The sequence below is a fragment of the Eulemur rufifrons genome, chromosome 15 (genome assembly GCF_041146395.1).
Source record: "Eulemur rufifrons isolate Redbay chromosome 15, OSU_ERuf_1, whole genome shotgun sequence".
NCBI classification, from domain to species: Eukaryota; Metazoa; Chordata; class Mammalia; order Primates; family Lemuridae; genus Eulemur; species Eulemur rufifrons.
This window is the reverse complement of record NC_090997.1, coordinates 44583802-44727966: the sequence shown is the minus strand read 5'-3', so window position 1 is coordinate 44727966 and position 144165 is coordinate 44583802. Positions and strand designations below refer to the sequence as shown.

At 36.3% G+C, this 144165-nt stretch overlaps 3 protein-coding genes and 1 pseudogene across 3 annotated transcripts; 2 read left to right on the top strand and 2 right to left on the bottom strand.

Moving 5' to 3' along the window:
- Window positions 1-3019: 3019 nt before the first annotated feature.
- Window positions 3020-11238, bottom strand: SMIM8 (small integral membrane protein 8). The gene is made up of 3 exons (XM_069488440.1): window positions 11216-11238; window positions 5174-5331; window positions 3020-3425 (listed from the first exon to the last, which is right to left on the bottom strand). Exons 2-3 carry the CDS (start codon window positions 5306-5308, stop codon window positions 3267-3269), a joined length of 294 nt encoding a protein of 97 aa, XP_069344541.1. The 5' UTR covers window positions 5309-5331; window positions 11216-11238; the 3' UTR covers window positions 3020-3266.
- Window positions 11239-33053: 21815 nt separating this feature from the next.
- On the top strand, window positions 33054-33860 carry GJB7 (gap junction protein beta 7). Its single transcript, XM_069489071.1, has one exon. The coding sequence runs from the start codon at window positions 33054-33056 to the stop codon at window positions 33858-33860; it is 807 nt and encodes a 268-aa protein (XP_069345172.1).
- Window positions 33861-53699: 19839 nt separating this feature from the next.
- On the bottom strand, window positions 53700-141873 carry ZNF292 (zinc finger protein 292). Its single transcript, XM_069487775.1, has 8 exons — window positions 141706-141873; window positions 94674-94828; window positions 94395-94473; window positions 91937-92072; window positions 78098-78300; window positions 70819-70955; window positions 68425-68566; window positions 53700-61106 (listed from the first exon to the last, which is right to left on the bottom strand). Exons 1-8 carry the CDS (start codon window positions 141871-141873, stop codon window positions 53961-53963), a joined length of 8166 nt encoding a protein of 2721 aa, XP_069343876.1. The 3' UTR covers window positions 53700-53960.
- LOC138395587 (DNA-directed RNA polymerase I subunit RPA43 pseudogene) lies at window positions 125594-126292 on the top strand (annotated as a pseudogene).
- Window positions 141874-144165: the final 2292 nt, after the last annotated feature.

Below are 144165 nucleotides of genomic sequence, written 5' to 3'. Positions count from 1 at the left end.
CTAGGACTGTCCCTGTCTTAAAACTAACAGTCTTGAACTCCTGCAGTGCCTGGCAAAGAGGAGTTTGTTCCCCCATGGAAGATAAGGCTGTAAAACCAATAACTTCACTGTTTTAGGAAATTCTTGAAAACCAATTTATCAAATGAACAGCCTTCAACTAATAAGGCAAGTAGCTTTTCTGACAGAACATTAGATTACTCTCCTGGGCATAAAGGTCACTTACTGTTTATCAAGCAATAGTTTACTTATCAAGATGTTCTTCAAGACCTAATCTATTACGTTGGGAACTTTGCTCAATCTCCACCAAACTTCTACATGGAAAGATCTTCTTTAACTACTGAAAGATAGTCTTTAAACACTTGAACTCGGACTCCAAAACACTGTAAATATCTTCCCTGATCATCCCCTTCTTAAATACAACTAACTTTGTGAAAGTGGCATTTTTCCCTTAGTGTAGTAGGTTTGATAAACTTAGTTTTATTTCATCAACAGGTTGTTCTAATGGTCTTTTGGGGGGTTAGCAGTTAACAATCCTTTACATAATTTTGTTTCAAAATACAGGAGTGTTTCTCTACTTAAGACCTAAACAGTTTATTTTTAAGGACTAATGTGGTTGATTAATTATTATGTAGACATTTACAACTGTGTCGAGCATCCTTGACTTAAGTGACCCCGTATTAGGAAAAGACTCCATCTTATATTTCAAAAGCCATCATTCCAGCAGAGACCAGATGTTCACCTAATCAATATAGACTGGTTGTCTTATTGATATGTCTTAACCATAACCAGACAAGGGCATAACCCTTTACTCTCAGTCCTCACCAGAGGACTCAAGAGCCATAAAAAGAGCAGGACTTTACCAGCTAGACGTGGCCATCTCTATAGACACTGTCTTGCTGTCACTTGCGATCAGCACCCAGTATCTGCCACTGAAGCCTCTGCACAAATCAAGGACTTTGCCTTGCAAGATGCTGATGATCTGGATCAGCCCAGGGCTTTCTTCTTGTCCATGTCACTTTCCTTGGACTGGTTCATTAACCCCTTTTTTAAATCCCTTTTTCTCTTGATGTTGAAAGTTACCATGTTTAATGTGGAAATTTTAATCTGTAACATTTATATACTGATTATATATACTACTATGTATGTATGTTCACAATATTCACTGACTTGTAGACTGGCTTGAGCTTATGTGTCTGTGGCTCTGACTACCGAGCGGATGGGTAGTACTAAGAAATGCCTCCTTGGGAACTCCATGTAGCTTGTGGCTTTTATGATTAAAACAACATCAATAAAAGTCTGACCTTGTGGAAAGACACGAACGTGCGTGGACCTGTTATGTCTGACCTTGCACCACTCATGACAACACCTAAGAGGCGGTATTTAATATATAATGGTGAAAAGATTCTTAGACTTTGGAGCAAGGAGATCCAGGTTCCAGACTTGACTCTGAGAATCACCGTGTTGTTGGGTAAATTTCTTAACCATTCTCAGCCTGTTGTCTTAACCATAAGCTGACATGATTGGACCAGGTAAAGTCCAATATTCAAAATCCTCTATTTCAAAAGGTATTTTATTTTTGATGGTTATGCCCTCATTCAATGGCGAATGGATGAAAACATCAACACACAGCTAGACAGCCTTTGACACTCTGCACTCACAAAGACTGTGCTATAATATAAACTTGTTCCTAAAATTCAATGTGATTCTTCCCTCACACCGCTTTTCACAGTGCTGTGCTTGACTGAATCCACTGCTGCCTTGGTTCATTCCCACAGATGACACATGGCTTAGGGCTGCATGCTGTGCAGTTTCTGCTGCCCTTCTGCACTCCAATAGTCTCCTGATAGTTCACCCAACTAATATTTCCCCTGCCACTGAATACCAACTTATTTTGTTGAATAGTAAAAAATTCTAAAAGACAACAATGTGACATTAAACACATAAGGTGAAAACAGAAAAACCCTAGTTCTAAGACAACCAAAATACATAGGGAAACCAAAAGCAAAAGATAATATTTAAATTAAAAGGCACTTTGTACTACCTAATTGCATTTTAAACTATTTGAACTATAGTATATGGAGAGGCATTGCAAAGAAATACTTAAGTCTCAGTAGTAGATTTAATTTAGTTCCATGTAGATAAACTCAATTAGCTAAGCTCTGTTACATCTACAAATCAGATATAATTGCATTTTCATATACCTTGCAAAACCACAATAAAGTACTAGAAATTAAAAAATAATATTATGATGATAAACTCTGCCTGTGCTGTTGGTACTGGCTGGTAATAACAAATGAAACAAAACTTCAGAGATGAGATTTACTACTGAGCCCCAATTATAATGATTTGGAGAAGAGGGCAAGTATCTAGAAATGAAACAGGTCCAGAACCCTCGTCAGAGAGATTTAAATTTTATAAGGTAAACCCAGTAAAATAAGGAGACCTTATTTCTTATCTATTGAGTAATTCTAGTTTTTAAATAACTATTAAGAACACTTGGTTTTAAAATATCACTGTAACATTAATTTATAAACTAAAATAGATAACATTTAGTTATAGTCAAATAAAAACACCATACCTCAGTATAATACCTTTTTTTGTAGAAGAAAAACTCCAATTACTTTGGGATATCCTCTCATTTAATCTTCATGTTGGTAGCTGAGTGGGGGTATCTTTTCAACTAAAATAAAATTCTGGACCCAAAACAGCTGAAATGGAAACCAAAATGAACCATCTGTGGCTCTGTAATAACTATTTGTCAGAGCGAACTTGGTTTTCACTTCTCACATCTTAGTGTTGACTTCAGGATTTAAAATGACTATTTCTCTTTCTTTACAAATATAGGTTCTATACCAGGTAGACAATGAACATTTCCTTTGCAGATAGCAAAACACAACTAAACTCATAATAGTTGCAAAGGCACAATTCACCTTAAAATATTAAAAACACCATGCAAATTTAATAGCACTGTGTATTTTTATTATATAGAACTTAATAATTAACAAAAATAACTTCTATTCTCATGGCACTTTTATAAAAGGATTTAATAAAAGAAAAATATTGTGACATTTTCGGTACAAAAGAATGAGATGATGGCTGGAGCTATGAAAGGAAAAAATTTACTACGGTTGTCTGGCTGCAACTGCTATCTTCTCTCCTCATTAACATATTCTAGAACAAGAAACATGATACTGTGTGCTCATAAAGTCTTCCATCTGAAGATTTCAGAGCCCTTAATAAAGTTCCATTTGCAGTAACCAGCACTATTAATCCCATTTAGATGTTTTCCTCCTCATATAACTGTGTCCCTCACTATCAATAGCTTCATAGAGGTCCTTTTTATTCTCTTGTGTTGCATGTAGATAACCAATATACGCCACGCAAAGCGAAAGGGCTACCAATCCAAAAGCCATTACAGGTTTGTTCTGTCAAAGAAAAAAAATGACAAAGTCTCATTAAAACCATAATTTAAGGAGACCCAATATCTGTTGTACTTTCCTCCTGACGTGCCACTTTGTTACCACACTAGCATTCCTATGACAATATTGCAATTATAATTATTTACTCAGTTCTTTATTCAATTAGCTCAACTCCTGATTATTTCGAGATTACAGAAGACTCTTGATTCTCCTCTCCAGCCTTTCTCCTATCTAAAGCCTGGATATCTCAGACCTCCATCCTCAGGAAGGCGACAGTTGGGAGAGGTGTGAGACAAGGAAATTGGTCTGGTTCTGAGTTTTCAGTGTTATCTGTGTAACATGGAGAAGTTGCGTAACTTGTCTGACCCCAAGTCTCTCCATTTGCAAACCTCAAATTAGTTCACTTTATTATATAATAATAGTAATCAGGGAATGAAGTACACATGCTACCCAAGTCATAAATAACTGGCAAAAGCCTTTTATGTATTAAATATTAGGCACAGCAATAATGACAATGTATACACTCTTCTCTGGGAACCTACTCTGTTACTGTTAGGGTGGAAAGCCACCCCTTTCAATTACCTCAAGAAATTGAGTGACTGGAACAGATTTTATGCTGTTATAATAACCTTGATTTACTGCTAGAAAACCAAGACCCTAAGAGGCAAAGTGATGTAGCTTGAATTAAAAAAAAAAAAAAGCTTTTAAATACAGTAAAGATGTTCACAACTGGAGAGAAGTGTTTTGTTTAATACTCTGTGATTCCTGAAACTGTAATAAGACGCCCCTCTTAGTGCACGTTTACACTCAACAAACTGGCCTTCTCTTAGGTCAGTGTGAATGCACAGCAGTGATACAGATAGTATTTTCTGCTTCTGTTACCATAGCTGCTGTATTGCTACTATTTCAAATCTTAATCACAAAAGAATAAGGGTCAAACTTTTTCACTTAGATGAACATCTAAGAAAAGCCACAGGCTCAGAGCAGTTTAAATTTGCAATTCTTGAAATGCTTTTAGCAATTAAAAGAACACATTAAAGTTTTTAAAACCTTCTACCTTGATGTAATGATTTGATGGTTAAGCTGACCTATTAATAGTTTACACTGGCAGATACATTACTAAAATTCTAATCAGATTCAATACATTTAAATATTGTATTTTATAATTTGATTCCATTTACGTTTATTTAAGAATATAATTCACCAAATCAAATATATTCACTAATTTGCAACAGGAAAATAGTGATTAGCTACTTCTGTAACAGTGTACAAATGTTATGTTTTGGAATTTTTAATGTTTGCAATATCATTTAGATAAAAATATTAATAAAAGGCTGGAATTGCAGTCTGTAAGAATAACTGGATTTTTATTTTGGTTTCTTTGTTTAAATGGAAGGTCTTTTTACCTAATAGTACCTGATCAAATAAGAAAAACTGCCTTCAAATAATGCAACAATATAATAAAATAGTACTTTAAATATTTTAAGAAGTTGAAAAAAAAAAAGTTGATCCATTAAAGTGCAACCATTTTCCATCATAACTCTCAAATGACCTCAAAATATTTAGTTTTATATGTGTATTTATATGTGAAAGAGCATTTAAAATCTTCCTTCCACCTGCTTTTATTCAGGGGTCTTATTAGTCAACACAAAATCTCCACAATAAAATCAAATGTTACAGGAAAGTAAGAACTTTCTATTTCTGACAGACTGGTTAGATTAAACATAAAGTCTTTCCCTGGACATATATCTTACAGGTTTAATGAAGAGTTCTGGATTCACAGCTCGAAATAAGGTCGTTGTGCGCACCCCTCTGAGCCCTGGGTTTTGAAAGTCTTTCTCTTTGGGTGGTTCCTTTTTAAATGCTGGAGGCTCAGGTGCTGAAGACATCTTGACAAATGATGACTTATTACCTAAAAAGAAAATAATACATTTTTTGCCTTCATAATTGTGTTTGATAAATTGCTTTAAAAAAATCATTCTGATTCTTTTTCTGATATTTACAGCCCAGATATGTACCAAAAGTGCCCACTATCTTACTACTTTGCATAATACATACTTTGTAAATGGTGCTTTAAGTTTATTTTGGTAAATCATTCATTATTTTATTTTTCATCTCTTAAAACAAACCAGTGTGGTAGGCAAGGGTTGTTTTCCTACTTTTACAGAAGTCTGGAGAATTGTTGCTTGTCTGAGTCACATCATATTGTTATAGGAAGATAGGACTGACGGTAGGAGGGGGCCAGTGGGTTATCCATTCTCTTATTTCACTCTTCCTCACCAGCAGCCTTTCAGGACAGCAACCTGAGGGAAGTACTAGCACTCCTTTGCTCAGTATCTTCTCCTACAGAAGAGGTGGCTACTTTTCCCACCCAAGCACTCACTGCACCAAGCAGTGATGATAAATAGCCATTTGCACTCACTCCCCCTTTGCCTATCAGCAACTTTCTGGACAGAACATGCTCTGCCATTTCCCTAATCTGAATACCTTTTTTCCTCTTGGCTACTCTAAAGCCACCCTATTAAATCCAAGCATGTCTTTTGTCTTCTGGTTCTCCTAGCTGGAGCGTCAACGTTTTGGGAATATTTTTCTCTTCTAGATATTATTAGGCAAAAGCTTATTCTTATCATTCCTGCCACCTAATGCTGGGGTGGGGAGTGGAGGTAGAAAGGGAGGAGGTAGAGAAAGAAACCTCCTGAAGACTGAAATTAATGACAATAAAACTATTGGAGGAAATGCTGCAACTCACTGTGCAGTTAACCTTATGAAATAAGAGTCACTCACATTTAAACACTCATTGGGGCTTTGTTTGCCCAAGTATTCTTTATTAAGTCTTCTATTTTATGGACTTTATAAAAATATTTTTGCAACTTTGTAGTTATGGAGGAAAACTAGGAACTCAGCTTTTCAAAACACTTTGTGTTGCAGTAGTCACTAAATATTCATCTATACCACTTAATTGGGTACACACCCCTTCTGGAACATCTGATTGAAGGGAAAGGAATTCCCCAGACATTTTCTCTCCTGGCAAAGGCTTCAGAAATGTTCACTGTTGGCTGTTCCATCACTTGTTTCCCATGCATGTTATGGTTATCATTGTCATATTCATCGTCATCATCACCACCACCATGGCTTTCTGGCTCCCTTTTTACATCTGTCAGCACTCCTGTAGCAATTTCAAGATTTGATAACTCTTGGGAAATAGTTAACAGTAACAGTAGCAATTGAGTGCCAGAGTGGTTCAAACACCACCTTTGCAGTCTTCTTTCTAGGTGTCCCTCAGGGGATTCCACAAGAATCAACCCTGTTTTCTGCCAACATTTCACTTTTATAGACTACCAGGTCTCCACAATCAGGTCAATGGTTTACTTCATCTTTGTTTTCTCAGTTTTCTCTTCATCATGTAAATTTGGAAAGAGTTGTTTCAGCAACCGCTTTGAGCTTTCACTGTGTGAATTATACCCTGATCCAAAGGCTGCAGAATGGCTGTGCAGTTCAGTCGGAAAAACTCAATACACACAGGATCATGGGAGTGTGTTGTGCACAGAGTAACTGTCTGTCAGCAAGCGGACATCACATTTTGCTCCTTGCATTCTCTTGTCAATCTTTCTCAGTCATTCATTAATATATTTCTCATCATTCCGGCATGTGTATTGGCTTGGTAATCACCGGGGAACAAATGAACACTTTTGAAGCACTGCGGGTTCTTGCATAAACTTCATACCATGCAAAAACCTGCTACAAAAAGGGACCTCATATTCACTTGGCTTTAGTCCCAGAATCCCTTCTTTAACTTTTTCTTCAATCTTGGTTCAATTTTTTAAAAATGTGGACAATATAGAGGGAGTGATGCTAAATTCCTTTGCTATTTCTCCTTTCTTATGGCAGCAATCTACTGCTTCCACTACTGTCATTATTTTCTTCTAATGAAAACTACTGGTGTTTCATCTTTCCCCTCTTAGCCATGATGATAGGATGGATGGTATTTACAAATGTATTTGGAATTTAAGTAACAACTGTTGGCCACTGGGTGCCTACTTGAGGTATCAATGTTTCTCCCTGTGCTAAAAACTGATTATGAATGTGGAAAAAGAGAAAATGCAAAATGAAGCAATCATTAAAGTAGAAGCAGTATTATATATAGTCTGTCAACAGGCCATACCTGTAAAAAAATGTTAATTTAGGTAAGAAATAGTTAATACATGGCCATGTTCTTTAGACTGAATCACACTCTGAAGAGTGTACCACTATTTGAAATTGGGGCATTAAATAAAACACTAGGAAGGCCTGAAAAAGCAGATCTATAAAGATAAAACTCATTCTACCAAAACTGACACAAACATTTTCCTCTTATTTTTGTAAAACAAAGATGTTCTAGAGAAAATGGATTAAAGTTGTTCACTGGGAAGGAAAACAAGGCAATGGGGGAGGTAGGTATAGAGAGTACAAATTGTAGAGCACAGAAGAGTCCTCAGGGCATTGTCTCTCATGTACACTGTGTAAATGACAATGTGCCAGGGACTGAGGATGATTAATTCACTCCACACCTGAAGTCCAAAATTATATACGGGGTGTGTGTGAAAAAAAAATATTTATATGTATATATATGGAGAGAGAGAGCCAGATAGACAGACACTAGTTATAGCCAATAAAAATTTCACTATTTGAAAATACAGTGATGTTGAATGCCATAAAATTCAACCTATATGAGACATATCTGTAAAAACTATATAATTGTACTTATATGATATTCTAACACAAATTGTAATGACTTAATTTTCATTGCAAGATTTCTTGATCCCTTTTTTCCTTAGCAGAACCTACATTTCCTTTGTAATGAATCAAGAAAATAAGCAATCCAGGCAGTCTGTGTCATACTGCAACCTCCAGACATCCACATTCGCTTTAATAATGCACTGTTTATGTTAAACACTTTACCAGAAATAACAAGGAATACTTGGACTGGAAACCCACATGTATGTTTTAAAAAATTTAATGTACCATAATTTTCATTGTTTGTGATACTTTCTGGAAAGTATGAAATTAACATTTTCCATTATTTATCATTCTTTTATTTGAAGTGGGATAAGACAGCTCAATTTTATTGCTGCTGCTTTTATGAGCCACAGTCATTGAAGATGTTACAACAGTTCTCCCACAATTGCATGAACTTATTTACACCATCTATTAAACTAAGAATTGTTAACCATTTGTACTTTAAATAAAAAATACAGATTACTGAGAACAAAAAGAGTGTCAGCAGCCAAGAATTTGTTATATATAACTATTAAAAAAAAACAAAAACAAAAAACTCTTTTTACATAGGAGAAAATTCTTCTGTATTTCTTCATATGTCTGGCCCACAGAGCTGTACATGTATGGTTGAGGTGGAAATTCAGGATGTGTCAGTTGAATAAGTACATAGAATGCAAAATCTTAGTCATTTCTTCACAGATGTGTAAATCATCAATACTTTTTGGGAAAACAAATCTCTATTTCAACAAGTAAACTTTTAATCTAGAAATAAAAGCTTACTAGCTATTTTCCAGTATAGAACTAATATAAATTCCATTTTAAAAGCTGCAGAACAAATCATAAGTTCAAACCAATACTTATTGTGACATTACCATTCAAATGAACTGTACCTAAGACAAAAGCAGTTAATGTCTAGCATCTTTTCATCAGAACTTCCTAAGTCTTCCCATTATTTTCTCCACCTTCTTCCCTTACTTCTCACCCACCCCCACTGCAGGTAACTAGCACTCATTAATTTACATATGATACTGACCAATCTCCATAGTTATACTCACTTTGAAGATCTGCTTATTTTTAAGCTGGATTATAACCTCCTTCTTAATGTGTTAAAAGGGGAATCACACAAAATACATACTGGCAGGGATGAAGAGAACTTGGAATTCTACTGCTCCTGGCTAATTTTGTGATTAATAAGTGTGCAGGCCTACTTGCAAAATAATAAATCAGGCACCCCTGGCTGTGCAATCTGTCCAGGTGGCTCTACTCTTATTTCTTCTTCATTTTTCCATCACCCATTTTTTGTTCTCTTAACTACTCATGATTAAGAAACTGTTGTTTATCTTTTGGTGTCTGTTTAAATAGAGGAGAGTGAACGTTTCCCACCTGCCTATAAAAAAGATCTAAACTAAGCCGCATTTACCTCATTTGTGCCTCCCTGATAAAATGCCCTTTACCTTTTTCTTCTGCCTATCCTCATGTGAAGGAAATATGCAATGGAAAAAGGAAGGAAAGATAAAGGACTGCCCCTTTACACAACTCCATGAAGGTCATTTGTATCTCAAAGCATGAGAATGTCCACCCCTGAAATTAATCATACATAATGTGAGAGGCTGTAAAGATGATCCTACACAGAGAGTCAGAATCAGTCATTTTTGAATGATTTTCTCTCCTTTAGTAAAAATCTTGCTTAGGGGGATAATCCAGAATGTATTACTATTTGGCTACTGACATTAAACAATTCACTGGCATAAAATTGGCATGACTATCTATGTTATATTGTACATGAAAATTAGACCAAGATATAAGGAGTATGAGAATTATTTTGCAGAAAAAACTTCATCTTCAAATATACATTTTAGAAATAAGCACCTCAACAGAAAACAAATCAAATTATCAAAATTGTATTATAAAATGTTAATGAGCAGGAACCCTGCAATAATCAAAGCCTTTCCTTTAAAAGACTCAGGGAATTATAAAATGGACAAAATATTTTAATAAGTGTGAATACACTTAGTTTCACATACCATACTATCTTAATTCTTAAGACACTAACTTGAAGTCTGAGGCAGAACACCTTAAAAATAATTTAGTATAAACAAGTTTGAGATAATCAGAGGACTCCACGGCTTGGGGGAATCTAGCAGAGTCTCAAATTCCAATTTTGCTATTTATACCTAAGTGTGGATTAAATGAGGTGACATTTTTCAAGGATACAGTAGCAGATATTCAATGAGTGGTAGCTACTGTCGTCCTCGTCCCACAAAGAGAAATCTAGGCCTAAAGAGGCTGTCTTTGTCAGGAGGCTGCTGGGATAACCTAGGTCTCCCAGTTTGCAGCCCACCGCTATTTCACAACCTCACACCATCTTACTCCTAAACAGATAAAAGGCCTTTGCATTTGTAAGCTATTGCAAGATTTAAGAAACATAAAATTGTGATAACTTAAGTTTTAAAAATCCTATATTTGTTTTTAATGTAAAATACGCTTTTTAAAAACTTTCTTTCCATCTCTTGACTTTACTGTACCTGAAGCACGGAGAGAGGCTTTGCCAATGGCTGTTGCAGACAATCTGAGGGCTGACGACCTGAGTCTTATTTGGCCTCCCCCAATGTTGTGGTACCTACACTACCGTTAGCTATTGAGGGCTTACTCAAAGACAAATTGCATTGGAAGCCTTCAGAAAAAATTGCATTCAATTAAGTTCCAGACATTACATTACAGGGTTGAAAAGACTGTCCGCACAGTGATAAAAGAAAGGGCCACCTCGTAAAAACTACAAAACTACATTTCCCTAAATAAGAGGGTCTACTCAGCTGGGGCACCGGAGGAAATGGGAGGGTTCCTGGGGTGGAGGTGTCCACAGATACGGCACGGACTCGTGCCGGGCGCCTGAACGTGAGGGTCCGGGAAATTAGCTCTATGGGGCCAGAAGGCCCCAAGGCTTGGGGTGGGGGCTCAGGGCAACCACAGAATGGCAAAGGTTTGCGGCGCCTGGGAGTGAGGCCGGCGACCCTCCACCTGGCACCCACGCCGCAGCTCACCTTCCGGGGTCACCTCCTCTCCGCGCCCGTTACGGCTCCGCCTCCCCGCTGCCTGCGGGAGAGAGCGGCCGATCGCTCCCGGCCCGGTCCCGCGCCACCGCGCCCCCTACAGCCCGGAGGCTGCGGCGCAGGGGCGTGGGATTGCAGGGACCGCTCCAGCGCTCGCCGCTCAATCTGTCTCTTGAGTACCTCGCGCCAGCCCCCAGTCATCTGCCGGCTGGAGTTTTTCCTTTCTTCCCTTTTTGACCTTTGGTTTTCCGCCTCCCAACGTCAAATAACCTTCCAGTTTCGTGTGTTTTCTATAAATAAAAGTAGACATCTTCAAGAAACATATAAATTTATTTGATGAAAGTGGAAAGCATTCAGATGTGGGAAAGAAGGTTTAGATCTGGGCTCCTCCTACCCCCATTTTAGGGGCACAGTCATTTAAATGTACGGTTAATACTCTGCTATTCTGTGAGGGCCTTGAGATTGCAGGATGCAAGATGTATGGCAGCTGCGGTTGAGACGAGAATAAATATGAATGCCGGTTTGCACACACTTTGCTGATGATTAAGTTTGTTGGGATACAAGTTATAGTGAAACAAACAGAATAGAAGGGACCTAGATTTTTGCACGGGTTTATATAAAGCTTTGGCAAATGGATTTTGCATTTAAAGCTTGTTCTCCCAAGCCAAATTAACATTATATTTGATTTGAGGCTTAATTTTTAAAAGTTCATTGACATCTGGTATTATTAGGCAATCTTCTGGAAAATAAGTTAAATTTCACGTAAAAAGTTGTTTGTGAGGTAGCTGAGAACAACTACAGGGCTACACAACATTATCGTGTTGCATCCTCAACAGACCCACACCTTCTCCTGTCCCTAAGGGTTCTTCTCACTAATCTCTAAATGTCAGATATCACTATGGAAACGAAAGTACTTTTACTGTCCTGATCAACACAAAGGGATCAGATGAAAGCATAAATAAAACATAAGAACATGTAAGAAAAGAGCATAAACTTGTAGGTAAAGACAACAGAGAAAAGCCTGAAGGCCTTGCTAATTTCATGGATATGAATACAATGCAAATGCTATGACTTTAGTCATTATTATTTATAATCCATTCCATTTTATGATGCTTTCAAGAAATTACTTTGAAGAATGACGCCAGTCTGGATTCAGCTTTTATAATCTTTGTTTGGTGCAGCACCATTAATATTTAATAATATTTAACAAGAGATTTTATATTTGATTGGAGTGCATAAAGCAAAGGTTCATCTGTGTGAAAACACATTCAAATTGACAAAAGATATTTATTTTAATCAGGGGTTTCCAAAGTGTGCTCTGGGGATGACACCGGTGGTCTGGGAGCGTTCTTAAGGGATCTCTGATGGCACTGGTACTTTTTTTTCCAGGTAAGAATAGTTGATTTAAAATATTTAATAAAAAATCATACATTATTGGTGTTTTGTCAAAGGCAGGGTTTTTTTAAAAAAAACAAAACAAAACAAAACATAAATGCTAGCTTTTGTTTTCTCCTAGAAGAAAGCCAAGCCAAAGTAGGTGACATAATTAATGTGGGCCAAGGATATCTGAGTCCCTGGAATGACTTATTAGTCAACAGATTAAAAAATTAAGTATGTCGTGGTAGTTTGCAAAGTAGTCCCTATTCTCCACCCCTCCCTGTGTTCACACCCTTCTCCATGCCCTCCCACCCTGACTCAGAGGTCAGCCTTACGATTTATTTTGGCTAATATGATATTAGCAAATGTGACACAAGAAAAGCTGGAAAAGTGCTTGAACTGGTACACGTGCTCCAACTAACCTACTGGACACAAAGAACACATGGAGCAAAGCCAAGTCATCCAAAAATTTTGACTGAGGCCACGGTAGATTGGATATAGAGTTAGAGAGGAGCATGTGAGGTTTTATCGCAGATCGATTGTAATTAGCTATGCCCTTGGGGGGAGGGCGGTCCTAAAGTTTGCAGGGAGAAGCAAATACATCAGTAAAATGCTCCTATCAATGTTCTAGTGACCTTATATTTATCCAGATAACTAGAAAAGCATGGGAACATTTAGGTTGTACTAGAAACTGCTGTTTACAACATGATGCCTGTGGAATAAAACAATTGTAGACATGAAAAGCAGTGCATTACAAAATTTATAGTCATTTAGGAGAGATGTGTTGATTTTTCATGCATATATCTTATTTGGTGAAGTGTCTGATAATGTCTTTTGCTCATTTTCCAATTGGATTGTTTGTTTTCTTACTGTTGAGTTTGGAAAGTTCTTTATTTGTTCTGGATGCAAGTCCTTTGACTGATATGTATTTTTCCCAATTGATGGCTTGTCTATCCTTTTAACAGGGTCTTTTACAAAGCAAAAGTTTTAAATTTTGATAAAGTCCAATTTATTCATTATTTTTCTTTTGTCTCCTGCTTTTGGTGTTATGTCTAAGAACTCTGCCTGTCCCTGGTTGGGGAAGATTTACTTCTATGTTCTCTTCTGAAAACTTTATAGTAACATGTTTTACATTTAGATCTATGATCCATTTTGAGTTATTTATTGTATAAAGGGTGAGGTTTAGGTTGAGGTTCAATTTTTTTGGCTATTGGTGTTCATTCATATGCTTGTTTTCCATTTGAGTATCCTCTTTTACAAAGTATTTGTTCTTTTGACGGTTGTCAATTGGGTGTCTATATTTTTCTTGTTGTTTTATATGAATTCTATTAATACATAGTTGCTGAATATGATTCTCTTTTCAGATGCATGTATTGCAAATATCTTCTGCCATCCTCTGATTGCTTTTTTACTCTCTTGATGGTGTCTTCTGATGAAATACATTTTTAATTTTAAAGAAATTCAATGTATCAATCCTTGAAAAACTGAAATTCAATTTACTAGGCCTTATGGTTAATACTGTTTGTACCACATCTAAGAAATCTTTTCCCACACCCAGATCATGAAGATAGATCTTCTGTAATCTAGAAACTTTATTGTTTTATTTTTCTTGTTTAGATCTACAATCCTTCTAGAGTTATTTCTTGTGTGTGGTGTAAGTTAGGAATCAAGATTAATTTTTTTCCATATGGATTTCCAATTGACCCAGCACTGTTTATTGAAAAGAACATCCTTTCCCCACTGCACTGTGGTATCACCAGAAAAAATCAAGGACTGTATACGTGTGGGCCTGTTTCTGGACTTTCAGAGAATTGGCTTGTGCAATTGTGGGAGCTGGTTAAGCAGTCTCTGTGAGGCTGTTGTCTCCACATCCGATACTGGAGCTGGAAGTCCACGGAGTAGGCAATCCGGGAGGAAGACTGGACCAGGCTGGAACTCACAAACACGAGCTGGAAATCCATAAGGATGGACTGAAACCTTTGTTCTGTTGCCTCTGACCTTGGTGACAAGGGTGTTCTGCAGAAGCCTGAGCCATTCATTACAGAGCTAAACGCATACCTGGCCCTGGAGTTAGGGGGAGTTAGGGAAGATGAAAGAGGATCCAGGAGAAGGTAGAGCAATTGCAGGTTCAGCTGCTGCTTCACATCAACAAGGTGAATCAGCATATCAGCAACATGTGTCAGCTACAAAGGCTGCTGCATTCCTTTTGCCTTCCAAATCCCCCTACCTCCCTGACTGCCCACCCTAATCAGAAACATACAAGAAAGGGAGCTCTGGGAAATGTAGTTCAGCCTAGCCAAATGGACACTTCATGTTATCCATAACAGATTATTCATAATGTTTTTGTCTTTTCTGTCAGGAAAAGGAGATGTAACTGTGTTTCTCATAAGATTATTTTCACTTGGGTATAGAATTTTAGGTTGTCACTTCTTTTCTTTCAGCACTTCACAGATGTCATTACATTGTTTTCCGGAGTCCTTCACTTCTATTTATTGATCAGCAATATGTCTTGTTTCTTTAAAAGTAATACATCTTTTCTATCGGCTTTTAAGTTCTTCTCTGTCTCTGGTTTTCAGTAGAATTACTATGATATGTCTACATATGCTTTTCTTTATATTAATCCTGCTCAGGATTCATAAAACTTCTTGAATGTGCGTCAATAACTTTCATAGATTGAAAGAGTCTTGGTCAATAATCAAAGATTATTTCTTTCCATTTTCTCTTTTCTCTCCTTTTGGATATTATTAGAATCTCTAATTGATTTTTAATATATTTTAGTTTTTTGATGAAATTTTCCATTTTGTCATCTATTTTCTTGAACACATTAATAGCTATTTTCAAGTTTTTATCTACTAACATCAGCATCTGTATACCTGTGGGTCTATGTTGTTGTTGTTGTTTTTCAGTCTAATCTTTTGGTATGCACCTGGTAATTTTTTGATTAAATGCCTGAAATTATGCATTTAACACGGTAGAAGTTCCAGATAATGCTATTCATTATCTGGAGAATTTTTTTTTTTATGCTTCTGAGACAAAGTGTAGGAGCATATCATCTTCATCTTTTAAGGAATCCATCTGATTTAGAGCTGGATTTCACCCTTTTTAAGGCGTGCCTTATTGAAAATCTGGGGTATACCAGGACTTCTATACCTTGGCAAACCCTGAAGACCAATTTTAACTCCCTAGCACCAAGAGATGCCTATAGCTCTGCTTAGATCCTCAGCCTGACAGTAACCACTTTCCGCTCTGTCCTCCTCCTTCTGGCCTGTGCTGCTCCGTATCAGTGAATACCTAAGGGAAACAGAGGAGTTGAATACTGAGCTCACCTCAGTGTTTCCTTTCTCTCAGTGATCTTGGATTCACAGTCCTGATTGGTGGCTCTCTGCTGCCTTCAAACAATTTCATTTTGTTTTGCTTTTGTATTATATTCAGCTTTTCTAGTTGTTCTCAGCTAGAGGATTGATTTTCTACAAAGTGATCTGTCATACCAATACATAGGAGGAGTCCTCCTCCATTCCCTTTGATTCTGTCTCTGACTCCAGCCAATGCTCAAGGACCACAACATTTTCACTTACTTTCCATTGATCACAACGGCTTTAATTCTGGTGACAAAGTTGCGCAAATGCCTTTTATCTTCTTCCCTAAGACCACCCCTTCTCTGGAGGATCCCTCATAAGAAAATGAAACAAAGAGGAAAAAATGGCTCTGCATTCTAGGGTCAATTGAACTATCCCCATAAAATCTTTAAGTCCTTAAACCCAGTCTCCCCATCTGCCCCCAGCCCTGCCTGTCCAGGAGGAGCAAGGAGCACTCTTGACCCAGTGCTTATCCCATTAGAAACTCCTGCCTCATTACACTATAATCACCTGTGTAAGCCTGGAAATGTTTCTACCTTCTAGTAGACAAAGTTCCATAAGGAACCTTTATTGTCTGCATATTCTTCAGTTGCTTCTTCATATGACAATATCCTTTAAAATTTTTCTCTAGAGAATAAACAAACATAATTTAGTCATTTCTCTAGCATAGTTTTTTTAAATTTGCTTTTTCTTATTAATAATTCAGAATTTTTATTACTTTCTGATAATCAAAATTTTTCTGATTTATTATCTGATTTCTATTATCTGCTAATAGCATATATATTTGGAATTATCAATTTATGGAAAGCTTTCATTAAATTTTTCCATATTTGGAAGAATTTTCCACAGACTAAAATCTGCCTTGATACATTTCTCCTCCAAACCCACATCCTTTTGGTGCTGGGTGTCATTGAACACATTCAAATGGCAATGAGACCTTGATCTCTGCAACTTTAATTACAACATTGGACAAATCAGCACAGTGGGAGGTAAGATGATTCTTAGAAGCCATCCCTATGCTATAATACACAGCAATAACTTAACTCTAAACGAATGAATGTGAACCACACAAATATATCTCACTAAACCAAAATTAAGCCCAAATCAGCTTACCCAAACCCTTAGCTGGATCCTGTGGCCACTCCAACTATCTGACAAAAGTGGGGGGGGGGGGCCATGCAATATGAAGGAGAGACTGGAGTATAAAGTGACAAGTGTCTCGACTATGGTTAAAACAAATTTTCAAATTTTACAGAAACATGTTACTGTGAGAATATACTGCTAGGGCTTCTCCCAGGGGCCCCTCCCTTTGGAACTCAGTCTTGCCCTTTATATAAATTTGCACACACAATCTTGGAGAGATTCAGTATTGCATCAAACCCCCTCCCCTGACAGTCTTGTTTCAGTAGGACTTCCTGAGAAGACGGGCAAAAGAGCAATAGTTATTCCCCAAATTCCTTTTCTTTTTCTCTCCAAGTCTTCAGTCCAATACACTTGTATTAGTTTGCTATGGTGGCCATTGCAAAATACCACAGACTGGGTGACTTAACAAGATTTATTTTCTTCAGGTCCTGGAGGCTAGAAGTGTAAGATCAAGGTCCCAGCAGGATTGATTTCCTCTGAGGCCCCTCTCCTTGGCTTGCAGATGTCAGCCCTCTTGCTGTGTCCTCACACAGTCATCCTTCTGTGCATGCGCATCCTTGGTATCTCTTTGTGTGCCCAAATTTCCTCTTCTTATAAGGACAACAGTCAGAATGAATTAGGATCCACCCTAAGGGCCTCATTTTAACTTAATCACCCCTTTAAAGGCCTTATCTCCAAATACAGTCATATTCTGGGGTATTGAGGGTTTGGGCTTCAACATATGAATTTTGGGGAAGAGAGACACAATACAGTCCATAACATAACTGCTCCTAGCTCTCTTCTGGGTGTGGCTAAGAAGCACTGACTCTGGGGGCCATAGGCTTATGCAGGCTGTGTGCAGTTAACTATGTTTAGTATACTACAAGGAGCAAAATATAAGCACACTTGGGCATCAAAACTTAGAAGAACAATTAGCTATTTTATGTCTATGTTTACCTTACAGAATATCATCTGCCGAATTGTTATGGCAACATGCAAAGTGGCATAATCCACAGACCTCAAGCAATGAACAAAGTTTTAAGTATGTGCTTCTCATCAGAACCACAAAAAAAGATGTTTAGGGTACTTTTTTTATCTAGTTTTTTTTTTAAGTTTAGTCAAGTCCTATAGGAAGTATTTGACCTAATTATTTCATTTTTTATAAATTGTATATTAATATTTTTACTCATCTGTCCCATTGGAATAAAAATTGCCTAAAGAAATAATATTCCTACTTATAAAATTTTGAGACCCCTTTTTATACGATAATCTTAAATTGCTTCATCAACTATTATTCATTACTTTGCCTTTTCAACTTTAAATTGAATTAACATCATCAAATACCTATGACATGTCAGACACTGTTACCCAATACTTCCGTATCATTGCCAGATCATCAGGGCTAACAATTCCTGAGGACAGAATGAAGTTATAGTTGTAATGAGCCTATTCCAACCACTCTGGAGTGGGAGATCCTTACTTATGTATGTGTTTATTTGTGTTTCATATTGTTAATCTCCAGGTTACATTTAAAGTATAAGAATTTACATAGGTTTTCTATAAGAAATGGGATTTTTTTGGCCTGTGTTTATTGCTCTATAAAACTTAACTATTAAAATAGTATTGGGGTATGTGTGTGAAAGTGATTACATTAAGAACTGTTTATGTGACAAAGGTTGATGGAGAAGAGATCAATTTGTTGTTTGTTTTCCAATACCTACATTAACATCTATGTGCACACAAAGTCATTCTATTACCTTTTGTTAGGGTTTGAGAAAAATTTCTCCAGACAAAGATTAGGGTAGAAAAAAGAAATTTATTTTACTTTCACAAGTGGAAAAGGGCCAACATGGTGAAAGAGGAAAAGTGTGTTGGCAGAGAGAATCAGGTATTTAGGAATTGTAAAAAGGGGGTGAAGATGATTTATAGCTGTAGCTAAATTAACAGAGTACTGTGAACACTGTATCTGCTCCTCTCTTTCTTTTGGGCGGGCAGATAACAGCAGAAATGGCCATCGATGTCAAAGATCTTGTCAATGACCTAGCCCTTAAGACATGATTTTGAGCAGGAAACTGAGGCCTGGTGTTTGCTCCCCTGCTGTTTGTCCATGGGGCTTTGCAGGGACTTGTTGAGGCTGTAGAAACGATGGTGACCTAGCACCCCTTATAGTTTGCTGGAGAGAGCTTGAGCCCATCCTCCAAAGCGAGGTACCACAAGAATGGAAGAATAGGCACCACATGTACTCGCCATCAAACTGGCACTGACTGATCAACACTAAGGTGCTCACACAGTAGTAATATAGAAACAGATTCTAAAGGGCAGTGAGCTGGTGAATGTAAAGAGAAAGATTTAGATTTTCTTTCTGTCTTTTGGCCCTTTTCTGATGTTTGTGAGAATGGAGTCCCTGCAGGGTACCTGTCAACTAGGGAGAGAAAGAGCAGAGAGCAGGGAGAGAGCTCATGATTGATCTTCAGCTGTTATTAGGAAATTGTAGGATTAGATATTTTCCTGCTATTTCAGCAAGGCTGCCCCTTTCACTTTTCTTTTAGCAAATTCAAATAAGGAAAGAATGAGTTAAAATTCTAGGCTTATCTGTCACACAAGTATAATAACTGTTGTACTGTATATACAGTGAACCTATCAGTTGGCTCTAAATGTTTTCTGATATTGCACACATGTTTTCTTAAGTAAAGATCCACAAAACACTGAAGAGTGAAATATGGTCTTTCATTTTTTGACTCAACATCAAGAAAACTAATTAGGGCTGGAGGGCACACACATCCATCAACATAGAGGCCTGCCAAACCCTGGAAGTTCTGAGACAGTGGTAGCTAAATTGATGTTAGGTAGTATGTGAATTCTTTTTTCTTAGGAAACATAAGATCTCAAAACATTTCTTGGACATGGAAATTGCTTAGAAAATATTTGACACTTTAAGTGTAAATGTTGAAAATGTGAGTCCTTTCAATTGATGTGGTGTCTGGCTGAGTCCAGTGCTGGGGCTCTGTGGTCTTTCTTAACAGAGTGATCACCAAGATGGGTCTTTCTGCAGCCCGGACTCCTGTGCAGTTCATACGGTAAGACACATTGGTCTTTCAAAGGCTCTGGCTTATACTGTTTGAGTCTGCTCTGGGCTGTGCTCTTTGCTGCTCATCTTGCATGATCATATTCTCATACTGAAGAGGCATCTATCAAAACTGAAATCCAAAAGGAACAGAGGAGAACAAGGTTTATAATATTCATCCCATTCTTTCTCCAGTTTTTTTTTTTTTTTTTTTTTTTTGAGGCAGAGTCTCACTCTGTTGCCCAGGCTAGAGTGAGTGCCGTGGCATCAGCCTAGCTCACAGCAACCTCAAACTCCTGAGCTCAAGCGATCCTCCTGTCTCAGCCTCCCAAGTAGCTGGGACTACAGGCATGCACCACCATGCCCGGCTAATTTTTTCTATATATATTTTTAGCTGTCCATATAATTTCTTTCTATTTTTAGTAGAGATGGGGTCTCGCTCTTGCTCAGGCTGGTCTCGAACTCCTGAGCTCAAACGATCCGCCCACCTCGGCCTCCCAGAGTGCTAGGATTACAGGCGTGAGCCACCGCGCCCGGCCTCTTTCTCCAGTTCTGTCTTCTCTCATCTTGTTTTGCTTCACCTTTAACTTTCTGACTTCAAGATGATGTTATTTCTATTACAATATTCTACTCTTCTTGTGGTCTTTATTATATTTGTTTCTCCCAAAACAAAAATGGAGGTGGAAGAATTAAATTTCTTTGTCAAAAGTGTAGCAGAGGCACTGTGTAGCAGAACACACCCGTGATCATGCCCCTCATTCTGTAAAGATCCAACTTGTATCCTGCCTCTCTGTAGAACCTTTCTTGATTTCTTCCGGCCCCTGGAAATTTCTCCTTCCTCCAGCTTCTATGTGAGATACTGCAAGATCCTTGAGGAATCTTTGTCTAGGAAAATACACCTCTGCCATACTGGATCATTGCCTGCCACCTTTGTTTGGGTTAGTGCTGACATTATCCGAAGGTTGGAATCCCCTGAATCAACAGTGCCCAGGGATTCATGTGGTCACCTTCAAGGTTGTCCCAGTGACAAATGACGTCAGCCCCACTGTTCAAAACAGAAGATACAAACAGGTAATGTTTTAAGGTCATGGATAAAGTTTAGTGAGTGCTAATAATAAACAAAGTTGAAAGGGATGAACAATTCCATACACAGGCTTTGGGGGTCTTACCGAGATAGCAACCCTTTGGGAGCTAGATCCATACTCTGGGACCCCGGGATCTCTGTAAAAACAAAATAAGATTTACTTTATTGGGTAGGGAGAAAGTATATTTAGTAATTACCTGGTAATATAAATTACTAACTAATAACATAAATTGATGGTCAAAAAAATAAACTGTACTCTTTGAATTCTGGATTGAATATATGGATATATGGAATAATTTCAAAGGTCTCGAACATTAAGAGCAACCAGAGAGAACCTGCACTGAAACTCACAAGGTCTGCACATGTGGATATCACGGTGTAAAGAAAAGAGCTCTGAGGCTTCAGTTTCATCCCTAGCTCTTTTCTATACTTGCTATACTGGCTCTGAGACCTACAGCAGACCATTCTCTCTGCAGTTCTGTTTCCTCATTTCTAAAATGAAAGTACTAAATTTCATGGCATCTGATATCATTTCCTACTGTAAAATTCTGTTTCTAAGCTATTCTCATTTCAAGAGGAAATCATTTTGTTTTCATTTCTATATATCTTTAATTTTAGACAATCTCAAGCCTAGAAGTGGTTCCATAAAAAGATAAAGTACTTTAAGCCTCTCTCTCTCATCTATTTGTTATATACATAGAAAACGTCTGTTACCAGTAATCCCTGGGTTGGGAAAGGTGATTTTTACTTTACTCCTGAATTGTTAGATTTTTTTTCATAATAGTATATATTTATAAAAACTGTTAACACAAAAACTAGGCCTTTTTACTTCCTGGATTTCTAAGAATAGGACATATGAAGTAACGTTAAATTCAGCTCATCAAAGATAAATAACTTAAATTGTTCTTTTGCCTATTATATTTTTATAGATTGCTTTGAAAAAAAACCTTAGAAAAATCATTTGAAGAGATGAAACACTCTGTCTCATTGTTCCAGCTTCTTTCTGTGGATGGCAGCAAGGTTTTATAAAAAGGAATACTCAATGAACTGCGTGCATGTGACTTTGGATTCTTTTTTCCGGTTCCAGTTCTCTTTCAATGTATATTGTAAACAGCAGAGATCTGAGAATTCTCATCTAAGTTATGAGCCAAAACAAATGATCAGGTTACACCTGTTTGGCTTACACTCCCTTGGAAACCACTAAACTCCATTTTCCTGGGCTTAAAGCACTAGTTCGCTCTCAGGGAAATACTATAATCAACTCATGCTTTTTTCAATCAAGTGAGTACCCAACTGGATCTCTTCTAAAAATCTCCACATCTGTGTCAAGAGGTGAGTTAAGCTTATTTCTCTTATAATAGGATTTGTCTATTTAATGGTAAAATTGCATTTCTTGTAATTGAGTAGTCATTTCTTTTTGAAAAGTTTCAGTGAGAGAAGTAATCCAAATTACTACAAACTTTGACATATTCCATTTATTTTTGTGTCGCATCACAGATGCCCCTTCTGGGTAAGCTGCTGGGAAGTAAACTTGCCCATTTGGAATGTGTGATTGACTTGAGGGCTTTTGGAAGCTGTGGCCAAGGAGAGCACAGGGCCCAAGCACAGAGCTTGTGGGCCAATGTGAATGAACAGGATGAGGGGGCGTGGAGCAGCACAGGACTTTCCAGAGCCCCTTCCATGTGGATTGAGGGCAACTTTAGCACTGCTTCTACTAGGGCATCATCTAAAAAAGGCAATGCTTATTCAGTAAATTAAGATACCTTGCAAGTGGTGTGTGTGCACACGTGTCAGCTTATCGGGCTACTATACTTTCTACTCAGTGTTTCTCATGGATTCCTAGTATTAAAAATTTATTTTTTTAGCATATTGTCATTTACATGTATAAAACCTAAAACTAGACATAAAATTCTTAGACTTCCAGCTCTTATATATCTGTATTTACAAAATAAAAAATCAAATATTAAAAACCAATAAAATAATTAAAATTAAAGTGTAGCAGACAAAGGTTATCATTTTGCTGAAACTAAATTACTATTCACTAAGAGAATTGGTTGCTGACTGCTTCTAGAAGCCCAATTCTTTGAAGCTGGGCCTGCAGTTCCGTGGGCCAGGTGATGGCTTGGTTCTTGTCTACCACTCATTTCCATTCCAACTACGAGCCGGCTTCGTTTATGCTGCACATCTGTCCATCGTGGATTCATCTGGCATTCCGTGAAGCACAATCATCGTGTGCTTCTCATAGGCTGAGATAATTAAGGATCCGGTACTGGGTTTCAACAGGATTTTAAGCACAATGTAAATGTTTTGTGTTAAGGACCAGATAGTAAATATTTTAGGCTTTGAGGTCTATACTGTCTCTGTCACAACTACTCAACTCTGCAGTTGTAGTGTGAAAGCAGCCATCGAAAATGGTAATCATATTGGCATGCCTGTGTCTCAAAAAAACTCATTTACAGAGCAGGTAGTGAACTGGATTTGGCCTGAGGCCCATGTAGTTTGATGAACCCTCATAAATAGGAGTGTGGAAATGCTGGAATCTTGTGGTAGCCCTTGGTTATGAGCTGGTCATTCACCATTTCTGGTTTTTTGCACTTGTTTTTTAAAATCGTAGAAACAACAATACACACCTAAGCTTCCTGTAGACCTTTAAGAATGTAACAACAAGTCCTCAGAGGGCCACAGATTCTGGGTTTGAGAAACATTGTTTTAGGGATTTTCCAAATAGCCATCTCCAAAAGAGAAAATGCCTTGTATGCAAACAGGGAGTTAAAGGGTCTGTAGGCCGGGCGCGGTGGCTCATGCCTGTAATCCTAGCACTCTGGGAGGCCGAGGCGGGTGGATTGCTCGAGGTCAGGAGTTCGAGACCAGCCTGAGCAAGAGCGAGACCCCGTCTCTACTAAAAATAGAAAGACATTATATGGACAGCTAAAAATCTATATAGAAAAAATTAGCCGGGCATAGTGGCGCATGCCTGTAGTCCCAGCTACTCGGGAGGCTGAGGCAGTAGGATCGCTTAAGCCGAGGAGTCTGAGGTTGCTGTGAGCTAAGCTGACGCCACAGCACTCACTCTAGCCCGGGCAACAAAGTGAGACTCTGTCTCAACAAAAAAAAAAAAAATTAAAGGGTCTGTAAGTGCCAGCAGGTGCAACAGGACTCAGAGGTGGAGAGAAGCCCAGGAGAGGAAACTCTTTTCTTCAGGGGTTAAATGATTTGTGTGCAAGGTAGGACAGAGCTATGAATGGACCAGAGAACCCAGTGCTCCAGGGGCAGTGGAGACCAGCTGTGTGGATCTACTGCTGGATTTGCTGCCGACTTACTGGGAGTCTCTTATGAGTCACCTACATGAGTTTCAGTTTCTTCATTACTAAATTGGGAGTTGTACCACACATGGTGCTTATTACCTAGGATGAAAGTAAGGGTTGGATGAGATGCTGGGAAATGCTTCAGAAACGGTCAAGTGCTGTCCAAGGATAGCTATTATTATTGCTAACAGGTGAAAGGGGCTGGCTCTAAAGGCTGATGGCTTTTTCCGGAATTGTCACTGCCAGTCTGCAAGGCAGTTGGAAATCCAGTGTCCCTCAAACACAAGTTTCAAAACAGCATGTTTTGATCATTACAAAGCAGTTCTCTGGCTCCTGGTAGTACAAAGGGCTTTTTGGACAGTACCTGTTACTATTCAGAGTAGAGAGGGCACTTGGTAGGGTGGCCTTGCCTCTCTTGCCTCCTGGAAGCCAACTGTGTGGGGAGAGAAGTCACTGGAGTGGCTGGCAAAGGCCCATCCTGCAGTAAGAGAAGAACAGGTGGCTTGTTCAACAAGGTTCTCAACAGTGTCACAATAGTCAGGAACTGATGCTCAGTTACAAAAGGTCAGAAACTCAGGTGTATAGTTTACACAGAGTTCAGTCTGCTCTAAGGGATTCAGCCATGGTAGCCAAGCCCAGGGGAGCCTAATTTATAAAGTGCATCTCTAGTAACTGGGACTCTTGTATCTAATCTCAAGAGAATGTCCTTATACAGCTTAAGGAATCTCAGCAAGAAAATTACTACTCAGAAGGTTGCTTGGTAAATTGGAGTAATGAGAATCGAATAATTGTTATGGACATTTAATCCATTATATAGAAAAGCCAGATGAATTAACTGTCCCTACCCCTACAATGTCGTTACTGTGACTCATTTTCTGAACCTAAAGACCTGCACACATTCTCACTAGCTCTGACAATAGTTTAGCATGGTTGCAGCAGCAGTTGTCCCAGAAAATTCAGCATCCTTGGTTGCAGAAGAGTGATAGAATATTTAGTATCTGTACATTATAGTCTTTCCTCTGTATATAGAACTATGTAGACACTGAGAAGATCTATGTAGTTTCTATTCCTCTATACTTCACATAGATCTCTATTCTTTTTATCCTTTGCTGCTATGTCATTATACTAGTCACATGAACACAGGGTTGATTTGCTTCTACCTGTTTTTTCATTTACTAGCCACTTTACTCAGGTGCTTTCTGGTCGGTATGATTAGATCTAGCATTTGCCAGGTTATCCCAGGTATATCCCAGGAATACATGACAGATGATCTCTTTGGGATGAATTTGTTCTACAAATGGCTAATAATCCTTTCCCATGATGGCCTTTTCACACTTGAAGGAGGTATTTGTCTTCAAAGTCAGAGTTACTTAATTTAGTCTGATTGTGCTCTTACTCCAGAATGCTGCATTTTATGGAGGCCTGTGATTGTGTTCTTAATTTCTCTTCATCAGTTAGTAAAACTTTGGAATAGGTGGTGGAAGCTTTTTGGCTGAGTTTTTGGGGATCCTTTAAATTTTACAGGTTTGATGATGATGATATTTAAATTGTTGATATTTATTATGCTCCAGGTGCTATCCTAAGTGCCTCAGGGGAACTTACTAAAGCTATACTAATGCAAGTTCCTTCTAAGAGAATAGAATTTGGCATGTATAAATTTATTTCCTCTAGATTTTAATTTGGTTTGAATCCTATAATACAGGAATAGTTATTTCAAACTTTGCATTTACACAATTGTTTGACTCCAAAATCCCCATTCTGAGGACTAGCCAGGTATCCACTGCGAAGAGGAGGTTTAGAACAATTAGTCAGTAATTGCTACTGGAGATTCTGACTTATCCCCATAGCACATGCATGCACTATGTCACACACCCTGTCTCCATTTCCCAGACATATTCCATTTGAGATTTTTAATAAAATTATGAAACATTTGAATCAATATTGAGGCAAATAATGAAAACTACCCATTGCTGTAAGTTTAACATTTAAATTATTTGAGTAAATACAAATGAATGGATATTTTCTAACTAACCATAAATATTATAAGCTATGACAGCAAAGAAATATGAAAATTACTTTCATTTCCCATCTTTTAGCTAAATTTTCTTAGTGTGCTCAATAGGGAGAGTTAAGGCCCTTAAAGACCATACGATTGATTTATTCTATGGCAAAGAGCAAAGAAATTAGAGCCAATATTTCACATGAGGATCAACTTTTCTGCTTCTTTAGCTAAATTTAGTTAATAATTATTTACTGAGCAGCTACTTTATTCTAAGCACTTTGGAGAATACAAAATAAACAGACATATAAGCTTCTTTGGGGAGGAAAAAATACAATTGAGACTAGTTAAGATGTTATATTGTCAAGTGCTAAAATATATGCTAAGGTTTAGGGGTTATGGAATCTGAAGACAGAAAAATCACAATTTGGAAGACTGCAAGGAGGTGGTAGGGCTTGAGGACAGAGAGAAGGGAGGAGCAGCATGAGTAAGAGCATGGAGATGGGAATAACGTGAGGGCCTGAGGTGGGGAGACAAGGTGATGGGTGGGGAGAATGAACCAGCTGACCAAAATGGGTGTTGATGACCGTTGGTAGACAGAAGGGTATAAGACTAGGCAGGATCTTGAATGTCAAGGTGGGAATTTGACATTCATTCCACAAGTATTATAGAAGCCATAGTAAATTCCTGAGCAGAGAAATAACAAGATAAAAATAGCATTTTAATCTAGCAGCTGAGTGCAGAATGGCTCTTAGGAGGGAGTCTGGAGACTTTTTCCACTTAATTTTCTTGCATAGAGGAGGCAAAATGATCTGTATCTCAGTTTCAGCTAGGAGCTGAGTTTAATGGAGAATGGAGAGACATTTAATTCAGGCAGAGACCAGAGAGACTGAGAGTATAAGAGAAAGAATGGTTGAGGTTGCTGAGTGTTTCTGGGGAAGTTTCTGAGTCCTAAATTCAATTAAATTTGAATTTCAGATAAACAATGAATAATTCTTTAGTATAAGTCACCTTGAATAGGATGGCACACTTATACTAGAACATTATATGTTGTTTATCTGAAATTCAAATTTTACTGGGCATCCTACATTTTTATTTGCTCAATCTGGCAACCGTAGACCCTTCTCTTAAAGAACATGCAGTCTGTACAGATACTAATCATATAAATAAGTATGTGATTACAACTTATAAATGGCATGAAGGAAAAGAAGCCAATATTATGAATAAGAATATCAAAGAAGACCTAATTTAGATTGGTGGGGTCAAGGGAAGCCACTCTGATTCAGGTGAAGGGGAAAAGAGCACTGCAGGTGGGGAAAAGAGCATTGCAAGTGGGAATCCTTTAAAATCTTTTTTTGCCTTTACTTGTATGTCAGTGACTCTCCAAATTATGTATCTCCAGTGTAGACCCCTCGTCTTTGACCTCCAGCTACCTCCTTGTCATCTCCACTAGGATGTCATCTCATAAACTTATTTATTTATTTTTAGAGACAGGGTCTTGTTCTAACTCCCAGGTTGGCTTCAAGGTTCATCCATGTTATTGCATGTATCAGAATTTTATTCCTTTGTATGGCTGAATAATATTCCATTGTATGTATATACTACATGTTGTTTATTCATTCATCTGTTGATGGACACTTTTGTTGCTTCCACTGTCAGCTACTGAAAATAATGCTGCAATGAACATCAGTACACAAACATCTGTTTAAGACTCTGTTTTCAATTTTGGGGAGTATATACCTTAGAAGTGAAACTGCTGTTGAGTTTAGTAGTTTTTATATATTCTGGATATTAAACCCTTATTAGATATATGATTTACAAATATTTTCTCTCATTTTATAGATTGTCTTTTTACTTCCTTCCTTTTTACTTCCTAGAACTTCCTAATGTTCTTTGATGCACAAGTTTTTAATTTTTTGATAAAGTCCAATTCATCTATTTTTTAGTTGCTGCCCATGCTTTTGGTGTCACATCTAAGAATCTATTACCAAACCCAAAGTTATGAAAAGTTACCCCTATATTTTCTTTTAAAAGTTTTATAGTTTTAGCTTTTTTTTTTTTTTTTTTTTGACACCAGATTCACTCTGTTGCCCAGTCTACAGTGCAATGGCGTCATCATATTCCTTGAACTCCTGGGCTCAAGCAACCCTTCTGTCTCAGCCTCCTGAGTAGCTGGAACTATAGATGCATGCAACCACACCCAGATAATTTGTTCTTTTTCATTTTTTGTAGAGATGGAGTCTTGCTATGTTGCCCAGGCTTGTCTCAAACTCCTGGCCTCAAGTGATCCTCCCATCTTGGCCACCCAAAGTGCTAGGGTTACAGACATGAGCCCCTGTGCCCAGGCTTTGGCCCTTATATTTAGGTCATAGATCCATTTTGAATTAATTTTTATAAATGGTCTGAGGTTGGGATCCAATATTATTCTTTGCATGTGGAAATCCAATTGTTCCAGCATCTTCCCACACGTACTTTTAATTTAGATGAAATGTTTGGGGAAAATTTGCAACTTTCCAAAATTATTCCTGATATTGAGAATACTGAACATTTTACTTTCTGAAATGTTTGATTAATTGACTCTTCCAAACTAAGTTCCTGCTACTTCTTAAGAGAAAGGAGAAAGTCATAGGAAAACTGGTACATTAGAATTGGTAAGTGGAACTTTTAAAAAACTAGAAGTGATCCTTGGCAATTTAAGGAAAGGGGAAAATTAAGAGCTCTTATTAAAAATAAGGAGAAAATCTAGAATTATTATTAAGAGATTAAAAACACTGTGCTAATGACTTCACTGATTTCAAATGCTTAAAGGTCTATGATATGAAGATTCCTGACTATTGTCCACCTTCACAGGAACAGAACTAGAGAAAAAATGTATTTAACTTGCATTAAATAATTTAATATGTATTAAATTATGTGCATCCAAATTAAATAATGGGTATTAAGTTTATGAAGTAGAAAGACTTCACTTTGACACCATGAAAAAGTTTTCAATGGCAAAATAAGAAAATAATAATGACCATGCCTACTGAGCACCTACCATGTGTCAGACCCTACTTTGAGGGCTTTATTCATATTAACTCATGGAAACAAACCCTCTCAGGGAGGTACCATTACCATCACCATCACAGATGAGCTTGGACTTGAACCCACAGAGTCTAACATTATGCCTAAGCTCTTATCCACCTTGGTTGAAAGGGAACTAACATTAAAACACCCCTCCCTCACCAGAATATCCATTGTCTTTCCATCAGCAAAAAATTTGAAAACAGGAAGGGCACTTATCAGTCAAATGAAAGTCATAATCCTGATGTGTGATGACATCAGTCCTCTGATTCTATTCAAAGATCAGTCACTTTCCTACTGCTTTTCTTTTAGCAACATTGTCTCTTACCTTCCTCCCTTCTTTAAAATGTCCAACGGGGTACTTTCCAATGTTTTAGAACATTACATAAATATCTTCTTGAATAAGGACAATGCACAATGACGTATGTCATAGGGAAACACAATACCTTTTTTTCTTTTTAATCTTTGGGGCTTTCTTTTAATAATTCATGAAGACATTAGCCTTTGAGGTGGATTTAAGAATCCTTTTTATTTAATGCAATTTTGTTTGTGTTCTGAAAACCAAGGACATTGAAGTATTTATTCCCTACTGAATATGGCATTGTGTACACATGTCTTTGTTTTCCCTGAAAATACCTCTTAACCTTCATTTATCTTCTCAGCGCTCTAGCTTGCGGGCTTGCTCCACATTGTTCCTTCTGTAAGAGATAATGTGATGTTCTCTGACAGGTGTGCTGTCGTAATAATATCCCAAGTTTCTTAACCCCTTGGTTTCCTTCACACTATTATTGCCACGATTCTCTTTTGGCTGAGTCTATGGAAGAAACAAGAAGTAATTAATTTTTGTAATAGGAAACAGGACCTGAAAAAGGCAAGGTTTTCACCTGAGAAATCGCAAAGTAAAATAGTGCCAGTCCTGGAGTTCTAGCCCACATCTACTGGTTATGGTAGAAAGTTAAAAGCAGTGGTTTTCAACTAGGGAGATTCTGTCCCCTCTCTTTGGAAATATCTGGAGACATTTTTAGTTGTCACAAATGGTGAGGAAGGGGGTTGCCACTGGCATCTAGCTGCTAGGGGCAAGAGATGCTGCTAAGCACCTTGCAATGCATGGGACAGCTGCTGAACCAAAGAATTATCCAACCCAAAATGTCAACGGTGCCAGTATTGAGAAACCTTCTTTTGGAGTAATGAAAATGGACTTGAACTCTGCTTTGCATCTTACGTTATGACCTTAGGAACATGCCTTCAGAGTCTGGTTTCTCATTTGAAAGAACAAAACCACCACCACCACCATAAAACACACAAAAAGACAAAAAACAAAACCACCTGTCAGGGTGATTGCAAGAGATCAACTCAAAAGCACAGGACAGAATGCTGATCATATGATGAGCCCAAAAACAACAAAAGATAAATCAGGGCACATCCCACGGAGTCCAATGATAAAACAATATGGAAACAGGCAATGCTAGAAAGACAATGTCACTGAAATGAAAAAGAAGGCTCCCCAGATTCTCAATAGCTTTTATAGGGAAAACAGCAAGAGATGGAGAGAGGTGTAAGAGAGAATTAAACAGCACTGGGGATGTACCAGGAGGGGAGGGGAGCAGATGATGAAACTGGGAACAGAAAGTAGTGGGAGGGTGGTATAGGTGAGAAGGATTTCAGCAGTGACATGGAGATGAATTTGAGAGAGATTCAGGAGGAATCCAAAGAACTTGGTGGGCAATTTAAAAAGGACCATGAGAAAGGAGTCTAGGCTGAATACTAGATTTCTGACTTGGGTGTTTGGGTGTTGGTGATGCCATTCAATAAGACAATGAAATCAAAGGTCAGTGAAGATAATAATTCAGCTGTAGATGTATCAAAGTTTGGAGTGTCTGTGGGACATGTAAATGACAATCAGGGGGCAGTGAGATACGGGGTCTGGGAAGGAACCAAAAATTAGAGAGTCAGGAACCTGAAAGAAACAGTGGAATCCATGGGAATGAATGATATTTTCCAGGGAGAGCACACAGTGTGAGATAAGAGCAGAGGACAGAACTTTTAAGAGCTGGACAAAGAAAACTAAGGTGGATCAATCAAGAGAAGCAGAACAGAAAGGGAAAGTAGAGCAGTATGGACCCAAGGCTGAGAGCATTTTGGGAATACAGGGAAGGAAACAGTGTCAAATGTCACAGAAAAATTAAATAAAATCCAAAGGGTCCAGAAGATTTGGTAGTTGGGTGCTAACTTTAGCATGAAAGGTTAAGTATAATGATGAGCAGAAAAACTAGACTCAGTGAGTTGAGAGTAAATAACAGTTGAAGTATTATAGAAATAAAGGATAAAGAGAGATTGTCAGAAACATAAGCTATGAAAATTCTCCTGCCCTCAGACAGACAACACTTAAGCATATTTATATGCTGACAGGAAGGGGATGGTGGAGGTTGAAGATACAGACCATAGAACAGGGAAAATGGATAGATCAAGAATGGGATGTAGAGCTGGAATGATTATTTTGAGGTAAGGAGAGAGAGACCTTTCTTTCCAAACTGGGTAAAGAAGGTAAATTAGGGCCAGGCATGGTGGTTCATGCCTGTAATCCCAGCATTTTGGGAGGCCAAAGTGGGAGGATTGTTTGAGACCAGGAATTCAAGACCAGATTGAGCAATAGTGAGATCCCATCTCTACAAACAAATAGAAAAATTAACCACGCATGGTGGCATACGACTGTAATCCCAGGTACTCGTTGTAATCCCAGCTACTACTTCTGGCTGAGGCAGGAAGATGGCTCGAGTCCAGGAGTTTGAGGTTGCAGTGAGCTATGATGACGCCACTGCACTCTAGCCTGGGCAACAGAGCACGACTCTCAGTCTGGAGGGTAAGGGAGTATGAGTTGAAGGAAGTTCATATTGGAGAGCTTCATTTTTCACTATCAATTTATAGACAAGCTCAGCTGCTGATACGGGAACTGAGAGGAGGTAGGGGTAGCGAATAACTCTTAAGGCATTAACAAATCAGAGAAAGTGAGTACAGACCACAACTTCAACAACCTGGCATGTGACGGACATCTCGAGGTACCAGGGTCACCTTGCAATTCATGTCTAATTCTTTCCAGATCAGAAACATAACCCATTCACCTTTAGAGGGAAGCAATAAACTAGAAAGATCTTGCCAACCACAGAATTGTTTGAAAATAAGGTAGTGTGTGTGTGGGATGATCAATCAAATTTTAAATCAGAGTAGGCATGGGATAAATTATGTCCGTGGACTGGTCCATCATCTTGTTTGAAAGTGAGCGTCGCTTATGGGATTCTTAGAGAGCCTACAACATTCAGAGTTGTTATAATGCAGAAATTGGAGTTTATCTTCCATAATCCCTCAAATAAAACAGTAGAAATGATCAATAGAATACAAATAAGTGAATCATGTGAAATTGTTTTCTTTTGCAGAGTCTTGCAGTTTTTTTGAGCCTAAGCCATGAGTTGGATGTTCCTCAGAGACCTCCTGAGTGGAGTAAATAAATACTCAACTGCAATCGGGCGGATTTGGCTGGCTGTCGTGTTCATCTTTCGTTTGCTGGTCTACATGGTGGCAGCAGAGCATGTGTGGAAAGATGAGCAGAAAGAGTTTGAGTGCAACAGTAGACAGCCTGGTTGTGAAAATGTGTGTTTTGACTACTTCTTCCCTATATCCCAGGTCAGACTTTGGGCCTTACAGCTGATCATGGTCTCCACACCTTCGCTTCTGGTGGTTCTACATGTAGCCTACCGTGAAGGTAGAGAGAAAAGGCACAGAAAGAAACTCTATGTCAGCCCAGGTACAATGGACGGGGGCCTATGGTACACCTATCTTATCAGCCTCATTGTTAAAACTGGTTTTGAAATTGGCTTCCTTGTTTTATTTTATAAGTTGTATGATGGCTTCAGTGTTCCCTACCTTATGAAGTGTGATTTGAAGCCTTGTCCCAACACTGTGGACTGCTTCATCTCCAAACCCACTGAGAAAACGATCTTCATCCTCTTCTTGATCATTACCTCAGGCTTGTGCATTGTGTTGAATTTCATTGAACTGAGTTTTTTGGTTCTCAAGTGCTTTATTAAGTGCTATCTCCAAAAATATTCTAAAAAATTCAAGTCTTCAGTTTGTGAGTGCCACAACCTCAGATATGTTGAGTGTGGTGAGATAGGGGCCCCTCCCCTACTTCAGAATCACCATTCAGTCTTGGCCATAAGCACATCTCAGCAACCTGAAGCAAAGCTACTTTGTGAGACAAAAGAAGGTTAAAGAAAGCTTGCATCTCTGCTAAGCAAGACCTAAGCTGGGTTGGAAAACAAAGGGTATGAGCCTTAATATCATTTGGGAGGAATTTTTTTATACTGTTAATATGCTCTCTGGTGTGAACACTAGATAGAGGTGTCATTGTTTTGTTGTAGGGTTTTCCATTTTGTGGATACGTGAGTTATTTTTGAATAGTTAATTGCAAATTAGTCTGAAGAAATCCAACTAACAGCATTCTTTTAAGAGCTTCGGTCTGTCAGAAAAGAAGGAAACCCTATGTCAGTTTTCTATTTTTTGTAACTGTCTCATTACAATTCGTGCACAATGAACTGGAAAATATAAAAAGTGACAGTTCTGACAAATGTGGTAGCCTCCAAGCTGAAATGGAGGCACTGGCGATCTTTCCACAGTGGCAGCCAAGGCTCCATTCACTCAGTCTGACTCAGTCTTTGCAGAGAAAGACTGTGGTGTAGGGCAGGGTTGAAGCTAACAGGGGGGCACACAGAGGCACATCCAATGAGAAGGCCCACCCTGGGGAAAGGCCACCTGAGCCCAGGCCTACCAGTTTAGGTATTGTTGGATATAAGTGGACTAGGGGAGAGGGAAGAAAGTCCTCATTTTAGTGGTCCCCAAATTAAGTGCAAATAGTACTGGGAGATCTCCCACTCAAGCCGGGACCAGCAGACATCTGAAAAGGTTACAAAGGGGAAGATAAGTCCCACAGAAAGCAGCACAAAGATAGGGAAGAGGGGAGGCCACAGAAAAAGAATGTGCTCACTTTATAATTATTTAACACTTCTCTGAACTATAAGAACATCGTAATATTTTTTAAATGTTTGTATTGTTGGACCTTTTATAATCAGGAACTCACAATGTACTATACAATATGTCACCGTTTGCCTACATTTTACCAGTGCAACTCCTTCCAGGACAGATAATGTGTACTATGTTGTTACATTGGTGCAAACAATGTTATTACTTATTTCGAAGACTAGAACTTTCTTCTACTTTTCTATTTTTTTTTTAAAAAAAATCACAGGTATATTCTCTTTGAATTTAATACTCTAACATATGTGAATTTCTCCAGAATAAAAATTAAGGTGTTTTGCTTTGCTCTTTGGCTGTCATTGATATCTTTACCTGACCGCACAGGGTATGATTATTCTGTGAAATAAAACTTGTTCTGACAATTTTAGAACAGGATTTGCAATAGTGTTTGGTAAAGATAGTTCAGAAATCATTCTTCTCCCCTGGGAATTTCTTAACAAAAAGTCAGTGCATAAAAATGTGATTTTAACTAAAACCAATGATGTCATGTCTTCCATGCCCTGCCCTCTTTAGAATAAAATGTCTCATTACAATTCAGGCACAGTGAAGGTTATTTGGGTCATTATATAGTCTACAGACCATGTCACCAACAGTTGTCATAATCTCTGTCTGAAAGACTGTGTCCTGGACAACGGAGAGAAAGATGAACTTTGTGGTTTTCCCCTTTCTTTAATTTATACCACAGATCACTGCTGGACTTACAAGCTTACAACCATGTACTCTACCATTTTACAGGGAAACGTTTAGTCTCATGAATGCAAGTAACCATGATTTGATATTTTTGACAGTGATAGGTGGTTAAAGAAGTTTAAGGTTTTTGAGATCCTGATCATGGCATGGAATCTAGAAAATAGGGTTTCAGTGTGCAGAAATGGAATGAAGGCATGGGACTTTTTCAGTCTGAGGATGAGTTTGATGCCAAAACTGTTTTAAGGGAGCTCAGCCTCTTCATACAGTTATAACAAGCTCTGCCCAACGGAAAAGGTTTGACTGCTTGGACGTGTACTTTCTTTGCATTTCTACTTTGTACAGGGAAGAAACTGAAAGGTAATGTGAGCAAGCGCAGTGGAAATGAAGATGTTTAAATAGCAAAGGGAATGATTTTTCCATCTTTAAGCTTCTTTGATAGTACCTTAATTTGCAAAATGAGTTGCCTGTAAGAACATTCTGAAGGCTTTCTTGGTGTCAGTGAAGACCCAGAGCATTTGATGGAGAGAAATTGGAAGTTGACTTGTATCATTTTTATTCTCTTATCAATAGATTAATATTTATTGAGTACCTGAGAGCAAGACACTGTGCTATGCACCTTCCAAGATGTAATGCATAATTCTTGCTCAAGAAGATGTCCACTTTCATTAAGGATCATGGAGGGGAAAATGGAGTATCTTATCTTGAACTCCTGAGCTCAAGCAATCCTCCCACCTCAGCCTCCCAGAGTGCTAGGATTATAGGCGTGAGCCACTGCGCCCAGCCCTCAAAATGGAGTATCCTACTCCTGTGTCCTGCTCTCACTTGGTTCTCCCTGAAACCTTCTGGTGCCCATAGAGCAGACAGTAATCTTAGAGATGGGGAAAGGCTATCACTTCTGTCAGGTACAGGCAGCTAGTAAAGATAACCAACCTTCAGTCACTTTCTCGCCACACCATGCTTTCCCGATCACTAAACAGAAGCAAGACACTCCTGACTTGCAGTGATTATTTTGACTGTTCAGCACTTGCCCCCACACTCTAATTACAGACCTTGCTTCTGGCCACAGGGGTTCTTCTCACTGGAGCTGGCAGGAAAGTTTTTCAAGCACTTGTATGAAGGAATGCCCAGAGCTACAAGTGGCTATGGTTCATCTTCCTGAGGGACTGTGAAGATGAGAGAGGAAAGACTTGAGGATGTTTGAATTCTTCACTTCCATTGTCCCCAAGCCTGGCTCCACCTCTACCCTTTCTGCAGTTTAGTTACATGAAAGATAAATTCCTTTCTGCTTAAGCTGGTTCAAGTTGGATTTCTGTTTTGCAACTGAGAGTCCTAATAAAGTGACCTTCTTCATAAATTTCTTTCCTGTATAATAGTAAAAAAAAAAAAAAAAAAAAGGTAGAACACTTTTCTTGTACCCAACCTTTCTAAGTATGGAGTCTCCTAACCTTCACGTGTGTATATGTATGTTTGTGTAAATAGGGGGAAAGTTGTAGAAGGATCTCAACACTGGTTACCATGGAGGGGGTATTAATCTTTTCTTTATAAATCTTTTGTTTCACATTACTTTTGTTAAAATTTTAATAAGTAAAACAATTTAAAAGCCCATAATACCCTGTCTCTCTCTGTTCTAGCTCACATCCCATGACACATGACATTTTTCTTAAATATCAACACCAATTTGTTCCGTTTACATTTTACTTTGTTTGTATATTTAGTACTGCTCAAAACACAAAAGAGAGGGGGTATTTCACAGCTCTTTAAACAACTCATTAGAAAAGCAAGAAGCAGCAGTGGAACATGTGGAGGCAAAAAATGTCAGCATTCAACTGAATATTTACGACAAAAACCTGATGGAAGTGTTCTGGGAGAGACCTACCAGAAGTTCTTTCTCTAATATAAAATTGGGTCTTTTTTCCACAAGCAAATCTTTCTTCAGCTTTAAAAGACATTGGTGATTGTGGAGAGTTCTGAGCATTTTCCATAGACCCATCTTGTTTCCACTGTGTTAGAGAATCTAATAAAAAAACTTTCCTATTCTGAGATGATTATCTTTTAAAATACTATAATGTGCCCATTGTTTGAAAGCAAAGCAAAATGAGTTCTGGATGTCACCCACATATGTCAACATTCCCATCTATTTAAAGGTAAAGTATCAGATCCTTCCCCAGCTACAGAAAATTTTCTATTAAATATATTTCTATTAAAAGGGGAAATGAAATAATACTGTTCAGAGAAAAGTAATACATGTAATTTCTGTTAATACTTTATCTTAGAAAATTTTCAGACATTAATGCCTCCTGTCAGAGCAGAGATGGACAGAATGGCTGTGGGGCAGAACTGGGGATGAATCCTAGGAAGCAGAAGTGCACTCTAGAGTCCTACTCTTCATCACAGCTCAACCTCAAATTCCTGGGGTCAAGCAATATTCCTGCACTCAAGCGATATTCCTGCCAGCCTCCAAGTAGCTGGGACTACAGGCGCATGCCACCATGCCCAGCTAATTTTTTCTATTTTGGTAAAGACTCTTGCTAAGGCTGGTCTCGAACCCCTGACTGCAAGGGGTCCTCCTGCCTCAGCCTTCCAGAATGCTAAGATTACAGGCATGAGCGACCATGCCCAGCCTAGATTCCTACTCTTTAGGAAACGGTCACTATTAAACTCTGTGCTATAGATTGGGGCCAGATAAATTAAGCAATGCAATCACCACATTCTTACTATAAAAATGTTATTAACTAAATTGATGATCACCAATCCCCTGTTATTAAAAGAAGGACTAAACACTAGGTTAACCAAGAGTTTTCGTTTACAAAGTATTTATCTCAAAGAAAAGGGCAGTAACTTGAGATTTGACTTTCTGTGGAAGATAAGCTAAAGTAACTAATCTTCTCAGAGCAGACTGCTTGTAATTACATTAATTTGATGGTGACATCAGGAACTACTGACTGTGACTAAGGTCAAGGACTTTACCTTACTCATTTCTTTATATCTGTGTATCCCCACAGGTTAGGGCCCTTGTACTTAGGAGCTCAATGTTTCTTAGGAAAAACTTTGTGCTCCTCTTGCCTCTCCTATCTCTCATCCACCCAGTATTTATTTCTCTTCACCTAAAAGAACCCTGATGGCACTGGGGATGGTAATGTGCCCAGCTAAAAAAAAAAAAGTACATTTTTAATCTCCTCTGCATGTAGAAGTAGCTGTGTGATTATCTTGCCAAACAACAGAGACTTTTTTGGCTGGTGCTTTGGGAAAAGTTATTTAAAAAGTGCAGCTGACCTAGCTTTTCCCTAGCTTTTTGTGTCTTTTCCCTTTCCTTCCCCTTCCTGCCTGAGACATCACAGTGCTGCAGGGAACATCTTCTGCCATCAGGTGACTTTGAGGATGGATGAGAGACCTTATGAAGAAGATACTGATGCCATTATAGAATTGCCCTATCAGCCCTGAACTGCCTGTCTCCCGTCTGCCTTTTTTTTTATGTGAGAGACAACTTAACTCCTACCTGACATAAGTTATTGCCTTGTTATTTTTTTTTTACTTAGAGCTCCAAATAGTTCCTGATTATATTCACATTAGTGACCAGGATGAAGACACAGAAGGCCTGCTGAAAAGTCTAGTATGTTGAATGGCAGAACTGAACATGATAAAAAAAAAAATTCAGTAGGTACAATTTTGTTCAGAATAAGTCAGGTGAAATGGAACAAGTAAATATTCTGCATCAATATTTAAGATTTTTATATGAGACCAGGATTGATATTGGTTCACAACATAAAGTCCTTGGAGTTTTAGCTGTCCACCACCTTAACATGAGCAAAGCATAGTATGAGACTATTTTTAAAAAGTTAATTTAAACCTGTATTAGCAGAGGTTTGTATCCAGACTATAGGGAATTATTTTCCCAATGCTTGAAAGACAAATAGCTTATTTCATTTCCAAAGTTGTAGAAACCAGGACCAATGGGTGAAAATCAAAGAGATAGTTGGGGTTTGTTTTTTTTTTTTTTTTTTTACCTAAGAACATTTTATTAATTTGAACTGCCTCAATGAAATGATAAAGGAGTGAGATCCTAATATTGAAAGGGATGGTCAAGAATATTTCTGGATTGTATGGGATGTATAGCTAGATAACCTCCAAACTTCTTTTTAACTCTTTAAGATCCTATGGTCTAGTACCTAGCATATATACTGGGCAATGGCAAAATGAGATGTTGTATTGACTATATCACTATATAAACCTGAGTCCACAGAAAGACCTCTGATTAATTATATCACCTTTAGGAAACAAATTTTGTGTATAATAACAGGACATCATATTACAATAAACAATTTATGTAGTTCTATAGAACTGGTTACAAAAGGCTTTATCTTCTTTAAAATCATGGCACAATAGTGATATGCAAAGTACTTAATAGTTTGTATGATTTCATTGTTCTTTTTTCCACTTTGAGAAATTCCAATTTTATTTCAAGATTTGCATCAAATATTTCTTCCAGAGGGCAAAATGTGATGTAAAATGGGGATAGGTAAAAATATGGATCTCATAGGGCTACTATACAAATTAAATGAGATGATCAGTACGAAGTACCGGCACATACAGGTTATTTAAAAAATGTTAGGTATTGTAATTAACAATACGTGGCTTTATTATATCACTTATCCCTATATTCTTTGCTTATACATTTGTATCCCCCTCTAAATTGTAAGCACTTTGAATGCAGGCAAGAACTATGCCCCTTCCTCATTGTATCTTCACGGCTTAACCCACAGTAGTTGCTCAGTAACAATGAACATATTCCTAACCCTAACAGCATAAATATGTTGTAAAAACTCAAAAATAATATTATTTTGGAATTGGAAGAAATCTTAAAAATACTTAGAAATAAGACAACTACAACCCAGAATGATACAGTGACTTGCCCAATGTTAAATGCAAGAATTCAGATTTTTAAACTCCAAATCCAGTCTTCCAGAAATTTCCTATACAAAATTGTTTCAAAGATCTTTGGAATACTGGCGTATTTATGTAATGACCAACTGTGTTAGACTTTTTTTTTTTTTTTTTTTTTACTGTATTAGATAACTAAGTATGTACAATCAATGCAAGGTGGCTCCAGTCTGTTTCCATCATGAAGGCTGGTCTCTTCTAAAATGGACCCACAGCTAATGTGTCATAGTCCTCTCCCAATTTTTAAAAACTGTATTTTAATAACTGTTTAACTTATTATACATATTAAAAATATAAATGAATACCACATATTAGCCCATGTCCCTTATAAAGTATAAATACAAAATAACGAAGAGGTAGTTTCTGGTTCAGTTTCCAGACCTTAACTATACACACCCATTTCCAGTGTTAGCTTGCCATCTTGTGGCCTCACTCCTGTGCAACACCGTAACCGACCACCATACATTATAGGTTGGCCTATAAAACTGATGAGCTTTATACACACACATCCACTTTTAAACTTACTTCACATGCAGCAAGTTAACTGCGCCTCCAATTTCACTCTGGACCAACTTCATTTCAGCAAAGGCTGACAAATTTAAAGTCAGAAAGACAAATGCTAGCAGATACAAGTGAAGCAAATTATCTAATTAAAAAAATATGCTGAGACAGGTACTCAAAAAAATCTGAAAATTTATTGAATAGATTATGCGTAAATGTTTGCCAAAAAGGAGTGGACGTAACTTTTTTGACGAAGCCAGTATGAACATGGCCTCCGATAAACGTGGGAAAGCAAGGTAATAATAGGATTTGAATACAGATTTTGCCAAATGGTGACATGGTCTTTCTTCGCACTCTGACGGGATTATAAAATCTACTACGATGTCTGCTTTTTTTGCTGAAGGTGTATATCATGTATGTGTGTGCGCGCACATATATATACTATTGACTACTACATACATTTTCCTTCAAGCAGTATTCTAGGATTGTTAACCTGACTCAGCGAGAATACACAGGTCCCTTGGAATAGTCAGGTGGTGATACACAAACTCTTGAGTTACCTCTAATGCCAGCTAATTCCTTTCTTGTAGTTATGACTAAATGATTTGATGCATAAAGAGCTCAGAACAGTGTCTGATACAGTTTACTAAATATTACTCATTGTTCTTACTATCTAGATAGAGCCAGTCAGTCCTCAGCCTTGGGCTTCCCAACCTTTCTTCAGGATCTTTGAGCTTTGCACTTTGCCAACTGCTGCTCTGCTGAGTGTCCAGTTCTGCGTGTGAAAGACCTGAGAACTCTGCTACAGTGTGTTTGCCCTTTGCTTCAGTGTAGTGCTTCCCAGGAAAGCTGCCTACACAGCTTGCTCAGTAAAGAGGGGAAAAAAAAAAGGTAGCTAGGCCACAGGAATGCTGGGTTCCTGCCTATAGTTTTAAAATAAAAATTCAGAATTGATCTCATTATCAAGGATATCAGCTTTGAGAGAGAGAGAGAGAGAGAAAAAGAGAGAGAGAGAGAGAGAGAGAGAGAGAAAGCCCAACAACACACACCTAAAGCTCAATGATTACACAGAACCAACCACTATTTTGTGTTGGAAAGGGCCACACTATTATCAGGAAGAGCATTCCGGGTTTCTGGTCTTTTTAATTCTGGCAAAGCAGCTGTTGCCACACCACTGGCTCATCTTTTTTGGCAGGGAGCTGGTATGGGATCAAGGTTTTTGTGTTAGAAATGAAAATTGCTTCAGTTTTTCATTTTATACCAGTAAACTACTTTTTAAAAATTAATATTTTTAAATTGACATCAACGTATCACATGACACATGACAGAACTTATAATTTTGCCTTATTTACTGAAAGAAGTATCTTGCACTGCTTCCTGTATTTACTATGAAAACCTAAAAACCTTGCCTATGTAATCCTGACACTCTCAACCTTCATTCTTCTGCTTTGGAATGGCAATAATGTCACTAAGCAGTGCAGTAGAGAAAGAATTCTGAACCAGGGGGGTCAGCAGATGTTTTGCAGATTTGCTGTTGAACGTCATTCAATTTCCCCATCTGTGACTATCTTTATCTATAAAATGGGGTTGCTAATTCTCCTTTTCTTCTCAGAGGGCAAGGGTGGTTGTGAAGATCATATTTTAAACTGCATAAATGAACACCAAACTGCAATAGAATTACAAAATCCCCTTTGAGAATTTATATGCATGAGAGAAAATTTTGTAGTGCCAGAGCTGAGATGATTTTATGTAGTCATAGTAGGTTTAGTAAATAGATTGTTTTCAAGGATGGTTTTGAAATTTTCAAGTTAAGTCTAATGAGCTTATCAGCTTTTTAGGATTGGAAGTAGGAAACAAGGATAGCCAAGAATGACTTGCTTGAACATTTGCATTGTATAACTGTAAAAGTGTACTGGAAAAACATAAACCAGATTGATTGTCTGTATACTCCCCCACCCAAATCTCAAGTGTCAAGATGTTGGTTAGCATCTTAAAGCCTCCACATAAAAGGGGCCCATTTGACTTGGAAAGAAGGGGGCATTCCTCTTGTGAGGATGACTCAGACACCTGTTTCCAATGAAGAATTTCCTGGTGTGATCTGCTCCTGAAGTTTGAAACCCACCCTGTGTCAAAAGCCCAGCGATTTCTTGAACATCTCTTTGCTACAGAGGGACCTTGGCATATGAGAGCAATTAATATTCTGGTGTCCCATTCCTCTTCTCCAACCTACCCAAGGGGACGGGGGATCTAGGAGACCTACGGATCGTAGCACTAAAGACTGTAAGTGCAACTTGAGTAGTGAACATTTTGCCAAGCTCATAGCTACAAGTTTCAATTATAGCCCTCCCAGTACACACTGACGAGCAAACTGGTCAGAATGCATTCAACCCCTGCACAATTGCTTCTCATTTCCATTTCTCACGCTTGGCTTCTGTGGGTTAAGAGTACACAACTGCAGTGCAGATCTCTAGTAGACAGCCCCTATGTTCTGTGCTCCCTACCTTCAACACAGCCACCTCCTTCACGGCTCCAGACCGGGTTCCAGAAGTTTATTCTTTTTCTTCTTTGGAATCAATATTAAGCATAAGCAAAAAAATTTATATAAATGTGGGTCTTTGAAAAAAGAATATCACTTACAAATCAGCTCCTAATATTGTTTCCTAATCACCTAGACAGAATTCATTTCAGATAGATACCAGGATAATTTTTATGGCATCTTCCAGCCGAAACACTGAACAAGCTATTTGGCTACTAGAATCTATTATCCTATTCTCCAAATCAAGGCACATATAAGCGCTGGGGTCCATTTGCCTGGTTTCAACTCTCAGCTATGTCACATACTATCTGCGTAACCCTTAGGACAGACAGACACCAAGCCTTTCTTCATCTTACTCAATTTCCTCATCTTAAAATGGGGATAAGAACACTTACCTCAGTTGGTGTAAAAATAAATGGAAATATAAGGAAAGTTCTAGCACAGTGCCTAGCACATAGTAGCAGCCAATAAATGCTAATTGTTACTATCATCAGCAAATCTGATACATGGGATCTAGGCCAGGGAAGGCCAGATATAGCAGTTTCCTGCTAGGGTGTAGCCTTGCACTTAAAGAATACAATTATAAAGCTTATCTTTTCTCTTGGCTGCTAAAAAAATCCTATTATTTACATTTCCACTCTAACTATTTTAGGATTCTTCTCCTCTGACTTCCTCCATATGCCTCACAGTCCTGCTCATTATGCTCCGTAGAACGGGTTCCCTGCAAAACTCTTGTTCTATATTGCTTCACAAATTTATATACTGCAACTTCATCTTAACTGAACCAGGGTCTCCTAAGATGATACTCTGAAGCAGCTGCTTTCCCGAAATCCTTACCACACAGCCTAGAAGCACTCTCCCTGCTGCACCTCTTAATTTAGGACTTCAGCACTTGATTCAGTCTTCTCACTACTGGTTTCTACTAAAGGCATCTTCTGTGTGCAGTCCATCCAGTAAATTAAACCCAACATTTTTTAAATTCCTCAACAACCTTCATCTATATTCTAATCCAGTAGTATAACTTCTATGGCCACTTCCAGACACTGCAAGCTGCGTTACTCCTAAAATCATAAATTTCAATGTCCCAGTCTTTCATACCTAATTCTTGGCCTTATTCCCACTATATCCTCTTTCTGACCCCATTAAGACCTCCAGTTCCTTAACCATTCCCTTTTCATCTATCCTCTTGGCATTGTTTCCTACCCTATCCAGGCTCGATTCATTGATGCATTACTTGTACCAGGACTATGCAACCACCTCCCTCTTTCTCTTCCATCCAAACTGAGGAACACTATCAGGAATACCATATAATCATGCAGATGGTGCCACTACATTATGCTTTCTTAAATCAGCCTGGTCTTGAATGTGAGAAATGGTATTTATTGGCTGATCAGTAATCCTTTCATATGCCCTTAGCTCCTCCTCTCACTCTTTATCTCGTTTTCACCATTCAAATCTTCATTTTCTACTTTTCTAAGGCTTGCTGTTGAGCGAAATGTTCTGTTTCTTTCCTTCTGGTGAAGTTCAACACTTCTACTTAACAGACTTAATCTAAGAGATATCCCTTCTACTTTGTAACGCTAATACTTCCACCTATGTTCCATCCACAACTCTACTTCTACCTCTTTAATAGGTACCTCCCCAGAGCCCACAAATATGCAAGACTCACCTTAAAAGCCTTCAAAAAAGGTCAGGTACTGACTAACTTCCTTTTATTTAAAGCAAGATACCTACTTACCTACCTACATATATAACAACTCACTCACTACCTTCACTTCTTTAGTTAGCTCATTCACCATTCAATTGTACTAGAAGGCACCCACTAAAACTTCTCTAAAGATCAATGACCACTAACAGTTAATTCTAGTAGACACCTTTTTTAGTTGATCTCCCCATGGCATTTGGCATGACCATCTAACCTTCATCAATCTCCCTCCTCTGGCTTCCATAACTCTCTGTACCTTCACTCCCTTTCCTAGTTCCCATCTGACTCTTCCTCCCCAAGTTTCTTTGCTGGTCTCTTGCCCACTAAATGTTGCTGTTCTCTAGGGTTTCCACCTACGCTATCTATCTTTTCCTACATGCTTTCTGGGCATGTCATCCTCTCTCCTTCCTCAAACTAGGGTTAAAAATTGCCAACTCCCAAACTTCTAACTCAGATTTAAAGACTGACTTTGCTTCTTCCTTCAGTTACAACAAAATGTATAAAGTGCTTACTATATCCCAGATTCTGGGCTAAATAAATGCTTAGGAGATAAAAGAAAAAGACAGGGTACTTCCTCTCAAGGAATTTAAAGTCCAGAACTATAGTTTCAGCCTCTGATAAAGAACTGTTCACTGTCCCTCTCTGCCTTGATGACCTAAAGGAACCTCAAATTCAATCTTTCCTCCAACTCTATTCCTTCTACATTATCTTGGTAGACAGCATCACCATTCAGAAACACCCAAGGCTAAAAGTTAGTAATTGTGCAATATGTGCTATTTCTTACATCTTAACCTCACCACTAAATCATTCACATTGGTACTTCAATATGCTCTATTATGCCCATGATTTTAAGAACTTTGATTAGACTCCATGACGCCTTCCAGGTACCATTCTATTTTCTCCTCTACTTCACAAACTTTCCAAAATCTGGTGTTTATACTTGCTCTCTATACTCCTCAACCCACTTCCAATTGACTTTCACTAAAATCAAATAATTGCAAAGGTCAATGATTACTTTCTCAGCACTAAATCCAAAGGATACTTTATAATCATTTCTTAATCATCTTGGCAGAATGTAACAAAATTGTACACACCTCCTTTAAATACTTCCATCCTATTATTCTCACGATTTTCCTATTTTCCTTTTAATCTACTTTTAAATATTGAGTTCCTCAGGGTTGAGTCCTGGACCCTTTTCTATACACTTTCCCCATGCAATCATCCATTCTTAAAACTGTTTCTCTTCCAGTCTTACCTGGCTGAACAGTACTTCTTTAATCATTTATTTAAACCAAGAACCTCATATTTTCTCTACTTCTTCCCTCTCCCTTCTCTCCCATAATCTGCAATGATCAAGTCCTGTCAAATATTTTAGATCTCTCAAGTCCATCCATTTTTCTCCCTCTCTGCCAGCACCTATCTACCCCAAGCCAGTATCCTTTTTCCTGGATGATTCGGACGCCTTCCTAACTGGTCTTAAATTCCCCACTGGAATGTTTTTCACCAGAGTACACTTTTAAAACTCTAAGAATCTCATTCCGCTGTTTAAAACCCAAATGTAAACTCATTGCTTAGGATAAAATCCAATATAAACTAGGTCTTTCTAAGATAATAAGTAATCTGGCCCTTGCTTACTTTTACTCATTCACTTTAAGCCCTATCCTTACCCATTTTCTACTATTCCTCAAAAGCTATCTATCACAGCTTTTTTTTTTTTTTTTTTTTTTTTTGTTGAGACAGAGTCTCACTTTGTTGCCCAGGCTAGAGTGAGTGCCGTGGCGTCAGCTTAGCTCACAGCAACCTCAAACTCCTGGGCTCAAGCGATCCTACTGCCTCAGCCTCCCGAGTAGCTGGGACTACAGGCATGCGCCACTATGCCCGGCTAATTTTTTCTATATAGATTTTTAGGTGTCCATATAATGTCTTTCTATTTTTAGTAGAGACGGGGTCTCGCTCAGGCTGGTCTCGAACTCCTGACCTTGAGCAATCCACCCGCCTCGGCCTCCCAGAGTGCTAGGATTACAGGCGTGAGCCACCGCGCCCGGCCTATCACAGCTTTTTATACTTGCTTTTCCATGACCCTGGAATATTTTTCTGCCTTCCCTCTCCTAATTTATATTTCTTTAGGGAAGTCTTAATTGCTTTTCCTCACCAGACTATACAATATCATAGTCTCACCCTATTATATATTCTCATAATACTCTGTATTATTCCTTCATAGCACTTGTAATTGTATAATTAGACTCTGAGCCCCATTAGAGTCAGAATCCCATGTTTTCTTTATCACTCACTTAAGCATTCTATAAATATTTACTACTGCTAAGTATCTACCATCCGAAGGGTACTATACTATGCTATGCATTGGGCACAGAGTGGTACGTGGCCTAACTAGAAAGGATTCTGTTCTTGTGCAGCTATAGTTTAGTGGGGGTGGGGGGCAAAGACAATAAAGCAGAAAAAAAGCAATTACAACTTGTGATACATGCCATCAGTGAAACTGCGTGCTTTAGAGATCAATCAATCATGGGGTGAGAGACCCAATACCTGAAGAAACAGTAATTAAAACACAAGCAGGGGAAAAAAGCATTCTAAGCAAAAGGAACAGCTAATGACAGGATCTTGAGATGTGAAAGAGTTTGGCTGGTTTGAGGAACTCAAAGGAAACCAATGCGGCTAGAACACAATGGGCAAAGGAAAGTAGTATAACAAAATGTGCTTAGAGAGAGATAGGCATGAACCATAGTAAAAATAAACATTTTATTCGAAGTATAGTGTGAAGGTGAGTTTTTTCCCTTTCAAATTTCCTTTAAAATAATCAATCTAGTTGCTTGGTAGACAATATTCTGGAAGAAAATCAGCAGAATGTTAAGCTAGTTTAGGCAAGAGATAATGGTGATTTGGACTAGTTACAATGATATGGAGAGAAGTAGAAGGCTCCTTTCTACTTAAGAGGTAGAACTGACCATAATTGTCACTAAACATATGGAAAGGACATGAATTGGCATGGTGACAACATTAAAGAGCTGAGCTTCAGAAACCTGGGTAGTGACTTCACTTATCCAGATAAATAATACTGGGAGAGGAATAGATTGAAGGTGGGGTAGAAAAGGAAATAATGGTTTGGACATGGTATGCCTAACTATGAGGTAGGTGGTTGAATAAACAAGCCTGAACTATGAAAATTTGGTCTTAGTGGTACAAATTTGGGTGGGATAGGTATACTGACTATACCAAACTCCACAGAATGAACTAAATCATCCAAAGAGAATGTAGAGAGACAGTGATCCAGCAGTCAGGTGCTGGGAGAGGAGCCAGGTATGGAGTCAGAGATGGGGCAGCCAGAGTAGGCGAGGAGAAAATCAAGACAGAAGTCTTCAACCCTACTGAATGCCTCTGAGGCAGCAAATGAGGGCAGAAAAAGAGCCAACAAATATGGTGGCATGGAACAGACTGTTGATCCTGACAAGAACAATTTTAGGAGAGTTTTAGAGACATATAAAGTAGCACTAAATGAGAAGGAGTGTATATGAGCAGGCAACTCAGATTAGCTGTGATTGGGACCAAATAAATGCAGTTATAGTTGGATGGAATAAAGTGTCTCCTTCCCTATTCTTTCAAGAACAGAAGCTACCAAGGGTATCTATAAACTGTTGGGAAGGATCTACTAAAGACTGATAGAACAAAAGGGTAGTTAATTGAAAGCTCTTGAGGAGGTGAGGGGTGATGGAATCCAGAACAGGAATTGGTTTTTGCTAAGTGGTAGTAGAGAATGCAGTTACAAGCAGGTTTGTAGATTTCATAGTGAACAATTGAGAAGGCTCCTGTCAAATTATTTTTCTCAGTAAAATATGCTTAAAAGATCACAATATGAGGGAAGGATATGTCATTTAAGTTTGTGGAAGCAAGCTTAATATTATAAGAAAGCCACAGAAAACTGTCAGGTAGTTTTGAGTCTACTTAAGTTTTGAGATCATGAACCTATCTCCTGGAATACTTTTCTTCCACACAAATGCTCAAGAGCAGACAGAAGGTTTTGGGATTTTTCCAGATCATGACTGAGGGGGGAAGGGTCTGAGGATATTTGCAAAGGAATATGCATAACTACACTAGTCTCCAAGCTGATAACTTCTACTGTGAAGAAAATATGTTAACTGTTAAAGTGGGAATTTTTTAGGCTTGACCATGAAAATATTTTTTTTGTCTTTTTTAATGTTAAAACTTAGGTATATCCCACTGAATTAGTATTCTGAGGAACTGATCTTGGGAAGTGCTGTTTAAAATGGCATTTATTCAGCCAGGACTAATAATCAACACTAGTCAAGACTAGACAATAAGAGTGAGCCGATGAAGAGTCAGCAACTGGCAGTGATGAGGCAGAAGTACTTATTAGTGGAGACATCTTGAGCAGGTGAGTTAAAAGTTTGTGGTTGGAGAAAGGGAATCTGAAAGATTTGGAAGTGATAAACGTGTTTTGATTATGGTGAGGTGTAAGGCTCCCATTTATGGAGGAAGAGATCATTGAAATGAGAGGCACCTCTAATGAGCAAGGTTATTGGAGAAAACAGGTATTTTCTTCACTGAGCAGTGTTGGAAGATACAAATAACAAATATAGGCCGGGCGTGGTGGCTCACGCCTGTAATCCTAGCACTCTGGGAGGCCGAGGTGGGCGGATCGTTTGAGCTCAGGAGTTCGAGGCCAGCCTGAGCAAGAGCGAGACCCCATCTCTACTAAAAATAGAAAGAAATTATATGGACAGCTAAATATATATATAGAAAAAATTAGCCGGGCATGGTGGTGCATGCCTGTAGTCCCAGCTACTCGGGAGGCTGAGACAGGAGGATCGCTTGAGCCCAGGAGTTTGAGGTTGCTGTGAGCTAGGCTGACGCCACGGCACTCACTCTAGCCTGGGCAACAGAGTGAGACTCTGTCTCAAAAAAAAAAAAAAAAAAAAACAAATAACAAATATAAAAATTAAAAACACTTGTATAAAGAATGAGCATGTGAAACTTTAAGAGTTATCTGGGTGCTTCTCTGACGAGGTGACATTTAAATTATTAATTGATAGATGAGACAGTCATAGAAATAAGAGGAATACATATTCCAGATACATGATATGGGTAAAGGTTTTGCGGTGGGGAAAAGAATCTTAGCATGTGTTCAATGGAATGGAAACTGTGGAAAATAGTAAGTAGGATAAGAATGTTTAGAAAGGCAAAAGCTTTGAGCAAGCAAGACAACTAGAATTTAACCAAAGTGCACTTAGCGTTCAATAAATATTACAGGGTGATATTCAAAACACTAACCACAAAATACAATAAAGGAATCAATCAATTGGGGTGGAAAAATTGACCAATCAGAATAATCACCATTTGTAAACAGCTGGTACAGCTGAATTAGTGCACACCTGTTGACTATCAGTCCTGGCTGAATAAATGCTATTTTAGATTGGCATTTCCCAAAGTCAGTTCCTTAGAATACTAATTCAGTGGGAGATAATTATGAAAAATATGTAAATATTGATATTAAAACAGAAAAATATTTTCATGGTCAAGTCTAGAAAATTCCCACTTTAACAGTTAACATGCTTTCTTTACAGAACTTTTCACTCTTTAATATGCTAATGTGCAATGGACTGTTTAAGACGGAGCTCTAACATGCAATTTAGAAAACCTTTTTGATCAAAGAACTTACACCCCCCCCCCCCCCCGCCCCGGTATCTCATTACAATAAACATTTTGAAAAAGGCTGCTTTCGACTACATAGCTTTTTAGCATCTCTCATGTCCATCAGTCTCTTTCCCCAACTCCATTAACATTACCTTTATTCTGGCTTCCATTATTTTTTTTTTGCTTGCGGTATTTTCAAGTCTCCCTATTAATCTCCAACTTACCCAATCTATCCTCTATACCATGCCAAGTATCTTTCTAAGATTGCTACCTGCATTCAGTAACCACTTAAAAAAAAAAAGATAAAGACTAAATACGGCATACAAGAACCTTCATGATCCGGCCCATCTGCCTTTTCAGCTTCAGCTTCTCCAACATCCCATCTTCCCACACCAAGCACTGGCAATACGGCAATTACACTATATGCCTCTTCATACCTCTAAGGCTACAATGCCCTTGTCCCCTGTGACCATCCAATGAGCACTCATTAATTTTTCAAAACCCATCTTCTCCACAAAGACTTCCACAACTACTTCCTTTTCCCAGGAAAACAGGGCATTTCTCTCTCATGTCTCTAGCTGCAGTAATTGTGTTTTTTCATCTTAATACCCATGGCAACTGTGATTGCTTAACCGATGATCAAAATTTGCTTTATTAAAAATCTTTGTCTCGAATTTTAAAATAATTTAACACGCTAAACTTAACATTGCTAAAAATTTCCAAAATTGTTATATTTCACTTAAGACAATGATGTATTTTGAACAACATTATTCTGACCTGTAATATACAAATTCTTTGGGTTTAGAAAAGGAAAAAAAATCTATTTTTTAATGCTGAAACCTTAGGCAAATTTAGGTTGTAGGAAGAAAAATATCTCAAAGAGGAAAAGTATACCATGAAAATTATATACGATTCTTTTTTAATACTTAGGCATTACATTCCATATCAAATTTTACCAACATGCTGTTCTATAAATTCATATTCATTTTATACCTTAATTTGATTCTTCTGTACCATGCTAAAAAGCCCACTCCCCCATAATTATTTTTGGCATACATTACCTGGAATATAAAAAAATTTCCTTCAATGTTGGCAAACTCTTTCCCCTGACATGTATAACAATTACAGAAATGTTCAGTGGTAAATTTTCTTAAGCTAATGAGCAAAAGAAAAGCCCCAATATTTTCACTCAGCAGTGGCTCATCACTATAATGATCAGAAATAAACCTACTTGGGCAGTTTTGCCAAATGCCCACCCTTTAAGAGCTAGGTCAACTTCTAAGAAAACTATACAGAAACATTCAGTTGTTAACAAAAATTTAATGTTAAAATTATTCAAAGTTATTTAAATTATTGTTAACTTAGAAAAAAAACCCATGTATTAATCACCCATAAAAACAACTTTTATTTTAATAAATAACAGTGGGCTTACCAAAGGGTAGGGATTTTAATGTGTCAAGTTTTATGCATATTGATAATAAACCTTAAGGAGGTAAAGCCAACTATTCAATAAAACCCAAAGGCCCTAAAAATAAAACTATAATACTTTAATAAAACTTAAAAAAATATTTTCCAAAAGAAAATAGTTCACTCCTTGACCATGCTTATTTATTCAGAGTACCAGCGATTTCAGTTAAGTGCTTCATTTTTCCTGCAAATCTAATGTTTCACAGGGAATATACACATTTTCATATCATCACAATATCATCAATGTCTCAGGCCAATAATATTGTGAATGCAACTATTTTATAATAAACACAAAGTAAAAAAAATCAATGCTACTATTTATGGTAAACAGAAACAAAAGTAAATATTGAAAGGATGTTTCCTTTTGTTTCCAGTACTGATTTAAGTTGGACTTTAAATGAAGGTCATCAACTCTCCTGAAATAACCTCTACCTCTGGGCGTGAATCCACAGTATAAATATGGTGAATAAAACTAAACTATAAGAGCTAACCATCTATGGAATAATAAAAAAAAAATCAATTATAACAACTAATACTGCTCTTAAAGACCAATCTAATGAAAAAAGTATCATTAGATATGGTGAGAAAATACAGACAAATCTGTACAATCTAACATCTATAAACAGTAAAATCAAAACATCCAACTTCCTTATAGAAAGTGTTTCATCTATGTAATTATAAATGTTAAGGACTCTTGTATTTTATAAACACAAGATGGGCTCACTTTGATGATATCAATTTTAAGATTTATAAAAATGTTTAAAAAAATCTTTCCACAAAACTTTATACAGTTTAAAGCTATACACCAATCTATAAATCTCAGAAAATGGGGAAAAAAAAAACCCTTTATAAGATCACATGTATAAAACAAGAAATGAAATGTGATTTTATTTAAGGCAATACTGGGCTACTTCACAAATCACCACCTCAAATATTTACACTGCTCCACACTACTAGTTTCTATCACATTCACAAAGGATTTTTTTTTAATACCAAATGTTTAAAATCTTCAATGTAGTAAATTCTTTATTCACATTTCCGTTATATTTCATGGACTCATAACTATATCCAATTGGAAGCAATGAAAAAAAAAACCTATAGCTATAAGAAACTGCTAGAGAATCTGCTTTAATTTCTCATGAATACCACCCAAAAATACTGGATGGCAAATTTACAAAGCAGAGCGAAGTGTTGATATAATGTGCATACTTTGTGAAAAGTAATCTTCAGATCATCTTGTAAATAAACGTTTGATGTAAAAATCAATGAACTATGGCAGAGCTTCTAGTTTTAGTTCAAAAAGTTCTTAATTTAAAATAATAAAAGAACAGTTTTAAAAACTTGATCACTTAGTTAAAAATTAAAATTTCAAATATAAATGTGTCATTTAATAGTTTAGACTTACAGACCGCTGGTGGCAGCAAAATGATTTACAATAATAAATATATACAAAAAAGGTATCTACAAAGAGTACTGTTATACATGAGCAGTGACCATCACACAGATAATTCAGTTTAGTTCATGAAAAGGGCAGCTGGGTGATAGAAATTTGAGGTTTAGCTCAATATTTACAATAAATGAAGTATTGATTCTGTTCCTCAAGTCCCATAGGGATAAAAAAAGTTTTACATGACAAATGTCATGGTTTTTTTTTTCTCTTTTTTTTGGCCAGGTTAATTCATGTCAGCAACAAAAAAATGAGTTTCACAATTCTTGCATGCTTGATGGCTTCCTATTTAAAATAAAACTATAAATGATGTTTATAGTACATTAATTAGCAGTACTGTCCTCTGCCTGTGGCTTTACCTACACTGATTTCTTTCATAACAGACATATCTGGATCATTTGAACGTACTTCAAGTTTTTTCAGACTGACTGTAGGTTTCATTTCCTGAAGTTGCTTTAAGACAAGCTCAGTGCAATCTTTAAGATTCTTGTCTAAAACAATTTTTACATTACCACTGCACTGAAGCTGTGATGGATTGGCAAACTGTACAAACGTTTCACTTTCTTTACAAGAACATATATGATTTCCACTAGTCACAGCAGTCTTGTCAATATTTTTTCTTGAATTTGAATGGGATCCTTTTTTGGTTCCACTATTTGGATGGTCTTTGTCAGTATTTTTCTTCTGCTTCACTGCAGACTCCTCAAGAAACTTCAGAAATGATACTTCAAATCCCATTGGTTTAAATGAGCTCCAGTCAAAAGATGCAGGATGCTCCTCAGTGGTTTGAATTGCAACAGCAGTTTCTTCTTCTTTACGTGTGCTACTTAACTCAACTGCTGATGCTGGTTCAGCTTTTTCAACTTTCCTTTTCTTATTTTGTGAGACATTTTTTTCTTTGTTAACTCTCTTCAAATTACTTGCTTTCTGTCTTTCCAGCTGGCAGGGGTTATTTTCCTGAAAATCGTTGCTTATATTTGAAGAGGTATTAGCTTGGGTCTCCACAACTGTGCTATCTTCATTTATTAATTTTGTAATAAATAATTCTGTTAGCTCATCCATTTCATCCTTTTCATTTTTTTGAACTTCTTTCTGTGGAACTGTAGTTGTTCTTGAGTTATCATTGCTCTCTGATACACATGTGTCAGAATCTTTCACATCACTCTTATCACTTTCTTGCTCAGAAGTTTCCTTTACTTGTGAGTTGCAACACCGTTTGAAGACAATAAGAAGATTTCGGTGTTGTGATGTAAATGCCTTAGATAATTTATGACACTTATAGTGTCTAATTATGTTGCTTTCACTTGTAACAACTGAAGTACATCCCTTTATCATACATGGATACTGGGTTACAAATTTGCTTGTACATTCAGACAAGGCATCATTTCTAGCCTTTATAGAATATACATGCTTTCCACGTTTCAGAGAATAAGGCTTATTTTCTTCAATCTGCTCAATCTTTGCATTCTTGTTTTCTAAATTACTTTTTTTCTTTCGTTTGGTCTTAGGCATTTTTATTCCTTCCTTTCCACATCTGCTGTGTTTTGTGCCCCGATGTTTAGGCTTTGATTTATCTTGGTTTGCCTTGCTTGACATATTTTCCTGGCCAGGTGTTAACCTTCTTGGCCGAATCAAATGAGCTTTATGTTTGTCATTATGTTTATTAAAGATGTGTCGGAGGAGATTAGACCGAGTTGCATACATACGGTCACAGCCTTCACAGTCACACTTATATATGCCATCTTCTTCTGTTTTACTTGCCTTTATCCCAATTCCATGGTCTGCCTCTAGATGAACAACATAGTTCAAATATGTAGTAAATGAAGATTTGCACTCTAACTGGTCACATGGAAATTTCCCAACATCCACTGAAGCAGTCATACTTTCAATTTCCTCAGGAGTCATTTCATGCAGTTTCATGTAGTGTTGTATGAGGCCAGTAATTGCCTGGAAAATTCGAGAACAGTCACTCACCTGACATCGAAATTCTTTCATAGTTTGTTTAGGTTCAGTTTCTTCACTTTCTTTACCAGCTTCACTTTCCTCTTCAACCTCTGCAGAAAATGCAGGTAGATCTGATTTGTGTACAGCTTGGTAATGAAGAATCAAATTTTGCTGTATTGTAAAGGCAGCAAAGCATCCCTGGTGAACACATCGATAAGGTCTGTAGGGGCTGTATCTTGTTGGAAACTCAAGGGATTGGGAAACTGACTTCTTCCGTTTTTTCTCCTCCTTTTCTTTTTTATGTCTCCTGATTTTTCGTCCTTTGGTTTGTATGTTTGTGAGAGAATTTGTATTATATTGTCCTGAAGTAACTGTAATCACCTGTGAAGAACTTTCTGTTTTTTCAGGACTTTTTTTTTCTGTAAGTTGTTTTTCTGTGATCACTACTGCATTATTGAGGGCATTTTCTACCTCTGCTCCCAATAGCAAAGCAGGCTGGGACTCCCTTTTATTTTCCTCTGGCATAGCTAGCTGTTTTTTTACTTGCGTGATTCGTGGGGCTGACAAATTTTCACTTTGAGATTTTCTTCCATAAGGCCTTTTTATTTTTAACTTCACCATTTCTTCGGTTGTAAAATGATGTACCAACTGACAGTGTGCCCGGAGATTCGAATTTCGTGTAAATGTTTTGGTACATGTAGGTACTACACACTTAAACGGAGCAAATTTCAACTGATTCTTCTTAATTTCAAGAATCATCTCTGGAGTATATTGATGAATTTTACCATAGTGCTTAAATAGTGCATCCTTTGTCATCGCACTGTAGTTACAGCCTTGGTTTTGACACACAAAGGGTTTATTAACTCTGTCACTGAACTGAATGTTTAGCATTTCAGAAACTGGTTGAACAACCGTGACATTTGGAATTGATTTAACAGGGGTAGGAGTCAGCGTCACAGATGTATTTAGTAGTACACACTGGGATGCTGGTGTAGACAGGTCATTTTCTAATTTCAATTTCTGTAAGCCTTCTAAAATTTCCTGTATTTGATCCTCCTTATGTAATACTTCAGGCTGAGGAATGTTACCTTTCGTTGGTATTACACTTATGAAGGAGGAAAACTGAGAAGAATCAGGTAATTTGTTATTTTGTACAGTGTCTACCGAAGGAAGCTGAATGTTATAATTTATTTGTGCATTCTGTGATGTTTCACCAGCACCCTGAGATCCACTTTTTAACTCAAGTATTTGAGAATTCATAGCAGTTTTAATAATTTCAAGAGTCTTTTCAAAGTTTTGTATAACATTGTCTTCAGAAATCTGCAAATCAGAATTTACTGAAGTTGTGCATGAATTTAAAGCCATCATTTGAGAATCACCATTTTCAGTTTTTAATGTTAAAGGAGCTAACACTGTATGAGCCTCAAGATTGGTTTTGAAGTTTCCTTTTACATCAGTCATAAATAACTGATTGTCAACACTACTTAATTTCTGTGTTAGGTTTTCCACCAAACCCTGAGGTTCACAACTTGGAATTACGTTTGAATGAAGGTTAGTAGTTGGGATCTCAATACTCTTTGCTATGAGTCCCATTGTTGTTAAGTCACCTGTTACCAAGTTTTGGGTAGCATTAGGTGCAATTAGTGAAGGTGCAACTTTCTTTCTTCTTTTAGAAGCACTGTTTCCTTTTTTATTTAAATGACTGGATCTTGTGTTCTGAGGGCCACTTATAACTGAAACACGTGAACTGTTACTGGTAAAATTTTGTGATGGTCCACTAGAATTAGGGAATGAACTAGAGCACAAACCATTTTCAACAGTCTTCAGTAGTAAGTCATTTGTTGGGAAAACAGGCAAACTGCTACATTCCTCAATGGAAGAAGTTTTGGAGTTTGGTGTCCTATTCTGGTTTGTCAGCAGGGTGTTTGGGTGGCATACAGTCTGCAACAGGGGTGGCACAGTTGGATTTGGCATCACTGTTGCATTTACTTGTGCTGCATCTGAGACACAACCTGTTGGAACATGAGAAAGCATTTCACTGCCTTCGAATGTACTGGGAATGCCAGCCGTTTCCAAGGCCTGCTTAATAATTTCACTTCCTTCTTGACTAACATTGGTATTAAAGTTAGTCACACGAGGAAATGTATTTGGCAAAAATGTTGAGCGATTTTCAGCAGCAAGAAGCTGTAGGAATGATGGATCTTTAAAACATACTTCCGGATTGAAGGTAGATTGTTGTGGCTGCTGCAGATTTACTGCATTTGTGGAGAGAATCATGCTGGCAAGAAGAGAAGGCTGTCCATTACTCTGTAGAAGTTCTTGAGCAATTTCTGCTCCATCCAGTGGTTTACAATAAGATCGCTTTGATAAGTGTCCACCTAGTGATCTGGGATTAGTGAAAGCCCTGTAACACCTGCTACAGATAAACTTCCCATCTCTGATAATTGCAGGCCATTTAGCCCTTTTGTTGTGCTTGGGTTTTCTCTCTTTGCCATTTGGGCCCCGCCCACGCTCTTTTTTAACTTTTTCAGGTGCAGACTGTTGGGCATTGGTGCTATTGAAGTCATTTGCAACATTCACTTGTGAAGGAAAAACTGCATTCTCACCATTACCCCCCTTTAGAAAGGAGGAATTAGTGTTTCCTTCAATCTGTGTGGAATAATGATTTGTATTATTTTCCAGTTGGGAAAAAACAGAATTAGTCCCACTATCTGCTGGTGAAGGGAAGAGAGACATTGAACTACTTTCTGCAGGTAAAGGAAGGAAAGGATCTGAGCCGCTGTCAATATTCAAAGGCAAAACTGTTTTGGTTAGATCTTCCATTTGTGCTGGCAAGGTAGTATTAGATAAATTTTCCATTTGGGAACATAACATACCACCTTGGTCATTTTTATCCTGAGAAGTTATATTTGGATTTATGACACTTTCCATTGAGGGCAACAATGGAGTTGACACACTTGCTAAATGAGCTGGAAAAATGGGAGGTGAGACATGCTGCAACTGGGCTGAACAAGTAGGATTCCCATTGGCTTTGGTCTGTGGTGTAAAAAATGCATTAGAGCTGCTCATCTGTGATGGCAAAAAATAAAGAAACTTTCCATTATTTGGTGTACTTAAGCTGTTAGATTTCTGACCTTTTTTACTTTTGCGCTGCATTTTAAATGCAGCATACTGGTCAGGGTGTGCTGTCTTCATGTGTTTCCCAATACTCTGTGAAGAATTATAGGTTCGAGTACATCCCTCGACCTGGCAGCTGAATTTCTGAACTGGAGCTTTTGGAGGCACTGATGGAGTTCCTAATGAACTATTTAGGTTGGGCTGTGGTGGAACAAATGTGATACTTTCTAATGTCTTAAGAGGTAAATTATAAAGATTGGATGACGTTTTAACATTACTTCCACATTCAAACTTGGAAGTTGGTAAATTGTTTTGAAATCCTGCCTGATTTTGCACAGAAAAGGTCATCAGATTGTTCACTTGTCTTTCTAAGTTTTGTGGTGTAAGGTCACCTATTTTGAGGGTTTCCGAATTTACTAAAGAATTCTGAGTAATCTGGGCTTCATTAAAACAATCCTGTTCTTTCCTCTCTTGGAAACCTGGATGACATAAATCATTACAAGTATCTTCAACTGGTGTATGTAAGTTTGTGACCAGTGATTCACCACTGCCTTCCACAGTTGAATTTTCTTGCTTTCCAAAGTTATCCTCGATCCCCTGATTCAGAGACACCTTAATGGACACAGCTACTTCACTGGCCTGAAGCAGAGGAGTAGTAGCAGGGTTTTCCAAACCATTTGACAATGGTCCATTAGCTTGCCTGAGCTCAGAGGCAGAAATCTGGTCTTGTTTGATCACAGCTGATTCTGCTTTGCTTTTATCCCAGGCATCACTTCTATCTGCTGGTAAGCTGTTGTCAATGTTGTTTTCTGAAGGAAGCACAGATCTTTCTTTCTCAGTATTCTCTGCTGTGTTCTGAGTCACTTCGGAAGTCTGAACAGAATCTCCAGATGAATTAAGTTGGTCTTTAGGAGGCAGCACTTTTTCAGGAGGGGAATTATGATCATCCAAATGCTTTTCCAGCTCACTCTGAGAACGATAAACTTTACCACAAGCTGTGAACTTACAAGTGTAGGTATTATAATGTTGTGCTTCATGATCATATAGTAAATAAGCTTCTGAAAAAATCCTGCCACATTTAGGAAACATACATTTTGCTCTAAAGACTTGATGCTCCTTTCGGTGGGTTAAAAGCTCTGCATAACTATTAAAACCAGCCTTACATTTCATCTGTATACAGATATATGGTTTACTTCCACAGTGCATTTGTAAGTGATCATTAAGATGAGTAACACTCACAAAATGCCTTCTACAGTACTGGCAAATAACTTTTTTGCTCTGCATTTCAAGAAAGCGCTTGGCATCTTCATTATCTTTGTGCCCCTTTACATGAGCAATTAAATTTTTAAAGTACTTAAAGCCCTTTTTACAAAAAGTTACAGGGCAATTAAATTCATTAACAGGTACTGGTTTCTGGACGGGGATCACTTCTGGCTCATAAGATTTATCTTTGTCATCATTCTCATCATCTGAACCATCATTATCATTAAACACTATGAAATCCGTTGAATACAGACTATTCTTTTTTATAGGCCGTTGTTCCTGCTTAGCCACAGTATTAGTCTTCTGATTTTCACTGGTAGTTGTTATCTTAGGAGGCCTTCCCAATCTTCTTAACGGTTTCATAGCTGCTAGTCTTTCTTTACTAGATTGTTTAACATGCAACGTGACATGAGGGACAAAAGTTTCTTTAGAATTAAAGTTTTTTGCACATATGGGGCAACTGTAAATTCCATCTTTGTAATGTTTCTGAGCATGTCGTACTATTCTGTGACCAAGGAATTCTTTGTCACACAGCACACAATACTGCATGTAGGCTTGCCAATTCCTAAATCTAGCAGATATAAATCCCCTCTCTCTTAACTGTTTTATCTCTCTCTTCTTCTGCTTTTCATCACCAATGTCTTTAAGAAGGCCAGAATTAGCACCAACTCCACCAGAAAGCCCATTCACAGAAGTTTCTTTACTCTCTTCCTGGTAGTCTACTACTTTCTCATATACTTCACTGTCATTTAGTTCATCTATTGAAGATACAATGGATGCTTCTTCTCCCATTAATGCAAGACATTGTCGTTTTAAGGTTTTCCAATCCCAGAATTCTGGATCAAAGGGCCATTGCGTTTTCAATACAAGTAAGAGCTCACAGCGTAGAGAATTTGGTATTGGAAGATTTTCTTCATCGTATTTCTGGTCTGGCTGGTTATACAACATTTCCACAGCATAATATGCATCAACTGTAGGCTCAATAAGAAATTCACTCAGTTGACAAGCACGTTTAACTTCCAGATCATCAGGCAACAAACATGAAATGGTCTTGCAAATAGATATTTTCACTTCAGTATTTTCTGTAGACTCCAGGCGAAGAGCTTTTACACATAGTTCTATACAGGTAGCAAGTCCAGCCCCTTCAGTCTGTGAAAAAGCAAATAGGAAATGTTAACAGAATCTACACTAATTTATTTGTGATTTTAGTTTTTAAGATCGAGGTTTACTTTTCTAAAACCTTGCAGTTGCAACATATGAAAAGATTCCCCTTCTAAAGCAATGCAGCTGTGTGTGTGTGTGTGTGTGTGTACAATGAACTGCATAGCACAGGAGAAAAAGCATAAGTACTGGAAGAAGCTAAGATAAGATCTGGTTATGAAATCATCTAATAGCTAGGCAAACTTGGAAGTTATTTAACTTCTCTGACTTTTCATATCCCATTTATAAAACAGAGGTCAAAATAGCACTTAAACTTCCTAAAATTGCTATATTAAAGGAGATTAAGTATTTAAAGTATCTGGCATAAAGTACAACACATAGTAAGTTATCAATAAATGTCATCTTTATCATAAATATTCCTTCCTAAGTTTATATTTGCAATTTTTCTGAAACAAAACCCTCTTAATCCAATTATAACACCGAGAATGTCCCCATATTTCCTGACTTATTAGTAATGAAATAAATATTTCCTTTATAACAAAATAAGGTATTGATCTCTAATAGTGGGGATTCCAGTGCTATCATAAAACTGAATGCCAAATCACCTACCTCATGGCTAGACCAGCCTAAGAATTAGGAGGATACAGAACCCCAAAATGTTTTCTTTTGAATTAGCATCTTGAACTATTATTATATAGCAGTAATGAAGGTAAGAGTCAGTTGAAAGATATAAGGCGTTAAGAAGAGACAGAAACAGGATTTAAAGATTAGAAAGGAACAATGATATATGAGAAATAAACTAGCCACAGCAGGTGGCCACGTTCATTTGAATGGAATATGTGTGATATAGGATCAAAAGGAAAGACAGAAAAGAAGTAAAGAGAGCCGACAGGGTCTGTATTTTGATAGGTCAAGAAGAAAACAAAATATTTTACTAAAAGAGAAGCTCAGATTTGTGGGGCAAAAGGAGAATAAGGAAAGGAGGCTGGGATACTGAACTGGCCTTGATTTGAGGAAATGCAAGGGCACAAAGACCAAGAAGAAAATGAACAATAAAAATAGATACAAAGAAACCTACTTTAAAAATGACACGGAAGACAGGACAACTGGGAAAAAGGTGGGACCATATGGGCATTTCTAGCTTTCACATAAACTTGTGTAATTATTTAATGCTCTTCTGAGATAGATTGGGGCCATAAAACTTTTACAGTAAAACATCTGCATCTCTGTTACATGCCTTGGGGGCTGCTAATATGGAACAATTAGGCCACTCCTCTGCTATAATATGCAAGAAAGAAAAATACACATGGTCAGTGAAGCTGCACACTAAACAGAGAAAGACTCGAAGTCTCGGAGGAGTCAAAGGTCAAGTCAACCATAAAGATAATTCTAAGGCATATAAAATATTGTCAGGCGGTTTAATATGTACATAGAGGATGAAAATTCTGAAAAGAGCTGATTATTTAGAAAATTCAGGAAATGATGAAGAAAGAAATGAATTTAAGAAGGAATTCGGAGTTGGATGAAGGATATGTCTTGGGGAAAATGACTATTTTATGTCACATGAATGTCAAGCCTTTTCTCCAGAAATGGCAAAAGCTGGTTCAAAAATTCTAGTTATTGCTTATAAAACACAACTAAAATTATTCAAAAGGGGGAACTCCACTGACATTCTATTCTAATCCAGTCTGCGAATGAATTCAAAGGTTCATTTCAACGCATTAAGGGCAAATAACTTTAATACATTTGTTTTAAAAACATCGTAATGGGCAGTTTGAATCATGGTGTGATGCAGGAGTAGGTGGTGGGATCTCCTTGCGTCTGATTAGCCGTTTCTTGGTCTTGCTTGTTTGAGCTTCAGCTGAATGGAAAAAGTTGCCGGTGTGCTGTATTCATCAACACCTGAAATCTAGGATGACCAGACATGGATGTGTGGATGCAAACGCCGCTGTGTATGGCAAGCCATCCTAGAGTACCTCACCGTGGAGGTATTTGAACTAGCAGGAAGTGCATCAAAAGACTTAAAGGTAAAGTGTATTACCCCTTGTCATTTGCAACTTGCTATTTGTGGAAATGAAGAATTAGACTCTGTCATCAAGGCTACAATTGCCGGTGGTAGTGTCATCCCACACATTCACAAATCTCTGATTGGAAAAAAGGGACAACAGAAGACTGTCTAAAAGATGCCTGGATTCCTTATTACCTCAGGACTCTAAATACTCTAACAGCTGTCCAGTATTGGTAATTCCTGTGGACTGTATCTCTGCAAAAAACACAATTTTGCCTTTTTGTAATTCTATTAAAGAAGTTGGAAGTTTAATTAGCTTTCCAACCAACCAAATTTCTGCATTCGAGCCTTAACCATATTTTAAGTGTTACTGCGGCTTCAAAGTAGCTACTGATTCCAAAGTAGTGGGTTTTGATTGAGTTGACTGTTTATAAAAATAACTGTTTGGATTTTAATTGGGATGCAGTAGTTACAGTAACAAACATTTGGTTTTGTACAGATATTATTTCCACTCGGGTGGATAAGCTCAATAAAGGTCATATCCCCACTCCCCCACATACAAAAAAGCAACAAAAAAACCTTAATGTTATAATTAAATCTGAAACCTTAACAAATAATGCCAACAAAAGCAACTACATCAAAATTTTTATTCTTCTGAGTTTTCATTTGTATGTACTTGAAAATTAAGTTAACAGGCAATATTCAAATCATAAACTGGCCATCTGACAAGTATGTTTTAAAGTTGAGTGAGTTCATAATTTTCCACAAATACAAATGTGATTAAACAAGTGATTAGCCCATAGAAATCTACTTAATTCATAACATCAGTTAATAATAAGTACTGACAGCACCAGCTTGAATTTATGAGTCACAAGAGCAGAAAGCTAAGTGATATAAATTCAGAGGAGGAACAGAGACTCAACCCCCTTTCTGGCACTAGAAGAGCACCAGGAAAGCTTTGGGAAAAGGAAAGGTTTGTCTTTTGTACCCTCTTCTCATAGCCTTTTCTGCTCATTTCTTCTGGCTGCCTAGTATCCTTGACCTAAACCTAACCAGGGCTTTCATGTTGATTTTAGTTCCCCATGTGACTTCCAATTCAGCTTTCCCCTCTACCTGTAGCATCATGCCTTACCCTGCTTTAAAACTCTTTAAATGGCTACCTATGTATTTCAGAATTAAATATAAACTTTTTAGCATGGAATAAAAAGGACCTTCACAATCTGACCTTTGCCTCATCTGTCTAGTCTCATGTTTTTAATCTTTCCATCTACCCAAACAGAAAATTGACCCACATGAAGTGTCCCCAAATATCTTATTCTCTTTTGTCTTGCTACTACCTTATATGCTTTTTCTCTCCCCTCTTTGGCCAGTACTAACTGAATAACAAAACAGACAAGGACGTTAGTGGTCCACTTCTTTTATTCACTCAGCACTTACTTTATACCAGGCACCATGCTAAGCAATGCGCTCTCACAGGAGTTTCAACATTCCACTCTAATAGAGACCCATATTAATATTGCAATTGTTTGTGACCTCCATCAAGAGACAATAAAATCCTTGATGGAGATTTTTAAATGTATAGTAGCTGAGATTGCAAGATTATTAGGGAAATTCCTGGGGCTCAAAATGAAGATGAACCTAAAAATTGGAGCAGAAAGCTTGAACTGATGTTGGGCCTTACCTAGCCTGGTGGGGATTGGGTATGTTGTATTTTTCAACTCTTTAACTTCAAAGGGTCTAAGAAAGAGTATACTGCAAGAATAAAAAGATGCACCAAGCTATTTGCTCCCATTCCTTTGCAGCTATCAATACAAATTTAAGAAGAAATTACAGTTGTCCCTTGGAATCGATGGGGCATTGGTTCCAGGACCCCACAGACACCAAAATCTGTGGATGCTTGAAGCCTTTATACAAAATGGCAGAATATTTCCATATAACCTATGCACATCCTCTCAATTACTTATAATACCTAAATGCTATGCCTACACATCATTTCATTTGCATAGATTCAACGTAATACTCAGCTTGCAGCAAATTCAAGTTTTGCTTTTTGGAACTTTGTGGAATTCCCCCCCCCCCAAATATTTTTGATGTACAGTTTGTTGAATCCATAGATGTGGAACCCATGGATATGAAGGGCCAACTGTATTTTAAATTAATATGAGAATGGCTGGCTGATAGTCTTCAACTCTTGGAATTTTGAAAAAAGAGGACTACCAATTAATCCAAATCACTAACTTTCACCTGGAAAATGAAGAGTTACACTGGAACCTAGTCACTATAGCTTAACTTTAAGGTCTCTTCCTAAAACAATAACAACCTATGATTTTAGTTTTAAGACAAAACATTCTCTGCTTGTTAGATTTCAGAAAGTAAAAGACACAGGAATAAAATTTCATGCAATGAGAAACAAGATTTTGGAGGCAAAGAGCTACTATCATGATGCATACTATTCCTGCCAAGAAATCTACTGCCCCGGCCAACTTCACCAAGCTATTTATACTTTTTTTTTTTTTTTTTTTTTTTTTTGAGACAGAGTCTCGCTTTGTTGCCCGGTCTAGAGTGAGTGCCGTGGCGTCAGCCTAGCTCACAGCAACCTCAAACTCCTGGGCTTAAGCGATCCTACTGCCTCAGCCTCCCGAGTAGCTGGGACTACAGGCATGCGCCACCATGCCCGGCTAATTTTTTCTGTATATATTTTAGTTGTCCATATAATTTCTTTCTATTTTTAGTAGAGACGGGGTCTCACTCTTGCTCAGGCTGGTCTCGAACTCCTGACCTTGAGCAATCCACCCGCCTCGGCCTCCCAGAGTGCTAGGATTACAGGCGTGAGCCACCGCGCCCGGCCTATTTATACTTTTAACTGCTTTTTTTTTTTTATGTATTTTACTTCTGGACCCAAAGCCTCTTCAGAAGAGTGTTAGCCAACAAAACTATTTGTGATCATGGGAACGTTCTGTATCTGTACCATCCAATAGGGCACCTACTAGCCACATGGAGCTATTGAGCACCTAAAATGGGCTACCGTAACAGACAGTGCAGCTCTTGTCCAAGTTCCGCACCCCCCCCCCCGCCCCCCCGCCCTACACCAACATGGCCTCTGTATGAGTGGAGAGCAAGATTAAAAGAGGATGGTCACTTTTACCTAACTTGCTCAATTCATTTAATTAAGTAATGAAACCCAGAGACGTTAAGGTCAATAGTGGGTCAAGATTTATACCCAGTTTGTCTGGCTTCTAGTTCCAGGTTTCTTCCACTTTGCCATGCTGCTTTTTAAATTAGAGTTAGGCAGTGGCACAGCCTATATTTTAAAATTGCATAGTAGTTTCCTAAGAAACTTATTATTGTACCTTTTTGGTTTATTTTTTTAACTGTGGCACCACAATATATAAAATGGAAAATCAGGATGAGTTAACAAGGTTGATACAGGAAAAACTGGAAAGTAGAAGGATTCATATTCCTGTTCTTTACTTCTGAAATTGAAGAGAAATTACTTCAGGAGAGAAAAATGAATATACACCTAAGACTTATTGACCAACTATAGATTTTAAGGGGTACTTATAAAGGGAGATGGGGGAGTATCTTTGATCCTCCTTTCAAAAAATTATATATTAATTAAAAAAATCTGTCATGCTGCATCCCAATTTTTAGGTTTTATGCAACAGTAGCACCTTTGGAAGGTGTCTTTCTTCTGTGTACATTTAAATGGAAACCAACTGCATTCCTACAAGAGTTAATAAAAGAAAATCAGTAACTTTCAGAAAACTTGTATTCTGATTTACTTAATAAGTGAAAGTACTTATGCAACCTCTGTCAATTCCTTCTTCAGTTGTGTCTAATGTACATAATCCATCTGTTAAGTTTTTCATTTCAATGACTATGTTTTTTAATTTGCAAAAGTTCTTTTGACTCTTTAAAATCTGCTTGGTCATTTTGACAGTGTCTTTCTTTCATAAGCTTTAATTTCTTATTTTATGCCTTTAAATATATGTATTTTACAGATTTATCCATATTATTTAAAATATTAGGCAACAAATTCTACTATTTTTTGCTGAAATTCACTCACTTCAGATTGTTTCATACCTTTATAAATTTATAAATCTTGATGGTTAACTCACTTATGCCTTTAAATATATGTAATTTATAGTTTTTATGCTTGTATGTTTATGTTCTTTCTATATGCTAAAATTCCCTAATGGCAGACTGCTGCATGTTTTGTAAATCTTGATGGTGAACTCATATTAAGCAGGGCTTTGTAAGAATCCTGTGTTGACAGTATGGCCCTCCTAAAGGAGTTTTGTTTTTGCTTCTGTAGGCATCCCAGGTATTATCAGCCCAGAACTCCATCCTCACCTTCTTAAACACTACTTACTTGGCATGGGTATTCCTGGATTACATAGCTAGAATAAATGTGGCCCCTAAATCTGTGAGAGGGTAGACCTATAGTTATAACTTCTTAAAGGCAAGGTTTTCCTCCTCTGACCCAGAGTTCAACTGGACATACGTAAGGTTCCCTAGTAGCCATCTGTGTTAGAGAGTATTATTTTTCTAGTCTACCTTTTCAATAAAATTACAGTACTTCACAGGCCCCAGCTGTGTGTGTGTGTGTTGAGGGGAGTGTTCAGATCTAATTCCTCAAATTGAGACAGCCCGAGATCTTATGACCTATTTCCATATAGCTATCTCCTATCCCTGTGTGTATACTAAAACTCTAACTACTTAGTTACTGCCAAGTAACAACATACCCAATCCCCACTAGGCTAGGTAAGACCCAACATCAGTTCAAGCTTTCTGCTCCAATTTTTAGGTTCATCTTCATTTTGAGCCCCAGGAATTTCCCTAATATTCTTGCAATTTCAGCTACTATACATTTAAAAGTATGTTTGTTTTATTTTATCAAGTATTTGTGGCTGTTATGTAGTCAAAACGTTTTTTAGATAATGTAATCTGCTCTACTGCTAGCAAAGGAATCTATCTCTATATTCCTCTTTACACTTTCTAAATTTCTACAGCCAAATTGACATAGTAGTATAACCCCTAAGAGCAAAAGAGAAGAACGATATAATGTAATTATTACACATTTTACTTTTCTTCCAGCTAACAGCAAGCCCCAGGACCTCAATTGCATTTTTAAGTTTTTCTGTATTGAATGTCTTAAGGACTAATAAAATGTACAAAGCACTAACTGAAGTTTTAAAAAAACCACTGAAAGAGATGCCAAAATAAGAAAAGTTAAAATCTTTTTATTAAAGATAATTTACACATTTTAAATTTAAAAAATACTTTTATTATTCTTACCTCTGAATTAATAACTTTAATCAGGAAGAAAATGTGATAAACTGTCTTTGTCAACAAAGACAGTTGACGACACCTCTCAAGGTACACATGTATAGATGGTTCTACTCTTTGCTGTAATTTACTCCAAAAGAGAGTAAGTTCCCTAAAAAAAAGTTTAAAAGATAAGTTAGAGTAGTAATGTAACAATCATGGACCATAAGTCTGGTCATTACATTTAAATATGAAAATAGTTTTACATTCCAATTGTACATGTGCAATTAAGTTTAAATGCAAGAAAATAGACCCAGATTTTCTAAACACCAAATAAAATAAGGATATGGCTTATCATTTTGCTAATTTTTTTCAATCCCAGACAAAAAAGCACTACCTTTCACTAGGAAAGCACCTAACATTGAAGCAAGTTAATACAAATGGGAACTGTGAGCCACATCTAAACTTTATGTAATAAGAAAGCGCAAGATGTGTATGTGTGTATGTATAATTATGTATATATACATACACACACAGAGAAAGCAGACATCAATGGCATAATGATTTTCTAAAAGCATTTACACTGACCAATAAGTTTATTACTAGATGAATATAAGAACCAATGATGACACAGAAGAAAGAAACTAATCTGTGCCACAGCAGTGAAACAATAAAAAAAATTCTGAAAAATAAACTTCAAAATTTATTTCAAATGCAATAACATTTTTGCATTAAAAAATCCTACTAAAGTGGTGAATTTTCCTCTTTCACTTATCATCCTGTTTCTACTCTGTCCTCCATGATTAATTCCCACATAAATCTTCCTTGCTTCAGCTTTTTTTTACCAGGTGTTCTCAATACAGGACTTACCTATTAATACTTCTTCAGTTTCCACTCCTAGGAACTCTTTTCACCATCTACTTGAATAACTTGCTCATTCACTGGATTTTAACCTATATACTGAGGACTTCAAAGTCTGTTTCTCCAGTCTTAACACAACTTTCACCTCTCTAGTTCTTTGTAAGACTTCTCTACTTTGATCTCTTCTGAAACCAGAAACCTAATATATGAAAAAAGATGACTGCCATTCTTCCCAGTTCACGTCTTCCTAATTTAATGCATTATCACCGACCCTATCAGCCTCTACTTTTTCCCATCTTCACGACTGTTATCTTCAGCATTTCTTTCACCTATTCTACATCCATAAGGTAGCCTTTGAAACATCCCAGCTGGACTATATACTGGCTTTCCAGATTTTCCATTTCAACTCTGCACTGCCACTTGCTTGCCCAACTCTGCCCTCACTGTTGAGTCCCCAGTAAATTCTCAACTGCTTATCTTTAACAGTGTTTCTTAAACATAAACTTCTAGGTTGTCCTTCTACTCAAGAGCTTGTAATAGATTGCTTTTATCATATAAAATTCAGACTTTGGTGCCTTTTTAAAAACCAATTAATACACTAATTTCTTAGTCATTACTCATTTTCATGCTATATCATACCCAGAAAATATATTCATCCTCAATAATTTTATTTATTTTCCCTTCAGAATTTTTCTAACTGCCTTTCATATCAATCTTTTCTGTACCGCATATACAATTTTTCCTTTATAACAAAGCTCAACTACTCAGAAAATCTTTATAATTATGAACTTCAGTCTTCTTGCCTGATCTATACTCATTTGTATGTTATGTGTCACGTGGTAAATATTCTTAAATGCCACAATGTGATAAACCAAATTTTCTTTTGTGTACCCATAATATCAACACAACACTAAAGACTAATAAAGCTGTTGGCTGACCAAATTGTCAGTCTTAGCTTATGCTAATTTAAGACAGCTGGTCTTAAATTTTTGATTTAACTGAAACCCGCATCTGTTAGTTGTAGCCTCCCAAAGAATTATATATAACAAGCTTTAGCCACTTGGAAATGTACCATACAAATGTATCATACAAAGAAATGTGCACTGAAAAAGAACACTGAAAAAGTTAGTGAAGTGGAATGATTTCTCATAGCTGAAAAATGAACTAAATTTCCATCTATAAGTGACGAGCAGTAAAGTAGCTAAAAGTGTGTAATATGCAGAGAAAAAAAACACACACATTGAATCACAGGTTCTTTACATATCTGAAAATAATTTTATGGTAGCAGTAGGTAAAATAGACCTTTCTTTTATCTTCCAACATTTAAATATTTCCTGACCAAATGATCATTACTGGCAATGCTTGCTTAGGAATTGTGTGGTCCTTAAAGGAAAAAGCTTTTAAAGTTTTAACAACTCCTTGATGTAATATCTGAAAATATGCCTGTTGCCTTGGTAAGACTTAAAAAGATTTTTTTAAATGTTCCTAAGCTATATGAATTCTCACAACCTATTTTGTATTCTTATTTAACAAATTTTTCTTTAAAAAAGAAAATCAACTCACCAAGCACAGTACATATCTCCTTGTTGAAGCTGACGTGACAAAAATGCAGTACATAAAACAAGAGCACTTTTTTCATCACCCTCAGATTCTAAGTTACAGATCATTTCTAGTGCATCTTTGCAATCAACTTCTGAAATCTGCACAAAAAGGAAAAATATGCCATAAAATGGTCTTGTGACATATACAATATACTTTAAAATTTTTCATTAGATATTTATAGATCATTTTCATCAATAAAATGTCATTAACTCATACACTATCAAAGTCATAATTTGTCATTACAAGGACAAAGATTGGCTGTAGTTTAAAAAAATAATCTTTCTTCATAGCCAGTAGAAATTAATATAGTAATTCTGAGAGAATATTAAGAAACATGGGAGAACCAAATATTTTCAAGAATTTACAAGTAAATAACTGATAATTATAAGTACCCTACCCATTAAATCAGATATGATACTGAAAAAGAAAAGCTGCAGTATTTTTATTCTTTTTTCCTTTTGGCCACTGATTTAAAGCAGCAATAGAATCAAGAAAAAAGACAGAGAGAGGTAAACTGGATATAAACTAGTAAACTAAGTATCTATTCATAAGGGGAAATATAATATGAAACATTTTATGCAACTATACCACCTTTAAAATAAGCTCACCTCAATTTTCTATAAATCTCCACTATTTTTACTCCATCTTAAAGCCTGCCAACAGTCATACATACGTACATATAACCTAGATGAAGGCAACTTGTTTCATTTAATGATGCACTCACATCTATTACTTATTTTTTTTAATTAAAATTTACTACCTTATTACAATGATATACTATAGAAAACAGAATTACCTATGATTTCTACAAGCATCTGCTTTAAGACAAGGGGTGTGACAAACAGCATATAATCACAAATCACCAGTATTCCACAGAATAGAAAGATTAATTACAACACGGCACAATTGACAGATGGCAAAAAGAACTCAAAACCCAATGCAGAACATTAGCACCTATGTACCACAGAGGTGCTATGCCTAGTTGATCCTCTCTATTTGATCAAATATTGAGTAAGCAAAAGTGTGCATCGGTGTAAAATGTGATGTGTTTAGGATTGAATAAGTGTCTAAATGGGAAATAGGGGTAATCTTGAGGTCAGTCTTTGATAGTGAGGATAAAGGTCGTGTGACAACAGACTCAGAGTTTCCATTTTATACATTAAATTGGGCTTTCTTTAGAAAACACTAACATAAGAAAAGACCAAATTCTGTGTGTTTAACATCAATGATTTCTTAAAGGAATTATGAAGTTAGTGGTAAAGACTGAAACCTAAGTCTTGGTACTATCTGGTGCAGTGGTCCTCTGCCTATTTCTAACAAATCTTTATATAAGCAACCTCATTTAAGCACATACAAAAAAGGCTGAAGGATATATATTTATAACATATTTTAAAATATCTACAATATGTTAAATGTATTGCCAGACATTTTATGTATAGTATTATTTAATCTCAAGTTTTCTACTAGGTATTATCATTAACATTTTATATACAGATGCTCTCAACTTTCAATGGGGTTATATCCCTACCGGTTTATAGAGACGTAATCCCATTTTTAAGTGGAGAAGCAAACTGAATGTGTATCGCTTTTGCACAATCGTAAAGTCAAAAAAATAATAAGTTGGACCACTCTAGGTCAGGGAATGTCTGCATAATGGATGTGGGGTTCAAAGAAGTTACCAAGTTACAACAGTTAAGTGGTAGAGTCACAAATCAAACCATGTCTGACTGACATCAAAGATCTAAGCTCTTTCCAGTTCATTACATTATCTTTTATTAAAAGCTGTGTTTAAAACTTTAAACAAGTCCCTTGGCATACTCATGCAGACAAATGTTAGTAAGTCAAGCCATGAGGTATTTTTTTAAATTTTTTTATAAGCTGTTAATGATAACAGTAATAATAGCTACTATTTATTTATTAGTGCCAGCTTCTTCAGATACAGCATTGCTAATCCACATAATAGCTTGCCCAATAGATATTATTATTTCTTGTTGTTCTTTTTTTTTTTTTTGCTGGAAATACGGCAGTATACAAGAAAGGCAAAAATCCCTCGCCTTGTGGATCTTAAATATTAGTGGGAAAGGCACAATACTAACTAAGTAAAACACATATTTTAACAAAGCAGGTAAGTGGGATGTGGGGTGGTGAGTGGAGCTGCAATTTTAAATAGGATCCTTAGAAAAGCCTCCCTCAGAAGGTGACAGTTCAGTTAAGATATGAAGGACGTGAGGGAAAGGATCATGTGGCTGAATGAGGGGAAAAGGGTCTAGGCAGAGGGAACAGCAAGTTCAAAAGCCCTGAAGAAGGAGCACCTCTGGCAGGTTTGGGGACCCGCCAGGAGGCCAGCATGGATGGAGGGAAGTGAGTGAGCAGGCAGTGGAGAGGATGAAATTTGAGTGCCATTGCGTGTGGAAGGAGAGATCTTACTATTTCTTTATGAGAAAGAAGGCTCAGAGAGGTTAAGTTACTTGCTCAAAGTTACACATTTAGTGACAGAGTCAAGATTTCAACCTAGGTTTAGCTTTGTAGTCTTGCTCTTTCCAGAATTCCACATGCACAAGAGCATATTGATGTCATATATTGCTAAATATGGATTTTGACTTGTTCAGGTTTAATAAAAATCCTTATTTCATAAAAATCTGATTTATTTTGAATCTTGTCATTTTTGCTGTTCTTCTAAAATCTAACCCATTCTTATTGAATGCTCATATGGTACCAAATGTGTACAGTATGTATAGGAAAGAAATTTGTTTGCCCAATGATATTACTCTCATTACCTTACTCTTAATATTTAAAAATATTTATTTGTACGTGTGATCATCTATGTGTATTTAGTCAAATAAATACAATATACCAACTAAAACATTTGCTATATTCAATAATACAGAAAACTTCATTTTGGGGGGGAAAACTTCATTTTTACAGGCATACTAATAAGACAATTTTTACTATGTACTTGAGAGCCTTCATTACCCTGATTTGCCACTAGATGGTCCTCTTGGAAAAATATAGAATTAAAGAGAATGGCAGGAATAATGAAGCCATGTTTAAACTAATAAATGAACTGAAATTGAGAAAAGTAAAACATAGTCATCAATGAACAAGAATTATTTTAAAAATCCAAAGCAGCATAATCCAGAGATTACCAATATATTATGTATAGACTATTCTCTGCTTTGAAAAATGAGCAAAAATTTAAATGCCAGAAAATTTAGAACTCAGTAAAATATTTAAAACCAATTAGAACATTCTGTTTGTTAAAGATTATGTTGAATGAAAAGCAGAAAAATCATTTCAATATGTAAATAATTTTTATGTTTTAATGTGGTTCTTTATTCTAGTTATTCAAAAAATATAGACTACTTCATCAATATTTTATGTATGTTTACAAAGTATACTTTAAAAATGTATTGGCTCTAGTCACATTTCAAGAATAATTGATTTGCTTATCAAAATAATATTGCTTTCCATATAGAAAAGAACTTAATTGTTAAACATGTCATAACTAAAAAATGTAAAATCAAACTGAGCTATTTTTTAACTCTCAAGCTAGCAAATATTTAAAAGACTAATATTAATAACCTCTACTGTTAGGGAAGAAGAAATTTCATATACTGTTTTTGGAAGCATAAGTTGCCATCACCTTTTCTGAATGGTCATTTGGACATGCCAACTTGAAATGTGTAGATTCTTTGATCTAATAATTTTACTTCCAGAAACTTAACCTACCAGTGTATTTCCAACAAGGATGAAAGGGTGTATGTACAAGGCAACAATGTAAGTGTCCACCAGTCTGGTTAAAGATATTACAAATCCATACTGTGGAATTATGCAGCCATGAGAAAGAATAAAGTTGATCTATAAGGAGTGATAAGGAAAGATTTCCACAAAAAGGGAGGGAAAAGTCTCTAACAGCCAGGGTATGTGTGTATGTGGTTTTAAGCATATAAAAATATACATATGGGCATACAAAAATATCAGAAAGGTTATATATCAAATTTAATAATAATTGCCTAAAGGAGTGTTAAATGGGAAAATAAGATAGAGACAAGATAGAAAATTTTACTTTTTAAACTTCTATGTTGGCCGGGCGAGGCGGCTCACGCCTGTAATCCTAGCACTCTGGGAGGCCGAGGCGGGAGGATCACTTGAGGTCAGGAGTTCGAGACCAGCCTGAGCAAGAGCAAGACCCCATCTCTACTAAAAATAGAAAGAAATGATCTGGACAGCTAAAAATATATATATAGAAAAAAATTAGCTGGGCATGGTGGCACATGCCTGTAGTCCCAGCTACTTGGGAGGCTGAGGCAGAAGGATTGCTTAAGCCCAGGAGTTTGAAGTTGCTGTGAGCTTGATGCCATAGCACTCTAGCCTGGGCAACAGAGCGAGACTGTCTCAAAAAAAAAAAAAAAAAAAAAAAATTCTATGTTTATTTTATTTTAATGATAAAACCAACAGAAGTAGTGGATCTAAACTAAACAGTATTAACTTTATTTTTACTGCTATACTAAGAAACCAGGCCAAAGTTCATTCTTTCCAGTGAAGCCAGATAAACACTCATCTCTCCCAGCCCCACTCCCCTGCCATCTACCAGGGCTAGCTGCTATCTCTACCGCAATGAAAGGGTCCTGGGAAATAGTCACTCCCTTGCCTACTGGCTCACTTGGACAAAGATTTCCTCAGACAGACCATCAATCTAGGCCATGGCTGACTCCTCCTAATAGTCTATTCTCATCATTCTTTAAGGAACACGTTTTTAAAAGAAAAAAACAAACCTAAAAACCCAACTCAAATACTTACAAGAAGTAGACAAGTAAAGTAAATGAATGAAGTGTGCGTGTGGGGGGTGAGGGGGAAGAGTATGTGTATCCTTTCTAAAGGAGATAATGTCTCTGGCCTACTGTTCCAAAGGGACAGGCAATGTGACTACCTTCCCCCGGGTCAGAAATCATAAGCCTCGGTGATAGTCAATCTTAACTTACCTCATACAGAATAATGAAGAACAAATTTCTAATGTGTTTGTAATGGAAACATAAAAGAGCAATCAAACCTAATCTGTAAGCAAAAAGGGACTTTCAACCAGAAATGTGTAGACTTACACATATAATGTCCTGTTCTACACTATGTAATCTAGGTTTTTTTCCTGGGATAGTGCATACAGACTTTAGTAAACCCTGCTTAAGCACATGAAAAGTCTTAATTCTACCTGCTTAAGGTGGCGGGGGAAGGAGGGAATCATTTCATATGGCATCAGAGCTACCCAGGGTCCTCATAAAGAGTTTTCTCAACCATCTCCCAGAGCAGAGTGGACTGCTGCTACTCAACTCTGGATAATTAAACCAAGAGGAAATTTAGGCTCAGTATTGTAAGACTGATTATTCAGAGAGCTAGAAATATAGATTTTTACTTGAGACTACAAATTCATAGTCTTCACCTTCAAAACTAACCCAACAACTCTATGTTTAAGTCAGTTTCTGCCTAGAAGGTATGCTTCTTTAAAGAAGGGTCTATGCCTTATTCTCCTTTAACCCCGACTGCCTACACAGTACAGATCATTCACTTAATAAAAATTTGTGAAATGAAGGAAGGACAGATGGACACAGCAGATAGGCAGGGACTGAACTGATAATAAAAGCTTTACTGGAGCCAAAAATATATATCTACCACGTAGCAGCATAATAACTACTTTATTTAAGTATTTTAAAAATGTTAACACGTCAAAGGCTATTTCAATATATTTTATACATCTGCCAATTAACTTGTCCAGCTAGTTTGAACTAATAAGAAAATGTCAATTTTCTATTCTGCTTTCATATACAGCAATTAAAAAGCCAATTATATGTCATAAAAGAGAAGTAATAAAGAAAAAATCTATTTTAGCTAAGGTTCAAGCTAACAGTATGGTATCCTAGTCAACAGCCTATGGTTCTACTCCATCCAGTCTAGAAATTGCCTGACACCACTCTTCCCAGTATCCTCAATATTCTCGCCTTAGTAAGCTGAACAGGCTTATTTCTCATCTTGGTCCAAGCCTACCGCCTGACACCACTCTTCCCAGTATCCTCAATATTCTCGCCTTAGTAAGCTGAACAGGCTTATTTCTCATCTTGGTCCAAGCCTACCGCCTGTGTCCTCACTTCCTATTCTCAAGAAAAATCACACAATCTCCATTACACAACCTCTAACCTCACGTGTCGTTCAGCTGTCAATGGCTATGGCTATACCTTCTTTTCACTGATTATAATACCTCTCTGTCTACTCAGGGGGTCATGCATGTTCTGTTAATTGTCTCCTCTGTCTTGTGTCTTTCTATTAACATATCCTTAAGTCCGTCTCTTTGTTCTCCTCTCTCTATTGCTCTGGAGTCGGAGGATACATATACTAAAGTTACAAGACACTTGTATACATTCAGTGCCCACAAAACACTGATCAATGTATTATAGTTGTGTTTATCTAATTTTTTTAAATACATATTACCTTTTCTTGATCAATACCTTTTAATTTTCCTACTCTGTGTTCAACTTCCTTTTGGAATTATGAGGCCTCCAAAATGCAAAATTCCTATTTGGACCACAATTCTACTCTCAGAATTTTGCAGTCATAAAACAGACAAATACACAAAAACTACGCTTTATGCCAAACTAGAAGTAAAAATAGAATGTCTCATAAAGAAATTAAAGTTACATTAAATATGCAAATAATACTGAAAAAATTATAATCCACATAAAATTACATACAGTGTGTGTATATGTATACACACACACACACACACACACACATATATATATTCTATATAGAGAGAATTTACATGACTTCCCGCTAAGAATAAGATAGAAAGTTTTCTTAGAGGGAAGTCATGTAAATGCTATAAAGTTACTTAAATTAGCCAGTTAAAAAGATCTGTAAGTATCTTAAGTAAAATACAACTGAAGGCCTCAATGCTGACAAAATATAAATATCCTACTAAACTATTAAGCCAATACCATCTTTCCCATAATTCAACCAAAGCATTTAAAAGATCCATATTATTTAAAAATAGAAGCTAGGTGAAATCAGTTTATATGTAATTCTGAAAGCTGCTGAGAATCAAGTTACCACTACCTAAGAGCATAGCAAAAATGTAAGACTGACAGCAATGATCCCCTTACTAAGAGAAAACAAAACAAAAAAATTTTAATCTAATTAAAAATTATTTCCTCCATTTAAAAAAATAATTACTAATGAAAGAAAATATACTCACCTCTTCGATTAACTTTTCATTTGGTGATGATGTACAAAGACAGACAAGGTAAGTTTGCTTAAAACTACCTTTTGTGCCAATCTCTGGATGGTCAGAACACAGCTTTGCTAGAGCAGTTGCTTGACTTAACTGATTTGTTTTGATTAGATGTTTAATTCTCATATCCAACAAGATGGGACCCTCAAAAGCTAAATATTCATTCACTTTAAAAAACAAGACATAATAAATTATTAACATTTGGTAATAATTCATTTGCAATACAAATACTTAAAAGGAATTTTTTTTTAAAACAAAAGAACTAAAACTTTTTTCTTTTTCTTTTTTAGCAATTCTCTATTACTGCCTGTAAGGCTATCACAAAATACTTGACTTTATAAGAAAGAAATTAGAATTATACTGCTAACTTTTAAAAGTTGCATTACATAATTTTGCCCCTTAGAGTACCATTTAGAATGAGTCGAATAAACTCCTTGATGATAAAAATAATTATGCATTAAATCCTAATAATCAGTGTTATTAAACTATACAAAATTCTTTTTCCCACAGCAGTTATTTTTGAACACCAGGGTTTAAATCCCCAAAATTATTAATGGCAAAAAGATGTTTGGACATTCTAGAAGAAAATATTCAACTAATATTTTGTTCAATATTGATGTATTTTTCATTTTACAAAGATGAAGTTTATTTTTTAATAGTTGTTTTAGAATGAATCAAAATATCTACAGAAAAATAAATAAGAGGGCAAAAAAGTTTGTCAAAGGAAAAATTTCATAAAACTTCTGTGGGCTTCTGTTATTTTAAAACATCAATTAATAAACCTCAAAATATGCTTAGGACCCATTTATGCATAATAAATTTCTATTTTGTTCAAACTTTTTAATTTCTGAATGCTTGTTTGGTCATCTACAAATAAGGGAGTAATTTTTATCTTATGAAGGAGGGTTTAAATTTTAACAAGTGCAAATTTAAACTTTTCCCTAAGTTTTCTTTGCCAGGATAGAAATCATGTTTAAAAATTTATTTCATGATGGCTATCCTGAAACCTTTGGAAGGCTTTCTTTTCAGTAATAAAATTTAAAATGTCCTATAAAGAAAGCACATTATTTTCTCTACTTGTGAATAGACTGGAAGATACACCTAATAAGTAATTTGTGGATTAGAAGATGGAAAATGAGAGATCTTCTTTCCTTCTTTAGATACCCTTTGCTTTCCTCTAGAACTTTTATTGTTTAGATCTAACTGTACTCTACTCTACTATAAAAAGATTCTTCTGTAACATACTATTATCATGGCTACTCAGTATTAAATCCACAAACATATAAGCAATAACACAGGATCCCAGATTTCATCCTTTTCTTACAGTAGACCTTGTGCCTGCTACCTTCTAATTCTTTACATTAGACTAAACCAAAAAGAATTAAGAGTGATCACATAAATAAAACTAAATCCATGGTTTCTGGTGCCTCTGACATAGGTCGAACTGAGATAAAGGGCATTACTTTTCTTTTTTAATATTGTATGATCCTATTATAATAATTACATTGCAAATATCTTTTCACAGTTCAGTTAACTGCCAAAGCAAAATCTGTGAAGATTTTAAATAAAAGATTTAAGAAAAACAAAGTTAAAGTGATTCTGGCTATAAACAGCTTTAGTTGCCTAATTCAATAATTCTCTTAAAAGAAAACTCTAGAGATACAAAGTTTGGGGATCATTTCAAATACTCTCAAAAAACCTCATCATCAACAGACTCCAAAATACCATGGCAAATAAATAATGTAAAGGTGGCAAGTATCCAACAAAATTGATGGCACTCAACCTCATATATAGCACCTAAATTCCCAAATAACAGCATGTAAGTTAGAATGACAAATTGTGTAAAATAACTTCTGTGCTAAATCAATGTATAAGAAAATATATATTAATTTTATAAATTTCAAAGCCCTAGGTTTTTGTTAGTTTTTTAATGATGGGAAACCATTGCCACACTTAGGGCAAAATGGATTTCAAAGAAATACAGAATATTAGAACAGAAGGAACTTTATAGATCATCTTGTCCAGTTTCATCATTTTGGCAGATGAGTAAACTGAGGCTCACAGAAGGCAAATGACCTCTTAGGGTCATAAAGCCAGTTAATGACAGAACCAGGACTAGAATAAAATATCTTCTGACTTCTAGCTGTATAAAGTATGAGATAAGAAAAAATGGTTCTCCTATTGACTACTGTGTCTATTTCTAATTACAATGACACTTTATAGCAGTAAAGAGCTGTGAAGTAGCATTAGCCTTTAAAAGAAAACAATTACATGTTCTGAAGCTCATGGTTCAAACAGATCAAAAGTAGATTACACTCTAATACTCAATTCAGTCCTATTGAAAGTTTACTTCTCTCCCTCCTGCCTCCTCGCTCTCCATTTCTCCTTCACTGCTTTTCTTCTTCCCACTCCTCTTCATTTTTCTCTATTTCTCTCCAATCTACATTTCTTCCTCATAGTTACAATATTGCAACAAGGACTGCCTGTTTTACTTCTTGCCAGACTTATGAAAAAAATTTTATAAACTTTGAGTAGCTAGACACATCAAATTTCACTCCCTACCCTGCTTTTCTCTACTCTCATCCAACAAAAGTATAAAATCGTTTTAATTTTACTCATGTTAGCCTCTTTATCTATTTTCTCTGTATTTATGGTTTTCAACAGAAAAGCAGGTTTTACCACATTCGAGTCTATCAAGAGAGCTGGATGACATAAAATGGCAATGTAAATGAATGGTATTCAGTTAGTTAAGAATGTAAAAATAGCCTTCTTCCCATAAAATGCCACTTTTATGATATTAAAAAAGAAACTATTAATTCATGTTAAAGATAATTAACTTTAAATATATCACAATATATAAGTTGATTTTTTTGATACATAAATCATTACACAAGTATTAATTGAGTATGTACTGTGCACAACCTACACTAGGTCCTGGATTTCCCCCAAAGTGGGACCAATTTATTTACTGGATGCATTTTCCCATGCCCAGATTTACACACAATTTTCTTTGCAGTACCTCCAACTAGCTGTTTCACACAAAGCTCAAACACAGCGTACAAAAATCTCTATACTGCAATATGTCTCATCTCTACATCTCCCCCAACTTAGCTGTGCTCAAGCCAGAGACCTAAGAGTCTGACTTTAAAATGCTCTCCCCTGCTTCCTGCTCACTCATACATCCAACTCATCATCTAATTCTGTCACTTCTAACGCCTAACTACTCAATTTCATTCAGTTTTCTCCATCTCCACTCTCACCTCTAGCCGCCCCCAGCTGAAATCACTAATTGGACCACCTTGCTAGTGATCTGCTAGTCTACTCTTCTGTATCTACTCTTACCCACTCCATCACTTCTCCACTAGAAACCAGGGTGCTTTTTGTTTTTAAAGAACCCACTTAATTGTATTCCCCTGTTTAAAACCTTCTGGTGGCTTTCCTTTGCCTTTAAAGTACAAATTCCAAAATTCTCATCAGGGCCTACATAAATCGGTATCACTTATTCCTTTTAAAATTATGTCATTTGTATTTTCTCTTGGAAATAATTCAGCAATTAGGCAAAAAAAAAAAAAAAAAAAAAAAAAAAAAAGCATCCAAATTGGAAAGGAAGAAGTAAAATAAACTCTATTAGCAGATATTATGATCTTATATGTAGAAAACACTAAAGATCCCATTAAAAATGATTACAACTAATAAACAAATTTGCAGAATATAAAAATCAACACACAATCAGTCATATTTCCATACACTAACAATGAACTATTCAAAAAGAAATTAAGAAAACAATTCAATTTACAATAGCATCAAAAAGAGTAAAATATTTAGGAACAAAGCTAACCAAGGAGGTGAAAGACTTGTAGCCTACAGAATACAAAATACTGCTAAAAGAAATTAAAGACACAAATAGTTGGAAAGATATCCTGTGTTCATGGATTAGAAGACTATTATTAGGGTATCCATATTACCCAAAGCAATCTATAGATTCAACACAATCTGTATCAAAATCTCAATGACTATTTCTTTTTGCAGACATAGAAAAATTCACATAGAATTCTCAAGGGACCCCAAATAGCCAAAATAACTTTGACAAAGAACAACAAAGTTGAAGGTCTCACACTTCCTGATTTCAAAACATATACAGCTAGAGTAATCAAAACATTGAGACATACAGACCAATGCAATACAATAAAGAGTTCAGAAATAAACCCTAGCATATATTGTCAAATGATCTTTGACAAGGATGCCAAGATGACGTAACAGGGAGAAGATAGTCTCTTTGACAAATAGTGCTGGAAAAACTAGATATCCACATGGAGAATGAAAGTTGGATCCTTATCTTACACCATATACAACCATTAACTCAAAATGGATTAAAGATCTAAAGGAAGACCCCAAACTATAAAACTCCTAGAAGAAATCATAGAGAAATAGCTTCATGACATTGGAGCTGGCAATGATTTCTTGGCTATGACACCAAAGGCACAGGCAACAAAAGCAAAAACAGACAACTAGGACTACGACAAACTCAAAAGTTTTTGTGCATCAAAGGATACAAGAGTGAAATATGGAATGGGAAACAATATTTGCAAATTATATATCTGGTAAGGGATTAATATCCAGAATACAGAAAAAACTCCTACAACTCAACAACAAAACATCAAATAATCCAATTAAAACATGAGCCCAGAATTTGAACAGACACTTCTCAAAAAATGACATACAAATAGCCAACAAATGTATAAAACATCACAAATCATCAGAGAACTGTAAGTGAAAACCACAATGAGAGGTCATCCATTAGAATGATTACTATGATAAAAACAGAAAATAAGTGTCGGTGAGGACGTGGAGAAACTGGAATCTTTGTGCATTGCTGTTGGGACTGTAAAATGGTGCAAGCTCTATGGAAAACAGTATGGGAGTTCCTCAAAAAATTAAAAATAGAACTACCATATGATCCAACTATCCCACTGCTGGGTATATACCCAAGAGAATTGAAAGTGGGGTCTCAAAAGAGATACTTGTACTCTCAAATTTATAGCAGCACTACCCACAACAGCCAAGAAGAGGTGAAAGCACACCAAATGTCAACCTATGATGGACAAATAAGATGTGGTATATATACACAATGAAATATCCTTCAGCCTTAAAAAGAAAGGAAATCCTTTCACATGCTGCAACATAGATGAACCTTGAGGACATTATGCTAAATCAAATAAGTCAATCACAAAAAGACAAATATGGTATGATTCCATTTATATAAGATACCTAAAATAGTCAAAGTTGTAGAAACAAAAAGTGGAATAGTGGTTACCAGGGACTGAGGGGTCGGGGTAAGGGAGAGTTCTTGTTTAATAGGTATAGAGTTTCAGGTTTTTCAAATGAAAAAGTTCTGGAAATCTGTTTTACAACAATGTGAAAGTGAATATATTTAACACCACTGAACTGTACACTTAAAAATGGGTAAGATGGTAAATTTTATCTTATGTGTTTTTTTTTACCACAATAAGAAAGTGCATTAAAGAAACCAATTTAGCATTGTTAGTCAAAGAACTCCAGATTAAGAAATTTAATAAAAACACACCACTTCAAGCTCTAGAACACTGGTTGTTAGCCCTGGCTGTACAATTGTCTTGAACTTCTAAAAAGTATTTACTATTCAGAGATACTGATTTAACTGGTCGGAGGTAGGGTACATCTAAAAACTCTCCATGTGATTTTAAACACAGCCAGAATTGAGACTACTGCTCTATGTAACTATATTTCAGTGTCCAAAGTAATCAATTAGGGATAATCTTAACCTTCAACCCCATTCTCTTACCCATTCTTGAGGGAAGAAGATATTATATTTACAAGAAGTAGAATTTTAACTTAAAAGATTTTAGAATTTATTAAATCATGCAGTTTGCTTTTACATTAAGTATGTGATAAAACTTTATGATCATAACTAATTTCTGACATGATTGATATAAAGCAATTCTTAAAGATTGAAAAGCATTCCATAGCATACCCTTTTCGTGTGAAATAAGATTTAACTATGAGTATTAAATTTAATTAAATTTTGACAGATTTATCCGTGTAACATTATTATAAAATATATCCATTCAAAATAAATAATGTACTTTTCTAGAATGTTTCAAGAAGCCAATGAGTGTGCTTTAAAATCATTTTAGTAAAAGTGAAAATTTGGGGTCACTATATTTGTATTTAATTATAAAATAATAGGGTAAAATTACTGTTAACAAAATATAAAATATATCATCACAAAGCTGAGAGAGTGAACACTTTTACAAGTTCATTGCAATTGAGTTGTAACAGCTTACTTCTATCCAAGGACACTATACACAAGGATTTCTAAGGGTTATACACAAGTAAAAGACAATTTAGTGGTGATTTTTAAAAATAAAATCTAAAATGCTCCATTTATGTATTTCTTATATCACGATAAGGTCAGTTAATGGCAGAGGAGAAGAAGCAAGAGACAAGGTAAAATAAGAAAATTAAAAAAAAGACAACCAAAAAGAAACAAGTTAAGAAAACTATATTTCTAAGAGTATCCAATATAATCTGTAAGGTGCTCTTTTTAGTGACTACCCGTTCTAACACAAAAAAACTGTCACTAGATTTAAGTCTATTTATTTCAGTAATAAACTTAAGGGCTTATTACTGAAATAAAGGCTTATTTCCCACAAAACTCTGAATGATTTATAAGTACCATGGAAAAGCTTAAGCTTTAGAAATTTCCCTTGAAAACTAAGGGGTTCTGGGAAAAAAAAAGGACTGCAGTGCTCAAGATTCAAGAAAGGATTGGCAAGCGGATAAAAATGCTATTTATGCAATTTCAAATTCATGTAATACAGAATTAGAGGGGAAAGTGCCTAAAGAATTCAGTGTAATTCTAGTAGGGAGTTCTCTCAGAGTTTAGATTTTAACATGATATATACAAAAGAAGGAAAAGCAGGTTTAGGACCAAAGATGAACCATGAGTGTCAGACATAGGTTTGCATTTAACCAATGCAAAATGTTAGTAAAGCTAAATACAAGATGACCCCTGCCCTCATCAAAACTGATGAGAACAATAAACTTGGAGAAGGTGGTTAAGGCCTGCTTCTTGTGTTTGATTATGTACTATTTATGATGATAGCAAAAAGCAGAATTCTTCTATTCTCATGATGTTTCTGGATAAGATTTAGATTTAAAAGTGTAGAAAAAACAACAGAATAAGTAGAAACAGATGGGAAAATGTAATTTTCAAAATGGGGCTGATGGTATGTTTTGCAAAACTGTAGAAACAGGAACAGATGTAATCCTGGGTAAGAGTTTAAAAATTAATCACATTAAAAAGATGGCTTGTGATTGTTCATAAAAAGAAGTGTGACTAGTAAGAGCCAAGACAGATTCCCAAAACAAAAATTAGATTACACTTTTCACAGAAATTATCTCAAAATTGATCACAGACCCAAATGAAAAATGCAAAATTATAAAACCTCTGAAAAAAACACAGGAGAAAATTCTACATGGCCTTGGATTTGATGATGAGTTTTTACACAAAACACTGAAAGCATGATCCATAAAATAAAAAGTTGATAAGTTCGACATTATTAAAATATAAAACTTCTGCTCTATAAGTTACCATTAAGAGAAAGGACAAACCACAAGAGGACTCTTGCGCAAGAGTGAAAGAACAGATTTGCAAAACACATATCTATCTGATAAAGGACTTGTACCCAAAATATACAAAGAACTGTTAAAACTCAACAATAAGAAAACAAACAACCCAATTAAAAAATAAGCAAAGATCTGAACAGATGCTTCACTAAAGATATACAGATGGCAAATATGCATATGAAAAGATGCTCAATATCATTTGTCATTACAGAAATGCAAATTAAAACAAGAATGTGATATCACTACATGCCTATTAGAATGGCTAAAATTCCAAAAATAGACAATACTAATTGCTAGTGAGGGTCTGGAGCAACAGGAATTATCATTCATTACTGATGAGAATACAAAATGGTACAGGTACTTTAGAAGACAGTTTGGTAGTTTCTTACAAAGCTAAATACAGTCTTACCATATGATACAGCCATCACATTCCTAGATATTTTCACCCAACTGATTTGAAAACAAAACAAAACAAAAAACCTGTATGCAAATATTTATAACAGCTTTATTCAAATCAAAAATGGGTAGCAAACAAGATATCCTTTAGTAGGTGAATGAATAAACAAATTACATCCACACAATGAAATACTATTTAGTGATAAAAAGGAATGAGCTACTAAGACACATAAAGATAGGGATGAATGTTAAACGTATACTGCTAAGTAAAAGAAACCAGAATGACAAGGCTTTAACTATATGACATGCTGAAAAAGGCAAAACTATAGAGATGGCACACAGATTAGTTGTCAGGTGTTTGGGAGAGGGTAGAATAGTTGAAGCACAGGTATTATTTTTTAGCACAGCAAAACTATTATGTATAATACTGTAATGGTGGATACATGACAATAAGCATTTGTCCAAAACCCTACAACTTTATAGCACAAAGAGGGAATCTTAAGGTATGCAAATTTCAAAAAACCATTTAGGAGGTTGGGGTAGCCCAGGATGGAATGCAGAATGTGACAAAAGAATCTAACTGTATTACAAATGTATAACAGAACCTCATTGAAAGGGATGAGGAAATAAGGCAATGACCTAACTTCGGAAATGAATGGAGAATGTAAGAATAATGGCAAACAGAACTGCACATCAGCACTCTAATTATTAAAATCATTTCCCACAAGTCATCAATTCTGAAACCTCTATATATGTATCCCAGGATTAAGTAAATGGATGGCCACTGGTGGGAGAAGCCTGTCTGAAAGGCTACGTACTATGATTCCAATTGTACAATATTTTGTTGAAGTGGGAGGTTACAGATAAGCAAGGGGAGGAGGCTAGAATGATCCCTGTTAATGGAGACAGTATGGACTAATATTTAGTTTAATATAGATATAGCTGATTATACATAGAAATATTTATAGATATGTGTACATACACAGTATACACACGTATATTTCCTTGCTCTGTCCACTGAGAGGGCCTAGAAGAAATGACATCTCAGTAGCAACAAGCACATCCAGTGACCAGGTCCTGCTTTCTAACACCATCCTCCAATAAAAGGAACCAAGGGGTCCCTAGAGAAATGGTTAATTCTAGGACTGGGGCAGTAAATAATGCAAGATGAGCCTGGAGCATCTTGTGGTATCAGAAAGCAAGGAAGTACTCAAATGAAAAACAAAATAGACTATGACAGGGTTATATCAAAGGGACACAGGAGTCAAGTGAAAGAGGTCCCAATGGCCAAAGCTGGACAATTTTAGCAACAAAAAGTAATACTGGATTATGACCAAAGCATAAAATAAATATCCATGAGGCCATCCTAATGTAAATAAATGATTGAATGAATAAATGACTAAGTAAATAAATAAATAGGGAAGAAGAGACAAATCTCCTGTGTACAATTCCTAATAACTGATGTAGATACTTCTCCCTTAAGGAGGTAAAACATAACTTCCCATGTCTTATGTGTGGGCTGCATATAGTTAACTTTCTTCTAAAGAATACACTATGGAAATGGGGGCGGGGGCAGAGAGAGTAACTTCACAGTGAAAAAAGTTAACACATACCACCTCAGCTCAGTGGTCAAAGTTCACATCAACAGTGATAAGTCATGTTGACAATATGCACCCTTTATACTGTTTGATCACAATGGTACTTTACCTCTGTGGTCTTCCTCCCAAAACCCATAACCCCAGTCTAATCATGAGAACAATATCAGACAAATCCCAATTGAGGGACATTCTACAAAATACCTGACCAGTACTCCTCAAAACTGTCAAGGTCATCAAAAACAAGGAAAGTCTGAAAAATTGTCACAGCCAAGAGGAGCCTAAGGAGACATGACGACTAAATGTAATGTGGTGTCCTGGATGGAATCCTGGAATAGAAAAAGGACATTAGGTAAAAACTAAGGAAATGTGAATATCAAACTATGGACTTTATTAATAACAAAGTATAAATATTGGTTTATTAATTGTGACAAATGTACCATACTAAAGTAAGATGTTAATAATAGTGAAAACTGGGTGTGGGATATATGGGAACTCATTACATAAATCTAAAACTATTCTGAAATTAAAAAGTTTAATAAGAAGTAATAAATTAGGTCAGACTAACTTCAATACTGAAAAATCTTAAGAGAATTCTAGCCAAACATTTGTTATGATCTCTCATCAAATCCTCAAAGACAGAAAAGGAGAATCATGGGCCAGACATAGTGAAAATAGGTGTATTTGATAAAACAATGACAATCAAAGGGTATGAATCACAAGGCCTGAAGGCAAGCAGAAAGATTTCTGAGTATCCCAGAAGCTCAGTTTCTGGACATAACTTTTTTATGGTTATGATCAAGAATCTGGATGCCAATAGGGTATACGCTAATGAAGTCTGCTAATGAGAGCAAAGTGGGAAGGTCAAAAACCATTCTTGAATAACAAAGTCATGATTCAAAAGGATCTTGACAAGTTGAGGAGACAAAAATAGATCTAATACAACGAAATTAAGCAGGAAAAAAGTAATAAATTTGCATACAAAAAGAAAAAGTTCAAAAACACAGATTGGGGAGATATGATTAAAAGTAGCATTTATTTAAAAAGTTTTGTTGTGATTTTAGTAACCTCGCCGAGTTGTGAGAATGATACGGCCACCCAAAAAGGTAATGTCATCTTAGGCCACACTAACTTAAGCATAAATTATTACAGTGGAGGAGGAGAGGGTACTATTGACCTCAAATTGGCCAGATCAAATTTAGAGTACCGATTGACTGTTGAGATTTACACATTAAAGAAAACAACAACAAACATAAAATGCAAAGATGAGAAATCATGATTGTAGATTTAAAATCATGCCACACCAGGAAGGTTTTTAGTCTACAGAAGAAAAGAAGACTAAGTGTGGGCATGATGACATTTCAAAATGTCAGTTGCCACTGAGTGAAAGAGGGATTTACATTTTGATATGGCTTTAGGGGTAGCACTGGATCCAAAAGATGGAAACTCTTAAGAATACAGTTTTCACAATTTTCACAATGAAGATTTTCTAATAGCAAGCTAAAAGTGGACTGAACTACACAGTTACCATACTCTAGAAGTGTTCAAGCAAAGGCTAATTTTATTTATCAGTGGTGTTTTAGAGAAGAATTAAACTTGAGTAGTAAATAATGAGCATTAAGTACCTTGTCAAAATCCAAGATTACGACTAAAGAAAGGTACAAGTATTATTTAAGTATGCCTAAAATTTCTCTGATATTCAAAACCATCTACTTAACGTATACTGGTTTTGTTATTAGAGTTACCTCACTCTAAGGTGCTAAAACCTTAAAGTGAAACCAGCATTTTTAATTTTACGTCCCCAAATCAAACAGCATTTCTTGGTTTAGCTGGGCTTTAGTAGGTCCAAAATTAATCAATTAAAAAAATAAACTAAAACAATTCAGGATTAAGTGGATTATCCACTGTTCAAATACTACATCAAAACTTCAAAGACTTCACAATGAACAAACTAAGGAGGTATACTCATTATTATCTGAGCTCCTGCTCTTCAAACTTGCTGCAGGCTAGATTTATGGCTGTAAAATCTTTCAATCATATAACATCTCTCTGGTTGTTTCATAAGCTGTATTCAAGTCTGGCTACCTACAATCCATTTGCTTTGCAGAAACTCCTCATGGCTGCATAGTCCAAATTATTCCAGTGGCTATGACAGGAGAAATAAAGCAGCACAGAGATGGGTGGAGACATTTGTTAACAGATACAATGTTAGGCACATTCAAACAAGTAGGGAAATTGAGCATTTTATTTTTTAAAATAAAGTTTAAATCTCTGCTAAGGTAAAGATTCCTTTTTCCTGCTTTAGTAAAATGTATGAGTTCGGCAAAATGCTATTTAGAAACTGACAATGGGAAAAAGGAGTTAATACTTTTTTTTTTTTTTAAACTGAGTGCAATTTTATTTTATTAGGCTAGGTGCCACAGGACATAATATTAAAAGTGAGAGGCTGAGGACTTGACTTTAATTTCCGGGTCTGCTTCTCATGATTGGCAATGTGATATGGAAAAGACAACTCATCTTTCTGAGCCTCCATTTTCTCATCTGTAAAATAGGGACAATAAAGATCCTACCTTTTTCACAAGATCATTGTGAAGGTTAAATGAAACCATGCACATAAAAAGCACTTTCCAAACTGTTAGAAACTATACAATGTGATTTGCTACTATTATTAATATGTCACATCCAATACTTCCAAAACTGAGAAGATCAGAAAGTATAGTTTGATGCTAGAAATAAAGCATATTGGTGGTAATCTATTGGGAATAAAGCTAATATGGCAAAGGCAAAAAAATCTATGATACTCAACTTTTAAATTTACTTTTTTACTTCATTTGATTTTTTTTGAGACAGAATCTCACTCTGTTGCCCTAGGTAGAATGCAGTGTTGTCATCATAGCTCACTGCAACCTCAAACTCCTGGACTCAAACAATCCTCCTGCCTCAGCCTTCCGAGTAGCTAGGATTATAGGCACGTGCCACAACACCTGGCTAAGTTTTCTATTAAATTTATTATTATTATTATTTTAAATAATGAGGGTCTACTTTCCTTTTCTCCCAGGCCTTGAGAACACTGTAGCTAATCTTTGGCTATCCAAGAAAGCATGGGATACTAAAAATAAACTCCCTGTGAAAACCAAGAAACAGGTAACATCATCATAACTATCAGGAAAGCAAGGAGAAAATGGTAGAGAGGGAATTCAAGTAGGAACAACCAGCCTAAAGAGAAGTTTGAAGATCGGCTGGGAAGCCTTTTGGTTAATATCAGAGTACCGGAAGAATTGACAAGCAATGGGCTTAACACTCAATGTTCCCTTCTTTTGGCCTTCATAACTTGCTATCACATAGCCAAATTACCCAGAGTTTGCCATCAATCAACAAGAAAAGCAGCAATAAATGATAGAAGCTTATAATGGTAAATATATGCTTTTTCCATTAGACATATTACAAAATAATTTTTTCCTATTGACTTCTCCAGTTAAATATCTTGGGAGTTTAGGGTGAAATCTGGGCACACTCTCCAAAATAATCTCAAGAAAAGTATCTCTACAAGATAACTGTACTTTTCTTCATGGTATATACAATTTTTAAATTCTAAACATTAAGTGTTATACATATTCGTGATTTAGCCATCTACTTCCAATAGGATACCTGCCAGTTTGAGTTTAACTAAGATCTTTATTGTCTGAACTCATACAATAAAAATGCAGCATAAAGTAAGACCAAGCAATGAACTGTTTGAGAAAGAGTACTAATCTTAGATACAGAAGACTTGAGAGTTCTAGCACTGGTTTCCTTTCTGTTTTGAGGAAAACCATTTAACTACCCTGTTTCTATTCTCCAACTATCAAAATAATTATCAAATGTAAGCTAGATTGCCACCTGTCAGGATGTGACAGAGGGAATTCCTCTGTTGAAAAGATGTTGGGAAAAAATTCTAGTTTCTCTGTTACTCTAAGATTTTATAATCCTAGAAATACATCTTCCCCAAAACAAAATAAAGGTGAAGGACTTCAAGCACCTCAGAAGAAATCTAATTAAATGGTCCCTCTTTGGGATATCTTGAGATGAATTATATCAAAACAACTTTAATACTTATTTTTTCTAGTCTAATGATTCTTTTTTTCTCTCTCTCTAGAAAATTTACCTTTATCCTTATCCAATGGTTCCTGGGAAAGAATAGTGCACAGTACCGGGTTTTTCCACACCCCAGTCTCTTGAGCTAGAGTAGCTAAAAAATGCAATTCACAGCTGCCATTCTCCATCAGCTTTTCATGAGCTACCTATAAATATTAAATAAACATCCAAAGAATTACAACAGATTTTTTAAAGCAAGCTTATCAGGCTTTAAATATAACACTAAACTTTCGAAAGTAAGACTTTTATCTTAAAAATGTCACGTCACATTACAAAAGTGCTAAATTCCTTTACTTCTGATATTTAAAGATGAATTTCAAGGATAAGAAATAAATCAATTATAAATCTTAAGTATAATGTATTTATAGAAGTCCATATTATTTTTTTCCCAATATCTAAACCAAGAGTAAAGTTATTTCTCAAGGAAGCTATCAGAATAGCCAAAAGCATAAAAGACCTTACATGTTTTATATCCTCTGTGTTAGTAAAAAAATTTTCCCCAAAATCTTCTACCATGAATAAAAAGATTTGCATCACAACCTAAGTGACAACTTACATATATTCCGATAAAAAAGACTTATGAAAAGAAAACAACTAAATGTATGAGTTTTCATTTATTCATTACATAGCTTTGGCAATTTCACATTAAAGCTGACAATGAAACTTCCTTACTAGTTGTTTCCAAGTGTTCATAAACTTGGCATATTCTTCAGTCCATAAAAGACCAACAGTTTTCATTCAATTCAGAAAATATTTATTGAGAATTTCAACTGACAAAATTCTGGGGAAGAGAGCAACGTAAGCCCTTAAGGGGCTTATTCTCTAGTGGGATAAAGAAATGTTTAAACAGTTGAAACACAAGAAAAATAAAACAAATGTTGTTAAGCAGGTATAAACTAACCTTGAGGAAGCTCTGAAATAGGAGCAAAGTGTTATGGAAACTCTTAAAGCTTCATGCTATGTTCAAACAAAAAGTCTATTCCTCAAAGCCATAAACATCTTCCCATTGCAACAAAGTTCAAGTACTTTAAGAAATTTTCCATGATAAGCAACTGAATGTAGAGGGATTTTAAGAGTTATTCCCTTCATAATCCACATAAAAAGGTACCAGCTAGTGCTTCTGTTTCAAAAAGGAAAGTTTAGAAGTTTATCTTATGTTGGCAAACAAAATCAAAAAAGAAAGTTTAAAAGTTTATCTTATGTTGGCAAAATATACTAAACATGAGTTTAGGGTATTTATATATAAACATATTTAATTAATTATTTAATTCTGTGTGTCTGAATTATTAATAATTATTATTTAATTATTCTGATGTATCTGAATGCTAAATAATAGAAAGTTCTGAAGCAATTATTTACCTAAAAATGCTTGCTGGGAAAAAAAACCTAAGACACAAGTTACTAATAAGCTGAAGTAGGAACCGGATGATCAAAAAGTTAGTTGCAATGTGACAAACAGGACAAGACTTTCATTTCAACAAAGTTATTAAGCATCGATTATGTGTGAGAGACTATATGGAATCCTATAGTATTAAATAAGACATAAATTCTACCTTCAGGGACTTAGCACTTGATGTAGATTTCAGTGTTTAATATTGAAATAGAAAAGTTTATTTATCTGCCTATTATTTATTTCACATGCTTCTAAAATTTAAGACTAAACCTCTTTAATATATTTCATACAGAAAACCCTAAGGCTGAACGATATTTTAACTCCAGCTAGAGAAACAAAGAAAGACAACTATATATACCTTTCGAAACTAGCTAGCAGGAACATTCTTTTTAACAAACCAATTAATCAAAATTTACCTGAAGCTATAATATATTACCAGCACAATCTAGTGCTTCAAATAAAATTTGAAAAACACTCCAAAACAACTAAGTGCTAAATTGTGTAGTACCATATGTAAGTAGAATGACAGCACTAAATAAAAGAGACAAAGCATGTGTTTTCAGATACAGGAGAAAAAGCATGGGCTTTGCAGTAAAGAACCTTGGTTCAAATAACTATTCTGTGATATTAGCTATATAAATCTGGGCAGATAAATATTTGAAAGTATGAGCCTCAGTTTTCTCACCTTTAAAATGGGGAAAATATACCTACCCACAGAAAGTTTTCATAAGGATTAAATGATACATATTAAATTCTTATAAAGAGATTTTCAGCAATCAGTTAAACTGTTTCTAAATCCAAATGACAGCATTTCTTTTTGTGTTCCCTTACTGCTCTGACAAAGCCCTAATATTTGATCTTAAAGAACAGTCCAATATTCAATCTACCTAAATGTATATATACATTTAGCAAACATTTATTGAGCATCTACTATATGCAAGACAATAGCGTTAATAAGAGTGGTAATTGATGTATGTCATTATTTAGATATTTTAAAGCTTAATTAATTTTTTTAAGAATATGGAAAACGGACATAAGATATACTATATTAACTCTAATAGGTAAAGATTCTCACCTGCACCAGTGACTGAAATTGTTTCCACTGTTTATCTGATAACTCAACAGGTAGACACAGCAAAAGTTCAACACAGCTTCTAAAAAACAAAAAAATGGGTAAAGATACAAATAATTATTAAAATTTGAAGTAAAATAAAACCGGTAATTCATCAGTAGATTCTTTATAATTAACCCATTTAAAATTAAACTATCATAAGACATGAGATTTAAGGTGTTTTGTTTTGTTTTGTTTTTAACAGCTAAATCTAGTTTTTAATTTACTCAAAGGTGTACTCACAATGCCAAGCGTTCCAGAACCAAGGCTACATTTTCACATTCAGAGGTAAGATAAGGTCGGGCTTTAACGTAACTTTGGATAGCCACTGTGTATACCTCCAATAAAGGAAAGGGATCTTCTGAAGTTTTCCATTTCTCTGCATATTCTAGAAGTGTCTGTTTTGGAAGGAATAATAAAAAGTATTCAAAATGTAAATCAAAATACACACTGACTAATCAGTTGTATTTTTCTTTTCTCCCTGAGAAATTTTGAAAAATAACATTTTTATTTATAAAAACATTATTTTAAAAAAATAGCTTATACTGATTAAAATATTAAGATAAATAAAGTCATAGTCATATTTTTGGCAGCTCTCTGCAGGAAGAAAGATAAGGGTTAATTCAGCAATAGCATTTTATCAAGCTAGTTTTAAATAATGCAGATGTTAGCTCCCCTCTTAGGTCAAAAATGCCACCTTTCAGCCAATAATTTCTAAGTTTTAAACGTTACTGATATTTTACAAAGACACCTAAGCAAGTAATACTTGACCAGGCATGAAGTGAAGAATTACAAAGAATATTTTTTCTATTTTTCATATATAAGCAGGTAATTCAATACCTAACAACAAATGAATCACGTATAGTCAGCAAAGGCATGTACTTTTTCAGTCCATAAAAAAATAATAGTATATAACAAATTAATGATTTTTGACAAGCTTTATCATTTAAAAAGTCATCTAAAGACCTTTGGCATTTAAAATTAATATTAAAGATATTAAAGAATGATTATGTTAAGTAATTTTTGGTAATAAAGCATTTATTTTTTAAATTAAGAAACATTCCTCATACTTCAATGAAGTATTTCAAATTCACCTCATCAGAATTACTTAAAAAAAATGCTGCCTATCCTATTGAATGAAAAGATGGAAGAAAATAACAACAGTAGCTATAAAGAAATACACATTGAGACTGCAGCTATTAAAATCATGAATTATAAAAAACTATCTAAAAGATTCTACAGTTAGGCTACATTAAGTGCAACTCTAATTAAATGTTTCTATAATACAGAAGCCTGCCACAATTGGTCCGCTCCACACTGCAAGGTTTAAGATTCATTTAATCACATATGGAAATTCAGATGTCTTTTCCTGGAAAAGGGGGTACATTGAAGGAAAAACTCTCCATCATGAGGGTTTGTATCCCCTGGCACATAGAAGCAACTTTAAAAACAGAAGGGAATGAAGGAGGAAATTGTATTTTACTACCAACACTCAAAAGAAAACTTACTAACTTGTCCTCTCTACTAACCTCTAACTAGCAGAAACAGTAAGATCGATCAGACAAAAGGAAGAAAAAAGGAATAGAAAAGGTACTCTGGTAAATTAAAGGGTAACACTGTAACAGCTTACCTTCTGAATAGTCATATATTCATAACCCTGACCCCTCTCTAACTCTAACCTCTTCCTTTCCTTTCCCTCTAAAAAAGTGAGGGCAAATACCAATTGCCAGAAGAGCTAGAGAAAGAAAGGATAGAAAACCTGCAGCCACAGCGTGGTACATGGTAGGGTGGGTGGCAGGTCCAAAACCAACTCAGATGGCAAAATTTCCAGGTAAAGTTGAAGTGGAAAAATTTGTTTCTCAGATATCCAGGAAAAAAAAAAAAATCTTTCCTAAATCTTTCCCAGACAAGCCCTAAAACAAATTTGTTCTCATATCCACACTTTGACCTCACCTTACCCACTATATTCCAAACTTTCATGGTACAAAATAGATTCTGTGTGAGGATAAAATGAGTCAGGGATAAGTTTCTTAGCTCTACCCAAATTTGAAATACTCAGAAATCCAAAGGTAAAGCCCTTCCTGAACTTTTAAGTTCAGGGTAAGGATAGAGATTCTGGGGGAGAGGAGAATCGGTGTTTCTACACAATGGTGCCCTCTTGGCATTCTCTAAGATGACATAGGACTGTTAAAATATAATGAATGAAGCTGCCTATTCCATCTACACCCAAGACGTTCAGGCTTCAATGTAAACAGAGAAATTAAAGCCTCATATCTGCCTAGTCATGTCACATATAATTGCAATCCAGAAACTCACTTTTGCAAGTGTCGGGGCTCAGAAATCAATACCGCAAAATATTGTGCTTTGACAAGCTGAACTGAAGACGAAGCCTCAAGGTCTGACACCCCCATCCCCATTCCCTCCTGTCTCTCCCAAAGCATAGGATGAAGGTGTTTTCTGAAGTTCCCTCAGCTGCCTAAAGTCTGGACACACCAAAAAAAGAAATCAATTACCTCTCATCCCTTCCCTGAGTTTTCATTAACTGAACTGATAATGCAGGAAGAAAGACTGAAGTCTGTCAACACATTTGGAAAGACTTTTGTCACAAAGCAAAGTCTGTAGACTTTTGTCCCAGGCCACTGTTATGTTCTTCAAGCCCACTGAATTCCTCTAAAAATGATTTACTACTCCCCTAAAATCATCCACATTTCCCTATCTCCCTTTCCCCTAAGAAGGGTATAAAAGCATCTGTACCCCACTGGGGGGAAGGGAATCACAACCAATGGTTAATAAACTTGTATGTTTTTTTTTCTCCTATTAATCTGTCTTTTGTCTAACTGATTTTCAGGGAATCTTCAGAGGATGAAGGGGAAGTTTTCCCTTGGCCCCTACATAGGAGAATTCTTACTCTCTTCTAAACATCCTTCAGATAAATAATAACTTATATTTCTTATGGATCTGTAATGGCTATACTCTCTATAATCTTTTGAGAGGAAAATGACAGAAAGCTATGGACTACTGGAAGATCAGAAAAAGAAAAGATTCCCTTTTGATTAGAACATTTACAAACTGAAATTAGTTCCTGGTTGAACCAACACGAACTAGAAAAGACCATACAAGAAAATATGGAATTTGATGATGCAACCATTCAGTCAAAAGGGATGTTTAATTTATCATTGGTCTTTCAAGCCTTTGCCACTCATAGGCATACAAGCGTGTTATAATAAGAAATACTTGGTCTTTGTTCTAGGTTCCTAGCACAGAGCTCCTAAAACCCTTAAAATATCCTGTGTAGTAAGAGGTATCTGTCTCATGTTAATGAGATGACTTTTTACTGAGGGGCTCCTAGATGGCTTCCTCATGGGAACTGGTCACCAGAAAGACCAAGCCAGGTTTAGAGAGCTGGTACTTTCAGCCCCACCTCCGTGCCCAGCCCCACCTCCATGCCCCTCTCAGGAGGTAAAACGGATTGAGTTCAATCTTCAATGGCCTCTGATTTAATCTATCAGATCTATGTAATGGAAACTTCACAAAATCCTCTAAACAGGACTCAGAGAGCTGAGTTGGTGACACATCCATATCCCGAGAAGGTAGCACAGCCCAACTTCACAGGGACAGAGGCTCCTGTGCTCAAGACCCTTTCAGACCTTGCCCTGTGTACCTCTTCATCTGGCTGCTCATTTGTATCCTTTATATTTAATAATAAGTTATCATAGTAAGTATAGTATTTTCCTGAGTTTTGTGAGCAATTCTATCACATTATTGAACCTGAGGAGGGGGTTGTGGGAACCCCTGACTTTGTAGCCAACTTAGAAGTGTGACTTGGGGTCTTGGTACTTGTGACTGTTTGACCAAATTCCCATACTTTTTCCCCATTAAACCAATGGTTTTTGTTCCCATACCCCTTTAAGAATAAATAAATGTGTCTATATATATTATATTTATATATACATAAGCATATAAAAAGATGAAGATAAAAGTCATTGTAATCTGGTTTGGAGAGGGGTGGAGGGGGTGGTACAGCAGAGAGAAGACAGGGAACAAACCTAAATGTCTTCCTGCAAGGCACCAGATTGCTTCCATTAATGAGTAAACTGTAAGCTAAATATAATAAAAAAAATTTACAACTGTGTAATATGAATGATTGATGGAACTAAGGATGCTTAATCTGGATAATAAGCAGCATTTACTGAATACTTACCATGTGCTAGGCTCTGTCCTGAGAGCTTTACATGTATTGCCTATTTGGTAAACTCCAGCAATATGCGTCATTAAAAATGAACAAAATGAGGCATAAAAAAGGTTAAGTAACAAGTTGCAAGATCACAGAGCTAGGAAAAGGCAAAGGGATTCAAACCCTGCTCCAGAGTTTGTGTACTTTACTATGCTATACATTTCTGGAGAAATAAAAATTTCATTCACAACCCAATTCACAATTCTAAAGGCTTGTTACGTAAGAGAGGAGTTAACCTTATTTTGTGTGGTCTCACAGGACACATTAGAACCGCTAGGTTAAAGTTTTAAAGAGACACATTCCTGCTTCCTATAAGGCAAAACTATCAATTAGAATTAACCAAAAACAGAACAGGTTGGCCTCCTGAGGCAGGTGGTGAACTATCAGCTGAAGTTATTCAAACAGGAGAAAGATAACTCTGACTTCAGGATGCTGTAAAGGAGTCATATTTTGGAGACACATTCCATCACACCAGAAGATACTAGTGTGTGATCATGTGTATGCTCCTAAACTGGTGGCTTATGGATGTTTTGATTGCTGTGCACATTGTTAAAAAAAATTTGAATTTGTTTCCAACATTTAAAAATCTTAACTTTTACATAAAAACGTGGATTTCTCGCTTTTCTTTTGTTAAAAATTTGGCAACTTTGGACCCACATTCCAGCTTGGCAACTGGCTAGAGCTGAGTGATGACCCAAGCTCCCCCACTAAGACCAGCATGGGCTCTCTGGTTGCTACATGCTTCACCTTGTTCTTTAAGGGACCTGTTGGATGCCTACAAGGTATCTGTGGTCACAGCCTGTGCTATATAGTGTGTACTATGGGGCAAGCCTGGGACAGAAGAGAGAAATATAAGCAAAAGAGAGGTTAAAGAATTGTGTTTTAACAAGATCTCCTACACAGTGCTTCTCAGCCTCTTTTTCATTATTGTCTCCTCTTAATGAGACTTTTGACTTTTTTTCCTAATTGTTCCCCAACCTCAATAAAGTTTTGATACCACAGATAAACTGTGTATCTGTTTATGGGCCACAAACCATTGTAATATCTAAGGTTTTGTTTATTCCCTAAGTGCCAAGTTCATCCCCTTGAGAACAAAAATACACACTTCAACAGTTTGGTTCTTCAGCTGATTTCTTGTTATTTAAGTTAGTAGAGACTAGAACGATATTCTCTGGGGAGAAACACGTAAAGATTAATTTCCAGTAGCTTCCTTTAGTTGTTCTAAAGATTATTAGGAGGAAAAACCAAAGAATAGTAAAACCACAGGGGTATTAAATTTAATAAACATGGGGGTTAAATTACATTGCTGTCCTATGTAAAGATAAAACATAGGAGTGTTAGCTACGTTTGTAATGTATACTCATGTTCCAGTTTCAATTTATGTCTAGGATTCTCTAGAATAGAGGTTCTCAAATGTTTTAATTATGACTCTTTACTCTCTTAAAAATAACTGAGGATTTCAAAGAGTTGTATATGTGGGTTATAACTACTGACATTTACCATATTCAAAATGATAACTGAGACTTTTAAAGTATATGTTTATAGGCCGGTCGCGGTGGCTCACGCCTGTAAACCTAGCACTCTGGGAGGCCAAGGCGGGCGGATCGTTTGAGCTCAGGAGTTCGAGACCAGCCTGAGCTAGAGCGAGACCCCGTCTCTACTAAAAAAAAGAATACAAATTAGCTGGACAACTAAAAATATATATAGAAAAAATTAGCCGGGCATGGTGGCGCATGCCTGTAGTCCCACCTACTCGGGAGGCTGAGGTAGAAGGATCGCTTAAGCCCTAGGAGTTTGAGGTTGCGTTCGTGATTTTAAGAATGAAAAGACCCACTGAGTGCCCAGCACAACTACTTAAAGAAGAACTACACCAAGGCACTTTTTCATAAAATTTCAGAGCTCAAGGACAAAGAGAGGATCAAAGTAAGACTGGTGGGAGAAGGGGTGGCAGACTTCTCAATAGCAACACTGGGGTGAAAGGAAAATGAAGCACTGCATTAAAAGCCAAGGGGAGGCCGGACACAGTGGCTCACGCCTGTAATCCTAGCACTCTGGGAGGCCGAGGTGAGAGGAGAGAGGATCGCTCGAGGTCAGGAGTTCGAGACCAACCTGAGCAACAGCGAGACCCAGTCTCTACTGAAAAAAATAGAAAGAAATTAGCTGGACAACTAAAAATATATAGTAAAAATTAGCCGGGCATGGGAGGCTGAAGCAGTAGGATTGCTTGAGCCCAGGAGTTTGAGGTTGCTGTGAGCTGAGCTGATGCCACGGCACTCTAGCCCAGGCAACAGAGCAAGACTGTCTCAAAAAAAAAAAAAAAAAAAAAAGTCAAAGTGAAATTCTTTCTATCCAACTATTACAAGTACTAACACAGAAAAGTCATTTTCAGACATGCAAGTTCAAAAATTTCACCTTCTAGGCACATTTTTTCAGGATGTTACTAAAAGAGGAATTTCACCAAAATGAGGGAATAAACCAGGAAAAGGAGAGAGAATGACATACAAGAAAAAAGCAATCTAACATCGGAGAGGAGAATGAAGTAAGATCTCAGGAAGACAGCTGTATAATGGGCCTGGAAAATAACTATAGCATGTCACATGGCTTTAGAAGAAATTTCTTCAAGATGAAATCTGACAACTATCTAATGTGCTTGAATAAGCTGAGAGGAGATTTACACAACTGAGGGAGAGTTTGGATTGAATTAGTGATAAACACACAGAAAATGAAGCTATGAAAAAAATAAGACATTAATAATTTAAGTCTAGAGAAACTGTACTCAACAATTAGACAGTATACATTCTTTACAAACAAAAATAAAACATTGACAAAAACTGACCACAAACTAGGCCAAACATAGTCACAAGAAATAAGAATATCACACATTTCACATTTTTTAACACAATGCAATAAAGTTAGATACTATTAACAAAATACTCCTGCAAAGAAAACTGCAAACTTGAAAAATTTTAAATGCACTTCTAAGTCATGGGTGGAAGAAATCATAATAGAAATCAGACAATACTTAGAACTGAACTACAGCAAAAACACAACATATCAAACTTTGTAGGATACAGCTAAAGCAATCTTCAGAGGGAAATTTATATTATTAATAGTAGATGCAATGTTTATATTGTCACTTCTGTTATACAAAAAAAATTTGTTCCAAAACAATAGAAGCAAAGCATGAATTTCCCATTTGCTCATATGCTATTTTTTGGGTAAGAAACATCAGATGAAAGCAAAAAACTGTACCCAGCTGAACTGAGCTAAGAATACACAAAATGCACACATCTCAAACATGTACCAGCTACCTCAGTTCACCATGTTATTAGCCAGACCTGTTCTCGCATGATGTTACAACTTTCTGTCCATATTTCAAAGAATTCTCCTTCTACCAACTCACACTAACTCATAGACTGCATCCCTTCTGACATCCACTTTCCTTCTGACACCCACTTCCACAAACTTCCAATCGTTTTCAAGGTAAAGTACCACATTTATTGTATTACAGTAGTTATGTATTTCTTAACCACTTAATAGGTATAAAACTGTGCTATTGTTTTTGTAAGGTTCTGTGTGGTGTGTGAGACTGATGAAGTTTTTGAATGTTGTGCTTCATTTTTTCCATAAGCCCTGTGATTTTTATTGTGTAATTTTGCACAGCAAGGTGATTGTTAGGAATGTGTATGTTGTGATAAAGCAGAACTGACTGCATTAAAAAAGACAAAATGAAAAACAGCCAAAGAGAACATTATTGGGACAAATGGAGAAATCTGAATATATATAATTATATAATATTACTGTGTCAATGTTATTAACATATTTTCCGAGAATGATGATTTGTTGTGGTTAAGAAAATGTCTTTGGGCTTAGGAAATAAATGCTTAAAGTATGTAAGAGAGTTGGAATGTCACGAAGCCAGCTAACTCTTAAAGGATTCAGAAAAGAGAAGAAAAGAAGGAAAAGAAAAAGAAAAGAATATTTCAGATAAAGCAAAATGTGAACTAGTGAACACTGGTGGAAGGTATATGGGTATTCATGGTACTATTCTTGTAACTTTTCTGTATCCTGTAATACAGAGTTTGGAAAAGCAAAATATTGGGGATGAGAAATGTGGTGAATTCTTCCCTCCTCCTTGTATTCACGACCTTTGTCACGACTTTAGAGTACTTTGTATAATGGTAAAGAATATTTTCCTAATCCATATGACTTGTTTTGACCAAAACAATGGGGCAGAAGTGATGGTAGGCCAGCTATAAGTTTAAGCGTCTTGCTCTTTCTTATGCTTCTGCCCTCAAAATGAGTTGATGTGTCCTGATTGGCCTGCAGTCCCCAGGGGAATAATGAGAGCTAGCCATCATCCTCATTGCACCAGTGAAGGCCAACTTATGTCAGTTAACAGCCAGCCAACCTCAAATATGTCCATCAGTCCAGCTAAGATCAGCAGATACCCTGTCAACTATCACCTGACCTCAGATGAGTGAGCAATAATGCCTGTGCTATATGCTGTTAAGGTTTTTACAGTTGTTTATCATGCAGAGTTTGGTAAAAATAACTGGGTTAATTAAGTAGCCAACTTAAATTAGACAAAGAACAGAATAAACTCAAAAAGAGCAAAAATTAAAAAGCAATAAAAATAAGAGTAGAAATAAATGAAATAGAAAATAAAGATACAACAGAGAGGGTCAACAAAACCAAAACCTGGTCATTTGAAAAAACTGGAAAAAAAAATCCATTGGCAGAATAGATTAAGAAAAAAGGGTACAAATAAATAGTATTAGGAATAAGAAAGGGGCCATAACTACAGCAGCAATACAGATTTTTTAAATCATAAAATAATATACCAAATGACCTTATTTCTTATTTGAAATAACTTAAAATCTGAATATAAAGAGAAATGTTCTAGAAAAAGTTATTAAAAATATCTCAAGAAGGAAAAAAGTCTTTACCCACTAAAAAACTGAATCCAGTTTAAAAAAAAAAAAATCACCAGATGATTTTTATAGAAAAATCTAGCAAACAATCCTTTGGGAAACAGATCACCTCTATTATAGAAACTTCTGGAAGAAAGGAAGGGAGATAAAAGAAGGAGGGAAAATTCCCTAATTCATTGTTTGAAGCTGCTAAAAACTTAGAGCAAAACTTGGTATACATGGTATGAGAAAGGAAAAATCATAGGCCAATCTCAGTCATAAAAAGATTTAAAAATCCTAAATGTTATCAAACTAAATCCTACAATAAACTTTTAAAAATTTTAAAAATATTTTGAAACTATCACAAAGTTACAGAAAAGTTGGAAACACAGTACAGAGAAATTGTTTCCCTAAATCATTTGGGAGTTAGTTTCCAATCTAATTCCCCACTGCCTTCAAATAGTGTACGTGTCCTACAAAAAGGACGTTCTCCTAAATAACCAAAGTATGAGCATCTGAAATTAGGAAATAAATATTAATACATTACAACCATTTAATCCTCAGTTTAATCCTTATTCAAGTGTGTCAATCAATTCTTCCAATGATGTCTTTCATAGAAAAGGCTACCACTGCAAACCACACTTTGCATTTAGTTGCCATGTCTCTAAGTCCTAAATGAGACTTACAGACTCTTAAAAAGAGCCTTTGAACCACTGAAGAGTACAGGTCAGTTATCTTGTGGAATATTCCTCATTTCAGGTTTGGTATTTTCTCCTGAAAATACCTGATTAGATCTATGCTATGCATTTTTGGTGGGAATATCATAGAAGATGGTCATTTCTTCTCATTATATCCTATCAAGTGGTACATTATGGATGATGTTCATTTTGATCCCTTGATTAAAGTAGTGTCTTCCCTCCTCACTCCACTTAGGCTATATGTATGCTGGAACTGGCTGCCTCTCTAGGTAGTTCTCCCTTCTTGCTCTGCCTAGGCTCTGACATCCTCTGCCAGGCTGCCCCTCTGCCAAGATGCCCTCCTCCCCTGGCTCTGGCTCTGGCTCTGACCCTCCTCACCAGAGTGCTCCTTCCCCCCAACCCCATGGATGCCCTACTCATCTCACTTGGGCTCTGAATCCCCCCACACAGCCACACCAGTCACCTCCCTATGGGGTCCTCCTTTCCCTGATGAGGCTCTGACCCCTCCCCCATCACCAAGTGACTATGTGGGGCTACCCTCCTCACCCAATCTGGGCTTTGACACTCCACTCTGCCCACCGCAGCACCTCTACCCCCACTGCAGACATCAACTTTGCTCCACCCTATATATGGCTTTAGCACTGAACTATTCAGGAAGGGAAGACAAAGGGCTGCATTGTATTTTTTATATGTTTTTTTGGGCCCAGGAGGCTTTATCCTAGAAATGTGAGGATAGCTTACAATCAGGAAAATCTAATATAATTTACTATGGCAACAGATTATAATGGGGAAACTATATGATTATCTCAATTAAAAAAAAAGACATACAGTAGTGCCTCCTTATTTATGGAGAATATACTGCAAGACCCCCAGTGGATGCCTGAAACCATGGAAAGTACCAACCCCTATACTATGTTTTTCCTATGCATATATCACTATGATAAAGTTTTACTTATAAATTAGGCACAGTAAGAGATTAACAACAAAACAATAAAATAGAACAATTGCAAAAACATAATGTAATAGAAATTATGTGACTGTGGTCTCTCTTTCTCTCAAAATATCTTATTGTATGCAATATTTCTGGACCAGGGTAACTGAAACCACAGAGAGCAAAACCAAGGATAATGGGGGACTACTCTAGGAAAACTGTGGATAAGGAGGGACTACTGTAATAGAAATGCAATTTGAGGTAAAGAAAAATCAAAATCTTACAAGGAATAAAAGAAAAGCTTCTTAACTTGGCAGAGTGTATTCAGTAAAACCCACAGCAAACTTCATTCTTAAGTGTGAAATGTCAGAAGCATTTGTTTTCCAAGTCAAAAACAAAACAAAATAGCCTATCACTCCTATTCAACACTGTAGGGCTAATCAGTGCAATCAGAAGAAGAAATGAAAGTAACACGGCTGGAAAGAAAAAAATGTCATTATTGTAGACTAGACAATCCATGCACAAGAAGTCCAAGAGCATTCAGTACAGGAGCCAATCATTATACAAAATGAACTGCAATTCTATTCAAAAAGTAAGCAATGACAAAGCGTAATTGTTAAAAAGATAACATTCACAATAACAAAACCCATGAGGTACCCAGGAATAAATCTAAAATATTTATAATTTCAGAAAAAATTATGAAACTTCACTTAAAGAATAAAAGGTGGCAGCATAAATGGAAATGCCACATACATGGATGTTGGAAGACAAAATTTAAAGATGAAAATATGGTCCAAGTTTAATCTAAAAAGAAAAAGCAATGCTGATGAAATTCCTCATAGAATTTTTTATAGAACTGACAGGTTGATTGTAAAATTTGCAAGGCCAAATCAATTTTGATGAACCAGATGAGATTACCTGCCTTAATCAGACAGCAGGACTTATCCTAAAGCTATACAGAAATTAAGTAGTGTGACATTATTATAGGCATAGATGATAGAAAAAGAAAGAGGTTTAAAACAGAGCTGGGTATATATGGGAGGTTAGCATATAACAGATGTGCCATTAGAAATCAGTGAAGAAAGTAGTGATTATTCCAAAAATAGTGCTGAAATCACCAGCTATACAGGAAAGAACAATTAGAACATTTAGGATTAAATACCTAAATGTGAAAAGCAATACTTTAAAACTTTAGGAAGAAAATATAGGAGAATATCTTAAGGCCTTGGGGGAATGACAGATTTCTTAAACAAGACACAAAACACACAACTATAAAGGAAGACAATGATAACTGCAGCTACATTAGAATTAAACTCTTCTGTTCACCAAAACTCCATAGAAATCAAACGAAAAGCTATAAACTGGGAAGAAATTTTGCAACACATATTCACAAATACATAGTAACATAGGCATAATACAAAATTCATAATATAAAAATAACTTCTACAAATCAGTAAAAAAGAAACTAATAGAAAAATAGGCAAAGGGTAAAGCAGTTAACTAAACAGAGAATCCAGTAGAGAGAGAAAATTCTGTGATCAACTAAAATCCCATGTTCACTTTGGAGTAAAAAAAAAAAAAAAAAAAAAGATTCTCCTGATTATAACAGAGAAGGTGGTTATTCCCAACTACGAAGTTTGTCAGAAGTCTGACTTCAAAGGGCTGATGTTCACTTTCAGTTCCCAAATCTGCCTCAGCACCTCCCATTTGAGTTTGTCCATCACCGTATTTCATTCTGAGGATGTTGCCTTTGTATCATCTTTCTCCCAAACTGTGAGAATTTAGGAGTCTCTCAAACATATGATGAAATCCAAGATTACTTAATAATCTTACTTCCACATTGTTCTGGTTCAGATACTTGTTCCCTTACATTTCAGTCTATCGTCCCTGGCAAATACCCCACTGCAGTAGTTGTTTCAGCAGCACTTTAGCATTTTCAAAAATAATCAATCATGAATTTGACATAATTCATACTCCCATACACTCAAATGTTAGGGCATGAGGTAATCATTCACAGAAACTGAGCTTCTGACAGCTCTGAGTCCTTAGGTAATTTCCAAAATGGATGCTATAAACACAATCTCCAGACTTTCTCAGAATTCTGGCTCCAAGGACTACTTTGTTGGCAGCATTTTAGTGAAACGAGCCAATCATAACCCCCCAAATTTCCCTATTCCTTACCCTGATGTTGTGTGGCCCATTAATTTCTCTAGTTCTTATAGAATGCATCCTTTGCTATAAGCAAGGCTTACAGAAGCAACTAGATCAATATCTTGGTGCAAAGGGTCTCAATTTTGGACTAATATGAGCATGTTTGATGCTAAACTATTCACAATGCCCACAAATGACTAATTTTCTAAGAAACCTAATATTAATGGAAGCAGAGATTTCAAAAAAATAATGTCTAGTATACAATCTAGAGAGGGAATATTTTTATAGTCCATCTACTGAATTAATTTTCACAATGCTATATAACTGTTTTTCCATATAGAACACTCCAAAAAGGACAATTTTGATCATCAGTTAGTCTCCACAATATTTCTAACTTTGTATTGATTTTCCAAGAACCATAACAGCATATCTCTGGTTGACCTGTACCTTCACACTGTGACTCCCATTGTCGAGCAGTCACGATAAGGTAAACACATGGCTCAAATGTAAGGTGATGATTTTAGCCAAACACACAGCAAAATATCACACATGGAAGGTACAAAATCCTAAAGAGTAAACCCCCTACACAGAATGTAACCCTAATATCTTCAGGGGCCCACCGCCCAGTACATGTACATAATCATAATCAAAGAAGCAGAGTCTAGCTGCCATAAATAATTAGGGTATGAGTTTCAACTCAACTTGCTGGGGCTAAGCCAGAAAAGGTGCCACAGTCTACCCAGTGTGCCTAAAATGGGCCAAATGCCACATATAATAATGCATGCTTACTTTAGAACATGAAATACAATGGTAGGAAACCCAGCTTAAAAGGTAATCAGTTCCCTTCATTTCTATATTCTGTAGTAACTGCCCTAAATGGTAATAAAATTCAACAGAAATAGATTTTTCCTTAGTCACCTATATTTTATTTACTGGTCCACTTTTTGAGTAAAACCAAATGAAAAACATTTTCCGAAAAAAAAATGTTAACCAATATAGGCTGAACTATTAAGATGAAGAACAGTTCTCAGCACAATAAATGTACTGAGACAACTGGATAGCCACACATATAAAGATGAAATAAGACAGTTACCTTGTATCATACACAAAAATTAGCTCAAAATGGAACATACCTAAATGAAGAGCTAAACCTATAAAACTTCTGGAAGAGGTTTTAGACACAACACCAAAAACATGTCTATTAAAAAAAGCTGATAATTGGGACTTCAATCAAAACTTAAAACTTCTGCACTTCAAAAGACTCCATTAAGAAAACAAAAAGCCACTGGCTGAGAGAAAATGTTTGCAAATGATATAACCAATAATGGGCTTGTACCCAAAATACATAAAAAGATGCTCAATATTATTGGCCATTAGGGAAATGCAAATTCAACCATGTGATACCATGTCCTCTAGAATGGCTATAATTAAAACGACAGTACCAAGTGTCGGTGAGGATAGAGAAACTGGAGGAACACTCCTGCATTCATTGCTAGGGAGAATGTAAAATGGTGCAGCCACTTTGGAAAATAGTCTGTCAGTTTTGTAAAAAGTTAAACATAAATTTACTATTCAAACCAGCAATTCAACTCCTAGCAATACACCTAAAATGAATATAATCATGTTGACAAAAATTTTGTACATGAATGTTCACAGCAACACTATTCATAACAGCCAAAAACTGGGAACAACCCAAATGCCCATCAATGGTGTGAATGTATAAACAAAATGTAATATATCCACATAGTTGAATATTATTCAACAATAAAAAGGAAAGAAATATTTCATAGCTTTTGTCCCACTTAGTGAGAATATTCACATATTTTGCTGTGTTTTCTGGGATGCAACCCATGGACCTTCTGAAGTCAAGATACAGTGTATGCACCATATTACTTTTCTGAAAGCCAAAATATTCTGAATTCTGAATCACATCTGGCCCTAATAGTTCCAGATAAGTACTGCAAAATTCACAATTAGTAATTTCTACAAGCCCATCTATCACATTTAAGTATTTTACATTTATAATAACCTATATTAAGCCTCACCCATTTCCCAACTACAAATTTATTTAGTATTTTTTAATTATAAAATGACTAAACGTGAAACACATAAACATGCAATAAAGACTTGGTTATGTTAGAATTTAAATTTTAAGCAAATCAATGTCATTTATGGCATAGATCTGTAGCTATCTGAATTTTCTCCCTGATTCAAGTCAAATTTGTAGAATCAATTTGAAATTAATGAAAAAGAAAATACCAATCAATATATATATTAAACATTGCTTAAAATAGTAATGGTTCACATATTACTTTTTTCAGGAAAAATTAATAACTAATTCAGAGATATCAGTTAAAAAAATACTTAAAATATTCTCAAAATAGAAATGTCTGAAAGCCCCTTTAGCTGTAGCACCCTCATAACCCAGAATCAAAGATGGAAAATATGTACTGTTGAAAGCTATAAATGAATGTGAGTCTTTCAAGTAAAACTGATACTTCTTAGATAATAATTTGAAACTAACTCCAGCTCTACTTAATCCTTTTTTTTAAAAATAAAAGAACATACGTTAAAAATCTGATATCCTCAAATTGTATTCAACTTTCAAAAACATTTATGCTACCATCCCACTTATTGCAGTTAAATGAAATACTAAATTTTCTACTATGGGATGGATTTCCAGAAAAGCAACTGCTAGGATAAAACAAACAGATATGTTACTTTACTGACAGATTTACTGGCCAGATTGCCTTCCCAAAAGGTTTTCTCATTTCCACCAAAGTTTGAGGGCATCTTTCTCTATATTGCCTCCAGTAAGTAGTGATATACAGCCCATTTAAATTCAATAGTTTCTCTAATTTGCATGTATTAAACTATTAACAAATCTGACCTCCTTAAGTTTGTTGAACATTTGGATTTGTTATTCCATGAACTGTACGTTGCTCTGTTCTAGTTTCTACCACATATTGTCTCCCTTCTTGTCACTCTGTAAGAATGTATATATTACAGAAATTCACCTTTTGTTCATCACTTTTGTAAATAATTTTCTGGACCTATTGTTTTGCCTATTGACTTTTATTATTTTTGCCATACAAAAATTATTTTTATATTATGAAATGTATATTTTGTAGGTATAAAATGAAGACTAGAAAGTCTTTACTAGGAATGTATCTCAGACTTCTGGACTAAACACGGAGTCTAGATTATCTTGCAAGATTTTTACTGTGCGTGTGCATGCCATGTCTTTGCTTTTGCACAGTTCTGATATGCACAAATATCAGTTACCACAGTTTAGTTAAATAATAGTCCCCAAAAACCCAGTTCAACTTTTAGGTACCATAGTGTATTACCTTTGAGTAACCATACAAAGTTTGTGGCGAGCTATCTGGTCCACAAATTACTACATAAGTAAGAGTTGTGGACCGTGATCAGTAAGTAATCACATAGCTTATCTCAAAGTCTGCCAGCAACTGGTCACTGGGCATCCGTTTGTTACTCAGCGCATGCACAGACAGCAAAGTGTGTATTAAGTATTAAGATGCAGTTTCAGCTCTCATCATTTATACAGTACCTCAAAGTATACCATGCAAAGCGAAGACTGTGGTATTTAAATCTTTATCTACAAAACAGTTTTGTATGGGGTGTAACGTGAAGGTCCATTTTTATTTTCTTCTTTGGACAGCCAGTTTATGCCAAAATCCTTTCATTAACTTTTCCCCATGGAATTGAACAGTATGTTGTCATACACTAACTTCTCAATATACACCAGAATTTGAATTCTCATTCTATACTAGTTCTACTCATGTATTTTTCTATTCTTTAATTGTTTACATAGTGTTATGGTCTAAATTGTGGGAAAGCAAATCCCCCTTTCACTATTCTCTGGCATAGTTTTCTTATCCATTCTTCAACATTTCACTTTGTCTTAAACTACTAACACTATGTTAACTAATAACGGTTATAACAGGAATCCTTATCTATATCCTATTTTTATTGGGGAGAACTTTAGTGTTTTATCATTTAAAATTATTTCCGACTGGTTTTTAAACATTATTCTTTATTACATTTAGATAATTTCCTTCTATTTTTATTTTATAGAGTTTTTATTAGAAAGGGTGGTTTTTATCAAATGCCATCTTTAGCATCTACTTAATCTGGGCTTATTATATAGATGTCTGTCCAGATGCTTAATCAACACTGAATCCCTGTAACATCTGCTTCATTATAAGGATTTTTTATATATATTGCCAGATTCTATTTCTTAATATTTTATTTAAATTTTTGCATATATAGTCTTTCATATGTGTAACTGTCCTACAGTCTTCTCTTTTGACATTATGTTAAGTTTTGATATTAAAGTTATTTGGGCTTTATAAAATGAATTTGGGAGCTTTCAATTTCATGGCCTACAATAGTTTTAAAAATTGAACTAGTGTCTATTCAGACTTTTCTTGGTTCAGTTTCAGTAATTTGTATTTTATATGTAAATCCACTATTTTCTCATTTTCAAATTTGCTGAATTGAGAAAACCCTTTTCTGCACGTGTGAATGTATCTAAGTGTGTATGGGATTATAGGAGCTTTAAAAAAATTATGGAAGGGTACAAACTAAGCTAATAAAGATTTCCTAGAGAGGTTAGGGTGTACGGAGGAATGTCCATGATAAAAATATGTAAAATAGTCCCTTTTGTGCAAAATTATGTAATGTATATTGGAATGCACAACATGCATGAACACACAGTAATTAATTGTTATTAAATAATGATGGAATTCTAAGATCCAAAAAAATCCATTTTCAACAGGGCCTAAAAAAAACCTTCAACACCCTTAATCCTAAAAAGTGTTTCTATATGTATATTCACTGTTTTAAAGTCACAGAATTGTTGCATTAGATTTAGAAAGACTATTGAGATATTTTGTTGGACCTCCTCATGTGATAAATTATGCCCTAAAACTATACAAAGTATTATGTAGAAAGTATTTTCTCCTGGTCTGTAGCTTGCCTTTTTTAGCATGCTTTTCACCATAAAAAAGTTATTTGTAGTCAAATCCATCAGTGTATCTTTAATGGTTTCTAAGTTTGTGTTTCCCTTAGAAAGCCTTCTCCATTGTAAAGCATATGTCTATGAAAAGAAAATTCTCAAACCTCCCCAGTTATCAGCAATATAAAGATGAAAGGCAATAAGGAGACATCATTTCACCATATAAAATGGTAAAAATTATAAAACTTCAGAAACAAGTGCTGTAGAATGTTTATCAGTAGAGACATCTGGAGGCCAATTTGGCAATATAAACATTCTACATAAGCATATACTTTGAACCAAAATTTCTGGTTCCAGAAAATAATCCTAGCCACATACATGCAAAGATATCAATATAAGAATATTCTGAACCAAACTGTAGCCCAAAATATATATTGCAAACAACCTGAATGCCACTAATAGAAGATAGTTTAATAAATTATGGTGTATCCATGCTAAGGAATGTTATATTTTTAAAAAATGAAGTAGCTTGGAATATAGATGTGAAATGGTGTCCAGGATATATTATTAGGTTAAAAAAAAAGTATGACACAGTAATAATATGGATTATATTATCCCACTATTTAAATATACACATATAAATGAATTATATTTGTTTAAATACATAGGAAAGTATCTACAAAGATACTCAGTTTTTTTAACTAGTTACCTCTGGAGGACAGAATGGAACAGGACAAGGAAGATAGTATCTTTGTATTGTCTCGATTTTTAAATAACAAGAATGCTATTTTTATAACTTAAAAAAATAGTAAAGAAAAAAAATGAAAACAGACCAGTACACTAGTCTCCTAACACTACATACTGGTGAGTTAAGAAAAACTAATCAAATAAAAGTATTGTATGTATCTGACTTAAAGGATGCTTCTAGTATCTAGGAAACTTTGTTAGAACTGAATTTTGAAGGATACTAATGATTAAATCACATTTCTATGGATATACTGACACCAGTGACCTCATCCCAACCAGTGATTTCACTGGCTCCTAGTATATCAAAAACCTTATAGGCAGATTAAATATTAGAGTCTAATTTCTGGGCATTGTATATCACAAAAAAATATTAAAACTGACCAAAAGTAAAACAGACATATGCTTCAAAGATGTTTATCAACTATTTAAATGTTCCTTTGGAAAAACTTTTTCTGCAGACTTCTTGAAAATATATATCCACTGGACTAAGAAGTTTATTTCCAGGTAAATTTCACTGTAAGCAAGCACAGGCAATCTTCATTGCTCCAAGAGCTTAAAAATCTTCTAGGATCTTCTTCCTTGAAAATGTTCACTTCCAAGACAATGTTCACCAATACCTCTGAAAGTACTTGAATGAAGAAAGCTGAGAGTAGAGCATAAACATAAATGAATTTTGTTAGTTATTATGGGGTATTATGATTTGCACAGATGTAAAAATGGAAGGACTGTATATGAAACATAACCTCTGTTTTATAATTTTTTTCCACAATCAAAAGACTTAGAATGCCCCTCTAACACATACATACACAGGCGGTACGAGCTAACTGAAAGAGCTCCCAATGGCCAAAGCTGGAACAATCTGAGCAACAAAATAAAGCAGTACCTGATTGTAACGTGAAGTATAAAATAAATATCCATGAATCCATATTGATGTAAAATAAATGACTGAATAAATAAATGGGGGAGAAGAGAAAAATCTCCCATGTAGAAGAATTCGAAAGAGTTTATCTAGATTCTGCCCTCAGGGAGGCAGAGCATAACATTCACTCCTTAAGTGTGGGGTGCACATAGTGGTTTCCTTCCAAAGAGCACAGTGTGGAAAGGGGGGGGTGGGGTTAAAGAATAACATTACAAGTGGAGAAACCTGACAAACACTAATAAACCAGATGACTAAGGTAAATATCAACAGTGTTAAGTCATGTTGACAATATATACCTTTGATGATGTCATGACAATGGTACTTTACCGCTGCAGTCTTCTTGCCAAAAACCCATAATATCAGCCAAATCATGAAAAAAACAGGACAAATTCTAATTGAGGAATATTCTACACAATATATGACCATTACTCCTAAAACCTGTTAAGGTCATCAAAAACAAGAAAAATTTGAGAAATAATCACAGCTCAGAGGAGTCTATGTAATGTACATCCTAGATGGGATCCTAGAACAGAAAAAAAAAAAAAACATTAAGATAAAAACTAAGGACATCTGAACAAAGCATGGACTTTAGTTAATAATAATAATAAATGAACACTGGTTCATTAATTGTGACATATGTACCATACAAATGCAAAATATGACTAATAGGAAACTGCCTGTGAGCTATATGTGAGCTCACTGTACTATCTTCACCGTGTTTCTATAAAATTAAAACTATTTTAATAAAAACAATTTTTAAGCATTTAAAAAAATCCTTCATTATTATGTTCATTTTAAACTCAATATTTGGCTATTTTTACATGAAAGAAATAGTGAACTAAACTTTCTAAAATAATAAAAAGATTAATAATGGCTGGCTATGTATTATTCTAAACTTAAGAATTTTTTATACAATTTAGAAAATTAACATGAAAACTGACATTCTGAAAACTAATCTTGACATAAGTATTTTCTAAGCACTTTAAATAGTAATCTAAATTTCAAGTTAGCATTGTTGCAAGCTAGTGTTATCTGATTTGTTCTCCTTTACCCATCCAAGGAAATACTCATAAAATCACCCTTGGACATATACAATGTTTATACAGTTCCGGGAACTTAGAGTACTGGTTAAAAATCTGAGATGTCAGGATAAATTAAGCAAAGCAAAGACGCCTATAGCAGAAATACAGGCCAGGAAGACAGTTAAGAGATTTCTACATGTCTGCCAGTTAGGCATCCTTACCTTAAAGACTCTCTTTGCTTAAGCTGTGAATTTAGCAGCCTGGGTTGTTTCCCTTCTAGTACCATTTACATACCCCTCTTTCCAGATGCATTCAGGAGAGTACAATTTCCAGGCAAATAAAGGAGGGAAGCACAAGAATCAAAATTCACTCTGGGAGAGTTGTTTTTCATGTACTGTTTCTAGCAAAGTACAAAATGCTCAAAATATCCAGGAATAAATTACCCAGGCATATTTATTTGGCTTATACAGTCTTTAGGGTTTTATTCCCCCAGACTTTTTGAATTAGTTGCCAATATCTAAGATTGAAACATTACATACAAAAACCTGAATTTCTAGTTTTTCTTGAAAAATCAGAAGATTTAGCAATACTGGCCAGCATTCCCACATGGCAGCAATAAGTAGACAGATAGCAGTTGATGAATCAGGGTAAGAACTCTCTAGTTTCCCACTATCCTTTCCCTATCCAAGTCATTGATTTACATGTCTAGGGTCTGTAGGTATTTAAAGTTACAACTGCTGGCATAAATACCTAACTAGTGAAAGCAGCTTTTGATCCATGAGCATCAAACTATATTAAGTCATCAGTAAGTATCAAATATTTGACCACAGAATAGGTTTATCCAACAGACCTCTAGCTTAAGATCTGGCTGTGGATATGTATATTTTCAAGCATTAAGCGGCAAGACCTTAGAATCTAGAGATTTAATCAAGTGAGTTATTGAATGAGATGACTAAAAAAAAGTTTATTGATATTAATAACGATTGATCTGAACCCATAATTAACAGTGTCATATATAAGTCAGAAAGGACTGACAACTTGTTAATATTTAGTGCAGTAGTTTCTTTTTCCTAAAAACTTGGATCCTTATTTGTGTTAAGATTAGAAATCAAACACATCACTTGAGAAAAAAGTAATTTATTAGCTCATATAATAGCTAGAAAAAACTAGAATGATGATGCACAACTAGAATACTGAATTTACAAAACCATATATACCAAAAGCTCCAGTCTTACCCTATTTGTTTACACCATGAACTTTTGCTGCTAATGGGGGAGTAGATCGAAAAAAATATGAGTTCAAGCTTTCAGAGAAACTATTAGTTCAAGAATACAGGAACAACTATAACAAAAGACTGGACTCAACAGCAACAGAGTGGCTTGCCTCTGCGGAGATCCTTCTACTCCAAATTCCCCAACTTACCCAGGTTTCCCCATTTTTATTATCTGCTTGAAATTTTATCTACTTGAGATACATTCACACAGCATCATAAATTAGATCATTTTCTTCACCAGCTGAGAGTTCCTTTGTATTTATAGGATAGGAGGTTTGAGTGAGGATTCAAAGTGTATTCACGGAAATTCGAGAACATTGGGTACTTGGGAAAGAGGCCTGGAGAAGGGGAGGAAGTGAAAATGAAGTGCTAAGGCATGCCCAAAACAAAACTATTATTTCTAAATTTGACAGTGGTCTTTCCTGCATGGCATGCTGTTCCTAGAATACAAAGTCACATTAAAGTATACACTGTGAATAAAAAAAAAAAAAAAACTTGTGTGTAATTAGTCTGGGAATTTTACCTCCATTAATAACCAAAAAAAGTATGCTTGAAGGCTTCTTTGTATGTTAATGAGTTGACTGACTGACGGCTGGCAGCCCCTAGGGTAGCTTCAGGATGCAATGCGGGCTGGTCACCAGGCAAACACAAGCATGTTTAGAAGTTTGGGACTTTCAGGCCCACCCCTTCAACCTCCAGGGAGAGGTAAGGGGCTGAAGGTTAAACTGATCATCACTGGCAAATGATTTTATCAACAGTGTCCATGTAATGAAGCCTCCATAAAAACCCTAAAGGACTGGGTTTGGGGAGCTTCTGGATCGCTGAACATGTGAAAGTTCCTAAGGGCTGGCATGCCTTGGGAGGGCACAGAAGTTCCCAGAGCCAGTTTCCCCATACATACCTTTCCCTATATATATCTCTTCATCTCTGTCCTTTGTAATATCCCTTATAATAAGCCAGTAAATGAAAAAAGAGTATGCTGAAATTCTAGAATAATACAAAGGGTATGCCAACAAAATGAAAATCACTGTATTAATTAAATTTTCATACTGTGTTAACTGAAGTAGTGCGGATCATAATCCCAAAAAACACAATCCCTAATGTTGAAATCTGAAAAGATTAAAATCCCTAACATCTAAAGTCTTGAAAATCACAATCCTGAAAGATTAAAATTCTGAAATGTTGAACTCCCCAAAGTGAACACTAGGGAAAGAATTCGTACCTTTTTGGTTGTTTGCAAGATAGTTGTATCATATTAGTTGCATCGCATTAGACAGAAGTATTGCCTTGTTATTGTTTGTATTTGGAAATTAAGTATGGTTTAAGGAGATGCATATGGGCACAAGGTTGACAAGGTGTGGACTTAATTTTATGTGTCAACTTGATTGAATTAAGGAACACCTAGAAACCTGTTAAAATATTATTTTGGGTACGTCTGTAAGGGTGTTTCCAAAGGAGATTAGTGTGTGAATCTGAGTGGACCAGGAAGGGGAAGATCTGCTCTCAATGTTGGTGGGTACCATCTAATTAGCCAGGGGCACGGAAAGAGCAAATGTATTGGTCTCTCTATGAGAGCTGGGATGGGCTTTTCTTCTGCTGCCTTGGACATCAGAACTCCTGGCTTGCCAGCCTTTCTTTGGGCTCCAAGACTTAAACTAGCTGCTCTCCAGGGTCGCTCAGACAGAGAGCTTCCCTGGTTCTGAGGCTTTATTGAAGTCTCCTGTCTTGGACTTGTAACATGGAGGGGAGTCTTAGCGTAAGTAGCTCCATTTTGCTTCTGACCCCCTGTGGTAATATCCTTTAGGTTAAAACCTTCTGCTTAGCTCTGTGCATAGGCTACAAAAAAACATGGGCTAGAAGAAAGAAAACTATGCCCTTCCCAAAACTAACTCCTGAGGAGATACGAAAAGCATACACACAATTAACAATACTATGTTAAAGATTTTTAGGAATATCCTGACCCAACCTTCTTCCTCCAAACTTAACAAATGAGGAAGAACAGAGAAGTTTTACAACTTCCTTGGATGCCCAGATGTCTGTAGTCCTCAATTACGACTTGCAACCCAGCCCCCCTTTTCCCCTTTCCTTAAGACAAAAAGGAGCCTAAAATTCATACTAATTTAAGATGGTTCTTTAGGACATTAGTCTGCCATCTTCTCAGTTTGCTAGCTCTCCAAACAGAAGTCACTTTCCCTGCCCTAACATCTTGCCTCTTGACTTATCGGCTGTCCTATGGTGAATGGTACGAGCGAGCTTTAACTCAGTTATAGACTGAGCCATGCTAACAGAATCCCCAGGGTTGCCAGTTTGCACACAACCTGTCATGGGACTTCTTGGCCACCATAATCTGGTTAGCCAATTCCCCTAATACATCCCATCTTATATATCTATACACATATCCTATTGGTTCTATCTCTCTGGAGAACCCAGACTAATACAGATTTGGTATTAGAGAAGCCAAGTACCATTACTTTTTACTGTATTCCTTCCAACACAGTGGAAGAAATTTGTGAAATTGTTCCCTCAGAAAAAGGCTTTGATAAATTAAGTGTACTAGGCTACTCAACGGTGAAAGATTAAAGTTTAAGAGCTAATTCTTACTGGTGCTGTGAAAGCAGAAAATCATTTAATTGCAATGGCTGAGCAATCATCAGACTTTCAAATGGACAGCATACACCTGAAAAATTTGTAGACCACAATACTCTCCAAATATAAGTGCGAGTGTTTAGAAGATTACAGAAGTAAAAATGCAGGCAAAAAATATTAATACAAGGAATCTCCCCTGCCAAATTATTCAAACATGTATTACTTCTGCCCCTTCACACATAGCATCAATTCACTAGGCAACTGCATCTTTGTATCGTTTCCAATACTAAAGGTATAAATCGTGCAAAGTCTTTGAGTTCTAATTAGCTTTACGCATTTTTTCACAAATTTGACTCCACAAAAGTACACATTATAATGTTGACTTTGTGCATAAGCATTGTGCGTGTACGTAAAAACACTGAAAAGTCCTCAATAAATGAAGAGATCTCCTATTTGTACATCTGCATTTGTGACAGACATAATCTCTTGAGATCTCAACTCTTTGTGTGACTTTGTATGTGGTGGTGACCCATCATGATTTTTGACTTAGTTGGACTATCCATCATAGTATTTCAGATGATTCCAGTTATGAAGCTGGGTGCACACAATTACCAACCATAGTGATATTCATTGCACTTTTTGACCTATTTCTTTATGAATACGGTTTGTCTGCTCATAACTGTTACACCCATGAGATCATCATTAGCATACTTGTTTATGCTTGCAAAAATATGTATATTATTGCCTATTTATTTTATTGTATAAAGTGGCCTATGAAGTGTTCTGTGGTGTCCTTATGTTTCTCAAATAAATCCCCTTTTAAAAATGTAAAAAAACATCTTTTAAAAGTTTTTTTATGTTATTTTTTCCAGAATTATATTTTTTGGATTTTGATTTTTCAGGCTTGTGTTTTTTGGGATTTTAGACTTTAGGGATTTTGATCTTTCAGGATTTCAACATTAGGGATTATGGCATTTGGGACTGTGTATTATGGCCCTAACCTAACTGAAGGGGACTTTTTTTTTTTTTAATTAACTTCTTAGTAAGATACAATATGCTTAAATTTCATGTTGCATTTTTTTGCCAGGGCCAGCCTAAAAGGAAAAAAATGTATTTGACAGCAATATGTATTTTAAATTATTTTACTCCCTGTTACTTTAACTGTTGCAAAGCATTCTATTTTCCTTTAAGTTAATAAGATTCAGCTCCTTGTAGCTATAAACTTTCTCTAGTATAGCACAACCTTCCTGAATCTCAGGTGTCAAAGACTTGAATAAAGGACCAGTCTTTCAATTGTAGGGGTAAAAATTCCTATTTGTAGTTTTATGGAAAGGCAGTATTTTTTTCTTTTCAGAAACATTCACTGTTTTCATAGTAATTATAACCTAAGTTTAAAAAACAATTGGCTCCTACACAGAAAACATCATCTGCTTTTAAAAAATTATGTAAAATACTAACTGGATGAATGTTCCATTGGGAAGATTATCATCTACAGAGTCAGCAAGACCAGTTTTATGTTCAGTAATATCTCTACCCAAAATTGTCACAAATAGTAAAGTTAAAGCAGCAGGACTAGAAGGTAGAAAACCTCTCAAATAGATCCTGATGTCTTGCCATGTTATTGACTTTTTTTAAATATGTAATTTATTTTAATATGACATGCAGATTCATTACTTCTGTACTAATGTAAAGAATACTGGATATAGCAAATATAACAAAGTTTGCTTTAGAATCAATAATCTGATAGTTAACTTACTTTTACTCTTTCCTCCTTCAATTTCTAGAAACATATTATGACTGACTTTTTAAAACACATATCATAACTTCAAAGAAAAAGCTATAACTAGGGTGCAAAAAAGCCAGAAATGAAAGTCAGGAATTCAGTAACCAATGAATTGAGAACAAATCCTAGAAATGAAGGCAGTATTAACAGAACACTTTAATCAACTACATAGAAATAATGGCAGATATGTAGTAAATGTTATTGAACATATAAGAGGAATCTTAAGATCTTAAAATTAGCAAAGTTAGGGTTTTAAATATACACAAGAAAACCCAAATATGAAAATCATGAACACAATCATATTTAGATGTCTACAAATAAACCATTTAGCAAGTCAGCACTAATAAATTAGTCACAATAACTCTTCTCCCTGCCTCACCAGCTCCACATCCTCTGAAGTGTGGGTGTGCTTTTCTTTTAACCCAACCTCCTACTTGGGGAAATTTTTGAAAGATAATTTACATGATTGCCATTTGCTAATTTATTTAAAAGGAAATAACCAAGTGGAAAATTTCTGAACTACCAAGTATGCTAATAACTTAATAGGATTGAAAAGTTCTCATTAGATGTTTCCTAATTGTTTAAATTAAGATATAATAGATTTTTAACTATGAAAACACACTTACACAATTATTTCATTCTCTCACCTCAACCATTTTTGGGATCAATGACTTTTAAGGACCATTCCATCATAGTTATATCCCACTAGAGTGAATAACTGTATTTACAACCATGGTATCTTATTTATTACTATTTTTTGGTAGAGAAGGGATCTCAGGATGTTGCTCAGGCTGATCTCAAACTCCTGGTCTCAGGCAATCCTCCTGTCTCAACCTCCCAAAATGCTAGGATTATAGGCATGAGCCACTGTGCCCAGCTGTATTTTATTTTTTAAAAAAGCTAGTTTCCATGGACCAGCAGTGAACCAAATATGCTGTATATATGGTGGGGGTGGGGGTGGGGGGGCAGCACTGGTACTAATCTACAATTTTCAAGCACCAGGACAGTATGTAATTTAACTCCTTTAGTCCACTGCATCTCTTAGGGGCCAACCAAAAAACAAGGAGCACACAGTAATTTGAACCTAATATTTTACTTCTCTGTGCTTCAGTATTCTCATATATAAATGGGGATTGTAACCACCTATTTCAGAGGGTTGAGCTAATGTTCTCTCTCTCTCTCTCTGACACATAAATATCATGCACAGATTTAACAGATTCTCACACATAGTCAGCATTTAATAAATGTCAGTTAATAAGAGTACCACTGCATATCATACATTCACATTTGCTTTGTAAGAACTGTGTGATCAAACTGAATCTTTGCCCTGAATATAGATACCCAATGTCAAAAATGAGATGAAACAAGAATGGCGAGAAGAAATACAGGGTGTCCCAAAAGTCTCCACACAAAGGAAAAATTCTGTAAAGTTTTATAATGAATATTTTCTAAATAAAGGTACATTTAGCTACAATTTCCCATTTTCCCTTTGTATGGCAACTTTTGGGACACCTTGTATAATTTCAGTAAGTAATGGCTTCTTAAAGGCACAAAATTTCACCCTTCTCCCAACAATTAAAACCACTTATTCAAGAAGAAAAGAGACTACAATCATTCAACAAGATTTAATTACTCATAAGTCAGTAAACTAGGCATGGTCCCTTTTTATAAGGAGTTCCAATTTGAGGAAGGGGGAGAGAAGCACACAATGATAACATATAGAAACTATGAAAAACATACACAGTTCAACAAAAAGAATGAGGAACAAACCATTAAATCCTTTTAGTAATATAAGAAAGCCTCATGAAAAATGTAGGATTTGAAATGCCTAATAATCTTACCACAGACTGAGGGAAAGAGATGTGGTGAAATCAGGATGACCAAAGAAGGAAATACTAAAGGAGAGCACTAAAGCAAAAGCACAGAAATGAGGGAGGGTATGTAAACTGTAGTGTAAGAACAGACTACAAAGCCCTAAGACTACAAAGCAATGAGATATAGCTGCCAATCAGCCTGGTTGGGGCACTGTGATCATGAAAATTCTTGAATGTAAAGCCAATAAGCTTAAATTTTATTTTTCATTGGAACAATAGCATTTTATGTGGTGCTTATTAATGTGATGGGCACTGTACAGACATCTTATTAATCCTTATAACTCTCTAAGGTAGATATTACTATTAATATTAGCCTCATTTAACAAATTAAGAAACTCAACCCACAGCTCGTAAATCGTGGAGCTGGGATTTCAACTCACGATGTCCAACCCAGAATTTGAACTCTTCAACATTTTGTAGTCTTTTAAAACTTTTAAGGAAAGAATATGATTACCTATGCTTTGAAAAGATAAGTGATAATCTTAGTGACAGTAGAGAAGATTGATTGGAGGAGAAAGGAATGGAGAGCAGAAAGCATCTTCACAAACACACACAAATCTTCATTGAATTTTCCTATGACAAGAAACTAAGTGGCCAGTAATGACATATCAAACCTAAGGGGGCGGAGGAATACCAATAGGCTTTCCTTTTCATAGGGGGCTGGGGGGTGTGCATTGGGAATGGAAAGGGAGAGTGGATGAGTTCCACTTCAGACATGTTTAATGACAAGTACCTACTAAATGTACATGAGGCACAGTTCTACAGGTGGTTGAAAGAGGAAGCCAAGAACTAAAAGTCTAAAAAGAATGGACACCCGGAAATCCTATCCAGAGTCACAGGAGATGCTGTCAGAGTGCATGACTTCTGAAGATTAGGATGTAAAGCATGGATAATCAACCAGGCCATCATGAACCACATGATGAGAGAGAGTCCTGTCTCAGACATGATGATGCGGTGAGGAAAATGCTTGATGCTTGCTAATGGAGTCTGGAAGGAAGAAGAGAACATTTGAGAGTGATGGGGTTGAAGATATACTACCCTAAAATATGGCACCTTGGCATTTGAGCAAACAGCAGAAGCAAAAAGGCTCTCTCTAGCCTTCTCCCACCCAGCTCCCTTGAAACAGGCCATAAAAGAATTCTCTGACCTTCTTCTAAAGTGGGTCGGTAAGACCTTCATTCCAGAGGTCCCTTCCCTATTCCCAGAGGGAAGGAATGCCCTTATCTCTGAAAACAAAGGAACACAAAGAAGAATCTGAACAAATAGGCCTTGCTAAGTTTCCTCCAGTTTATTACGATTAGATCCTGCCCCCTTTGTGTGATCATACTTCCCCACAATGTCTACTCTTTATCAAACCTAAGCATAAGAATAGACAGGTTTCCCTGTTTCTTTGGGTCATTTCTGAAAGTTCCCCTGTCATGTAAATCTTTTATTAAATAAATTTATATGCTTTTCTCATCAATCTGTATTCTGTTATAGGTGCCTCAGTCATGAACCTAGTGATGGGTAAGGAAAAGATATTACTTTTTCTCCCCTACAAGTGAAAGACATAAAAAATTATAAAATTTTGGATCTAGTCTTCTCAAATATATTAATAATAGTTACCATTTACTGTGTACATCCATCAGGTGAAAGCAAGTTTGAGTGAAGACAACTAAGAAACAGTCACAAAGGTAGAACCAGGAGAACAGGGTAAATAAATTGAAAGAAAATAAGTTTAGATGGGGTCACAAACATTTAAAGTGCCAACAGGGACTAAGCAGGCAGCCATTTGAACCCAGAGCCATGTGTAAGTTTAATATTGCCGTATCTTCTGATTTTCCAAAAGAAGCCTGAAATTCATTTTAACATGAAAGTCTGTAACTTTTAAAATGCTGAAAAATTAAATTTTCTTAAAAACAATGTATAGGCACATAACATAGTCTTTGGGCTGCTACTTAAGTCTACAGTTAATAAGTAACACAGATATGCCAAGCAAGTGACTTTTAAAAGAACATTTTCTTTAGTGTGGTGAAGGGTATAATCCAAACTGCAAAAGGAAGGTAAAGGAATGAAGGCAATAAATATGGTATCTTCCCAAGAGGCCCAGCAATAAAAATAAGAACACAAGAAGAATTAAAGAAATTTTTTTTTTAGGAAAATAGAAGTTTCATGTGTGGAGAAAAGGAGTCAGAAGAAGGGGAAAAATCCAAACATAGATGACCAATGAGAAAGACATTCACATGTCTATACGCTGAAGGACAGGAATGATGGAGAGACAGGAAAGCAGATGGTGGTCTGAGGAGGTAGGGATCAAGTGCACATGAGAAAAGATCCTTTGGAAAGCGAACAGCCACTTCTGCCTTGGGTTTCCAAGGAAGAAAATAAAAGATCCAGAGAAAATTTGAGACGAAGAGTTGGAAGAAATATATGACAGCCTACGTCTTCTCAAATTTTCAGAAAGAATTAAACATTAGCATTGAGTATGTTTATGGAACTGCTTGTGTTTAAGTTTCACTATTATCTAATATTATTGTTCCTCTGATAAAATACAATTTCTCTATTCATACTATATATACATTAGCGCCATGCTTCCAGAGGAATATAATTTATTTTAAATCTTCGGTACCAAAAAATGAGTTTCTTTAATGTGCCTTAGTATGGAAGGAGCACAATTAAGAGTCTTTAAAAATTAAATGAAACGTATGAAAGCCTTCGGTGGTGGCTTTATTATGTCTCTAAGACATATGTGTTCACTTCCTTTGGGAGGGTACAGAGAAGAAAGCAGTAGAATGAGGAAACACACAAACTTTTGTGTGTGTAAAAAGAAGACATTGTCAGAAGACAACTACGCTTGAACTCCCTTAACAACCTCTGCCAATTGTGCTGTTATACTCTAGATTAGTACTCGTCAAACTTCTCCAGTGGAAACTTCTGTTTTATACATTCAGGTATCAGGTAAGACTGGGGGCGAGGGGAAAGAGTAGTTCCCTTCCCCCGCTCCCTGAAAATTTGAAAACCACTATAATAGATGACAAGAAACTAAATAGTATTTTACTAACACCAAGATTAATGTTCTTGGACAAGCTGCATGGCTGCGGTTGCCTAGCGGTGGCATGGCTGAAGGTGGCCTCTGAGGGGCCCGTGATAGGGCCTGTGTCTTGTCTTTCCTAGAGCTGTTGACCTACGCTGCTGCTTGGGTGCCAGTAAACAGTCGCTCCTCCTGCCTAGTGGCTGGGCTGCACTGAAAGCTCATCATGCTATCACCCTGCCACCTTAACAGGAAACACACTGGTATCAGAGAGAAGCTCAATGTGGAACTCTTGAGCTATTCTGAGTCTTTCAGATATGTCTATTGCATATAACATCAAATTTGTGGGTGAACTGGGAGATATTTAAGATGACCAAGGACACATTCATCTTTAAACTGAAGCAGATTTTGTCATTTTCCGCCCTGAATGAGGGCAAAAGCTTATGGGTACAGTTAATAAAGTGTCTAATAGACACATTGGCTACTTAGTACAAGAATGTTTTAATACTTTCATCTCTTAATCTGAGCATATGTCAGCAGAGCATTGGCAAACCACAGAATTTTAAGTATTTCATTTACACTCAGATGCTGCTGGAGTATTCTGCATTTGGGGAAAACAAAATATCACTAGTTTACAATCCACATGCTCTGAAGTTTCTGAAAAAGTAACAAAAACTGCCACTGAAGAAGCTGCTGAAAAACTTCCAAATAAAAAGAAAAAAAGACCAAGATATGTTTGAAATAGATGATGGTATCACAGAGCTAGCCACTTCTGCAGTTGTCACCCCAAAGGAAGAGACAGACCTGTAGATTATTAATAATGTTGAATGGCCTCTGGGAGAAAGAGCCAAAGAAGAAAAAGCACCAGGAAAACCAGGACAAGGACTCTATTTTCCAAGGCAATGACTCCAGTGGTTACCACTGACATAAAAAGAAGGAAAAAAAACAAAAAAAAAAAACACAGTAAAGAGGCTAAATTTATCCCACTTTTGGAACACTCACCTAAAGAGAAAAGGGAAAAGTAATTTTCTTTAGTGTATTTTAAACACAATTCAGTTTATAAAACGTTGATTTATAGACAAGATGAATAAATACTTGAAGGACATGAAATGCTTGTGTATCAGTAGTGTACAAAACAGGGAACACTTGATTAGGAGTTGGAGGTCTTTTGTGCTAAAATTGCAAAAGTGACAAGTTAATTTGAGGAATACCAATGTTATTAAAGTGTCATTTTATAGTACACATACAAAAAAAAAGGTTAGAGCTGCTCTCACTCTCAACTCTTGCATTTTTCCAGGTTTTACACTCTACATAAAATTATTTCTATAATCTCAAGACTAGCAAAAGGACTTTATAATATCATTCATATCATTAAAGAATACATATATGCATTTTATTCCATTTTTTATAATAGGTTCAGTCATTATATGCCATTTTATTTTGCTTTGTGAAAAACTCAGGACATTTACCGGTTTGTGGTTTTCCTTTATCATGATTAATACAGTATTCTGTTGTTTGACTTAGAATTGCTGGACATTCTAAATGTTTCTAAAGTCTCCAGAACTCTAATGTACCACACAGCTATTGACAGGTGGGAAGCAATATTCGCAACTCTTTCCTTCCAGGTATATCTGTGTTTTCTTTTTTCTTTAAGTCTGAGAGGTTGATGGAAAAAGCTATTCTTTTGTACTCGTTCATTTGTATCTCAACCATTCTGATTTTATTGTGTGTTGGAAGAGGAGAGCCTGATGAAGACAGGATAAAAGTGATTCTGAATAGGGGAAAATTTCCTGATTACTTTTTAATGTCTGGGCTACTATAAATTGTTCTGACAATAAAACAGCTGTTCACTGCTTTCATTGAGAAAAGTGGAATGTGTGTTGGCTAATTGGGAAACACTGAGTAATGAAATGACAAACCGGTTGAGGCTGATAATCAATGCATGGCCATATTAATTCATTTAACAGATATCTGAAAATCTACTGTGTGTAACACATTCTACTAGAGCTAGGGATATACAGCAAACATGGTGGATGTAGTTCCTTCCCTCATCAAGGGTCATAGGAGAAACAGATGTGTGCACGCACAAACACAGTATAAGAGAATACAGAGAATCAGAAACTGTGTTAAGTGCTATGAAGAAAAAGAAGACTGTCCCCTCACTGTTACCTTTGTTAGTTATCTGCAAGTAGATGAATGGGTGAACTGAACTCTCCATGTCAGCTATTTTTGTTGCCATTTATCTAGTACCAGACATAGTGCTGGTCTCACAGTCTAATGTTTGAAAATAAATTCTGCTAGTGGTATATCTTGATGGAAATCTAAATGATAGGATCTAGAGTTTGGAGAGAGGCAGACATTCATAATGTTTGTCTACAAGTAATGCCAAACAATGGAAGGATGCAGGCCAATGTCTTTGATTACAATTGAGATTCATGTGAGTATTCAGCCCTTGAAATGTAGCTAGTCCAAATTGAGATGTACTGTCAGTATAAAATACATACCTGATTTTGAAGATGTACAAAAAAGAATGTAACCTATCTCAAATTTTATATTGGTGATATTATAACATTTCAATATGGTGAGTCAAATAAAATATCATGATAAAAAGACATTAATGTTCTTTTATGAAGGAAAATTTCTAATATACTCCACTTAGATATATTAATAGCTAACATTTACTCAGTACCTCCAGCATCATAAAAAGCAAAGTGCTCAGCAAACATTATGCCTTAATCACAATAGCTATAAGGCAAATACAAGGACAGAGGCAAAAAAACAAGCCTGAAGTTCCAGAGAAGTGTCAAAGTCAGAATTCAAATCATACTTCAAAATCTATACTTGTAGTTACTATAAAATCCTAGCTCTCTCTCATCCTCAGCCTTTCAAATTCTAAGTTTAAAATTTTGGACAGAGGAAAGGTTTCAACTATAACACCAATAATCTTCTTCTGGCACATCCACGCACATCAACTAATCCCCCTACCCCTCCCACACAGAAAAACATCTTTTACAAATTACTGTAAAGTCTAATCTTGCTCTAAAATGTAGGCTTCAAACAAGTTGATAAATCAGTAATTTAATGTTATTTTTCAAAATTATAATAATAGATGACTTGAAAATAGTGGAATCATGTTTTAAAATTATGCTAGGTCGTTATCATACATAAAATATTCAAGGTGTTTCCCAAGTAGTCTTAAGTGTAAATGAAAATGTTATTTTATATTACAACAATCATTTAAATAACTATGCCTTTGATCAATTCTTCTAAACAACAAGAGGTCTCCATTTCAAGGATAAAGAAACAAAGAAAAGCTATAAGCAGTATGCCAAGGATCACAACAATGATGTGAAAATTAAAACCAATGTCCTTAGAATCCCAAGACTTTAATTCACAGTATTTAATGGGCTGTTAAGCAAAGTAAAGATAAAATCTAAGGTGTAGGGGGATTCTGTCAAATAAAACAAAAGATTAAAGATAAATTTTGAGGGAGAAAAATGCTACACCACAAATATTTTCATTCAATTATAGGTAAATCCTCAAAGGTCTTTTCATGATAACATTAATTTCTCCTTAAGCAACATCTGCAATATCAGGTCATCTTTTGAGAAATATTTTATAAATAGATCATAATCCTGAATATACGGACTCATTCAATTTCACTTACTAGGGCTAATTCTCTTTTTTTTTTTCTTTTGGTTCGAGACAGAGTCTCAACTCTGTTGCCTGGGCTAGAGTGCCATGGCATCAGCCTAGCTCACAGCTACCTCCAACTCCTGGGCTCAAGCAATCCTTCTGCTTCAGCCTCCTGAGTAGCTGGGACTACAGGCATGCGCCACCACGCCCAGCTAATTTTTTCTATATATATTTTTAGTTGTCCAGCTAATTTCTTTCTATTTTTAGTAGAGAGGAGGTCTCACTCTTGCTCAGGCTGGTCTTGAACTCCTGAGCTCAAGCAATCCTCCAGCCTCGGCCTCCCAGAGTGCTAGGATTACAGGCGTGAGCCACCATGCCCCGCCTAGGGCTAATTCTTAATTACTGAAGAAGCAGTAATTTTATGACACAAGTATTCAGAAATGTTTCCTGTAAAGTATCTTCACGCTGATGAACTTCATGGTAAATTTATATGGATAGGTTTAGTCACGGTATAAGTCACCAGATTCAAACTATCAATCTTTTGATATTAAACTTTATGTTTTGTTTTTTTCAAATAATATAACTTTGTATAATTGTTTAGGAAATTAAAAATTTGCATTTTTCTCAATATAAATTGACAAGAATATTAATGCTTTTGTACAATGATTTTTTTTAAGTTTTTTATCTTGACTGAAATCTATCATATTGGCAAAAAATTAGGCCTGGCGCGGTGGCTCACGCCTGTAATCCTAGCACTCTGGGAGGCTGAGGCTGGATCGTTTGAGCTCTGGAGTTCGAGACCAGCCTGAGCAAGAGCAAGAACCCGTCTCTACTAAAAATAGAAAGAAATTATCTGGCCAACTAAAATATATATATATAGGAAAAAAATTAGCCGGGCATGGTGGCGCATGCCTGTAGTCCCAGCTACTCGGGAGGCTGAGGCAGTAGGATCGCTTAAGCCCAGGAGTTTGAGGTTGCTGTGAGCTAGACTGACGCCACGGCACTCACTCTAGCCCAGGCAACAAAGCAAGACTTTGTCTCAAAAAAATAAAAATAAGTAAATAAATAAACAAAAATTAGAGAAAGACCAAGAATATATGTATTATGTTTATATTAAAAACTACAAAATGGGCCAGGCACAGTGGCTCACTCCTATTATCCTTGCGCTTCAGGAGGCAGAGGCGAGAGGATTGCTATAGGCCAGAAATTTGAGACCAAACTGAGCAACACAGCAAGACCTCAAATTAAAAAAATTAGCCAGGTGTGCTGGTGTGCACCTGTAGTGCCAACTACTCAGGAGGCTGAGGCAGGAGGATCCCCTGAGCACAGGAGTTTGAGGTTGCTGTGAGCTATGATGATGCCACTGCACTCCAGCCCTGGCAACAGAGCAAGACCCTGTCAGAAAGGAAAGTAGAAAGAAAGGAACAGAGAAAGGAAAAGAAGGAGATACGAAAGGAGAAAGGAAGGGAATGGGGAAGAAAGGAAAATACAAAATACAAGCTATTTATTTTGAGTAAATAAAAATTCTAAATGCCAGGTTTTGATGATAGTGGCTCATCTTTAAAAAGGTAGCAAAATCATTCCTATCTAGTAGAAGTAATTTTTTCAATACCACAAATAACGATTTCAATTAACTTGGGTAAATCAAAATTACTACAGGAGTTAATTTAAATATTTGATGTGATCACTTTCTGATATCCCAATAAAACTGTCTGGGATGAAAACTCAGCATCAAGACAATTGTTAATTACAGTGGGCCCTTCATAACTGTGGATTTTGCATCTGTGAATTCAACAAACCTCAGAAAATATTAAAAAGAATTAAAAATAACAATAGAAATAAGACAAAATAATACAATATAACAACTACTCGCATAGCTTTTACAATGTATTAGGTAGCATAAGCAATCTAGAGATGACTGAAAGTATACAGGAGGATGTGCTAAGTTATATGCAAATACTGTGTCATTTTATATAAGCGGTATGAGCATCCAGGGATTTTGGTATCCAAGGGGGGTTCTGGAACCAATCCTCCATGAATACTAAGGAATGACCATACTACTTTTAATTTCAGATTACCTCTTTCTAAATACAAAACCTCTGTTTAGGAGTTAGAAAGCTAATATATAACATCACCTCCTATATTAGGCATCAATAAGGATAACAAATGTTCCCCATGAATATATTTTCCAGGTATTTGAACACTTACTTTTTAAAGCACTGCTTAGTTTTGGACATTTAACCATATGCCTCTGTCTTCCTAAACAAATGCTTAATAAAATCTAACACTTTTTAATGACTCAAGGTCATACTAAACAAGTATTATATAGTAATAATAAGGTCCTGGGAGGCAATTTGGATAATCTGAGCCATATAAATAAACTAAAAGGTTCTTAAATCCTGTGATTTCACAAGTCTTCAGAATAAATAATTCATTGCTAGTAAAGCATCTAACAGTGCCTGTTCTGAACATTAATTCCCCTTTCTCTTCAATCTGCTTGGCCTTGCCTATCACTCCAAGTTTTATCCCATTTGCAGACTGTGGAAATTAGGTAACTAAATTTCTTAACTTGTATGTAAAATAACGTTACTGATTTTAAGCAATGACCATCTATGTCAGGGTGAGAGAGTCTTCAGCCAAAGATAATGCAGAAGCTTTAAGAGACATTTTGTTCTGCCTTTATAGGTAAAGAAAGGTCTACACTCTGGATAATCATATAAGCTTTAATTCTGAATGCCAGTTAAATGGCATTTTGTGAATCAGTGAAGAATTCCTACACAATCTTAGTTCAAATTATTAATACTTCCTCAACTGCATAAAGAGCAGCAAAATATATTTGGCAAACATGGCTCTCCTCAATCTCATAAGTATTACAGGAAGACTAAATGTACAAACAGCAAAGTTGTCATTAAAGATTTAAGAGTCAGTTTTACTTCTACTGAAAAAATCTGTACTAGGGCGAAAAATCAGAGATTTCAGGATTGCCTTCAGAAGTTTAACTTTTGCAAATTTTTCACTGAATTACCAGTTGATTTTTTCCTATCCAAATAGTGTAGTGTCTCCCACAAAGTGAGCACTGAATAATTGCCAATGGAATAAATAACAAATAATTTTTCCTGCTTCCCACTTCTCAGTTTAAGGGGAAAAATAGTATTTTTACTACTAGTTTCATTTTTTGTTACTTTTTTACTAATAGAATAAAACAGTATAATCTATTTCAGGAAAAGAGTTAAGTGTCCCTTTAACAACAGAACACTGGAGAAATAGGCAGTAAAATATATTGAATTTGAACCCAGATTATATCCATATCCTAACTCTGGGACCTTGGGCAAATAAAAATTCAGAGTGTTAACAGTTGAAGACTAATAAAGCTCTGAGAAAAACCTCAAACAAATACTTACTGAGAACTTACTACAGTCAAAGCATTATATGTGCAATGAAGGATCCCAAAATCTACAGGGGAGACAAAGAGCATAAAGAGGCGTCAAACTATATATCAGACAATATAGAAATAAGGCAACAGATGCAAATGTATTTTTGGCTCACGTATTTTTCCTAATGAAAAACTGACAAAGTTTGAAAAACAATTTTCAAATAAATTGAAATCAAAGTTAAATTAAATCATAATGGAAAACTCATGATATACAAGCAACATGACATAAGTCACTAACCAGAAGTCAGAACTAACTATGGGGGCATGTGCAGACCAGGGAAAGTGTACATGGAAAATATGTCATCACGTTGGACTTTAAGCTACAAGCAAAACTGATAAAAATGACTCAAAAACTACTGGTTAATAATGCCTTCCTTGTGCCAGGCACTATGCTAAGTACTTTCATCATTACTGTCTATTCAACTACCTCTTACGTGTAGGTATTATCATCCCCTTACTGGAGCTAAATATTTCTCCTGGATTGTAGGAGAGCTCATATTTTAATTCAATGGCGTTTGGCTTTCTACTATATAACACTTCAAAGTTATCTAAGCAAAGTCACAAAGGCAGCAAAATGAACAGGTATTTTTGTGAGTAACAAATAGACCAATTTAGATGGAGCAGAAAGTTCCTGTAGAAAAACAATGAAAAAAAGTAAACAACAGAAGAGGGAGAGCACCGGGGTCATACTTAAATTTAGATTTTTTTTCCTATGCACCAGTATCTCTCAAACTGGGTTCTGTGGACATAATGTTAGGTTTCTTGTGTTCACTGCAAGAAATTTAAAACTGCATTTTAATTTTGATGCTTCTCCTAAATAAAATACAAGAATGTTCTGGGTCAACTAAACTATAAGGCCAGCTTAAACATAGGGACTTGCCCGTTTTTGTGCTTACTAATGAATTGAAGCCCAGTGATCTCCTAAAACAATGTTTTTCAAACCGTTGGTTAGAACCTATTAGTGAATTATTAATACAAAATCAAGAGCAACATTTAAAAATAAGTGAAAACAGAATGTATCACACATAGTAAGAATAAATACTGTTTTGTGATAATTTTGTTTCAGTGTGACAATTAAGCGGCAAAATAAAAAGTTACATCTTACTTAATAACCCAAATGCTTTGGACCAGAAATATTTCAGATTTGGGATGTTCAATCCTTATAAACTGAGGCTAAAACTTGTAACTCTGAAATCTACAGATTTAGTCGCTGGGGTTTCTGCAAACCGAAATTTGAGAAACACTGTTACAAGTACTGGACTGCCACTGAGGTAGAAAGACAAAAGCAGGACTTTAGGGAATTTCACAAACTGAACAGGAAAGTTAAAAGCAAGTTCATCAGAGCAAGAACTAGGATGTCATTATTAGACTACACAAAATAGAAACAATACAATACAGCAAATTCAGACAGTATTTAATATTAAAGAACCATGGTCAATAAAGAGGTTATTCCACAAATTTTCCAAATGCCTTTCTTCTATTTAGAGATTGAGATTAGAAAGCAGGAATAGGAATGCCTTTTGCCAACCTAAAAGGGGCAGTCAGATGTGGTTTGATTACAGAAGATGGATGACAAAAAAGAAAGCAGAGACAATGCAATAGAATAGAAAAATTTAAATTGTAGGGAATAAAGGGACAGAAATGGTCCCTAAAGAATCACATCTCCCTGCACCCACATTACTGTGTGGTCCACTTCCCCACAGAGAGTCTAGATTTGACCACTTAATTTGCAGTAGCCAACGGGACATCAGCGAAGGAGACGCTTACAAAATGAAGCATTTGTGCAACAGAACTTACTTTCTTTCTCTTGCTGTCATATAAAGAAATCCAGGCTACCTTACTAGAGAATAAGGGTAAGAGTAGAGATGAGCCAGCCAAAATGAGACCCTTACACCAACCTGCCCTGCCTGACAATCACCAGACATATGAGTGAGACCATCTGGGACCATTCTGTCCCAGACAACCTGTCAGCTGACTGCAGAACCACCCATCAGACCCACAGACTTGTGAACAATAATGAAAATAGTTGGTCTTTTAAAGTTACTAAATATTTGGATAGTTTGTTACATGGCAATAACTGATACAGGATACTTAAGAAAAAAACAACTCAAGGCCTATAACATATTGAACTTAATTTTTATTTTAATCCTTCAAACTTGGAAGGGTAAGAATTTAGACATTGTAACTGCTAATCATCTACACTTACAAGATTAACAAAAACTCCTTGGTTTGGCATCATAAACTCTTAGTCTGGTTCTTTTTTATTTTTAGTAATTTTTTATTTCAGCATATTAGGGGAGTACAAATGTTTGAGTTACGTATATTGCCTTTGCCCCACCCGAGTCAGAGTTTCAAGCGTGTCCATCCCCCAGACAGTGCGCACCGCATCCATTAGGTGTGTATATACCCATCCCTTCCTCCCCACTCCCATCTGCCCAACACCCAATGAATGTTATTACTATATGTGCACTAAAGTGTTGATCAGTTAATACCAATTTGACGGTGAGTACATGTAGTGCTTGTTTTTCCATTCTTGGTCTGGTTCTAATCTATCTTTTCTACCCCATTTTTCATCCCACCCTGACATGTTTCTCCAAGTGCCAGTTTGCACACTTGTTTCATTTCTCTGAGCTTTTATTCTCATCCTTCCAACTTCTCTTCGGTTATCTAAACCCCTTCAAGACCCAATGTAAACAGTGTTTTCCTTCCTGCTTAATTTTTGCTAAAGTAATTTCAAAATGCTCTACTCCTCTTAATCCATACTGCACTTATGTTTATCATTAGATACTTTACTGTCTAATATTGTCATTTAACTATTAATATATGCCCTAGATTTTGTAAGCTCTTTGAGGGTAGAGGTCTACTCCATAATTCTCCATAGCTCCGTTAGCGTTCCCATAAGAATTAAATATCTGATTAAAATAAATTAAGAAAAGATATTATGTAATTGAATTTTAATAAGTCTTCTTGGCCAAATATACTATTTAGAGACCATTAATTTTTTTAATGTAAATTTAAGGGGGAAAAAGTAACATTTTTCTTCTGAGGTGCATGGTGCAACTCTCAATGCCAAAAGAGAAACAATGAATCAAGAGGCTCTCCTGAAAAACAATATGTAGTTAAAAGTTACAAGGTATATGTGGCAAACATTTTAATGAAATTTCCATTTTATAAATATAGAGGATACCTGGCCAGCCATGGTGGCTCACACCTGTAATCCTAGCACTTGGGGAGGCTGAGGCAAGAGGATCGTTTGAGACCAGTTTGAGGCCAGCCTGGGCAACACAGTGAGACCCTGTCTGTATAAAAATTAAAAAAAAATTAGCCAGACACAGTGGTGCATGCCTGTAGACCTAGCTACTTGAGAGGGTGCGGTAGCAGGATTGCTTGAGCCCAGCTGCAGGTTACAGTGAGCTGTGGTCATGCCACTGTACTCCAGCCTGGGTGACGGGGCAAAAGCCTGGCTCAAAAAAAAAAAAGAAGAAAAGAAAAAAGGAGGCTACTCATATTGACTGGCTAATTTTTATAAACTGCATTTATCTGTGGCAGTTGGGAAAAATAATCTCTCAGCTTTGATAGAATCTCAATGAAAATAAGCATAGCAGCAGTTCCACAGTTTCAAAAATCTTATTTTGCAGGTTATAAAATGTTATAAAGGTCAACTGCAGAATACATCTTCTCTTCCTTCATTTTAATTTATCACCAAAAAGTAACAAGGGGGCAAGCAAAGCTTTGTACAGTTTCCCCCTTTGCTAAAATTGGTATAAGCATATTCTGGAAAGTAGAATTTAATATCTCCAGCATGCAATCATACTAATTATGAACATTTAAAAAATTATTTCCCATGAGCATTATCTAAACTTTTAAAAGTTTAAATGACTTATTGCTCCCTCAATACCTAAAGTAATTATCACTAATTAACAAGCAAGCTATCTTTTCTTCTGATTTGAAGTGTCCTACAAATTAACTTTAGACAGCCTCTAATAGTGAAAAGAAAAAAGTCTAAATTTTTTAAGGAAAATGCTTAAACAATACCTAAGATTTTGCTGCTACAATTAAAGCTAAATAAAGTATGCAGATAAAAAAAATCAACTTGTATCAAACAAAAACTACAAACAAATGTTCTAGATACATAATTCAAATGCTCAGTAGCTCTCCTAACAGTTTCAATTTGATTTTTATTTTTTACACCAATAAGGCACTAATAATGGGTAATAAAATTCTAACCCTGACCCCCGAGCCTGAAATGCTTATTGCCTACTTTGAACTCTTTATTTAAATTACTACACATAAAATTAACTTATACTATCAATAATTAACTGATTAATTAGACATAGCTATAGACCAGAATTATTATACTCCTGTAAATCAGAAAATCATAAATTCAAATAAGCAGCTATAGAATGATCTTGAACATATGTTTTTGGGTGAAAAAAAAAAGCAAACAATAGTTATCTTTAATTTTTTTAAAAGAACAAACTAGTTCTGAAAACTATTAGGGGATTGTCTTTGTGGAAGATGATTGGAGGTATGAGTGGGGAGGAGATCAAGTTTTTGTTGTATGCCCTTTCCCAGTGTCTGAATTTTTTAAAACTATTTTCAATATACTAGTATACATTTTCAATTAAAAATAAAGCAAAACTAATTTGTCAATGATATACTGTCTTTTGACATCTCTTCTACTGTCATCTTGAAGTGAATTTTTAAATCTTAGTTTATTAATGTATATCCTGCTAAAGTCTCCTGTACCTTAAATCTCCTGTAACGACTAAACCTAGGTCCTTGCATATAATTGCTTTCTTAAAAGTACAGAATTTCAGTTACAACAAAAAGTCACATCTTTGCTTTAATCGGGATAATTATGTATGCTGAATTTGCTACCCTCTTTAATGTAGTAAAAGCAAATTGTTTTAATAATTGTTTAAATAATTGCTTGTAATTTCTGCTCAAAAGTAAAAAGTTTCTTGACCTCTCATGGTCAGTACGAATTATATTTAAATATAGTTGAAGATCATTTACGTGGACCTGTTCCAGATTAACTATATTTCTGGAGTTTAGCAATCTCAATATGAAAAGAGTATGACTAAAAAAAATCTTCTTTCTGCTATTTCTCAAAAGGGCACTATGGGTATCTAGGAAGAGGGATAAATTTCCATTTGGTGGGACCGTCCTGATCACTTCAGAAAATTTAGCTTCCAAGGTCATGGGCACTAAATGCCCAGCAACAACCAAAAAACTGATTCCACATATTTCCAAATGCCCTTGAAGAGAGAACTGGAGGCCGAAAAAGTACTATGCCCAGAGGAGTGAGAAGCACTGCTTACATATGTGTGTGTATATGAATGAGCAGTATACACACACACTCTCTCCCACAACTGCTATTCAACCCGCTAAAAATAGTCAGCCACCAGATGATAAATGACCAATACCAGTTGCAATCAGTCCTCCAGCCCAGTATATAGTGCTGACAGCAAACATCACACCCCAACAAATCATTCTTCAACTATGATAACAGCTTAATTTTTCCAATGAATGAGACTCCTTTAAAATCCTTTTAAAACAAGTCCTGTTAGAATGCTTCATTGAAACTCTCAAATAAATAACCTTCTAGTGTACTGTACTTATCTCAGTTACGAAAGATATAAATCAGTTTGCTACAAAGATTTGTCTACTTTCCTCCAGAGATTGCAAACTCCTTGAAGCATAATCATGGTTGCCTAGCCCATATACAGTAGGTATTCAACAGAAGTGCTTAATGAGTGACTACTAACCCAGCTTAATACAGTAACTAGTCCAAGAGTTTCCAACTGTAACCAATTTTTATATACAGTAAATTTCGTAATGGTCCTAAAGCAAATAAATACAAGAACTTACTTGTGGTTATCCTATATTCTTATACTAAGCCAATTTTAAGAAAATTAATGAGTTGACTGTACTACCCAGAGTAAAGCTAACTTTTAAAAAAATAAGGAAATTTAAGAGTTGGGCATGGTGTTGCACACCTGTATTTCCAGCTACTCAGGAGGCTGAGGCAGAAGGATCACTTCAGCCCATGAGCTTGAGGCTGTAGTGCACTATGATCCCACCTGTGAATAGCCACTGTACTCCAAACTGGGCAACATAGCAAGACCCCATCTCAAAAAATAAATGATATAATGAAATTTAAGATTTATGACAGGCACTCTAATATGCCCATCCCCTACCTACCCTTCCTGTCTCCCCCTTAAGCCTTAAGCAAATTCTCATTTAAATTTGTAAAAACTGAGGCTTATTTCCAGGAAGTTACACAATATAAAGAGCAAAACAATACCATTAACAATAAGACAAATATTTAATGACTTTCATTTCTATTTCTCAGAACTCAAGAAATCTGTTACTATCCTACCTCATAAAAAAAAAAAAAGATAAGTCTATAAACTTGGGATCATAAGCAATTTCTATTTTTGTGGGCTTCACTACATTCTCCAGAAACTCATCTTTTGCTGAGGTAAAAATTCAACTAATTCATTTTTTTTAAACAAATGCAACAATGAAGATTATACAAACTCTGAATATGAACACTGACAGAATATTAACTCTGGAGCCCTCTAACTCTGACAAACATTTATTCATCTTTGCCTTCTTGAAGCACGTGATTATCCCAGTTTTACAAGAAAAGCTTAAATAGAAAAAGTTATATGATGATCTCAAGGTTAGAAACCAAGACAACTCCTAGCTCCCAATATTTCTAGCAATGTATTTAGATTGCTCCAATAAATTCTATAATTGTTAACCTCTCAACTTCACATCAAAGTGCTAGGTAACACTGGCTAAGATACAATTTTAAAGAAACAAATGTTTCCAGTTACCTCGCATTTGACAATGTTAGTAACATAAATAGGTTACTTTAAAAAAGAAATCCAGAAAATGTTTTAGAAGGAATCAAACATCAGATATACTCTGTACCTATTCAAATAATGGAGATCATTTTTAAGTGCACTTAAATTATTGTGGGATTACAGTATATGAAATATTTTTTAATTTTTGAAATCTACAAGCCCAGCATTTGTTTCATTACCGTTTAATGGTTTTGTCAGTAGTATCAGTCAATAAAAACAATTTATGTGTGGTATGACTAATCACTTAATAAAACTAATACAGGAAATTACTTCCATTCTGATTTTTAAATGCTACTTCACCCATTTAAAAAATACCTCTAAGTGATAACTTTATGATGTCACACATCCTCAAAAAGTCCAGCTTGCATGAGATTCCACTTTCCCGCAATTATTAATCCTGCTTATAAATATTGCTGGCAAAGAGTATTTACATTAATTGGCCTTAAAACCATCAGTGGACACTAGTAGGGGGAAAATGTCTTTCAGCAAAGCCAGGCTTTAACACTTTTAACTGATTAAAAGCTGACTCAACTTTTAAATGAAAGACTTCCTATTATGGGTATCTTACTGAAATAATTTTTATATCTAAAATAAATATTTATATCTAAAACCAATTAAGAATGAATGGGTACAGGATAAAGAAACAGAAATCTCAACAATTCTTAATACTAGTATTCAAAGGAATGTCTGAATCTCTAATTTTGCCACAGGTATTCAACAGACCTATTTACCTTTAAGTGGGGAGTTTTCACATTGCATATCCTCCTCGACAAGTCACCACTTGATCTCAGTCTTTGTTTTTAAGATAATGAACAGCCATCAAATAATTTGTGACAATAAAGTGCATACAGCAATGGAGACTCTTTTGTATGTATCAAGTATCCCTGATCTTACAAAGGAAAGACTTCAGAATTAGGAGACTAAAAAGGAAGTGAAAATGTAATCTACTCTGAAACGCTAAAATGGTCCACCATTGTTCGACCTTAAGGTCAACACCTTTTCAGAACAAATTCTCTATAATGCTACATTCACATTAACTCTAAATGTGACCTGTATAAATTGTATCTTTTTTCCTTGTTAAGAAGGCAATCAAACCAAGATCTTCAACAGAGCCCCCAACACCACCTTAAAATTTGAAAGGTAACATAAGGCTTGTAATTAAGTCCAAATGGAGACCCAAACTCTCCGATTTCAATCATTAGCAAACAGTGTTATTAACATTCCAAATTCTGGTTAGAACGCAGTTACTAGCAAACAGTGTCCTTGGGCAAGAAAAGGAAGGAAAGGTCTGAAATTGACCAGAGCACAGGACCACACGAACCTCTCCCACTTCATCAAGAGGCCAAATAGGGAAGACTCCAAGAAATGGAGGGGAGTGGGGAGAACAGCGGGGGAGAAAGGGCAGAAGAAATCGTACTCCTTGAAGGGTGAAAGCAAACGAGAAACAGACTCTGGAAAAGCCTCCCCAAAGGGACATTCAACCCAGGAATAGATAGATGTACAGGCACAGCTCCTCTCCACTAAAGACAGCAATCTTTACCACTATAGCGATGCACCAAGCAAGCAAAGGCAGGAGAGGACGACATCCGCCACCAACCCCCTCCCAAACGTCTCGCCCAGCTAGAAGGGGTCGGCGGGGACTGCTTCTCCGAACATCAACAAAGGCCCCTTCAGTCCTAAGGCGAAACTCGAACAACAAAGGCCCGGAGACAGCGAGGACAGGGCCGGGGCTGGGGGCGGGACGGATGAAAGCAGAGAAACGCAAAGGAATCAAACCAGTGGGGGCGGAGGCCCTTCGGAGTGGGAAGCAGAGGCGCAGAGGCGGGAGGCGCGGTAATCCCCAGTGCACAATAAGAGAAGGAAGAAGAGGACCTGGCCTCCATTCTCCTCTTACCCTCTCCGATCCTCGCCGTCTACATCTCCTCAGCCGCCTGGACCGCGCAGTCCCGAGTTCGGGGAAGGAGAGGGGAGGGGGAATTTTCAGCCCTGACCACAACTCCCTTCCCCCAGCCGGGAGCTACAGACAACAACAACCGCCACAACAGCAGTCACACAAAGGCGCCTTCCTGATACTTCCCGCTCCCAGCCGGGCGGCCGCACCGACGATGCCAAGGCAGCGGCTATTACCGCTCGGCCGCCTGGCGCTCGCTCGCCCTCTTCCCCCTCTAGCTGGGGAAAGGGGGAGGGGACCCCCGGGCGCTCTCACCTGGCACAGCTGCTGACAGTACTCGGTGGCCGCTTCCACGGCCGGCACCCGGCTCTCCCGCAGCTGTCGCTCCAGCTCCTGGAGCCGCTCGCCCAGGCGCTGCAGCTCCGCGACGCAGCCGCCTTCGCCGCGACTCAACCTCTCCTGCTCGGCCTCTTCGTCCGCCATCTTCACACCCCGCTCCGTCGCGTACGCACCTGGGTCACGTGATAACACAATGCCACGTTCGGAGGGGTCACGTGCCGGGCGCGCTTGCACGCCGCCGAGCACGTACAAAAGGCCCGATGGGGAGGATGAGGGGGGCGGGGAGAGTGGCGCGAGAGAGCCCGAGGGAGGTGAAGGCGAGGGGAAAGGAGAAGGGCGGGGTTGGGGCGGCGCGGAAAACCGCGCTTAACTTACCCCGAGCGGGAAGTGGGCAGTAGCGGCTGAAAGGGGCGGGCTGGAGGAGGCCTGCTCTCTGTCACGTGGGCGCCGCGACGGGAAAAAGCCTGGGGAGGGGCTGCCCTCTGCAGCGTCCCTCCTGGCCTGGCTTTCCCTAGCCCCTGAAGTCTTCTACGGAAATATGCCCCTGTTCCCCAAGAGGACTGCACAGAGCTCTGGGTGGCCGAGGGTAATGGCTGCATTTGCGGTCGGTCTGTAAGCAGGCCAGAGGCAGAGGAAGAGGGAGAAGGTAAAACCCACCCATGGACCACAAGCGTGAGAGCCAAAGCTGCACTATGAACTGTCAAAATTGTCTCTGACTTCTCACCAGGCAGGGGAAGAGGAATCAAATGCGTGAGGTACCAGATCTATCCCGCTTGATTCTTCTCCTCCTCAGGCCCAAGAACTCCTGTCCCCGGGAAACACATTCTCTAGGGGGTGGAGGCAACAAAGGAAAATAACAATTGGGTCAGAGCAGAATCAGGTTCAATCCTCTGTGTAGAGAACGGAGCAAATTCATGAGAAGCATAGTTTAAAAGAAGTCAAACAGACTATGAACAGATCAGATGATTTTTAAACCACAAAAACATTTCTAGAATAAGTGATATTTACTGTGATTTAGACTCTACTACATACTACAGGAGTCAATCACCAGCACTGAAAACAGACTATATATGAAAGCTCTTGAAAAGAAAGTAGGTCAAGGAAAAAAACAGCAATAAGGACTTCATTAAAAATCATAACCGAGGAGAGGAAATTGAAGCTAAAATAAAACAAGGTTGTCACGAATTATTATAAATATCAACTGCATTGTTTTTCCTGGTGTTACAAATAGAGATGGCACTCTGAACCACATTTTACTTACAAGCTATAAGGAATGAATACTTGACACTTGAACAAAAGAGTAGAAGAGGTACTACAAAAATCCAAGTGCTTAACCCTAAAGTTGTTAATAAAACTAACATTTTGTTACTGTTAGAGCATTTTAGACAAGAAACCTCTCTCTCACAACTGAGTGAATGCTTAACAGAAATCCAGAAACAATGATATTGAGGAGGCACCCAGCCTTTTCACTTATTCTATTTTTCCAGTACAAGCATCTAAAATAAAAAGTTACTATTGTGTGCAGTGCCCCTTTTCAAGAGATTTCTAGTATTAATGGAAAGTGTTCTAGATAGTATACATTGTCAGAATGAATGTTTTGTAATGTATCCGTGGTAGTGATGTTTTTAAAGTGGTATTATGTAAGGTGACCAGGCATAGCTAAACCCCTTATGAAAAACAGTATCAGTTAGTGTTACATATTAACAAGGTAGAATCTTCAAATGTTTACTCGTGGAAAAGACTGGGGAATACATTCAAAGGCTAGGAGAAAGGATATAATGGTATCACTGAGAGCTGAAATAGCAACAATTAAGGCAGCTACTGATTTTTAATATTTGCAGCTCACTTTCCCAAGTGTTTTAGATATTCAAACTAGGTTTCACCAATTTATGTTATCTTAGGATTCCAGTGAAAAATATAAAAAGTCAGAAATATGAGATTAGCTAAATGTTACAGATATCCAAGGACAGATATCACAGATTAGCAAAGCTCATTTTCACTTCAAGTATAATGGCTCACACCCCACCTAATCTATATGGACTGGAAGAAAAAAGGAAGGGAGGGAAAGAGAACTATATCCAAAGAGAAATATATCTAAATATTAATTTTCAAAATTGCCTGAGAATGTAGGTCATTCCTACCTCGATCACATGGTAACCCTAAAAGTAAAGAGACGTGATTATTAGCAAATTGATTTTGAGCATTTTTACTGTCTGTTAAATGTCCATCAGTATGGGCAGCCATGTCTTTCACTTTTATTTGGTATCTGTGAACCCTCTCCCTCCATTCCTTCCTCTTTGCATATATATTGTCTATAGGAAATGTAAGGACTAGAGATGAGTGGTGTAATTAATACTCATTTATTGAGCATTTAGTATTTACAGGCACTGCTTGGTTTGGGAAAAATAAGAGGTGAATAAAAACTATCCCTGCCTT

Bases quoted from the DNA above. Each gene is read 5' to 3' on its own strand.
- SMIM8 (XM_069488440.1), bottom strand. From the start codon at position 5,308: ATGTCTTCAGCACCTGAGCCTCCAGCATTTAAAAAGGAACCACCCAAA. The intron at 3,426-5,173 runs GTAAGATATATG...TTTCTTTGACAG, and splicing joins CAGAACTCTTCATTAAACCT to AACAAACCTGTAATGGCTTT.
- GJB7 (XM_069489071.1), top strand. From the start codon at position 33,054: ATGAGTTGGATGTTCCTCAGAGACCTCCTGAGTGGAGTAAATAAATAC.
- ZNF292 (XM_069487775.1), bottom strand. From the start codon at position 141,873: ATGGCGGACGAAGAGGCCGAGCAGGAGAGGTTGAGTCGCGGCGAAGGC. The intron at 94,829-141,705 runs GTGAGAGCGCCC...CTTCCAAAACAG, and splicing joins ACTGTCAGCAGCTGTGCCAG to ACACTTCTAGAATATGCAGA. The intron at 70,956-78,097 runs GTGAGTATATTT...CTTTTTGTGCAG, and splicing joins ATGAAAAGTTAATCGAAGAG to ATTTCAGAAGTTGATTGCAA.